Below are 144,179 nucleotides of genomic sequence, written 5' to 3' on the forward strand. Positions count from 1 at the left end.
TTGTTTTCATTGGAAGATTGTTGTAGCTACATGTAAATGCGGATGCAGAGCTTCAGGTTGTTGAGAAACACTCTGTTGCCTTGATCAGTGAAGTGGTCTCATCAGTTCTGTAGATGCCATCCATATGGAAATGTAGATTGTTGTTATAGATGGAGCCCATCCTATGGTCTCTGAGGTAAGCAGAAACAGCTTTATTGACATTTTTTCTACCTTTCTCAATCTGAGGACAACATTGATTTGAGCAGTCCGTTTTCTGTCTTTGGCGCATGTTAGAGTATACAAAGACAGTTTGGGGGAAAAGCAACATCAATTCTGCAAAGGTTTCCTTCATTAGCATTTCTAGACCTACCCCAGTCAATGTGCCTATGTCATTGCCACCACAGTGAACAATCGTGAGGTCAGGGGGTTGGAGATGCAAAAAGGTTTTAACCAAAGGCATCAATTGATGCCACTTTAATCGTCTCTGTCCAATCCATTTAATGTCTACAGTTTACAAAGCTAGGTCTTTGTCAATACCTCTGCGTTCAGCATACCTTTTGCACCAGAAAACATAGTTGTGCCCAACAATCCACACTGAAAGCATTGTAAATAATAACCCGGGGTGTAGTTTGCGTAGTAGCGCTACGCGTTGTTACGCAAAGTGCACTTTGCACTACGCGAGCTACGCATAGCTATGCGAACTGCGTAGTGCACTGTGCAAAATGCTGTTCGCACTAATTGCACATTGCCGGATGCTTGTCCGCACTGTGCAATCAGTGCAAACCGCATCTTGCACAGTGCAAGTGGTCGTTTTCTGCCGCTTGAGTAGATTTCTACTCGAGCAGCAGCTTTCTCAACGCAAGCTGGTAGTTTCTCATAGCGAGTGGTTGCGAGCATACTGGACCACTCGCAATGAGAAACCTGACCTCCCCGCACTGAGAATCTTGCCGGGAGGTTTATTGTCCACGCCCGCGATCGGCAACTTGATGTTGCTTATCGCGAACGAGGAAAAAGTCTCGCTGGGATGTCATTTTGCTCGTTCGCAATTGCCAACTTGCCACTGAGGACCCCGACCAAGCAAAAAATGACCTCTGCACTACGCTACGCGTGTTTGCACTGTGCTACGTGCAATTAGCGTAGTGGGAAGTAGCGCAAACTTTGCAAACTACACGAGCGTAGCGTAGTACTTCGCCCAGGGATAATCTTGAAGGGATGACTGGAAGTAATGAAAAGATGTCTGTAGCTGAAGTAGTCAGTTGGTTGAATGAAAGGCATCTAAATTGATGGCCAAGATGCTGTTTGTTTTTAAGAAAGTAGAGAATTGATTGGCTGTTTAATAACTTTGTGCATTCAAAAAAAGGGTGCATTTTACTTTCTTTAAAAAGAGGTTTCTTATTGGTTAATAAAAAATGTTTTAAAGGTACAGAGAAAGGAAAAGGTCATAATTTACAAAGTCAACCACACCTACTGTTTGCATTTGTAACGTTGTGTGGTGAAGTTAAAAATATGGTGAACTTGTGACCTGTCAGTTCAGTTGAATGTTCCATGAACTGTTACTAAGGAAACTGGCATTAAGCAGAATGGGGGTAGAAGTCAGTTGCTAAGGGTTATTATGTGTAACCAATAGATGTGCTGCCGCTTGATGGTTCAGACAAAGGCGATTTCAACCCTAAAGTTAGTTTGTCATCTGCTTGCATTCAGGCAATGTGATGTGGCTTGTTGGGGGTGGGTAGGATGTGTGCCACTTTGGGACTCATGTTTGACATGTCTTGCATGTGGCAAATGTGCGGCATCACTGTGTGTTACATTGCCTCACATCTGCTCCTCCCTCCGAGCCTATTTACTTGTGTGCGTTGCGCAGTTGCATCACTTGCACTCCTACTGCACACCATTGTCATCCTTTTCTGCGCATGTCCACAAGCCTGACAATAACACACTGATGTTGACCGTTGAAGGTGGGTGGCCACATGAGTGTAGGCTATGGTAAGGATAGGGTGGGCACAGATATAGAATTGGTGCCTGGCTGAAGTTGCACTGTGAGTAGGGCTATGCATGTGGCTCATGCTGCTTCAATACAGATACACACAACACTTGGCATGTATGAGCCAAGACCCCAAGCGGTCTTGCTCTCCTTCATTTCTCCATTTGTGCGAGCTTGCCCTCTGGGTCCATGCTATATTGCAACATTGTCGATTGTGTGCCAGGTGGTGCTGACACGATAACACAGACACACGCATTAGTTACTTTCTTGTTGAGCCCAAAACGGAACCGCGGCCAGAGCCCTGGGCAAATTCTGCACACCGTTACACTGTAATGGCATTCGCTGGCTCTGCCCACTCCAATTACAGGGGGGGGGCAAAGCTACATAACCGAGGTCTTTCCCACTGCCACAGGCAACATGGTTGCATCCGCTGTCCACAGCACAATGTAATGTGGCAGGGCCTGGGGCCATCATACATACATAATGAACACACGGACACAGTTAGATAGATAGGGGAACTGGCTATGGGCATGTGCGCCCGTCCCCTTTTCATTACCAGGGTCACATGTCCAGTGAAGCCTGTGCTGGATGCGTGTGGGGTGAGTGTAAGCCAGCCCTCACGGAATGGTTGGTGCTTGCAGCAACTACAACAGTGATAATCGGATCACACACAGAGATTCAATCATAAAGGGTCCATGACTTGTGGTGCACTAAGGTAGGGGCACCAGGGGCCCGATGTAGGGAGGCATTTACCGGTCGGTAATGGCCGAATTCGGCCGTTACCGACCGGTAAATGCCTTTTCCTATGTAGGGGGCATGCATTCACAGAATCGGTATTTTTACCGATTCTGTGTTTACCGATTCGGTAAAATTACGGAATCGGTAAATACAGACTCAGTAAAAATACCGAATCTGTAAATGCAGATGTAGGTGGCACTTTTAAGTGTGCCACAGGCCCTTTAGAATTCGGTATTTAGCATGTAATACTATTGCATGGTAAATAACGAATTTAGGTGTACATGCACATCTGTGCATGTACACCTGTGCCATGTGACACACAAACATGCCCTTAGGGCATGTATATGTGCCACACGGCACAGAAGCCTGGAATTGGGGTGCTACAGGGTGTGAAAGTGACACCCCGTTCCCCCTTGCAGGATTCAGTATTTACCGATTCGGTAAATACCGAATCGGTATTTCCCATTGATTCAAGGCCCATAGGAATCAATGGGAAATACCGATTCGGTATTTACCGAATCAGTAAATACCGAATCTTACAGATTCGGTAATTGTAAAATAAAAATTACCTACATCTGCCTCCTTCCTATTTACCTACTCTTAAATACCGAATCAGTAAAATTCGGTATTTAAGAGTAGGTAAATCTGAATTACCTACATCTAGCCCCAGATCTTAAATCACACACAAAAGATTTTATTATAAAGGGTCCATGACTTGTGGTGCACTGAGGTAGGGGCACCAGAGATGAGCGTGGTCATGTGAAGAAATGGGTAATGTCCCTTCAGGATATTCCTGCTGCCTGAGGTTACATTGTTGCGTCTGGTGTCTACAGCACGAATGTCAATCATAAAGGGTCCATGAGTTGTGATGCACAGAGTTAGTGGCACCTGAAGAGCTCAACGTGTGTGCAGCCAGCGATGATGGCATGTCCTTGTAGGTCAGGGTTGAATTGGATATGTGTGAGACCTGCTGACCGCAGTGTAGGCCAGAGGCAGCGGTCCGCAAGGGCCCACAACCATGCGGCATAGACTTAAGCTGCACAGTTAGTGGCACCTAAAGCACTCAGCGTGTGCAAGCCAGCAATGATGCGTCGTCCGGGCTGGCCGCACTGGATGCAATGTCTGTTGCCTATTGGACTGCAATTAATGAATCAAGACTGAATTTGAATTGTGAACCCTGCTGACCGCAGTGTAGGCCGGAGGTAGCAGTCAGCAAGGGCACAGAGCCACGTGGCGTTGAATTGAGCTGCACAGAGTTAGTGGCCCCTGAAGCACTCAGTGTGTGCGCAGCCAGTGATGATGCGTTGTCCGAGCGGGCCTCACTGGTGCAATGTCTGTTGCCTACTGGACTTTGCAATGAATGAATCAAGACTTAATTTAAGTTGTGAGCCCTGCTGACAGCAGTGTTGGCAGGAGGCATTAGTCAGCAAGGACACAGAGCCACGTGGCGTTGTCTTGAGCTGCACAGAGTTAGTAGCACCTGAAGCACTCAGTGTGTGCGCAGCCAGTGATGATGCATCGTCCGGGCGTGCCACACTGGATGCAATGTCTGTTGCCTACTGGACTCTGCAATTAATAAATGAAGACTCAATTTTAATTGTGAGCCCTGCTGACCGCAGTGTAGGCCGGAGGCAGCGGTCAGCAAGTGCCCACAACCATGTGGAGTTGACTTCAGCTGCACAGAGTTAGTGGCACCTGAAGCACTCAGCTTGTGCGCAGCCAGCGATGATACATCGTCCGGGCGGGCCCGCACTGGATGTAATGTCTGTTGCCTACTGGACTCTGCAATTAATGAATCAAGACTGAATTTGAATGTGAGCCCTGCTGACCGCAGTGTAGGCTGGAGGCAATGGTCAGCAAGTGCCCACAGCCACATGGCGATGACTTGAGCTGCACAGTCAGTGGCACCTGAAGTACTCAGCTTGTGCGCAGCCAGCGATGATGCGTGGTCTGGGCGGGCTGCATTGCTAGCAATGTCTTTTGCCTAATGAATTCTGCCTCAATAAGGCCACTTGGCGGTGACTTGGGTGCACTAAGTGCCACGTGAAGCCGTCAGCTTGTGCACAGCCAGCGATGATGCGAAGTCTGGGCGGACCGCACTGGGAGCAATGTCTTTTGCCTACTGAATTCTGCCTCAGCCCACTCCACTTACGCTTACAGGGGGGGGGACGACACAGCTACATGACTGAGATCTTCCTCACTGCCTGAGGTAACATGGTTGTGTCCACTAAGCATGGGGGAATTAGCAAATACCCGATACGCTGATTCACGCGAATTCGTGCGAATTCGTAATTGCGATTCGCAAAAATCCACCAAATTCCACAACTTGCGAATTTTTTTTGGGGCGAGTTCGCAAGATTTTTTTACCAGTTCGGGAACGAGAACTTGTGCATGTGGTCGCAACGGTCACAAACATATTATTTCCATTTATGTCCACATGGAGAGGTCTGTGCTCTGCATAGTGAGGGCTGTCCAGCACATCACCGCCACACTTGTCATTGGGTGCATTCTTATTCATGGGTGACTTGCCTCCTTCACACATACTTAGTTCCCACCTCTCCCAACATTCAGCTATTGAGGCTGAGGGGCCATGCTGTTTTCGTAATGTCCGCTGTCCTGTTCTGCGCTGCCTTCAGTGGTAGTCGGGGGTACTGGGGGTGATGGCGGTGGGTGCTGTGTCCCTCCTGGGTGTCGGAGCTGCATGTTCAGTAGCTCCATGACATGTGTTGTTCTTCAGATGTGGCTCTGGGCTGGGTTCCCTTTCATACTATAGGTAGTCGTCCTGCTTTACACCAGTAAAAGGCAGGTGTTAAATTCCTACTGCTAAAGTGGCTTATCGCCTGTTTTTGGATCGCATCGCAGATTTGGATGGTCGTTGAAAATATCGGGAAGTGATGTTTTGTGTTTTTTTGCGCAGGAACGCCTACGCTGCATATCATTAGCGTTAGTGGTCACTCTCTACCGTGGCAATGTTTTTTGTGGAAGCTATCGCTGGAAAACTGTCGATATCGGCAGTTTGCACCAGGTAGAGAATGGGATGATAATTCCTTCACCACTAAAGTGCCAATAACTCGGACACTTTGAGTCCTTGTGGGATCCCCTGAGCAGGCCTAGGGGGTCCGGGTGTTTGTACACTGTCCACTTTTCTGTTTTTTGCACCTTTTTTAATCTCTTTTTTTGTGATTCGCATGTAGCTATAACAAACGCCTAATAAACATAAGGGCTCGTTTTAGAGCCACCCTATAACCCAACAGTGGGGACTTAGCACCGAGTTATCGGCCCTTCAGCGAAGCAGAAGTGGAGAAAGAATTATCGCCCCATTCTCAAGTTGGTGCACACTGCCACATTGCCCGCAGGCTGACGGTACCAACACAGCGGTACCAACTAACATCCCCCCGCAGACAAAGCTGCTGGCTGTGCTGAACCTGGTACTTTCCAACCAACAACTGCCAAAGTCGGAGGAGTCTCACAGCAAGCCCTATTAAACTTCCTCACACATGTCTTGGATGCATGTCCACAAAAGCAACTGTTGTGTGTCGATTTAGATATTGTATGTAGATTTCCCAATTCATGCACTTATATAGCTATAATTCACATTGCCCATATTTAGGCATAGAAATCCAGTCCTTATTTAGGCATTGATCACGCTAACCAAATACAGGCATGGTCAACTACATCTGATCCTCTTCGTCACAACGAGTTCTTGGAAAACCAGACTCTTAAGCGTTAAGGATTTCCCCTTGCTTGAATATTGATTTCTCTAAGAACTAATTTATTATTCATGAACATCTATTCCTTAGGGATTCATTCATGACGTTCTTATGCCTGACTTTTACGTCAATACTGACATTCCTAAACACCTCCAAGGTATAAATATGCCTTCACTTGCTATGGCAAGGCACGGTGCGGTTCGACTACCTACTTGCACGATGCGGCTCGCCACAGCGAGTCCCGAAGGAAGTCAAGTCCCCAACTGACGCACTGACCAGACGCTGTCATTCTCCTCGAAGAATCCAGCTCCAGTGTTTCTGACTCCCCTTGCGAGGTGTTAGAGATCGAGTTCCAGGAAAGAGATACCAGCCTCTCTCATTCTAAGGTATGGAGCTGATTAGAACTTAAGAAACTTTTAGCAACTCTTGGCATAACTAAACCAGACTAAGACAGCACCTACTTCTTCTCTCGTACTACACTTAGGTTAGGTACACCGGGGTAGGATTATTTTAGAAGCACCAGTTGAGTATTTTAGCCTGTTTTATTTATGTATGTATTTTAATGAATATGTGTCATAGCTACAAGACATGCTATTACAGTATTATTTTATCTTACTGCTAACACTGTACATTTTATACTTCACATTCTGTTTTACAATTGTAGTAGTTCATATCTCTTGAATGAGAAATAAGACTGTTCAAATAAACCCTTTTTATTGAAGCATCCATCTCTCTATTTCTGTGCAACTCTGTAGAAACGAAGAATGCACGATTGACTGAGTAAAATGGTTATCTATTGTTTCCACGACTTTGAAGATACTGTTCCAATTCCAGGGGAAACAAAGTTGTCATGTTTATGCAGTTGTCAGAAACTAATCACTTCTTGTTCATTCGAGAAAGTTTCTAGTGACCTCTGAGTTAGCTGGCACACACAAGTAATTAAGTTTAATGTACTTGATAGAGACAAACTCAGTCCTATGTCAAAACTATAGTGTATATTATTCCAATGCGCAGAGCTTATCAGGGATATAGGAACTACACTACATGGTGCCCAACGGTTTGGTAAGGCACTAATTTAACGCTAGATACTGAAGTAACTCAGTCGTGCTTTTCTCAGAGACCCCTACTCATAAAACTCCACAAGTCGTCTGCAGTTGGTAGGGATAATATCCGCCATAGCTGAGTAGGACGAAAATCCTATGTATTAGCTGTTTGGTTTGTTCAACATTGAAGAATACAGTGTTCCAAAATATTGTGCTCCTTATCTTTGTTCCCTTGAATCTTGCTCTGCAATTTTCATTTAACAATGTCCGAGGACAAAACACAGAAACCGGTGGAGCTACAGGAGATGCCGTACCAGCTTTTAATTGACCAGGTTTTAATAAAACCAATGAGAATGCTATAATCATTCCTCGAAATGTAAGGAGAGCCATCACCCTAAAACTTATAAAACATGGCCTAACATCAAGAAGTGGTAGAGACACATGAATATCACCAGACAGAGGTATTCTATTCATGGATAGTATTCCCAGAATCAAATCCAGTAACACATCTGTTTCACTTCTACAAAGAAGATGATCCACCTGAGGAATATATTCCTTTCGAGGATATCGAAATTCCACTTACATACCAGGAGCATGAGCTCTGGCTTAAAGGCGCCCTAAAACATTTAAATCACATTACCAGGCTCGGTCCACTAGGCAGACCAGGAGCAACATGGCTGGTTTTAGCTGGCTATATACCTGACCCTGACATTAAAGCAATGTTGGACGATGAATCACTTAGAAACATCCAAAGATTAATATACAGTTAAACCACAACTGTCTCTAAAAAGAAGTGAAAAATAACAAACATCCAAAAGAGAAAGACTCTCAATGCCGAGGTAGGCCTCCTCCAAAGGAGCCCTCTGAAAGGAGGTATAACCTCAGGAATAGGGATAATTTGAGAAAACCTGACAGGTATCAAGATACTGTTACACGTTGCTCTCGTACCTTTCAGATATCGTCACAGATATCCGAAAGAAGAGGGTGGTCAGATAAAAAAGAAGAAAGCGTGAAGTCCAAAGACGATCAACAAAACAAAACAAAACCTCAATTCTCCAAGACGAAGGAAGAAGGTCTAAAGATTAGACATGCTGAGGATTTTGAGGACCCAACTCAAGAACGGAGAATGGGCTCAGACAATGTTGGACAGCGCTGCAGAATTAATAATAGCTCGCCAGAACCTGAAGGGACTTATGGAGGCAGTGGCCTTGAATGAAGACATTCAAGTTGAGACTGCAGACACCAGGGTTAGTTCTCCACATAGGGTATATGAAATAACACTGTGGATGGAGGGAGACATACCAAGAAAAGTGAAAGCACTCTTTTGGGAGCGACTTTCAAAGGGTTATGATATACTTCTAGCAGAACGGGACTGGCCACCAGAATTTGTCAGGGAGTGCCCACATGGAGAATACATCATTTTGCCAGCCTTCTCCAACCATGTTCCAGTACATTTAAAATATACTTATGCCAGGAAATGGGTAGTTGTTTAAGCCCCAGCATTATACAAAAATCATGTAGGATGGAATAAGGACTCACCTCACCACACAATCCAGTTAAAAAACCAACCAACTGCACAAAGGCAGTATCCAGTTAAGCAAGAAGCTAAAAAACTGGTCAGGGAGATCTTAGATTAACTTGAATACCAAGGGGTGATTGAAACTTGCACCTCATCAATGAACAATCCTTTGTTTACTGTTTCCTAACCAGACAATACATATCCTCTAGTTTTGGATTACAGCCACCTAAACTTTTGTTGTAAAACATTTGCAGTGCAAAATGCACACAGCATAGCATTAATGAATAACATTGTGCGTAAAAAATATAATACCACATTAGATATTTCAAATGGGTTCTTTTAGTCAAAACATGCACCAGAAAGTAGGTATTTGACCGCTTTCTCAATAATGGGGATCCAGCGTCAATTTTGTCATCTCCCTCAAGGATTCAAGAATAGTCTGGGGTTATTCTCAGCATGGGTAACAGAGTTACAACAAACTTATGATGCAAAGGCATTGTCATATGTCGATGATATCTATCTGACAGACGATGACCTGAACAGGCACTTGAAGAGGGTGAACACAATTATACTGGGCTTCGCCTCTGAGGGTTATAAATTCAATTTTAAAAAATCAAGAATTGCCCATTTAAACATCCTTTTTCTAGGATATGAACTTTCAAGTGAAGGCAAAGCGTGGCAGCCAACTTTTTAGAAAAGTGTGCGCTGCTCCAACCTCCAAAAACGATAAAAAACTTACAGTCAATTCTAGGTTTCCTGAATTTTGGAAGAACTTACATTCTAAACTACGCAGAAAGGGTTAAACCTTTCAACAAATTAATCAAACCTGATTTTAAAATCACACATTGGACAAAAGAACACAGAGAAATTTTGTGTTCGCTACAAACAGACATGTTAGCAACAAAACATTTACAAACACACGTAAACGTACGCAACTTAGTGATCTGAATCATTCCAGGTCAATGCAGATTAACCTACTTAACTTTTAATGAAGGTGAAAAAGTACCAATTGCATACAAATCACATTTGTATACACAAACAAATGAAAGAGTCCTTGCACAGGGGAAACACATTATGTTCGTAACTCCTGTACCAGCCTTAACGGCAGTTACAAAAGCTAGCATTCTGAATGAAAAGCTTTACATCCAAGATGGATACAATGGGTTAATTATCTTGCTGCAACTGATGTTGAATACATTTTTGATCGATATTTGAGAACACAAGCATTCCTGCAATATGAACACGAATGTCCTCTGCCTACTCCAATTCTACCTCTAGACCAGTATGAATGTATAATTTATACTGACGGATCAGCGCAACCCCCTACGGGGGTAAACAAGCGTATATTGCTGCATGTGCGATCGTTAAAGGACGTATGCGCGATGGAAAATTTAGGCCTATGGTCACAAAAACGCAATCTCTAGGAGATTGTACAGCTCAGCGAGCTGAACTACAAGCATTCATAATGGCACTTGAAAATTCGGACCGCGAATTCCCCACGCTCATATTGTGCAATTCTTTTTACTGTGTTCAATCTTACAATTAATATTTACAGAATTGGCTTCAAAATGGTTTCAAAGATGCAAAAGGTGGCACAATCAAGCACACACCGCTTTGGGAACAAGTAGTTCAGTTGCGAAACGGACTTCAAAACACTCACGTGATACACACGCTGAGTCATCAATGTGATGGCGTTCACGTTGAAGGGAATTCATTGGCTGATGAAGCTGCAAAGGGGGCTGTGCAAACAGATTCCGTAGCTGCAATCACTCGTTCAAAAACGAAAATAGACAGTGAAATAATACTGGCTGTCAATGCATCAAGCAAAAGCAATGGTGCAGCATTACCTAAAAAGTTTCCACAGAAATACTCATATGTAACTGATGCAAACAATCTTCCATTTGCTCTAATCCCTGGAGTGGGGGATAGGGTAATTCCAAACATGGAACATAGATTAGGACTACTCCTAGCAGCACATGAAGGGCTTGCCTCTGCTCATGCAGGTGTTTCCACCACAGTGTCATTATGGAAACAACGATACTGGTGGCCCAGCATTAGGAAACAAACCAGAAACTATGTCTCGGACTGTGAAATATGCCAAAAGCTGAAAGTCTCAACTGTGAAATGTCCTGTGCAGACGCCCCTGTGAATTTCAGATAAACCATTAGCATGTGTTTACCTGGACCACTGCAGTCCCTTACAAAGGGATGGTAACTATAAATATATCATGGTCACAGTGAATTCATGTTCAAGGTTCCTTTGGATGTGGCCTCAGCGCTCGGCTGACGCTCGAATTGTTATAAAAGATTTGCGAGTCTTTATTGGCACATACGCAATAAGCACACTGCACTCTGATCAGGGCCCTGCGTTTAGCTCTCAAACTTACAAAGAAGCCATGGCCAGTTGGGGTGTTGAATTGTGGTACTCTTCTCCATTCCATCCAGGGGAAAAATCTGTTGTGGAAAGAAAAAAACGGGACATAAAGCAGTCACTAACAGCTAGGGTATTAGGTTCAGGTGTTTGGTAGGTCAAGCATCTTTATGGGGTCCAACGTAGTCTAAACAATTTGCCAAGAAGTTCTCTAGGGGGTGTCACTCCATATGAGGTCCTATTTGGGACAAGAATGTTGGTTCCGGACCTTGATTGTCATGGAACAGTGATGGAAAATAAAAAATGTGATATCAAAGATCATTTGGCTGTTTTACAGGAATTAAATGAACTAAGATCGAAACAAAGCAACGTGTTCCTGAAGACAACCACCACTGGGGAAAAAACAACTGTCCCAGCAAGGCCTGTCTGGATCCCAAAGCGTGGTGATCTAGTCTGAGAAAAGATTGCGGACAAGAAGGAATTTGGGCCTTCTTACAGACAACCAGTAGATGTCCTAGCAATCCACGGATCAAGAACAGTTTTACTGCCGGCCCTTGCTGGTAAAAGGAGAGACGATTTGTGTCTATTGACCTGATCAAACCACACTATGTGGCCGATACTAAGCAGTAGGCCAAGTGGTCTCCTCTAATGTAGCAGACGCACTTATTCAAGATTTCATTAAGTGACTTTTTTACCTCTAGTACCTTTTCTGATGATTGGGACTTCGAGACTGTTAATAATATGATGTCTGATCTAGAAATGTCAGCAGTATTCACAAATCATGAATATTTAGAGGGTTCATCAGACTATGAACAAATGTATTGTTATAACCATTATGGTCATCATTTCTTGCACAAATCTGCAATGCCTAGAAACGTATGTTAACAAATACAAAACAGATTTATTCTGCATCCTTTATTGCCCAAATGTCTAGACATGGTTTCGACTTTTGGAAAGACACAATTAAGACAAAAACGGTTTGGGGTACTGTCTGGCAAGTGCAGGGGGTAGAAGCTTTGTTTAGAGCCTGTATCATCCCTGAGCAAATTATGTTTTTGAATGACACTGTCCAACAAACGTCTTGTCTTGGGTTAGCCAAGATCAAGGACATGAACACATCGACCATACCCATACCTGCACTACATGGCATAGCACTACATGGGGGGAGGTTGACGTACATAATATTTTGCATCACAACAAATCAGATCCAGATTGGAAAAAATGGTTGCTCAGGCCCACAGACACAAACAACTGTCATGAGTGATTCCTGAACAAAACACAGGGTTTCACTATCATAAGGCCAGACCCAAGATATGTTCAAAGACAGCATCCTGGGAGAGAAACAACATACAGTGTAGGGAAACTATGCCTTGATTGGCTACAGAAATCTACACTTGAGGATGTAAAACAATACTTATCTTTACTTAAAGATGGCGCAGACCTTAGGGAATTCTTGCTAGGGCCAAGAAAACCACAGCATTGTATCTTCTGCCATAGACATCATGGAATGAGACTTGGAAATTTTCCATTTTCGTTATTGCCTAAAACACATACCAGCATGCAAATATGAAAGGTTGGGTATAAAATACATCTAGACAAACTGAAATTTACCATACACACACAGATGTTGGAGTGGGGACGTGAAGTGTTTCTTAGCGGTACAAACTGTGAAAACGTACTGAGCGGTTCTCTCTTTTGTCAGGGTATTATTTACACGGGCCTGCGATGGTTCCACTACAAACTTATCCTGTCACCTGCACGATTCACCAGCTGCAGTGATTAATCCAATTTTTGGGAAACTTTCTAACGGGAGTTACCTTATGTTGAATGATCACAGCTGCTGTGGCATGTTGCCAGGTATCCCATATCTAGTAACTGTGTCATCCAGGGCCACTTGCTGTATTCAAGTATTGTTTCCACAAACCAAGACAGTTAGGGAGTCGCCGTTATGGGCTTCACTGAACATCTCTTCTATAAGAATTGATACTCTAAGCAGAAAGAAAGCCACTCTTTTGCAAAAAACTGTGCCACTGACCTCGGCCAAAGAAACCTATGATCTAGGACTTCTGCTGAGATATATGCCCTTTGAATACAAACTGCCCTATACATTTTGCAGAAATGTTTGAATGTATCTTAAACATGTCTGATACGAGTGGTATTGTACACCTATTTAAGAACATATGTTCAGGACTGTTAGCTCCTTTTCAAACAGTCCTCAGAATATTTCCCATCTTCGTGCACTCTACTGCTGCGATATGTCAAGTCAAATCACCAGCGCCACTCCAAGCACCATAGAGAGAGCTCTATTGGAGATAAAGTGTCATGAGCGCATCGTTCAAATTCTAGGCTTACCTCATCGGAGGAGTCTCATAGCCAGCCCTATTAAATTCCTCACACATGTCTTGGATGCATGTCCACAAAAGCAACAGCGGGCCCCTGTATCCGCACCACAGGCTCGTCCCAATTCGTAGTATTCCTGCAAACCCAACCCCAGCCGTTGCCTTGCACCTCTATTCTCCAGATCCAAGAATGTGGTTTCTGAAATTGTTGTGCGTCAGGTCATCAAGTCCAGTAGTCAACAGTAGTGGAAAAACAGTACTTTATTACAAAAACATAAATTAACAACAAATAACGAGTGACATTCCCAATGGGTAACATCATCATGGCAACTTGTGGATCCAAATAACTACAGATCGTCCTGGAAATCCCAATACAATTCAATATTCAGAAAGTCTGTATTCAGAAACCAGTAGCATAAATGGTAACAATGGTCAAGCGTTAGTATGGTCACAAACGTAATCTGGTACAATGTATTGCACTTGGACAAACCGGAATAATTACAGGTATGATCAATCGTGCACAAAAAGAGTGTAACAGTAGTTTGTATTATCGTAACCTTCGTAGGAAAAGAAAAGGGAGGTTATGACCACATGATTTTCTGTTACAGTCTAATTATGCAGGATTTATCATACCTGTAAGCATCACAGTTTGTTTCAGCTTGATACACCTGCAGCTTCTTTTCACCCACACTATACAGGAACAGTTGGAGACTGAGCAAGGTAACCACCCCGTAGCAGGCTTCCCACACGTGTTGGAGGAAATTGATTGCACACATGTACTACTTGTGCCCACTGCCAACACTGCACACAATCACCGCAACAGAAACCACACGCATTCTTACAATGTACAGGCAAAACTGGACCACAGGGGCCTGTACACTAATGTCGTCGTAAAATTCCCAGGCAGTGTGCATGATGCCTACATCTTTTACAAGCATCGCAGCCCTAGTCCCCAGACCGGTCCACCACCCAGCGATGACTGCCCAACCCTGTGTACCCAGACCTCAATGCTACCTGACGCCACTGGTGTGTCTCCAAGAGGGCCCACCACGTGCTGGAGCAACCTCCTCAGTTGTCGCAGAATTCCGCGCAACAGACCCCTCCCGCATCCTGCTGCACCACGTTGATGAGTCCTGTTTGTACAGGCTGCTGCCTTTGGTGTACATGCGGTCCAGCTGAGCTCCCAATTTAAATTGGGTCTTGATTGCCAGGATAGCATATCGAGGCCTACGCATCATCGCAGGTTGCGCACCCACTCAGCTCTGGTGCTACTAACTCAGTGCAGCTCAAGTCATGGCCACGAGGTGGGAGGCCCGTGTCGGCCAAAATGCCTAGGCAGCCACTAACTCTGTGCACCTCAAGTCATCGCCACGTGGCGGGTGGCCGTGTCGGCCGAAGTGCCTCAGCTGCCACCTACTCTGTGTATCTCAAGTCATCGCCACATTGCTGGAGGCGCGTGTCGGCCAAAGTGTCTCGGCTGCCATCAACTCTGTGCACCTCAAGTCACTTTATGATTAAATATCGTGGTGCGGATGCCATCATGTCACCCCCGGCAGTGGGGAATGTGATGTGGTAGGTCCCTAGGCCCTCATGCATAAATAATAACCTCACGGACACACCCAGATAGAGAGTGGAAATGGCGTCGAGCATGGGCACCCTGCCCTTTTTATTGGTAGGGTCACATGTGCTGTGACGCCTGTGCTGGATGGGTGTGGTGTGGCTGTGGCATGCTGACAACTAGACCTGTGATCAAGTGATAACCAGAGGGAAGAGCTGGGACATATATTGTTGTAGTTCCCTCCCTGTAAGCATAAGCAGAGCGGGCTGGCCTGGCCTGGCGTATGCCAGTCCAGCACAGGGGTGTGAACAATGACCCTGGGGTTCTGGGCGTGGTTACGTCCTGGGATGGACAAGGCAGTAACTAATGGATGTGTCTCTGTTGTAATGTCGGTGCCACCAGGAGCACAATCGATAATGTTGCACCATGTGACTCAAGTCCCAGAACATGATCAATATAGACCTATTGGGGAATCACTGACCCTACATTCATTCCATACTTGAATGATCATAGACATCTGTGTGAATTTGAATGTAATGCACATTCAGTGGAGTGTTGTCTTAAGGTATTTTCTTCTCTTGTTTTTGGTATAGTCAGTACTATGTACTCATCCAATCACTCCACCAATTCCCAAGCACTTATAAATTCACCATGTACTCTCCTTGCAGTACTCTAATCATTCAGTCTTTACCCATGTACTCATGTAATGATGACCCAGGCACTAACACATGCACTGCTACAATCCTCTGTACAATACCCATGCAGTCCTCTAACTAACTACACACTGCTCATTCGCTCCTTCAATTCCCCAGGTAGTACCCATAAAGTCCAGCAATCAACCTGTCACTCCCCATGCACTCCTCCAATCACCCAGCCAGTATTAGGTACTTATCCAATCACTCAGCCAATTCACAAGTACTTATAAATTCACCATGCACTCTCCTTGCAGTACTCAAATCATTCAGTCAGTACCCATGTACCCATGCTAGAAAAGATGATCATATAAGGTGTTAATAATAACGTTTCTTTTATTAGTTTGTACAAAGGTAAAGTTAAATGATGCCATGTATTTTAAGATTGAATGGTGAAAAAAGCTGCTGTAAATTAGGCTTCTTTTTGTAGTCTGAATGAAGGTATAGTTCAATGACACCATATAATTTTAGATACAAAGGTGAACATGTAGAATAAAAGTATGGTTTTAAAAATGCTCATAAAATGTGTTGTTAATTACCCTTTTTATTTAAGTCCTTTGAGAGTTATACTTTAATGATGTCACATATTTGTAGATAGAATGGTCAAGGTGTAGCTGAAAAGTAAACAACCACATATTAGCCTTGCAGGAATGTTGTACTTATCTACTTAACGAGATAATATGTAATGACTGAACTATGGGTTCAGATTGTATTTATAGTTATATGTATGCTTAGTGAACTATATTGAGAGGCGCCTGACCAATTAGAGGAGTGCAAAGGTAGTGAGTAGGTGGTTTTAAAGCTACTTGAGTAACGATTGACTGATTCCATGTTGTGCAATCACCTAGTTAGTAATCAAGCACTCAATAAATCACTCTGCCACTACCTAAACAGTTATGAAATCACCCAGGCACTACCAATACACTCTCCCAATCAGCTAAGCACTACCCATGTAGTCATACAGTAAACCAATCACTTATAAATTCACCAGGCACTCTCCTTTCAAGTAGTCTAATCATTCAGTCAGTACCCATGTACTCATGTAATGACCCACACACTAAGACATGCACTGCTACAATCCCCTGTGCACTACCCATGTAGTTCTCTTATCACCTACACACTACTCATTCTGTTCTTCAATTTCCCAGGTAGTACCTATGCAGTCCAGCAATCACCCTGTCACTCCCCATGCACTCCCCCAATCACCCAGCCAGTACTATGTACTTATCCAATTACTCTGCTAATACCCAAGCACTTATAAATTCACCTGCACTCTCCTTGCAGTACTCTAATCATTGAGTCAGTACCCATGTACTCATCCAATGACCCAGGCACTAACCATGCAGTGCTACAAACACCTGTGCACTACCCATGCAGTCCTCTAATCACCTAGCCACTACTCATTCACTCCTTCAATTACCCAGGTACGACCCATGCACTCCTCCAATCACCCAACCATTATACATACAATCATTTGATCATGCCGCCACTACCCAAACATTCATAAAATAACAACGCAGTACCTTTCAATTTTTCCAATCATCCACACAGTGTCCTTGCTCTCATGCAATCACTCAGGTAAAATATAAATTTTAACCGATAGATGTGGTACCGTAAGAACCATTTTTTTTCTTTGTTGAACAATTTTAAAACAAACTTCTATTTTTTAAACCCTTTCTCTTTTTTTGTTTGTTTTTAATTTTTTTAAGAACATAAAATTAAAAACAGCAAACAAGCTGTTTCACAAAAAGAAAAGCACATTATAAAAAAAATTAACATTTATGTGCTTTTATGGCAGCTGTAACAGCATCGATGCATTGTTCTGCAATGCAGAGTTTGGTGTCACACTTCTTACAACTGATCGCCACTTCAAAAAGTTCAGGGATGATTTGGGGCCTTGGTGCTGGAGGAACTTGCTGCGAAGAGGTAGAAGGGGTGTTTGAATCTTGTTGTGCTGCCTCATTAAGTTCTCTCCTCCTCTCCTCTCTAGCCAGGTGAACCGGGTGCAGAGTTTCCAGGTGCTTTTTCATGCTGCTGTTTTCGCATGAGTTTTTTTTTTCTGACCCTCTGTATAAAATGCACTGGCAGATTGTGCAAGTGACCTTACGGGTGTTCATTTTTTTCTCGCCCTCTGGTACTGAGAAGAAAACTCATACAATACTTCCTTCCTCTTCTTCACTAGTTCAATAATTTCTCCTTCCTCCACATCCAAGGGGTTAATATCTTGCTAACTAGAAGCCATAGTATTGAAAAAAAAATCAGAAACACACACAATTTGAAAAAAAAAATGAAAATGATTTAAACCAATCAGATTCTTTCTTTTTCTGCTGACATGAAGTCACGTTGGGTGTGAGCACCCGTCTCTTACGAATTGCGCACCAGTAAAATATAGTATACATAATTATAGGCTGTAAGTAAATGTTTATACACTATTTTAAAAGGGATATTAGTAAAACTTTTTATTTCAATTTGGTATTCTGATTTTCAATAGCAAAATTTTAAACTTTGAAAATATGGCGAAGTCACGACTGCGGCACGATCCCGGCACAACCCCAGAAATACGTGCGAGGAGGGGTCGCGCACTGTATGCACATACGTCGCGTTGTCATGAAATTTTGTATCGTCAATATTACACTGAAAAAAGTAGTTTATAAAGAGTTTTCGTAAGTAAATTAGTCAAACACTATAACAAAAAAATGTATTGATAATTTCTATAATGATATTTCATACTTTTCAAATTACTCCGAAGTAGCGACCTCGGCGCAACTTCTAAAATGTGCGGTGGGGAGATGCGGGCAGCCATCGTGTAGGGTGCGCATAAGAAAAAAGGACAAGATGACTTGACCTGACCAGGGTTTAGCACAACTAAAACATTAGCGTAATCAATATTGCTCCGGTGCTGCACACTTCCATTGCCCGTCGTCCCAGGGCACAGTTTCGGTCAAATGCATTGTCAAAAGGCGGAAGGCGCACTCATTGAAGTATCCCAATAAACGATGCTCTTAGTCCAGACAATTATCTTCTTTATTTTGGCAATTTATACCAAGCAAATCACACAGCCAACGCGTTTCGTTCCTTGATGGAGCTTCGTCAGGACATGCACTCAACTGCGTACGATAAACCAGTGAGGTGATAAGTGTGTTGAAAGTCCAGAGTGGATGCCACCTGCTTCAATTTTAAGGTGAAAAGTGGTAATGAACTTGCCACAAATTCGATCCAATGACGTGAGAAATATATATATATAGAGGCGTATGTCATCAACCCCTTGCGGAATGATACATCCAAGGATACTTATGGAATAACAAAGAGAAGACGCTTTATTCGGCTTCTATGCGGTCAAGGAAACTTGTAAAACAGTGAATCCAAAGATGCATACGAAGCGGAGCAAAGAAAATGCTTATTTCGGCTCCTGTGTGGCAGTGTGGGCTTAATCCAAGTCGAGACCTCCCGGCATAATAACAGGGAGAGAGTAGTGTAGGGTGCGCGACTTCCGTCAATATATTTTTTTTAAAAAAGATTGATTATATTTTTCCAAACTATAAATTATTCCCAACTTTGGTTTAAATTCGCCCGTTATAGTTAGTTCAACTAACTATAACTCGCCGCCCAGGAATGCACTGCTGATGACGTCACATATTACATCATTCATGACATGGTCAGTGACATCACTGATGACATCACTGATGACATCTCAAATGACATCACTAAGACAGTGTTAAAAAGATAGAATAAAGAGAAACGTACAGAGAAGCAATAGAGAAATGAAGAAAAGCAGAAAAAAGAGAGAAATGAGAAAAGAGATGAAAATGTAAAAAGGGGAAGGCAGGAAGATAGAAAAGGGAAGATAAATAAAGAGGGAGGAAAATGAAGAAAATAAGAACCAAGGAAAAACAAAGGAATAAAAGAGGACGCAAAATGGAAATAAGGCCTTTTAGGACAAAGGTAGACAGAAGCCGGAAAATAAAATGAAAGAATGTCAGAGCGAGAAATAGAGAAGGAAAAGAAAGAAATAAGGAAACATAGGAGATGGGAAAAAGAAGAGTGTTGAAAAAACTCCCTCTAACGTTTTTGGTCAAGTCTGAAAATGTATTGTAATAATTATTAGTCTGTCAGTACAGAGATTACAGACAAGGGCACCCCCATACTTTGGCCATAGGAATAGGATTGTTCACATGAGGCAGAGCCTAAATATATTCTCAAACACATTTTAGTATTGATCACAAACCAATATGTTTACCAAAAGAATACGCAGGTGCCTAGCTGAGCTCATGAGAGTTAGTAGATGCCATTCAAAAGTAACAAAAATGCAAACAGTTTTGGCAGAGCAAGCAGTTTTCAAACTTTTGCGTCTTGTGTGCCGGGGCATAGCACTGCAACAGCTTAGAGACCGGCAAATTCAGCAGGGAAGCGTAGAATGAGGTAGCAGTGGGATACAGTTACATCAAAATAGGACAATGAGGTTAAAGTCCTTCACAATCAAAAGGTAGAAACAAGGAAGGACAAGAGGAAACATGTTAAAAGAAACAAAGCAATAGAGGGATAACAAGCATCTGCAATGCAATACGTCTCGCATTTATGCAAGTTTTAGCTATTGTAAATGACAATGCCTTTTATTCATGTTTTGTTTTTTAACCCCTTGCTTGCGCATGACAGAACCACACCATCATGAGCCGCGGGCGGCGTGTGCTCATGACGGCGTGGTTCCATCATGCGGCTGCAGCTCCGCCCACACGGCATTAATTCCCTTTGTTAATTAATGAGCGGGCGGGGCCGTGACGGAACCACGCCGTCATGAGCACATGCCACCTGTGGCTCATGATTCCGTTACGAGCACAGCAGCACCGCGCTCACCCCCCACGCCGCAGCGAAATTTGTGCCGCGGCAAAGGGGTTAAAACATAAATAAAAGGCATTGCCATTTACAATGCCACTATCTTAAACTCTCACAAATGTAAGACCTATTGCATTCCAAATGCATGAAGGCATCGCTGAGTTGCCCCTTTCTGTCTCCCATGGCCTCTGAAGAGCTCCCCATTTGCTACCAGTTAAATAAAGAAGCCAGTGGTCACAACTACCCACGAGAGACCCTCCTGCAGTAAGAGAAACCAATTCAAGAAAAATGTGCTTACAGACTAATGAAGACGTACCGTGTAATAACCGAAGTAAAAGGGCCAGTCTTCATGGGAGGTTACAAATGAAGACAAGGCGGTACTAAGGAGGGACTAACAAGCCTACTAACCAATCAGAAGCCAGCATTTATGAAGGACAATGACACAAGCCAATGACAAATATGGGTGGAGAGTGGTGTTATGTCTTGAAATGAGGGACAGAGACAGTATGCTATTTGCTCTCATCTTTATTACTCTACTTTTTCCTTCTTCCTCGTCCTTCCCAATTCCCTTTCTGCCCTTCTGGTTATCTTCACCCTGCCTCCTCCTTCCTTCCCACATCTCATCCTGCCTGGTCCTAGAGCCATGCTCAGGAATCATGCATGACGACATTACAAGTGGGCGTGGCTTCAAGTACATACTCCAATAAAGCATGGCTTGCAGAGCAGTGAATGCGCTCGACCAGGCTCGACCTGAAAAAGGGTAGAAACAAACATTAAACGTAGATAAGGAGGGAAAAAGAATGAAGGAAAGCAAGAAAAACACAGAAAGAATGAAAGTTTAAAAGAGTTGAAAAGAGGAAGAAAGTAATAAAATAGAGACAGAAGAAAAGCACAATAGCAGAAGGAAAATAAGAGCTAAGATGGGATGGAGGCGAAATAAAGAAACAATCAAAGAAATGACGAAAGACTTGCTCGAATAGCCATGGCTTAACTGGTCAGGGGTTGGTATGACGGTGTTATTGCACTTCCAAATTTCCGGCTATACTACTGGGCCTCGAAATTGGCTGTACTTAATCAATGGCTTCACTCGCCCCAAACTGACCCTGCTTACCGACTAGATAGGCACACCCTGGGAGTGGGCGGAATCAATCGAGCACTCTATAACCAAAAGCAAAACTCGTGCCTTCTGGGACCCACCACTCACACCGTCCACATATGACATACGGTGACATGACATTTGGGCTGGAGCAACAAGATGACACAGCATACCGCACTATGGGACACAGCTAAACTAGGCAACTTGAGCAAGAGTAAGGGATTCGGGCAATGGGATGAAATAGAGATTTCATGAGTGGGGGGCCTTTGTAAGACAGGAAAATCTATCACTTTTGCTCAAGTGCAGGACCAATATGAAATGGCAGCCACTGAACTATTTCGATACTTGCAGGTCAAACATGCACTGGAGGCGGTTATCCAGTCAGTTAAGACCCTACTAGAAGCATCCCAATTAGAGGATAGACTTCTCACAGAATACATGGACAAGAGGGCCTTATCACTCACATACTGGAAAATTGTCAATAATCAGTTACACCCTATACAACCACTTCGGGACAAGTGGCAGGCTGACGTAGGCGAATTAGACGAATCCGACTGGCAAGAAGCGATAGAATCCCCGAGGGTAGTGGCAGTATCTTCTAGGTTACGTCTACTCCAACTCAAAGTGCTCCTGAGGTAAATGAAATTTTATATGGCCAAGTATGTCCCCTATCGTGTACCCCAACGGTCAGTGTATGTGCATGACATCCATGCATTTTCCCTCTGTGGCCGAAATGAAGACGCATTTGCGTCCAACGTTAGCATGTCAACTACCAGGCCCTCCATGAAAGAAACGATAATTCTGCTTTAAAGCCTATGTTGCCAATGTCTTTACATGGTGCACGTTTAAATATCGAGATGCACCCGTTTTGTGGCACAGCCGAGCCAGGACCCGAATTTAGGCTCCGAGGCCCCAAGCCTCCTGACACTCTGAAAGCTACAGTTTAGTTATGTATTCCTTGACCTCTCACATACTTCCTGCTCAGCCGAGAGGTGCCCAGCCAGGCCTGCCAAGACAGTATTTTGCCTACAGTTATCTGCTTCGCTCCACAGAAACATATTCCTGCCTAATGAAAAGGGTAAACATATTCCGCCTGCAGAAGATAGGGCCTAGCCTTTCTGTCTCCATTCAAGTGATTTACAGAGCTCGCATCCATAGAAAGCCCACAGCCCCCATGCTATACGCGAAGAAATATAGGCACACACTAGCATTTAGTGATGAGCAGCTTTTGCTCGAGCGACCTTTATGTCAGATAATACATCCTCCGAACTCAAGATATCAGATAATGCCAGAGGTACAGGTCGTCCTGACATCCATGACTTCTCTACTAGCACGAAAGTTAGCCCCTCCTGTTTTCCCCATCTGCACGTCAATTACACGTCATGACTAGGTTACGCACACAAGTAGGGTAAAGGTTCCAGTTGCCATGCAGACCCCCTCCATGTACCCACCCACCTATGACACACCTTATGACTCATCAAGGGAACGCCCACATGTACACCTTCTTTCACGCCTATGTGTTCTTATCTCTCTCTCTCTTTCACTTGCTCCACCTTCTCTATGCAAGTTAATGTATGTTTTAAACTATAAATAATGAACTCTGTGAATAAACGTTAGATGACGACCCTTCCTGAACCTTAGTGGTGATGGAACCCGATTCTCCTCTAACTGAAGTTAGTGAATAAAGCCCTTTTGAATCGGACACCACGGACTCTGCCTCTCATTATATACATGACCCTTGTTAATGTATAGAAATTATGACAGGGTAATTAATTTATTTACCACATTAATCTGGCGCCCGAATAGGGACTAGTCCCCTTCCCCACGCGCCGGCGATGTAGGTCCAGCCCCTACCCCTTCTACAGCCGTGACGGACTTCAAGTGTACACGATTGCGGGACTTCCTGCCTACTCCCTCAGGCCCACGGAGGAGACGGAGACTGCGACCAGGCATCCACACGATGCGGTGAGGATTGCGGACCATCCCAACCAGAGCCCAAGACGAGAGAGAGCAAGGTCCGAGGTATCCCGAAGCCCACCTGTTCCAAGGCGCATGCGCAGCAGCAACCACAGCAGTAGTGACCGCAGCCGTAGCAGTATCGAGTTTCCGAGGCCTTCAAGTTCAAGTTCTGCTTCCCGGTGAGTACCATTATTGGGAACGCATAGAGACGGGTTCATTTGTTTGACCCCGGTAAAGACGTGTCTGGGTACACAGACACGGTCAAGACGTGTCCCCTTCGGTGGGCACGGTAAAGACGTGTCTCTTTATGAGACCGGTATGGTTGTGCTGTTTTACAGTACATAAAGTAAGCAGTTGTCAGGATTATGTTTTTCTCCTATGTACTAGTTAGGATGTATCTGTGCTAATGTTTTAGTATTGTTGTGTGAATGATTGTTTACAGTCTATTCTTGTCCATTCGTGTGTATATTGTGTTTTCGTTAAAGCGTCAACATGCCACTGTTTTCGAAATTACATCAGATAGGGACTAGAAAAGGGATAATCGAGGAATCAGTTCCCGTCCCGCCCAGAGATACTCCTGGCCATTTTATGTACCAAAAGCACGGGCTAGATGCCATACTGTTTTTAGACTTATGGGTAGATTACACGAAGGATCTAGACGAAAAGTATAGATGGCCTGCCTCAGGAACATGGGATCCTGAATGCATTATGAGAATAGAGGAAGTACTATGGAAAAAGAAATCTAGACAGTCCCAGAAAGATGCTATTGAGTTGTGGCGTAAAGAAGTGCACAGGAGGACAGAGAAGGAAATGCATCAAGCGGAGAGAGCCAGACAAGCCGGGGAGAAAGCCAGAGAAAAAGAATTAAAGGAAGAGGGGGGACGGGTCAGGACAGAACAAGTAGATCGAGAAAGAAATGCCCTCATCACGGGCATGTATCCGGTCCTCACGGAAGGACTAGCCAAAGTGACCCCCTCAGAAGCACCTAGTAATTTACCGCCACCCCTGATACCGACCAAAGTACGTAGGCATAGACAGTCAGAAGCTGAGGCTTTTATTTCTTCCTATCTAGCGGAGCCTGCTCCGGATTATGTAAACGCAGTATTCCCTCCTCCTCCTGTCTCTCCCGTCAACAATCCTCACTCCAATCCTTTTCTCCCTCCACCTCCGCCCGCATCACAGATCCAGCCGACACAATTGCTTCCCCCACCGACTGTGAGAGTCGACTCAGGACAAGGGGCAGTGGGAGGGGGGCTACCAGCAACACCCCAAACACCGCCAGCAGCACGATCACTGCTAGAGTTAGGACAACGAACGCCACCAGCAACAGCATCGCCCTTTAGGTCTACTGTAGCGATAGCACATTGTATATACGATCCAGTACCAGGTGTGGGTGGCCTGCTCGTAAACTCACTACGACTAAGACGCGCTGTAGAGTATCTGATTCCCTTACCAGACATGAAGGAACATTTAGACAGAATATACCGTTTCATTAGAATGGGGGAGGGACCCGAGAGTATAGAAGAGGCCATGAAACAAAGAAAGATAGAGGTTAAGAACATGATTCTACGTTTCTTGATTAACTGTCTGATCAGGGAACAAGACCAGCCAGACAAAGGAGTAACTAGAGTTATGACTGATTGGAGTGACAACATATCTGCCGGTAAACATGATACAGTGGGAAAATCAGACTGCATGTATAGGAAAATACGAAAGGAGATTCTGAATTTACACAGGAAAGAGTCTGAAGAGAAAGAGGATTCAGCTTCAGAGGATGCTGAAACTGAAGAAATAGATAGAATTGCTTATGTAGGCCGAGCACGACCATTTGACAGACCCATATGCCTCGACTACCACAAAAAGGGACCTCCTATAAAAGAAAGATTTTCCCTCGAAAATCTGTTCCAAGCTACTGAGAACGCACTGAAAAAACGAGTAGAGTGCCACAGACCACACACCATACACGAACAAGAATTAGCCCGGTCAGCCATTCAATGGGTGTCTAACTCTAATATATATAACGGTGATGTAGTGGCTCAGACCTTTTTGAGCCTTTCCCCGAACGAACAGCGTTTAGCTGGTATTTACATGGTTCAACATCTGATCACGTTGTATGAAAGCCAATATGCTGATCCCGGTCCCTTGTACAAATTACTGGACGACATACTTTTAGATAGATGGACAAGTCTAGGTACCGAATTAATTAATGTCATTTTAGATCAACGACATAAGTACGTGACATTTCTGACGACGTGCATGATTCCTGCCCCACACCACGACAGAAAAGGTTTCCACATAGACAGACAGAACCCCCTACGAGAGGTCCATCCCGTCAAAGACGGGGATGGTGCGCTTCAAAGAGTATATGTTTACACACCCTTGACAAAAATGGAAATACTGGAAATGAAAAAGATGTTGCCCTGCCATGATAAAGATCCGGGGGGGTTCCACCGTGAATTAAAAGACATTCTCCGTATAGGGGATTACACGTACGCTGACATTATTAAGTTATTAAAAGTACTGTTACCTGCTGGTATTTATGAAAAGCTTAAAGAAAAAGACTGGGAATTGGGAGAGAAAAAGATAAATTGGGCATTATTGGAAACAGAGGATGAAGGACGGCTCCCTGGAGTTGGTCTTGGGGAGCATGCTAAAGCATTACCTGAACTCTTGATACAGGTCCTGCCGAGATTATTGATTACTAAAAAGGAAGATTGGGATGCTATTTCAGCCTGTAAGACACTAGTGATTTTTATTCCAGATTCGAGAAATGTTTTTCTATTAATAGTGGCCTTAAGCCAAGTAGTGAGTCATATCCACATCTATTTGTGAGCAAACTAGTAGAAAATTCCTCACCCCTGATCAAGAATAGATTACTGAAGGTTGAAAGTACCTGGCAAGCAAATAGCCCTTCCCAAATGTTACAAATGTTACAGTACCACCAGAACAGAATTAGAGAAGAACAGGAACATGAAAAGAAACGTCTGAAAGATACGAAAATGAAAATGCTAGTTGCACAATCGGTACCAGCTAATGGAATTAGAAAGGGCACTCCACCAGTCAAAGGGAACTGTAATTATTGCAAACAACCAGGTCACTATGTGAATGAATGTGCTGTCCTGAAACACAATATAGCTACAGGCAAGACAAAGGAAAGACCGCATCCTCCTAGACAGAATAGCACCCCACAGAATACGCAACAGACAGTAGCTCTACCACAACCAATCGCTGCAACACAACAGGTCACGCAACAAATGTACCAGTACGCGCAGTCAGACTATCCAGATTTTCAGCAGTACTCATGAAATAGCCTAGAGAGGGAGGTTGGCTTGCCTCTTATTGAGGTTCCTGTAGATCAAGAAGGTCCCTATGTGCATAGTTGTGAATTGGGAAAAGACAGAAAATTTTTGATTGACACAGGGGCGAGCAGGACTACCATCAGTCATGACGAGGTTCCAGGGGCACCCCTCTCAGGCTCACAGAATGTTTCCCTGGGTTTTTCAGGAAAGCCTATTATTAACGAAGTGTCAAAGCCAGTTTCCCTAGGAGTTGGTCCATTGTCCCGTACTACAGACTTGTTATTAACTAAGTCATGTCCAGAAAATTTGCTTGGTATAAAGACATTGAAAGAACTAGGAGCTGTTATTTTTTGTTCTCCGGAAGGAGTGCGATTGTTTTTACGTGATTTTAAAGGGCATTATGTGATGAGAGATTTTGACCACAGACTCCAGAATATACCACAGCATTTATGGGCACAAGGTCCGACTGATGTAGGTTACATGCACATCACACCATATCGTGTCACTCTCAAACCAGGAGTAGTACTGCCACGAATCCGACAATACAAGTTGCCACCTGATGCCGTAGTAGCATTACTGAAAATTGTTGACGAACTCATTGCACAAGGAGTGGTAGTAGAAACTGACTCGAATGTATGCAACTCACCTGTCATCCCTATTCTCAAACGAACAGACCCTAATGCACCACCAGTCTACAGACTAGTGATTGACCTTCGAGAACTAAACAAGTGTATAATACCGCAATACCCAGTGGTCCCAGACATTTCTTCCTTACTGACTGCGACTTGATTCCGAAGCGACGTTCTTCACTGTAATTGATTTGAAGAACGCCTTCTTCATTGTCCCAATACATCCAGAGAGCCAATACCTCTTCGGATTCTGTTTAAATGGACGCAGCTTCAAATTTACGAGAGCTCCTCAAGGATTCACAGAAAGTCGTAGTATTTACAGTCAAGCATTAAAGAGACAACTAGACAGTATTCACATGCCTACCAACACTACACTGCTCCAATACGTTGACGATATCTTGATAACTGCACGTACAGAACAAGACTGCAAACATGCATCACTGACAGTCTTACACTTTCTGGCAGACAAGGGGCACAAGGTGTCCCCTTCAAAGCTACAATTCTGTGCCCAGCAAGTGGTCTACCTTGGACACTTGCTGTCCAAGAGGGGTAGACAGTTGACACAAGACCGTATTCAGTTAATTGCCAATCTTTCACAGCCCAAGACACAAAAGGAAGTACGGGCCTTTATTGGCCTCACTTCTTACTGCAGACAATGGATTCCCCAGTATGCATATCTAGCCAAACCACTCATACAGTTGACAACACAGGAGGCAGCGTCTTCGTCTGTCCTCCCTTGGACACAAGAACATACACTTGCATTTGAGGAACTGAAAAAAGCCTTATGTCAAGCACCAGTTTTAGCGACTCCTTGTTACAGCAAGCCTTTCACACTTTTTGTCACCGAACGAGATGGAACAGCATTATCTGTCCTCACACAAGATCAAGCAGGAAAACACAAGCCTTGTGCTTACTTTTCTAGTACATTAGATCCAGTGGCCCAGGCTCTGCCTGCGTGCCTGAAATCAGTTGCAGCAACAGCCCTAGCAATAAGACAGAGCGATTCTATAGTGTTAGGCCATCCCCTGACAGTACAAGTCCCACATGCAGTTGAAGTTCTCTTGAACCGAACACAGACACAGCACCTGACTATAGCAAGACTGACAGGATACGAACTGACGTTATTCCAGCCGCACATAGAAATCAGACGATGCAATATACTGAACCCTGCTACACTCTTGCCCTCAAGTACAGTAGACACTGCACCACATGACTGTGTGGAAGTAATTGATACAGTAACGAAACCAAGACAAGACCTGACAGACATTGCATTGCCTGACCCTGACCTGACACTTTATGTTGATGGTTCATGCATGAGAACAAGCACAGGAGAGTTAGTGGCCGCGTATGCCGTGACCACTGATACTGAAGTCATTGAGACACACAGAATAGACACACTGTCCGCACAAGCAGCAGAGCTCATCGCTCTGACACAAGCCTGTATATGAGCCAAGAACTTGAAAGTGAATATTTATACAGATTCACAGTATGCCTTCGGAGTCGTTCACGACTTTGGAGTCCTCTGGCGGGAGAGAGGTTTTCTGACCTCCCATGGGGCCAAAATTCAGCACGGTCCCCTTATTCAAGCTCTATTAGAAGCAATACATTTGCCTACAGCCATAGCCATCATGAAATGCAAAGCACATACGAAAGTCACAGACACCATTTCCCAGGGTAACGACCTGGCGGATCGAACAGCCAAATTGACAGCCCAGACTCCAATGGACACGTCAAAGACAGAAGTACCATCACTGACGAATAGCATGACAGTCAGAGATCCCTCACAAGATGTACTCGATATACAGACACATGCCACTCCAGAAGAAATAAAGAAATGGACTGAACAAGGAGGGGTCCAGACTGACCAAGGTTGGATGACAAAAGGCAAAGCCACATGGTTTCTACCTGACTCTATGGTTCAAGTAATCATAAACACAGCACACAGTCCAGCACACTTAGGAGAAAAGGCTATGCTAGACAGTTTACAGAACATTTGGTTTAACAAGCATCTGCGTGCAGCAGCTAAACAGAAAGTACGCACCTGCATGATTTGTTGCCAGTTCGATCCAGGCAAAGGCATTCTGGTGGAACAAGGTGGATTCCATCCCCCTGACCACCCTTTTGAAGTCCTCCAGATGGATTATATCCAGATGGACAGATGTCAAGGATACAAATATGTCTTAGTAGTTGTATGTGCACTATCCAGATGGACAGAAGCATATCCAGTCCCAGATTACACTGCTGTAACAACTGCCAAGCAGTTGGTTCGAGAGTATTTTCCACGCTATGGATTGCCCCGTGTCGTGTACTCAGATAACGGTCAGCCATTCTCCTCTGAATTAATGAAACAAGTATCTCTTCTGTTAGGGTACCAGTGGAAGTTCCATTGTGTATGACATCCAGAGGCAGCTGGACTCGTCGAGAGACATAACCAGACCCTTAAGACAAAGTTAGCGAAGATCTGTGCAGAAAAAGACGTGGATTGGATGGTAGCCTTGCCGGTTGCCCTCTTTTACATGCGTATGGTAGCTCATTCCAGAACAGGACTGTCCCCTTACGAGGTGGTTTTTGGTAGGCCACCAAATATGTGGGGTACTCTGATGCCCAAGAGAATTACCGATGTTGACAGTAATATGCTGACAGATTACCTGGCTTCCTTGATGTCTGCACTCCTCTCTTGTTGTTCACAGGTTGCAGCCGCCTTCCCCGACAACACCCAAGTGAAGGAGCACACCGTCGTTCCTGGTGACGTTGTTCTCATTCGAAATTTTGACCGTTCAAGCCCTCTTGAGCCCCGCTGGAAGACGCCGAAGTTGGTATTGCTTACAACGAGGACTGCCATCAAGGTCAAGGGAAGAAAGGGCTGGATCCATGCCCAGCACATAAAAAAAACTCCATGGACAAACAGACACTGTTATTAAAACTAAGGACTGCCTCGAAACCAGTGATTCAAAATCCCCTTTGCTAGAAAAAACTCTGCAACAGGAGTATAAATTAAAGCTACGGTCTAGTAAGTCAGATAGCGTTTAATTGTTTAAGTCCCCCTCGGGTGAAGCGGTTAGACAGGTTCCTGACATGTATAAGATCATAGACCCAAATAGACAGAGAGATAGGCAGAGAGAGATGAGAGAGAAATACTGCAAAAACTTACGCAGCAGATGCATAGTAACTCTGATCATTATGTTTTTTCTAAGTATATTGATTATATGTGTAAGCTTGACACTACATGTTTTCTTTCCTCCTATTGCTTCACATATACATTCTTCTTTCAACAACACTGCAGAGCACACATTCAGTGATTTGCCACCCCACGAACTGTCATATCGACTAGCACTGCGCAACAATACTTTTATTCGAATGTTGCACCATTCTTATCAGGCCAGCAATGTAACGAATTGCTGGGTATGTGGCCGACTCCCACCTTACCAGAAAACTAAGGGAGTTCTGCCCTTCTTTCCTTTCCCGTTCTCGCACAATGGTTCGTGCGGAGCATGGTTTGCTTTAATGACATCATTGGACAGAAAGTCCATAGTTAACGAGAATGAATGGATATATGGAAACTTGAATAAAGTAATGAATGGAGCATGTTACCCAGACACAGATGGTTTTCCCCAGGAGGAAAGGGACCGATCTAGAAAACGAGGTGTATGAACAAGGAAATGTTTCCCTTAATGATTTTAAATGTCCAGCTCGAGAAAAACACAACTCCACCGTTCATAACAGTCCTACCAGTAAAAGGTGAATTATGCGTTAGAAAGAAAGGATCAGTGCATTTAGGACACAGTGATTGTAATACTGTGATCGAGTTCAATGATAAGGGAAAGTCTACTTTCAAAGCTTCCCGTCATTCCTATTTCATTTGCGGTCAGACAGCCTATGTACGTCTGCCTTTAGACTGGGGTGGGACGTGTTATATAGCATTCCTGTTGCCACCAGTCTTTCTAGCCCCATCCCATTATCATCGAGATTCCCGACTAGTACATGTTAGAAATAGGAGGGAGACTGATTCCCCAGTGATTGATCAAACTGAGACAGCTTTGGAGCAATATACAGATTTCAATAAAGGATTCTTTTTCTTCATAGGTCCCATCCAAAACAGTAAATTAATACGCAGGTTAACAAGAACCCTTGAAGCAGTAGTGAATGAGACTGCATCGGCCCTGGCTAACTTGACAGAAGAGCAGTCAGCTATGAGACTTGTTGTTCTTCAGAACCGCCTTGTTCTTGACGTCATCCTGGCAGATAGGGGCGGAGCTTGTAGAGTTGTCGGCTCCAGTTGTTGCGTGTTTATTCCTAATAACGCGCCATCCGTGTATGCAGCAATAACAAGACTCCACAAGATAGCTCACGAAATACATCGGAACCCAGGCACATGGACTTGGTCCGGTTGGCTCTGGAATGTAATATCGGCATGGGGATGGAAGGTACTGTCATTTCTAGGCATAGCACTGCTTATTATATTCAGTTGCGGCCTCTGTCTACAATGTGGCCCGGCGATTTGCGGCTTGTGCGCCACTGCCTGTATTCCCCATCCACGTATCCAGAAGAGAAAAGAAGAGCAAATGATGCAGTATGACCATATACAAGGTCTTATGCAAATAGATGTGACTTGAAGGGAACGTAAGGGACAAGGAGGGAATGAGGTAAATGAAATTTTATATGGCCAAGTATGTCCCCTAACGTGTACCCCAACGGTCAGTGTATGTGCATGACATCCATGCATTTTCCCTCTGCGGCCGAAATGAAGACGCATTTGCATTTGCGTCCAACGTTAGCATGTCAACTACCAGGCCCTCCATGAAAGAAACGATAATTCTGCTTTAAAGCCTATGTTGCCAATGTCTTTACATGGTGCACGTTTAAATATCGAGATGCACCCGTTTTGTGGCACAGCCGAGCCAGGACCCGAATTTAGGCTCCGAGGCCCCAAGCCTCCTGACACTCTGAAAGCTACAGTTTAGTTATGTATTCCTTGACCTCTCACATACTTCCTGCTCAGCCGAGAGGTGCCCAGCCAGGCCTGCCAAGACAGTATTTTGCCTACAGTTATCTGCTTCGCTCCACAGAAACACATTCCTGCCTAATGAAAAGGGTAAACATATTCCGCCTGCAGAAGATAGGGCCTAGCCTTTCTGTCTCCATTCAAGTGATTTACAGAGCTCGCATCCATAGAAAGCCCACAGCCCCCATGCTATACGCGAAGAAATATAGGCCCACACTAGCATTTAGTGATGAGCAGCTTTTGCTCGAGCGACCTTTATGTTAGATAATACATCCTCCGAACTCAAGATATCAGATAATGCCAGAGGTACAGGTCGTCCTGACATCCATGACTTCTCTACTAGCACGAAAGTTAGCCCCTCCTGTTTTCCCCAGCTGCACGTCATGACTAGGTTACGCACACAAGTAGGGTAAAGGTTCCAGTTGCCATGCAGACCCCCTCCATGTACCCACCCACCTATGACACACCTTATGACTCATCAAGGGAACGCCCACATGTACACCTTCTTTCACGCCTATGTGTTGTTATCTCTCTCTCTCTTTCACTTGCTCCACCTTCTCTATGCAAGTTAATGTATGTTTTAAACTATAAATAATGAACTCTGTGAATAAACGTTAGATGACGACCCTTCCTGAACCTTAGTGGTGATGGAACCCGATTCTCCTCTAACTGCAGTTAGTGAATAAAGCCCTTTTGAATCGGACACCACGGACTCTGCCTCTCATTATATGCATGACCCTTGTTAATGTATAGAAATTATGACAGGGTAATTAATTTATTTACCACACTCCACAGGACACACTTTACCAGAAAAACACTACACAAGATAGGGAAAATCAATGACCAATTCTGCCTGCAACAATGCAGTGACATAGGTACCTTTTACCACACACTATGGGAATGCCCTGTAAATAAACTATACTTGGAAGCAGTGATGAACACAATCACACGGGTCAGCACAAGTCTGGTACTGCCAGAGCCTAAACGATGTCTCCTAAACACCTGGGAACCGACAGACTTGAATCATGCAGCCCAAATTTGTGCAACCCTGGGCATGATAATGGCAAAACGGAATAGCGCCTGGCTCTGTGGACTTGCACCGCCCCAGTCCTAGGAGACTTGTGCAAAGATATGGACATTGCCATGGAGGCTGAGAAAGCTACGTATGTTCATAGAGGTTGCCCTCGAAAGTGGGAGCGGGTATGGGGTAAATGGAATACATTTAGGGGAAGTATCTCTACTCCACCTACTATTCAATTCAATTCAATTCAATTCAGTAACTTATATAGCGCGCTACATACCCAGAGGGTCTCAAGGCGCTTGGAGAGGGGTGGGGATTACTTGTCGAATATCCAGGTTTTAAGTTGCTTTCTGAATGCTAGGTGGTTCTGAGTGAGGCGAAGGTGAGTGGGAAGTGAGTTCCAGGTTTTAGCCGCCAGGTAGGAGAAGGATCTACCTCCCATGGTGGTTTTGTTGATACGAGGTACAGCAGCAAGGGCTTGGTTGGAGGAGCGTAGCTGGCGGGAGGGGGTGTAGAAGGAAAGTCGTGTGTTGAGGCATTCGGGTCCAAGTTCATAAAGTGCTTTGTGTGCGTGGGCTAGGAGGCGGAATGTAATCCTCTTATTGACGGGGAGCCAGTGGAGGTTTTTCAGGTGACCAGAAATGTGGTCGTTGCGCGGAATGTCTACTATGAGTCTGGCTGATGCGTTCTGGATGCGTTGGAGTTTTTTCTGAAGTTTTGCGGTGGTACCGGCATGTAGGGTGTTTCCGTAGTCCAGGCGGCTTGTAATCAGTGCGTGGGTGACCGTTTTTCTAGTATCGGTGGGGATCCAGCGAAATGTTTTTTTGAGCATGCGAAGAATGTTGAAGCAAGATGATGAGATGGCGTTGACTTGTCTGGTCATCGAGAGTGAGGAGTCCAGAATGACGCCCAGGTTCTGTGCGTGGTCTGTCGGGGTGGGTGCTTTTCCAAGGGACTCTGGCCACCAAGAGTCGTCCCAGGCAGAGGGGGAGGTACCTAAGATAAGGACTTCTGTTTTGTCGGAATTCAGTTTCAGACGGCTTTGCTTCATCCATTCGGCTACTTCTTTCATTCCTTCATGTAGGTTAATTCTGGCAGTGACTGGGTCTTTGGTGAGTGAGAGGATAAGTTGAGTGTCATCAGCGTAGGAGATGATGTTGAGGTTGTGTTTGCGTGCGATGGCCACGAGGGGGCTCATGTATACGTTGAAGAGGGTGGGACTGAGTGAGGATCCTTGTGGCACTCCGCAAATGACTTCGGTGGCCTCTGACTTGAATGGTGGGAGGCGGACTCTCTGGGTTCTTCCGGCAAGGAACGAGGTGATCCATGCCAGTGCTTTTCCCTGGATTCTGATGTTTCCGAGGCGTTGTAACAGGGTGCTATGACAGACTGTGTCGAAGGCTGCGTAGAGGTCAAGGAGGATGAGGGCGACTGTGTCTTCATTGTCCAGTAGAGTTCGAATGTCGTCTGTTGCTGCGATGAGTGCGGTCTCAGTGCTGTGTTTGGCTCAGAAGCCGGACTGTGAGGAGTCGAGGGATTTGTTGGTTTCAAGGAAGGCGGCGAGTTGGATGTTGACAGCTTTCTCGATGACTTTGGCCGGGAATGGAAGGAGCGAGATGGGGCGGTAGTTTTTGAGTTCGGTGTGGTCAGCTGTGGGTTTTTTCAGAAGGGAGCTGAGTTCGGCGTGTTTCCACCTTTCCGGGCAGGTGGCGGAGTTGAGGGAGCAATTGATGACGTCTCGGAGGTGTGGTGCTATGATGGAATCTGCTTTGTTGAAGATGTGGTGAGGGCATGGGTCTGTGGGGGATCCAGAGTGGATGGAGTTCATCAGGCGGATGATGTCCTCAGTGGAGATAGGGTTCCATTCATTAAGGATGTTCAGGGGGGTGAAGGTACGGCAGAAGATTGGGTGGGTTGGACTCCGGGTTTGTTGTCGAAGCTGTTGTGGATGTCTGCGATTTTGTCGTGGAAGAACGAAGCTAGGGAGTCGCAGAGGGTTTGAGAGGGAGTGATGTCGTTGGAGTTGGCAGTGGGGTTGGTAAACTCTTTGACGATGTTGAATAGTTCCTTGCTGTTGTGGGCGTTGTTGTCTAGTCGGTCTTTGAAAGCAGCTTTCTTGGCAGTCCGGATCAGTTGGTGGTGTATGCGGGTGGCGTTTTTGAAGGCGTCCCTGGTTCTGGTGTTTGGGTCTTTTTTCCAGGCCTTCTCAAGGGAGCGACAGAGTTTCTTGGATTTCTTAAGATCGTCGTTGAACCAGGGGGCGTTTTTGCCTATTTTGATTTGGCGTTTTTTCAGGGGTGCTAGTTGTCGGCGCAGTTGGTTAGCCATTGAGTGAGGTTAATGGCTGCTTGGTTGGGGTTCGAAGAGTGGGCAGGGGGGTTTTAAAGAAGCGATGAGGAGATCTGGTCGATGGTGATTTTGTTCCAGCTTCTTCGCAGAGTAGGTTGAGGATGGTTGTGGGTAGTGGTCTTATTGTAGATACAGTGAATGCAGCTGTGGTCCGTCCAATGGAGAGCTGTGGTGTGACTGAAGGAGATGTGTTTGCTGGAGGTGAAGATAGGGTCGAGTGTGTGACCTGCGTAGTGAGTGGGGGTATTAACGAGTTGTTTGAGCCCGAGGTTAGCGAGATTGTCCAGAAGGGCAATGGTGTTGCTGTTGTTGCTTTTTCCAGGTGAAAATTGAGATCTCCCAATAGAATGTAGTCCTCGGAGGGGAGGGCGTGTGGGGTGATAAAGTCAGTGATGTCTTCACTGAATTGTGCACGGGGTCCTGGTGGTCTGTAGAGGAGGGTGCCTCTGAGTGTGGTCTTGGGGTCGGTGTGGATTTGGAAGTGAAGGTATTCGGCGCTTGCGAGGTTGACGTCTGAGCTGGTTGAGACGCGAATGGACTGTTTGTGGACGATAGCGATGCCTCCTCCTGTTTACTTGTTGCGGTCTTTACGGATGATCTTGTAGCCTTCCGGGATGGCAATGGTGATGTCTGGGGCAGAGGAGGCGTTCATCCATGTTTCGGTTAGGAAGGCGACGTCCGGAGAGATGGTGTCTAGAAGATTCCAGAGGTCGATGGCGTGTCTGTGGACCGAGCGGGTGTTGAGCAGGATGCAATTTAGGTGGTTGGTGTCAGGTCTCTGTTTGGTGTTCGTGGATGAGGAGTAGGTCTTGGTGCCGTCGAGCTTGCAGGAGTTGCATGTGAAGGGTCCATGGGTGTGTCCAGGGGCGGCTTGGGCGCAATTGGGGAGTCGGCCGGGGTTAAGGGCTAGGAGGGTGGGGGCGGCGTATGTGATGCGGGTGGGGTGGGTAGGACGGGGGTCAGGGGTTCTGGTGCTGGGCGCGGCCTTGGCACGGACGGGCGTAGACGGGCTTACCTTTGGCGCACCTTCGGCGCAACTGGGGCGCGACCGCTGCGCGTGAACGCTGCACGAGAATGCATCTGTCATATATGGTTGGAGGAGGGGGAGGGGCGAGGGAGGGTCAGCAGGGAGGTGGGCGGGCTGTGGGGGTCGGGCTCTGAGGCACCAACAACAACAACAACAAGCGTAAGATGGCAGCAGCGTAGGGAGAAACGCAACTGGAGGTAGGCTGGGGCTCAGGTGACTGACTGCGCTTGCAGTAGGGTCGCGCTATATCAATTAGCGTTAAAATATCGAGCGCCGTACAAACAATGCCCCCAAAGCTTTCCTATATGTGCAACAGTGAGCGCCGTGTCAGCAGTCCCCCAGAGGCTTTAGAAATGTCCCAAAAGAAGTAATACCCCTCGCGCTGCAGCGTTAATCAGAGTAGTGGGTTAAATAAATATCAATGGCAAATCACACAGCAATGCAGCTCTGAGCAACGATACCAAGCAGGAGCAGGCAGCAGGGTAAAGGGAGCGACCGCTTCTGAGCTTGTCAGGACGGTCACAGCGCGAGCGGGGTCAGAGTAGGCAGTACAGTTCGTGGGAGGGAGGGTCAGCAGGGAGGCGGGGCGGGCTGTGGGGGTCGGGCTCTGAGGCACCAACAACAACAACAACAAGCGTAAGATGGCGGCAGCGTAGGGAGAAACGCAACTGGAGGTAGGCTGGGGCTCAGGTGGCTGACTGCGCTTGCAGTAGGGTCGCGCTATATCAATTAGCGTTAAAATATCGAACGCCGTACAAACAATGCCCCCAAAGCTTTCCTATATGTGCAACAGTGAGCGCCGTGTCAGCAGTCCCCCAGAGGCTTTAGAAATGTCCCAAAAGGAGTAATACCCCTCGCGCTGCAGCGTTAATCAGAGTAGTGGGTTAAATAAATATCAATGGCAAATCACACAACAATGCAGCTCTGAGCAACGATACCAAGCAGGAGCAGGCAGCAGGGTAAAGGGAGCGACCGCTTCTGAGCTCGTCAGGACAGTCCCAGTTTCTGAAGAGGAAGATTAACAAGAAACATTGTCCATTCATTAACATGCCACAAGATCTATGTATGGCAAATTGTTAAATTATGTTTTCAATATTGTATAAAAGAGAAATACTATTGAATGGATTTGTCATGTTGCAATGTTATCACTGCAAGTCTCGCTTCAATAAAAATGTTTAAAAAAAAAAGAAAAAAATAGAAGAAAGAACAAAAGAAATAATGAAGGAAAGAAAAAATAAATTAAGAAAGACAGACAGACTAATGCCCAATTAAAAAATATTGCACTATGCTCATTTGTTGGGTACTTCAATCTCAGATGCTGCCTGCAGGGTTTATTATTACACACCTGAATGTTACAATTATTTCATATTATATCAAGTGCAAGAGAGACACAAAGAAATCACATGTTCTCTTTATTGAGCAGAGCGATGCGAATGAATGTCTTAAAAGTGTGAACTGAACCAAGGCTCATTGGTTATATTTGGGTGGCAAATACACGTTTAACTCCTCTCTGATTTATGGCCCAATTGCGATGTCGGACGGACTGGAGTCTGCCAGACATCGCTTTGGAAATGGAACTGGAAGACCTACTGTCATCGGTTCCTGCCCAGCTATTCTGATGCGACCAAGCCCTGTTTGCAATCCTATACATTGCTATGAGAGCATGTATTCCGGAATACATGCTCTCATAGCAAAGAGCAGGGGTGTAGTTCATCACTGCACCTTAGGTGCCTGCCAGCGGGTGCAGAGATCAACAGGAGGGCACCATAGGTGGCCCCTAGGCTGCCATTCGGCGGCCTTGGACCCATGGGGCCCTGTTGGGAGCCCCCAAAGACAGTTTCCAAATGCCTTTCTGTGCCGGAAATGCCTGCACAGATAGGCAGTGCCGGGAAACAGCCATCATAATCCCTCGACCGGAAAGAGACAGCCTAGGGATTCCGAATAGCGGGCGGGCTCTCTGAGCCCGTTGTCAGCCACTTGGAAATCCTATTTGTAATAATTTCCGACAGTCTCAATCAAAATGGGTCGGTCAGAATTTATTACAAACAGGAGTATTTTGTTTGTAACATGTCCTAGTTCCGTTTATAATTGAGAGCAGTGAAACCCTCACATTACTGTGTTTGCCTGCAAGTCCAATGTATAATTGATAGAAAATTCTATTTATCTTTCTTCATATTTGCACTTATTTACAGGTCATGCGAATGTCAACTATGTGCAGGAAAAGGGTTTCTGTACATATTTCCATATTTCCATTTGAGACCATTAAGAGCTAAGCCATAAAAACAATTGCGTGAGGCAGTTTTGCTACATCAGTAACAAGGTAAAATTATATCCCAGCATGCAAATACACTGCTCAATTACCACTAGAAAAATGCTGCTGGTAAATGGGCATGTAAAATCGTGATGGCGCGCACTAGGCCTGTTACTGCACACCATGCCTCACTTTATATAACTCCCCTTGCTCCACGAGTTTGGGAGATAAACCATAGAATTTTTTTTTTTTTGCCATTTCCCTTCTTATTTAACACTACGTCAAAATAAACAAAACTGCAATTTGTTTTTTACTTTTTGCTCTTGGATGTTCTGTATTATTTTAATGTTTTATGTCATGTTATTTTTTTGTTCCACAGTATTCATCTACTATTGTTTGGCCTGTGCAGCAGACACAATAACCCTTTAAACTACTGTGCCAATAATTGCTACTAAATTGTTCTTTCAGGGTCAGCTCCAGGTACTCCAATCATGTTTTGAGGAATTGATTTTTTTGTTGCAAGTAGGGTGTCAGAAATCTAGTATTTTCTAACCACGGTGCAACCTTGGGGCCTGTAAAAAAAAATGAAACAACACCATGGCTCTATTCTGAGAAGGTCTGTAAGCATCATTTGTTCCCAAGGTTAAGCTTCAGGAAATACTACTTTCTTTGAGACAGACAGGCTGCTATCCAGACCATGGAAACTGGTGCTTCAGTGCGGGCAGGGAAACAGATGAAAGGTCCGATCTCAGTGGATGGTAGCATGTTCCTGCCAGTAGGGAGCAGATTTAGGGCCTTATTAAAACCTTGGTGGTCCTCCTGCAAGTCCGCCGTGGCAACAGTAGGACCACCTAGGCAGTTTTGCACCCACCCGCTGGAATCCTAGCTGAATCCAGGGCGGGCAGGCAATGCTGGTATGTATCATAGGAGAGCCTACCATGCATACTGCTGCCATGAGAGTGCCAACTGCACATTACTGCACTGTGTGGCATGTCAATACCACACCATACAGGTAAGAAGGTGCAACTGTAGGGTGGGCACAACATGGGTTCCCCAGTCCATATGTAGCCAGGGGCCCTTTCAGAGCCCCCGTAACTTCATCTCTGCAACCCCTTTCATGGCAGGCTCCCTGCCATGGAAAGGGTGGAGGAGAGACAAGTCGTAATATGCTAGGTGGTGCCAGCATCGGCACCACCAGAGGCAGAGGTCCTGTGGTGGTCTGACCTCAACACCAGAATACTGGGGGCGGACCTGCAGTGGTCGGACCACCACCGCACGTACAGCGGTGCTGAGGAACTCCGTTCTGATAATAAAGCCCATATTGTTTGCTTATGCTTGGCAGGAGTTTTGGAATTCCTCCCGCCAAGCAAGGGTAAACACAGGTTTTCCTTCCTGTGCCAGTGCTGGCAGGGGAACTGCTATCTCCCATGGGTGGGCACCCTGGGATATAGCAGGAGTCGGCCCTAGGGGGTGGGGTCCCCAGGGTCCATTAATGGCTCTGGAAGGAGGGCTGCGTGGCCTCCCTCCCTTTCAAAATTGTGGCCAGGCCACAGGAGATGGGGTCCCCAGAGCTGAAAATGGCCTGGGGAAGGGGCCTGAGCATCCCCCTCTATATTACTAAATCGGCTGGGCCCCGGGAATGGGGTACCAGGGACCAAAATTGTCTGGGGAGGGGGGCTGAATGCCCCCACTCTAGTCATTTACAGTTAGGCTCCCGGGTCCTGACCTACCCAGAGGGCATTAAAAAAAACAGTGCAGGATACTGCGCTTTTTTTTATTTTGCTTCGGATCCTCCACGAATTTGCAGCAAAATAAAAAAACAAAAAGACTTTTGGGCTCAGGTGGGGTCCCTGTGGGATTAGGCCTACAAAATCAGGGTATTCCTACACTGCCCCCTTGTTGTTGTTTTTTTTTGCATTTGTTTGGGACTCGGTCAGTTCCCAAGATGGCTGCCACCACTTCCTGGTTGAAGTGGTGGCAGCCAATCAGACAGCAGCATGAGATCTATGGGATCAGCTGACCCTCAGCGTTGCTAATTATTAATTAATTATTAATACATCCAAAACTACTGAACAGATTTATACCACATTACAAAAAGAGATGTTTCTTGACCAAGATCTACCTTTCAGGCAAATTTGGTGTCATTCCGTTCACCAGTTCGGGCTGACTCCTGTCTAAGATCCTATTACTTAGTCCAGCTTCCCCGACAAATTAGTTAGGAGGGGACATACTGTCCAAGATCAAACTGCACTATGTTTTTTACCCCGGAGAAGTTGTTCTTAAATATATCTTAACAACAGGTAAATCATGTATGTGCACTTTAACATGAAAGCGTATGTTGCCCAAGTAAAGTGGGTATAGTTATTATGTCCCCTTCTTTAACTGATCTGCTTTCATAGGCACTGTCCACATTATGGCCCAAAAGTGCCAAGGATGTGGGCTTCATCCCTTCACCCTTCAATGGAACCTGTAAGTGTAAAGGTCGACCATCAGAAGAAGCTATGCAGGATACCTCTGTACTCACTAAAACCGAAGGTGGAGGAAGGAAGCCGTCCAGTAATAGCAGAATTGATTAAGCAAGGGCTTTTAGCATTTTTGTTAGTAGATGTAATACCCTGAATCTCCTGATACACATGTCGAGAAAAAGTCAACATGTTTGTGCTGGGCCTCAGGGTCATTCATATTTTTTTAAATATCTTTATCGCATTTTTACAAACTTGTTCCAGAGTTAGAAATTATTACATACATAAACGCGTTAGAGGACAATACTCTTCATATTACGGTTATTAGCTTTCAACTCTTGGTTTTCCACCACATGTACATGCCACGTGTTATTTCTACTTTGGTTTCAGATATCAACGTAAATATTTATGCCACGTGTTTTATGTGTCCTTTTTTTCCATATCACTGTCCAGGAAATTACATCTGCAAGTTCTGCCCGAAGAAACACAACAGTTATCTCATCTGTTTTGGTATGTTTCTGTATCATTGCGTCCTGTTTAGAGTATTCGCAAATATCTGCCTCTGAACTTGTCAATAAAACAACAGGAGAAGGCAAGACAAGATATATTGTTTAAGTAAACTTATTAACAGTGCCATCTTCTACTTTCCGCTCTTGGGTCAAGGTGTATGGAACACACGCCTCATTCATTGTTCCTTTCTTACGGATTCACTACGCCCTACATGCTGTGATAGACTTTCCTTGAGAAACCGGCCGGCATTTCCCATGCTGTTAAACGCGTTCTATAACTCGTTGTTGGTCTTTTGTCTCAGCCTATGTGCAGAGCATTGTGCATCTCAATCGCTGCATCATCAACTCCCATTTCACCCTCCTGTGATGAAGTGCCTCTGGCTTCCCTGTCTGTAAATATAGTGACCCAGTATTGCGCTACTGGGTATTTGCGCAGTCCAGTTATTTCTTCTCTATGCAGCTATGCTCTTTCTGCCTGGCGCCACAGTAAGAGCGACTTTTTCCAACTAACAAATACAGGTCAGTGTGTTTCCCTCTCTTGGTAATAAGCCGCTTTGCTACAATCAGCCCTATATCAATGAATCTAGAGGTGAGCGTATTCTTCTTAGATCTAGGATGAAGGCCCAGAATTCAGGATTCCCAGGTGTGTGCTATTGGCTGGTCAGTACAGGTTTCAAGTGTCTCAGTGACCACTTGCCCGTATGTGTTTAGGGTATTGCAACACCACAACATATGTATGATATCTGAATCTACCTGGAGGCAGCGTGGACATGCCGAAGTGGTAGCGTGGAAATATTTGTTTATTTTGTCCGGGGAGAGGTAAGCCCTCTGTGTTATATAAGTTTGTATAAGTTTAAACTTTGAGCTTCTTGGTATGTTTGTGGAGCTAGCTAATAATGCATTCCATTCTTGGTCTGTCCATTGCTGACCTCTGTTTGTTTCCCACTTTGTCTGAAGGTCCATCATGGGTTTCATTGTGTGTGTAGTAATGCCTCAACTAACCAGTGTACAATGTGTGAGCCTCTGCCCAAAACATGTAAGTATTGCATCAAGAGAATTGTTTCTGGTTCAGTAGTTTTGTCTCCCCATGCCGCTGTCAGTGACCTTGTGATTGAGGTGGGCAATATGAATTGCCCTGCGGGCAGGCGTAGTACGCCGTCAGCGTCTCAAACGGTAGCAAGGCAACATCTGCATAAGGACACCCAGTGTATCTAGCTCTACTTCGTGCCAGCTCGCAAGTGCTTCGTTAGTGGTGCCCATTCTACCTCTAGGTGTTCCCACCAGTGGCATCGACGGGGCATAGGGAGTTGTAGCTTTGGTTAGGTATAAACTTCTCCTGCAACACCAGTTTGCCAGGCCAGACAGTTTTGTGATGGGTGCGGCCATCGAGCAATAGGATGGAATGAATTATATATTTGAGAATGAGACCAGGGAGGCTGTCCGGTGGCTGTGTCTTCCAGTACCATGCCTGCCAGCCATCTAGTTACCCATTGTAACTGTCACCAAGTAGTACAGCTCCATATTAGGTCCTCTAGGCCTCCTTTACTGACAGGAGCATGAAGTTTCCATATTGCAATACGAGGTCAACCTTTGTTCCAAATAAGGTCCCGGAGTAACTACTCAAGGCCCCAAAATATTTTGTCTGGAACGTACACCGGGAGGTTCGAGAAATAATATGGTAATATTATCATCTTTTTAGGGTAATTCTGCCCATCACGCTCAATGGAAGTGACTTCCAGAACTGGATCTGGGCTCTAACAGCAGATATGGCTCTAATTAGATTTCTCTCCAACACGTCAGTGGGATTACGATAAATGAAAATGCCTAGATACCGGATCGTTACCGGGTACCCACTTAGGGTATAGTTATTCATACGCACATTTGTTTCCGTGGTCTCGTCACTGAATAGATATAACCCTGATTTTGTCCAGTTCACTCGGAGACCCGATAACTTTTCAAAAGCTTGAAGTATGTCTGCTATTGAGTTGGGGATGTCATGCAGGTCTTGTAGGTAAGCAGCAGGTCGTCTGTATACAGTGAGACAGCATGCAGCCTATCTCCCAGATGGATACCCCAGGTCTCCCCCTCCCTACGGAGACATGCCGCTAATGGCTCCATGGCTAGAGAAAAGAGAAGCGGGGATAATGGGCAACCTTGTCTGGTGCCTCTATTGATTTGTATACTGTCCAATATAAGTCGGCCTGTTCTGACCCTGACAAAGGGGTGCTTGTATGGTAATTGGACCATCCATGGTTAGTCATCGCCCAGTTCATATTTCCGTAGTACCTCAAAGAGGTATGGCCGCTCCAGGGAATTAAAGGCCTGATCTAGGTCTAAGACCAGGCAACCTGAACGGGGCCATCTATCTATCGCATAACGTTGCACCCTAAAAAGCCTGCGTATGTTGAGCGCCGTACTTCTCGTGGGGATAAACCCATTCTGGTCCGTATGTACCAGGTTCCTTACTAGTGGAGCTAAGCGAGCAGCCAAAATAAATGTGAGAACCTTGTAGTCTTTGTTGAGTAGCGCCAGTGGTCTGTATGAGCTCTGAGATTCCGGGTCCCTGCTGGGCTTAGGGAGAGAAATCAGCAGTGCTTCATTCTGTGTGTCTGAAAGGGTGGAGTCACCTATTGCGGTTTCACATACTTTCTTGAGTTGGGGTGCCAGCTCTTCTGTAGAGGCTGTTTAGAACTCTGCCGGCAAGCCAGCTGGGCCTGGTGTCTTACCGTTAGCTAGCGAGCGTATACTTGCTCTAATTTCATCTAATAGGATGGGATCGTTTAACTCAGGTTTTTGCTTGAGCGTGGTCTGTAGCAAGATAATATCTTCCCGGTACCTGCAAACGTCTGGCGAGGTGGCCATGGTATGGGATTCATATAGTGAGGCATAGTGTTTCGTGTGTATATCATGTGGTGAATATACTAAAGCGCCCTGCGTAGAACGTATGGATGCGACGGGCGATGTTGTATCATCTTGACGTATCAGCCATGCTAATAATCTACCAGCTTTGTCTCCCGTGTGGTGCATGCTCGCAGAGTGTGCTGCATAATTAAGACAGCAAAGTCGTTCTTGCAACAGGCATGTTTCTCCCTGTCTTGAGTCAGTCGCCTATTGAAGCCCTCAATTGCCTCTCGTTCATTAGATGCTAGCTTTCTCTCTATAGCAGTGAGGTCTGTTCCACTTGTTTGCGCATGCCAGCTTGCATGCCTAGACAATTCCCTCTAGTGACCACCTTAAAGGCGTCCCATTCTATTAATGTTGACGAGGCAGTGTTTGTATTCTCTTCAAAATATTGTGTCACAGCTGTTGCCAGTGACTACCCAAATGCTGCATCTAATAGTGTGTCAGGCACAATACTCCATCTTGGAACGGGTAGTGTGCCACTTGTCCACTCTATGTTCAGTGTGTGAGGGTCATGATCAGAATGTGTCCTACCAAGGTATTGTGGTTCGGAAATAGCTGTCAAGAGGTCATCTGATACCATTTTACGGTCAGTCGAACATGCAGTCCGTGTGCCCCAGAATAGAATTAATACACTCTCTCATGTGGGTTTCTGTATCTCCATACATCTGTTAAGTGCCATTGTATAGCCCATTTGGGTAATCTCTTCATGGCGGCGTATGTAGGTGCTCCAGGGAGCGCTGAGAAGGATCAATCTAATGAAACATCAAGAACACTGTTGTAATCACCCCCCACTATCATTGGAACTCCATGCCATACGGCTAATTTACAGTACAGTACCTCCAGGAAGGCAGCTTGATCAGAGTTTGGTGCATATATGGATGCAATGACTACAGGTCAGCCATATAGCTAACCCTTTACTATTACATAACGGTCTTCTACGTCAATAAGTGAATCTCCTATGCTGATCCGAGTCCCTGGTCTAACCCAAATTAGAGCTGCTCTAGCTAATGCTGAGTAGCCCGTAGCATACAGCTGACTCCTCCATCTCCTCTGTAAATGTGCCACCTCAGGCCTTGATAGGGTAGGCTCCTGAGGAAGAGCAATCTGAACACGGTGTCTTTTAAGATATGAATAAATAAGGTATCCGTGGGACTGGCTATAAATGCCTCTCAAATTCCATGTGCATAATTTAATTGGTGCCATAGTATAAAGTTAGTTAAAGGCGTATATGCCATTGGAGGTTTGGCATTTGATTTAATCAGGAAGATGTCTGTCGGGAATGAAAACTATTGCCACATTATTACATGGCTAGCATTCAGTGTTGTTCAACTCAGTGAGTGATGGCATAAATACTACTAACTAAAACAAAAAATACCAAAAGGGTGAAAATGTAACAAGCAATCATCCAAACAAGAAACAAAAACAACATTTAGGCAATGAAAGGGAAGGGGTTCTAACTCGAGCAGTGTTTGCTAAACAAAAGATATGGCACCACGATGGCTCCCCGTTCCCCGATTTACTTAGCACAGTTCAAGGTCTTAAAGTAATAAAACATATGCCTGTTCCACCGGGGAGCGCATGCCGCCCCCAACAGCATGAGTCCGCCCAGGTACTCAACCCCATCTTCATGTGTTTTTCTGGCGCTATATTGAATGTCAACCCACATATACTGTGCAGCATATCAGAACTATGAGGCAGCAATAATGAGATTCTATTATACTTGTATGTACAGCAATATGTTTCAATTGAAGTCTGTCCTGTATTCTACATCTGGAGCTAAGCAATATCGTCCGCCGTCTGCGGGGTGATCCCTGAGTCTTGTGAATTTAGGACTTCGTCGGACAGTTCCTCCTCACTATCTTGCTCTTGGTGGCTGGAAACCGAGGTTGTCTCGCCATGTGTTCCTCCAATGTCTGCGACCGCTTGAAGAGCTCTACGTTGATACTGTAGCATCTGTTCTGGATTGGGTCCAAGGTTTTGGGATGCTTAAACCTTCGTATGATTCTTCCCCTTCCATCGGCGTCTGTGAGGGTTGCCAGCATAAGCGTTGGTTGTTTCTGTCTTCACAGTAGTTCCTCCCGCAGCTCCATGTAAGTCCAGCCAATCCCCTGCCGCCTCCGGGGTATCGAAGAAGTGAGTTTTGCCACCTGCCACCACTATCAGACAGGCTGGAAACACCAGGGAATATTTCAAATCGTGTTTCCGGAGCCTTGTCTTTACTGCCATGTAAGAGTAGCGCTGCTTCTGTACCTTTATCGTGAAATCCGGGAAAAACATAATTTAATGATTGCCTACTTGCACTTCTTGCAGCTTCCTGGTTTCCTGAAGTTTAGTGTCTCTGTACCTATAGTTCAGCAATCTTATCAGGAGAGGTCTGGGATTAGACCCCAGAGGCAGATGCCTAGCCGGCACTCTGTGTGCACTTTCTACTATGAAATGTGGGGAGAGTGTATTCTTGGGTGGTAATGCTCGCAGCCAGGATTCAGTGTAGGCTACCGGGTCTCTGCCTTCCATGCCTTCCGGAACGCCCACTACATGTACGTTGTTGCGTTTCGACCTTCCTTTGGCATCCTCAGCCCTGCCCTCCAGATATTCCACTCTATTCATAAGTTTGGTAATGTGCTTCTCTGCATTGAAATTTGATGAGAGAGATCTCTGTGATGGTGGCCTCCATTACACATGTCCTGTCTGCGAGTTTGCAGTGGTCTGTGTGCAAAAGATTTAGGTTAATAGCCACCTTGTCTATCTTACTCTCCAGAGAGGTGTGGGTCTGATTCATAGTTTCGCCCAGTTTTTCCATCTAACACAGCATCTAATTTGCTAGGCATCGGGTCAGGTATCCCCTCTCCAGGCATCTTATCAAATTGGGTGCATGTTAAGGGAGGTTTGGTCATTGTTTTCCCAGTGCCCAGTTCATGTTCATCCACTACGCGACATAGATTCAGAGTGAAGTGGGTGACAATGTTTTCCTCAATATGACTTCCTAGGCTCAGTCAATGATTTAAACAAGCAGTCAATCCCCCTCAGCAACTCAGCGCACCCCAGGGTATCTGGTAGCTGGGTCCAGCTCTCAAGGTTGTATCCAAATGGCAACAGTGGGCACCAAAGTATATGACCTTCTACTAACGTTCAATATACAGTGTATTTCCCTGTACGGGGCCTCCTCTTTACATCAGTCACCCAAATCACATCCAAGAGCACCTTTTTGGCCATAAGTGGATGTATGACGTTACAACACATGCTTTTACCACGCATGCCTTTACAACGTGGTTTTTACATCGCAAACCTTTACAACGCATAGCGCTTTGGGGTGCTGAATAGTGAATAGTTTAATTTACTATTCCAACTCCAGTCCCCATGGACACCAGGGAAGGTGTTGGGTAGTAAATTAAACTTATTCCCTATCCTAGAGCGCCCCCCAGCGCAATGCGTTGTAATGGTTTGCGTTGTAAAAGTTGCGTCGTAAAGGCACTGCGTTGTAAAAGTTGCATTGTAAAGGATGTTTCCCTCCATAAGTACTTGCCAAACTGCAAGCGATAGTCTCATATGCTGCCAGGGCACAAGTATATTTGAATTATCTTCTCCAGTCTGCAGAGCTTGCGCCTGGTATAATGTACACAGGGCGTTCTCTACTCAGCCACTAACAACCATTCGTGTAACTGCGCCAAGCACTGCTCACCCATTGCCAGGTGTTCCTCAAGGCCTTAATTTACTCCTGGTATTATTTCCTGTGCACCCTCAGATTTGTAGTTGACCCGCAGGGGAGCGTTGTGGTCTATGTTGGTCCTCTCATGCCTCGTGGAGTGTCACCCTTGTGTTGTCACGCCCTGGCTGTTTCATGTTTCCCCTGGGGCTGGGCAGCCGTCTGCTGGGACCTGGGATTGAACAGTACCACTTACTGCTCCGTGTCTCGGTCTGTTGGGTGGTGGCCTCCCTCAGACGTACACTTGGGCGACCTCCAAGCTGTGGTATTTCTATCTAGGACCCTAATTCGATATTCCCGATTCATGCCCTTATGTGGTTATAATAAATAGTATCCTTATAAAGGCATAAGAATCATATCCATATTTAGTAATAGCCCATGCAATCCAAAGCACGGCAAGGCTACTCCCATAGACTCCTAGAAAGCACAACGCGTTCTTTAAACAAACCAAGCCTCCAGCAGCCCGGGAATTACCCCTGCTTTTGTTTTAATTTGCACAAGAACTCCTGGAGTCCAGAAAGAACTGTTAGTTCTTAGTGACGTCTTATGTCCAACCTTACCTCAAAAAGTGAAGTAGTGTGGCTCACTGGTTAGAGGCGGCAGACCCGAGAGCAGAGGACGGCCCGGGACCAGGGTTCGATTCCCGGCGCGGCAGGTTTCGGGACCAGGGTCAGCGGACTCGATAATTCTCTCGCCTCGGTGCCCACTCTGATCAGCGTTCACACTCGGCAACTCTGGGCATTAGCTTGCCTCATCTTCACTAACGGCCCCACCAGACCGCCGGGGATGCCTGGTCTCACCCTGGAGATATCCATTAAGGGACCATCTCTCAGGGAAGCCAGGAAGGGTTTTGCAGCGGTCGAAGCGCCTTGGGACCCTATGGGTAAGTAGTGCGCTATATAATGCCTATACATTTACATTTACAAACCCGGCACATTTCAGGTATAAATATACCAACGTTGCCTTAAGCAAACACACTGTGGTGGGCAGCAGAGCGACGTTCTACTTGTCCGAGGGCCCAGCTGTTGCCAGAGCCAAAGGAAGCCACCAAACGCCCATCTCTCTATTTCTCTGCACTCTGGTGAAATTAAGCATGCACGATTGTCTGAGTGAAATAGCTGTCTATTGTTTTCACACGACTCTAGACATACACTCTTTATTCTGAGGGAGCAAAGTTGTCATGTTTATGCGGTTGTCAGAAACTAATCCCTTCTTGTCTAAATCAGGACGGTTAACCCTTTCCTGAACATTCGAAAAAGTTTCTAGTGATCTCTGAGCTAGCTGGCAAAACTAATTAATTAATTAAATCGATCCTGTGCTTTGTAGAATTTATTTGCCTGCTTAATTTGTGCCTGCTCAGTTGCTGTAGCGCTTATTGCGCATCGTGCCCCAATCTCGTCCTGTTTGCCTCTGTTGTTGTTTGCTGCCATTTTGTGTTGTGCCTCCAGCCCGTCCCCCACACTCCCGCCTCCCAGCTGCCCCTCCTACGCTCCCCCCCTCACTCCCCATTTGTGACAGATGCACCCCACACGCAGCGGACGCCCCCTATGCGCGCCGAAGGCGCGCCAAATGTAAGCCTGTCTATGCCCGTCCGCGCCTGGACCGCGCCCAGCGCCATACCCCCTGGTCCTCACAAAACCCACTCCTCCCGCATTACGTACGATGCCGCTGCCCTCATTGCCCTTAACCCTGGTTGAAACTACTATGCTGTAAGGCTGTCCCTGGACACACCCATGGACCCTTCGCCTGCCACTCCTGCAAATTCACCTGCGTCAGGACCCAGACCAAATCCACGAATTCCAAACACAGCTCCGACCCTACCCACCTGAAGTGCATCCTGCTGAACACCCGCTCGGTCCACAGACACGCCACTGAACTCTGGGGCCTACTCAACACCACATCACCAGACGTCGCCTTCCTTACAGAAACCTGGATGTACGCCTCCTCAGCACCCGAAATTGCCATAGCCATCCCGGACGCTTACAAGATCATCCGAATCACGACCAGCTCCGACAATACCCTCGCTACCGCAGAACACCTTCACTTCCAGATCCACACCGACCCCAGGACCACACTTAGAGGCACCCTCATCTACAGACCACCAGGAACCCGCACACAATTCAGCGAAGACATCACTGACTTCATCAGCCCACATGCCCTTACCTCCAAGAACTACATCCTACTGGGAGACCTCAACTTCCACCTGGAAAAGAAAAACGACAGCAACACATCCACCCTTCTGGACAACCTGGCCAATCTCGGACTCAACCAACTTGTTGACACCCCCACCCACTTGGCCAGACACACGTTCGACCCTATCTTCACCTCCAGCAAACACATCTCCTTCGATCACACCACAGCTCTCCATTGGACGGACCACAGCTGCGTTTACTTCAGCTACAAACAGACCACGACCCACAACCCCCCACAACCTATTCCTCGAAGAAATTGGAACAAAATCACCTCCGACCAACTCTTCACATCGCTTAACCAAAACCCTCCTGCCATATCATCGGACCCAAACCAAGCTGCCACCAAACTCACACAATGGATCACCCACAGCGCTGACGAATTAGCACCCTTGAAAAACCATCAAATCAAACAAGGTAGCAAAAAGACCCCCTGGTTCAACGATGACCTTAAGAAATCCAAGAAGTTATGTTGTACTCTCGAGAAAACCTGGAGAAAAAACCCAACCTCTGACAACCTGGCCACCTTCAAGGACGCCACCCGCAAACACCACCAATTGATCCGATCCACCAAAAAATCAGCATTCAAGGATCGACTCGACAACAACGCCCACAACAGCAAGGAACTATTCAACATCGTCAAAGAATTTACCAACCCCACCGCCGGCATCAACGACATCACTCCCTCCCAAGACCTCTGCGACTCTTTATCCTCTTTCTTCCACAACAAAATCGCCGACATACATAACAGCTTTGAAAACCAGTCCGAAGAACAGTCCGCTCAACCCACCTCCGAACTAAAACAGCACCCTAACAACCTTTGCGCCTGGAACCCAATTACTACTGAAGACACCATCCGCCTGATGAACTCCATCCACTCAGGTTCGCCAACCGACCCATTTCCCCACCACATCTTCAACAAAGCAGACTCCATCATCGCACCCCATCTCCGCGATGTCATCAACTGTTCCTTCAACTCCGCTACCTTCCTGGAAAGCTGGAAACACGCCGAACTCAGTGCCCTTCTGAAGAAACCCACAGCAGACCCCACCGAACTTAAGAACTACCGCCCCATCTCGCTCCTCCCATTCCCTGCCAAAGTCATCGAGAAAGCCGTCAACAGCCAGCTCGCCGTCTTCCTCGAATCCAACAAATCCCTCGACCCTTCACAGTCCGGCTTCCGAGCCAAACATAGCACCGAAACCGCCCTCATCGCAGCAACTGACGACATTCGATCACTACTGGACAACGGAGAAACAGCTGCCCTCATGCTACTTGACCTCTCCGCCGCCTTCGACACAGTCTGTCATAGCACCCTCATACAACGCCTCATCAACGTCGGAATACAAGGAAAAGCTTTGGACTGGATCATCTCGTTCCTCGCCGGAAGAACCCAGAGAGTCCGCCTCCCCCCATTCAAATCAAAGGCCACCGAAGTCATCTGCAGCGTACCACAAGGATCATCACTCAGTCCCACCCTCTTCAACGTTTACATGAGTCCCCTCGCATCCATCGCGCGACAACACAACCTCAACATCATCTCCTACACAGACCACACCCAGCTGATCCTCTCCCTCACCAAAGACCCAAACACCGCCAAATCCAATCTACACGAAGGAATGAAAGAAGTAGCCGAATGGATGAAGAACAGCCATTTAAAACTAAACTCGGACAAAACGGAAGTCCTCATCTTAGGATCATCCCCCTCTGCCTGGGACGACTCATAGTGGCCACCGGTCCTGGGTACAGCACCCATACCCACAGATCACGCACTTAACCTGGGCTTCATCCTAGACTCCTCCCTCTCGATGACCAGACAAGTCAATGCCGTCTCATCTTCATGCTTCAACATCCTACGCATGCTCAAAAAAATCTTCAGTTGGATCCCCACCGAAACAAGAAAGACAGTCACCCACGCACTGGTCACTAGCCGACTCGATTACGGAAATACCCTTTACGCCGGAACCACAGCCAAACTACAGAAAAAACTCCAACGCATCCAAAACGCCTCAGCCAGACTCATACTGGACATAACCCGGCAAGCTCACATTTCCGGTCACCTGAAAGACCTGCACTGGCTCCCCGTCAACAAGAGAATAACGTTCCGTCTCCTCACCCACGCACACAAGGCCCTCTACGACCTAGGACCCGAATGCCTCAACACACGACTGTCCTTCTACACACCCACCCGCCAACTACGATCATCCAATCAAGCCATCATCGCAATTCCGCGCATTCATAGGTCCACCATGGGAGGAAGATCCTTCTCCTACTTAGCGGCCAAAACCTGGAATTCTCTCCCCACTCACCTCCGCCTCACACAGAACCACCTCTCCTTCAGAAAGCAGCTAAAAACCTGGCTATTCGATAAGTAATACACCCACCCTCCCTCAAGCGCCTTGAGACCCTCTGGGTGAGTTGTGCGCTATACAAATTTCTGAACTTGAACTTGAACTACATGGAGCCCAATGTTTGGTAAGGCGATAATCTAACGCAAGACACTAGAGTAACTCAGTCGTGCTTTTCACACAGACCCCTTTTCTCCCGTAAAAATTCCAATAGATGTCTGGAGTGGGTGGAAGGTTAATATCCGCTGAAACTTAGTAGGATGAGAATCCTATGTATTAGTGTTTGGTATAGTCAACGTTGAAGGATACAGTGTTCCAAAATATTTTGCACGTAATCTTTGTTTCCTTGAAACTTGATCTGCAACAAAAAACTTTCTTTCAGTAAAATGGGGGAAAGTGACGATGAAAGGGAGAAAGCTAGATTAGCAGCTCAACTCCTAGCGGATGACACAACCATCCAAGAAAAGGACCTGAAAGTCATACTCATTCCAGTTATTGTAAGAAGAACTATAACTCTTAGACTTATAGAAAATGAGCTATCACCAAGAGGTGGTATGGTCATATTCGTGATAGAGGCACATGAGTTTCGGCAGACAGAGGTATTCTATTCATGGATACATTTTCCAGCAGCACACGCTGTGACACAAGATTTCCACTATTACAAAATAGAGGAACCTCCGGATGAATACACTCCTTTCGAGGACGTTGAAATCCCAATAGCTTACCAAGAGCACCTGCTCTGGTTTAAAGGCGCCCTAACCACCAGGCATGGTCCACTAGGTAGACCAGGAGCCACGTGGCCGGTTCTAGCCAGCTACACACCACACCCAGACATTGATAAAATGTCGGACCGGGAACTTTTAGCTCAGCTAAAACTGTTAATTAAAATACCTAGACAATTGGTCCAATATGTCATGCAGACTGCAATAGTCCAACCAGCAATTAACATCCCACAACTGACCCCTCATCAGGGAAATACAAACAAAATTACACCACAGAACATGCAATCATGTCTTGGTAAAACACCGATAAAACTAGAACAAATTCCATTCTGGTTAGCTCAAAAAATAACTCAAATAGAGGCAGTATTTCCTAATACTACACCTCATGAAAAACACAGAATTCTGACTATCTGCCTCCCAATGAGGGTCGCACCACATGTGGAGGACTGTGACACTTGGGGCACCGTCTTTGCTTCCATCTACACAAAAACACATGGTGTTCTGTCTATGGCGGTCATACCAGATGTACTAAGACAAATTCAGAATGAATACGGTCCAGAACTCGCTTTAACTCTGGGTATGAAATTACTAAAAGACTTTAAGCAGGTCTCGGCTATATTATTAGCCGACATAAAAGAAGAAGCAGCATGTGCGGATATCCGCCAGAATTTGAAGGAGACAGATATAACAGACCAACCATCTGAACTTGCCAGAATCATAGAAAAATCCTATGAAGAACTAGGAAGAGATAGTTTGGGTGGGAAACCAATAAAACCCCAACTAACTGAAAATCCTGAAAAAACATTTATTAATAATAATCTAAATACTCCAAAAAAGAGTTGGGATGGTAATAAACAATCCACTCCCACTGAAAAACGATTCCAGTCCAGAGGAAAGTCTCCTCAACGGAGAGAAAGATCTCCTGGCCGAGGAGGCAAGTCACCCCAAAGGGAACCCTCTGAAAAAAGATATAATCTCAGAGATAGGGATAAATTGAGAGAACCTGATAGATATCAAGATATTGATACACGTCCCTCTCGCTCTTTTCAGACTTCCTCACAGAAATCGGAAAGAAGAGAACGGTCAGAACACAAGGAAGAGCACGTCAAGTCCAAAGACAAAGAACCTGCTCATAAAAGTAAAAAATCACAATTTCCCAGAAAGAAGGTAGCAAGTATTAAAATTAAACATGCTCAGGATTCTGAGGACACAACTGAAAAACGGAGAGTGGGCCCAGACAATGATAGACAGCGCAGCAGAAGTGACCATAGCTCGCAAGATCCTGATGAATCTTCTGGAGACAGTGAACAGGAATGAATACATTCAGGTGGAAACTGCAGACACACGAGTTAGCGTGCCCCATAAACTATATGAAATAACATTACATATAGAGGGGGATAAAACTAGGAAAATAAAAGGTCTCTTTTCGGAGAATCTTTCTAAAGGCTATGACATCCTGTTAGCTGAAAAAGACTGGCCACCAGAGTTTGTCTGGGAGTGCCCTCATGGTGAAGAAATGATTATGCCTGCCTTCTCAAATCATATTCCGATTCATACAAAATACACATTTGCAAGAAAATGGGCAGTGGCCCAAGCCCCTGCATTATACAAAAATCATGTAGGATGGGGTGAGGACTCTCCTCCCCACAAAATCCAGTTAAAAAATCAACCCACTGCACAAAGGCAGTACCCAGTTAAACAAGAAGCTAAAAAGCAAGTCAGGGAGATCTTAGATCATCTTGAATATCAAGGGGTGATTGAAACATGCACCTCACAAATGAACAATCATTTGTTTCCTGTCTCCAAGCCAGACAATTCATATTGTCTAGTTTTAGACTACAGACATTTAAACTCCTGCTGCAAAACTTTTGCAGTACAAAACTCACACAGTGCAGCACTAATGAACAACATCGTGCGCAAGAAATACAAAACAACATTAGATATCTCTAATGGATTCTTCTGTAAAAACATTGCACCTGAAAGCAGGTATTTGACCGCTTTCTCAATAATGTTGTTGCAAAAACAATTTTGGCGACTCCCACAGGGATTCAAGAATAGCCCAGGATTCTTCTCAGCAAGGGTAACAGAATTACTACAAATATATGATGACGAGGCATTATCATATGTCGATGACATCTATCTTACAGACGATGACCTGGAGACTCACTTAAAAAGAGTGAACACCATAATTCTTGGGTTCACATCAGAGGGTTACATATTCAACTTTAAAAAGTCAAGAATTGCCCATCTAACAGTCCTATTTTTAGGATATGAATTATCAAGTGAAGGCAAAAGCCTGGCAGACAACTTCTTAGAGAAGTGTGCAGTACTCCAAGCACCAAAAACGCTGAAAAATTTACAATCAATACTAGGCTTCCTGAATTTCGATAGAACATACATTCTAAATTATGCAGAGAGGGTTAAACCTCTCTATGAATTAATAAAAGCTGATTTCAAACCAATACATTGGACTTAAAAACACACAGAAATTTTGAGATCATTACAGACAGACATGTTAGCTAAAACAAAACTGCAAACTCGCTAAAACGTACGCAACCTTGTAATCCGAGTCATCCCAGGAAGATGCGGATTCACATACCTGACCTCTAATGAGGGAGAAACGGTACCTATAGCTTACAAATAACATGTGTACACACAGGCTGAAATGAAATTCAGTTCTACAGAAAAAATTCTGACAGCGGTTCAAACTGCTGTAGCAAAAGAAAGAGCGCTGGTACAAGGTAAACAAATAATAATCGTTACACCAGTACCTGCCCTAGAAGCAGTAACAAGGGCAAGCATTCCGAATGCTAAAGCTCTACATCCGAGATGGATACAATGGGTTAATTCTCTTGCTGCAAAAGACGTAGTATACGAATTTGATCCTAATTTAAAAACACAAGAATTTCTCCAATATGAATACGAATGTCCTCTGCCGACCGAAATCCTGCCTCTGGAACATTACGGCTGTATAATATATACAGACGGATCAGCACAACCCGCAGTTGGGGGTAAACATGCTTATAGTGCTGCGTGCGCGATTGTTAAAGGTCATTGGCACGAAAGAAAATTTAGACCAATGGTCACTAAAACCCAATCTGTAGGAGATTGTACAGCTCAGCGAGCTGAACTTCTGGCATTTAAGATGGCGCTTGAAAATACAGATCACGAATTCCCCACACTAATAGTGTGTGATTCATATTACTGTGTTCAATCTTACAATGAATATTTGCAGAACTGGGTTCAGATCGGCTACAAAGATGCAAAAGGTGGCACAATCAAGCATAAAACACTTTGGGAACAAATAGTTCTTTTACAGAAAGAACTACAAAAGAATCACGTGATACATGCACTGAGTCATCAACGTGATGGGGTTCACGTTGCGGGGAATTCATTGGCTGATGAAGCCGCGAAGGCAGCTGTGCAAACGGCTTCCGTAGCTGCTATCACCCGGTCAAAAACAAAAATAGACAGCGATATAATGCAAGCTGTCAGTGCTTCAGTAAAAGATGATAAAAAAAACACTCCCGAAAGGCTTTCCGGTAAAATATTCATATATAACAGATGCAAATAATGTTCTATTTGCTCGTATTCCTGGAGTGGGGGTGTGAGACTTGGCCTTTTCCCCAAAATTTTTCGCCTTTTATTTCCCTTTTAAATCAGAATGCCCTCATGGTAACAACACTGTATAGGCCTTGGGTGGTGGAGAATGCCCTGTGTAGTTTAAAACTAGTGTTAAAATCCAGGTGCCTTATACCCCTAATATGGCTGCCACAGACCACTGCTGCAGCAGCGTGGTTTAGTGGGCGCATTCTAGTAGCCAGGGGCTGGCTGGAACCCTCAGGCAATGTATCCATCTTAGCCTGCCAGCCTGTCCACAGGTAGAATGGTGGAACCTCCTGGAAGCCTCTGGAACCTTCTGGGAGAGGTGAGGTAACACCAACTGCCACCACCAACTGTCAACTGGCAGTATATAAGGAAAGGGAGGGAAACTTTCCTGAGAAGAGGGACTGAGAGAAGACCTGGGGAAGTACCTACGCAGGAGGATAGGCAGTGGGGGTCAGGGCAGGGTCTTATGATGCTGGAATGACAGGGCCTAGTGTGCTGCTTTACAAGTGTTGAGGTATCCTGTTCCCCCCCCACTGACCTAACCCTGCGGAAGGGAACCCCCAGGGACCACTTGAAGGGATTGGCTGAGAAGAACTTGGAACACCAGCCACCAATTTATCCCCCCTTCAAGGAACCAGAAACCAAGCAACTAAATCAAGGAACAAGAAACCAAGCAACTAAACTAAGGGCGCAAGAAACAACACCCCAAGAAGAAAACTAAATCACCACAGGACTATTAAGAAATCAACCAGGTATTGGCGCTGTGTCGCTCCCCGCGCTCCCTGACGCCACCTGGGATCCCTTTGGTTGGTTTGACATGGTTGGGTGGCCTGTCCCGTTGGTCCTGCTGACCTGCTGCCAACTTAAATAAACTGCCTGCTGGCTCAGCTCCATATTGCCCCTCAAGCGCTTATCTACTGTGTCCCTGTGAGAAGCACTGAGCCTGCTGATACTGCCAGAGTGCGCTGTGATTCTTGAGGCTATAGTGGCCCTGAAGCGCTAGAATCCTGAAGCGCTATATCTGCCTGGATTGCTGTCCTGATTGAGCCGCCTTGCTAATCTACGGAAAACTGAGTCGAGCTGTATTGCCCCTCAAGCGCTTTCTTGTGTGCCCCTGGAAGAGCGCTGGACTCCCTAGAACGGCGGCACCCATACAAGCGCTATATCTCTGCTCCAGGCGCTGGACTGCCCAAAAGGGATTGGGAATGAATCGTGCTGTCAGCCCTACTTTCCCAGCGTTCTCCTGCTGTCCCTATGAGGAGCGCTGAGGGACTGGAGGAGGTTGCCGCCTCGAAAAACCCTATTGCCTGGCAAAGCGCTGTACATACGGTCCTGTTGTAACCCCTGCGGCGCTTTGGCAGCCATCCTGCTACTTAGCGCTGTGGAGAGGCGCAGGCCGGGTCCACTCACCACCGCCGCTCCGGTTGTCCAGGTGGGACTGCAGTCATCGTCCTCGGCAGCCCCCGGTGCCTGGAGAAGGCCGCCGCAGCATTGCTGAGTGTTGCGATCACCGCCGCAGCCCAGGCCAAGCAGAAGGAGTCTCCACGGCAACCCCCGGTGTCAGGAGGGGGCCGCCGGAATTCCTGTCAGGTCGCGCTGGGCCTGACAGGCCGTGAAGCCCCGACCTCACCTCACGTGACGGAGGTGCGCCGTGTCATCGGCCGCACCCCCGCCCATTGCCGCGCAGCCATTGGCTGCATTTGTCAAGCCCCTTTGCCGGCCGCGCTGTGGTTGGCGGCCGGCACTTACTTGCTGGAAAGACTGTGCCTTGGCGGATCGGGGCCTCCATTGCTGCATCAGAGGCCCCGGGCTATCCCTAATCTGCCGGGCCTCAATCCAAGGACGTGGGAGGCCTACTGGAGGGCCGGAGCTCTCCCCGTCAGACCCCGGAACCGGCACAAGGGCTCCTCCATGAGCCGAAGGAGAAGGTGAAAACCCCCCTGGGGAGGAGGGCAGAAGGCCGGAGGGAGGCCCGTGTTCGCCCTTCCCTGAGGGAGACTGTGTTGGGCCCCGTTGGCCCCGTTGAACTGGGTAAGAGCCCCGGATTGTCAGCAAAGCCCTCAGGGAGGACTTTGTGTCTGCCAATTAGATGGTTATTGCTAAAGTGACCAGTTGGAATGAAATGTTAATCCTTGCATAGGGGTATGTTGATTAAATGTTTTACATCTAATGAAAGGTTTTATACTTACCAGACAGAATTAGATATGAATCCCTGTTGAAATGGAATGGTTATTCTTGCTTAGGGTAACTGGTAGTTAATTGCCTGGTTGCCCTTGTCTAATGAATTGTTATCCAAACTTTAATGAGTTGTTGCCTGGTCCACAGGGAACTGTTTTACCTATGCATAGGGAAGGGTAATATGCCAAGTGCAATGTTCCCTAAGTATAACTCCGGGAAATGCCCAATGCTGGGTAAGGCAATGTTTTAATCTTTATTTAAATAAGTTAGTGATATAAAGAATTCAATGGCTTTACATAAAATGTTTTCCCTTTTCATGAGCAAATGCTGATCTGTGCAAAAGGAAATGTTTAGTCCTGTTTAGTTCTGCAATCCTGGAGGAACTATTAGATGACATGTTAAATCCCGCCTAGTGCCAGGTTTCCTGAAACTCCTACAGCTAGGTACTAAAATGTTCTGTCCCCAAACGTAGGATATGTATATTTCTGCCTAAGGCAGTGTTATCTGAATGGTGTTAGCTGCCTCAGAAAGTGGTTATCCTTACCTAAGGAAAGGGGCTTACTTTACCCAATGGAACGCTTGTTCTTGCTCCATGAAAATGCCTATGCTTGCTCGAAGAGAGTAATTAGCTGGTTGCCTTAGGTAATGGGGCGCTTAACCCTACGTGGTGAAATGTCTCTTGGGCCACATGTCATGTTTACTCCAGCCTAATGCAATGGTTCCCGTAGGCCTCTAGAGATATAAGGAAATGGTTACTCCCATAAGAGGGGAGGTTTATTCCTGAATACGAAAATGCAGTACCTGTGTCTAGGAGGTGGGTCTTCCTAGTTGACCGTTGAAGGGGTTAACTCGGACCTAAAGTTATTTATAATACATCCTGTATGCATTCACAAGTTTGACTCCTAATAGAGGAGGTGAGTTATGGCCGCTTAATTCTGAGGCTAATAAGATGCTACACATCTAATGAAATGTTTTTATTATCACTTAATGCACTGCTTACTCCGACAGCGGAGAGATGTTACTGTTATGGAGATGCTCTTCGCTTACCTGAGGAAAGGAAGATGGGTATTTAACGCAGTGTGTATTCATAACTTTATAATGTAATTCTTACAGGTGTTAAGAAGCAAGGCATAGGTCAGGCCTGTGTTTTACCAAGAATGTAGTTATCCAATATTTAATATTTATGGAATATCTAATATTTATTCAGCTGAAGTTTAATGCCAAGTGTTGACACACAGGTATCTGAAAGGAGATCTATGAAGCTAATTTTATGATGAATTCCTAAATACCCTGATCCTGCTCTATCTTAATAAAGTTGACTTGAGTTTTTACACAAGCTCACTGGAGTGGTGTCACTAATTGCGTGCCCATGTTTCTGACTCTGTGGTTGCGTGTGCTGTATGGTCGCTTAACACATATGCTTTCTGATGCCTACCCGCTCGTGCCATGCTACCCTAGGGGACTGGTGACCCCAGTTCCAACAGGGGGATAGGGCAATTCCAAACATGGAACACAGATTAGGACTTATTTTAGCGGCCCACGAAGGGCTAGCTTCTGCACATGCTGGTATTCCCGCCACAACAGCGTTATTAAAACAGAGATATTGGTGGCCACGCATGAGAAAACAAACTAAGAACTATGTTCTAGAATGTGAAATGTGCCAAAGAATGAAAGTATCAACGGTAGAACGACAAGCGCAGACGCCCCTTCTAATCTCAGATAAACCATTAGCATGTGTTTACCTGGACCAAAGGGATGGCAACTATAAATATATCATGGTCGCAGTGGATTCCTGCACAAGATTCATTTGGATGTGGCCCCAGCGCTCGGCTGACGCCAGAACTGTTATAAAAGATTTGCGAGTCTTTATCGGCACATACACAATTGGCATGCTACATTCTGACCAGGGTCCTGCGTTTAGCTCTCGAGCTTACAAAGAGGCCATGACCAGCATGGACATTGTATTGCGGTACTCTTCTCCCTTCCATCCTGAGGGAAATGCGGTAGTGGAAAGAAAAAAACGTGACATAAAGCAATCTATAACGGCGAGGGTATTAGGTTCGGGTGATGGGTGGGTCAAACATTTAATAAGTGTCCATCGTAGTCTTAATAACAAGCCAAGAAATTCTCTAGGAGGTATCAGTCGGTACGAACTTTTGTTTGGTACTAGGATGATTATCCAGGATCTGGATCGTCAAACTTCAGTGGTGGAAGAAAAAACTTTTGATATCAAAGATCGTTTGGCTGTTTCACAGGACTTGAATGAAACAAGAAAGAGTCTAAGTAACATAAAGAGTAAGCCAACAACCACTGAAGAACCACCTGTCCCAGCAAGACCTGTCTGGATTCCAAAGATTGGGGATCTGGTCAGAGAAAAGATCGCGGTGAAGAAGGAATTTGGGCCGTCTTACAGAAAAGCAGTACCTGTCTTAGCTGTCAGCGGAACAAGATCAGTAGTACTACCGCCACCTGCTGGTAAAAAGGAAAACAGAATTGTTTCCATCGATCTGGTGAAACCACAAACATGTGGCCGATAATAAATAGCAGGCCCAGTGGACTACCAAGAAATAGCAGAAGACCAAGCTTTGCTACAATCCAAGAGGTTCAAACTGAAAGACTAATCACATTTGATAAACCTGCAGTAAATAAAAAGGGACTATGCCACAAAGCCATGGAACTTGTGCCTCTTGAAACCCAAATTGCAACAATTCGTGATGATACACCAATCTACAACGATGTAGCATCAGAATGTACAAATGAAAATGCAAAGATCAATGGAAATCCGGAAGCGATCCCACCAATTGACAGAACTGCATCTGGCTATTTTATCAACTTTGATGACTTTTCCGATGATCCAAGTGAACATGGAGACAAGCCAGCAACAAAAACTTTCAAAGAAAAAATGACCGAGCTTTTTCACCAACTAAAAGAAACATATCTGATTTCACCATGGATTGAATTTTGGATTGTGTGAGGTGTACTTTTCCTCCTGCTTTGGCTCATCATGGTTTTATGTTTGGGTAGATTCATTGATGGAAAATATAGTACAATTAACACTGCAAGTCAGAACATCAACTTGGTCCTAAAGTCTCACAGATCCTCTCACATTGAGAAAAGAGAACTATCATCAGTAAACATCACAGCCAACCCAATAGCTGGGGGTATTGCATGGGACAGAACTGACTATGATATTTATGGCCCAATTGAGCTCTTGAAGTATCCACACCAGTTTAAGGTTTCCTTAAGTGACTTTGTGATACCAAGTTCTATTTCTGATGATTGGGACTTTGAAAATATTAATAATATGATGTCAGATTTAGTAATGTCAGCTAAATTTACAGAACATGATTATTTACAGGGTTCATCAAATTATGAAGAATTATACTGTTACAATCACTATGGCCATCACTATTTGCATAAATCAGCGCAACCTAGAAATGTTTTTACTTATAATCAATGGGAACATTGTGCAAATCCTCCAAAAGGAAGTTCGATGACATTTTTTTGAGAAATGTCCATACTTCTCAGGGTTTAACAACAGTGATCCAGAAACGTTTTTTTTTTAAATGTTAAATAAGACAGGGATGAAAACAATGTTGACAATTACTAAACTGATTTATTCTGAAAAATTTTATAACAAAATGTCAACATTTGGTTTTGAATTTTGGAAAAACAACATTGAAACAAAAACCATCTGGGGAACGAAAGACTGGCAGATACAAGGTCTAGAATCATTATTTAGAGCCTGCATGAACCCAGAACAAATAATATTCCTGAATGATACCATTCAACAAACTACTTGTCTTGGTTTAGCTAAGATAAAAGACTTAAATAAACCATCTATTCCGAAGCCCATACCTGATGACAATAGTACTACGGATGTGGAAATAGACGTATCCCATATTTTTCACCAAAACAGAACAAATCCCTATTGAAAAAAATGGTTGATCTGGCCCACAGACAAAACAACTGTCAAGATAGATTCCTGAAAAAAAGACAGGAGTTCAAAATGACCAGGCCAGACCCAAAATATTCCCAGAGACAACATCCAGGGATAGTTACAACATACAGTGTAGGGAAATTATGCCTTGAGTGGCTACAAAAATCCAAACTAGCTGAAATTAAGCAACACTTGACTTTACGTAAAGAAGGTGCTGACTTGCGAGATTTCATAATAGGACCTCGCAAACAGCGTCAAAAACGTTTCATAGCGGCCGGTAAATACGCTGCATACAACAAAGCTTGGAAAGTAATACAAATTGAAACAGCAGAAAAAATACGAGAAATTGATCGTATAAATTTGGAAAAATCACTTTCTGTTGTGGACAATGGGTTAATGACTCTGTCTTCCAGAATATATTCACTGGACAGTATTGCATCATCTGCCTTTGATATAATAGAGCAAGACTTGCTAATGTTACAACATGGTCAGTCCCAATTACGTTCTTTTGTACAGCTTGGCTGGACGTTGCAAAACTTACGTTCAGGCTACGTGCCATGGCGTCTAATCAACATAAAGTCATTATTTTCTATCTTTAACCTTACTGATAAACAAATCAGTTTGGCACAAAAAGGAGCAGATTATACAATTCTGAGCATTCAAAAACTTGAGAGATTACCATTGACAATGTCAGAGAGACCTGTCATTCAATGGATAATACACAGAACAATTACAATTTCAATAACAACTTTCCAGTTTAAATATTGCCAAGAATATATACCAGCAGGCCAGTATGAAAGGTTGGGTAAAGGATACATCAAATCAACCTGGAATTTGCCTTACACACACAAATGTTATAGTGAAGGGAAAAAGGAGGTATTCCTTAGTGGCAATAATTGTAAAAAATCACTAAGCGGTACACTTCTGTGTCAAGGTATTAACTTGCATGGAGCCTGCGAAGGGTCTTCAAATAACCTTTCATGTCACCTGCAAGGCACTCCTGCAACACAGATAGAACCATTCTTCAGACAACTCTCCAACGGTAGCTACGTTGTAATTACTGACCACAGCTGTTGTGGAATGGTGCCAGGAGAATGCTATCTCGTAACTGTTACTTCCAGGGTCGTTTGCTGTATGCAAGTATTGTATCCAAACAGCATCCCAGACATGGAGGCGGCAATATGGCCTTATGTGAATATCTCTTCTATTCGAATTGATACTTTAAGCAGAATGAAGTCTATTCTTTTACAGATAACTGTGCCTTTGACCTCATCCAAAGAAATGTATGATCTGCAAGTTGCAAGGACAGCGGCAGAGATACATACCCTTTTATCGACAAATTGCCCCGTGCATTTCGCAGAAATGTTAACTCAAATTTTAAACATGTCTGATACCAGAGGCATCGCACATGTATTTAAGACAGTTTTTTCGGGACTGTTAACACCATTTGAAACAGTTCTGGGCATCTTCCCGAATTTTGACCATTCTGTCTTTGGCGGCCTACCTTTAATTTTGGGACTCGTAGCAGGAATTTTATTTTTGTTCCTTCTGCTCCGATATGGCAAGCCAATCCACAAGCAAGACTCCAGCAACGATGGAAGAAACGATCCTAGCAATACGATACCGAGACCGTCACTAAGTTCCTCGGATTGACCCGGCTAAGAGATCTGAGTACAACTTGGTTTCTTTAATTCTGACCAATCTGGCAGGATAGCATCTTACCTGTGCTTCGATGTCTGCTATGCGGAGAAAAATGTGTGTTGGAAGTCTGTCTTACACGACCATCAGCAGTACCAATGGATATCAATACTTTACTTTGTCCTGTAACGACTCATGCAACGTGTTGTCCCCAGCGGCTACCTATTCTGATGACGGCATTCATTGAGACTTCACCACTACGAGTAGGTGGCGGTGAAGTACGAGAGGAAAGCAGCACCAAACAGGTACAACCTTCTGTGAGCATTGCTGATCCAAACATCGATGATAGCAATCACGCACAGAACTGCACAGTTTCAGTATTTTCAAACTTGGTTGAACTTTCACCTGATGTTGTAGACCAATTTTTTGCAAGCCTGTTTGATATGATGTTCTCCCCTGAACAACGAGAATAACGTTTAAAAAAAACAACAAGCACACAGCGTTCCCTGAACTCTGAATTTGGCCTTCAGTTCTGTTAAACAAAGCAACTGAAAACATTTGGGACTATTTTTCCCCTGAAAGTGAAATTATTTTTTCTTTCAAATCAAAATATTTTTCATGTTTTCCGGCACACGGTACTTTGCTTAAAGTAGAACTATTTTTAGAGAACAGAGCTTCTATTTTTAGAGACATTAGAGACAATATTTTACCTCAGCCTCTAGCACATGTACATTATCGTATAAATAATATGTGATGAAATGGTCTCGACCTTCTCTTCTGTATGCAGAGCCATTTCATGTGTAATTTTCGCACTTCGTTCAGCTGATATATATATGCATTTAACTGAATGATAACCTTGCTTGAAAAAACGTGCAGTACCAATACTCATTTTTCGTGTAAAAACCATACACCATTTCAAATGCAATTATGTATGTTGGGGTGGGTTGGAAAACACACATGCATCGTATGTTTAATATTGCTTATTTGTAGTAATGATGGACATTAATACGTGGAGTGGATGTTGTATTTCTATCTAGGACCCTAATTCGATATTCCCGATTCATGCCCTTATGTGGTTATAATAAATAGTATCCTTATAAAGGCATAAGAATCATATCGATATTTAGTAATAGCCCATGCAGTCCAAAGCACGGCAAGGCTACTCCCATAGACTCCTAGAAAGCACAACGCTTTCTTTAAACAAACCAAGCCTCCAGTAGCCCAGGAATTCCCCCTGCTTTTGTTTTGATTTGCACAAGAACTCCTGGAGTCCAGAAAGAACTGTTAGTTCTTAGTGACGTCTTATGTCCAACCTTACGTCAATCCCGGCACCTTTCAGGTATAAATATACCAACATTGCCGTAAGCAAACACACGGTGGTGGGGAGCAGAGCGACGTTCTACTTGTCCGAGAGCCCAGCTGTTGCCAGAGCCGAAGGAAGCCGCCCCTCCCTTTTTAGACGCGCTGGAGAAACTGCCTTTTCTCATGCCGAGAAATCCAGCTTCGGTGTACCCAAGTCACCCTCGCGGGTTGCTGGGAGATCGAGTCCTGAGAAACGAGATACAAGACCTCCTTCATTCTATAACCAAGGTACGGAGCTGATTATAACCTTGGAGAGAATTCTTGATTCCGATACTTGGCAAAAAACCTAACTTAACTTAAAACTGCAATTTACTTACTCCTTCCCACGTATTAGGCTTAGGTCAGGTACACCGGGGTAGGCGTATCTTAGAAGCATCAGTTGAGTTTGTTAGTCAATGTTTTTATGTATGTATATATTTTATCCATTTTAAAGTATCATATGGCAATGCTTTTACAGTATTATTTCATAATACTACTTTTACAGTACGCACTTTACTTTATAATGAGTATTGCAATTGTGGCAATTCATTTCTCTTGCATGAGAAAGAAGACTGCTCAATAAAATAACACCTTTTATTGAAAACGACCGTCTCTCTATTTCTCTGCACTCTGGTGAAATTAAGCATGCACGATTGACTGAGTGAAATAGCTGTATATTGTTTTCACACAACTCTAGAGATGTAAATGTAAATGTAAATGTATAGGCATTTATATAGCGCACTACTTACCCGGAGGGTCCCAAGGCGCTTCGACCGCTGCGAAACCCTTCCTGGCTTCCCTGAGAGATGGTCCCTTAATGGGTATCTCCAGGGTGAGACAAGGCATCCCCGGTGGTCTGGTGGGGCCGTTAGTGAAGATGAGGCAAGCTAATGCCCAGAGTTGCCGAGTGTGAACGCTGATCAGAGTGGGCACCGAGGCGAGAGAATTATCGAGTTCGCTGACCCTGGTCCAGAAACCTGCCGCGCCGGGAATCGATCCCTGGTCCCGGGCCGTCCTCTGCTCTCGGGTCTGCCGCCTCTAACCAGTGAGCCACACTACTTCACTGATATACACTCTTTATTCTGAGGGAGCAAAGATGTCATGTTTATGCAGTTTGAGAAACAAATAAGGTTTTGGATCCTACATCTACCTAGCCTGGATCTCAACAGTAAAGTCAACAGAAAAAAGTGGCTAGATAGGGAAAATTTGTGACATGAATATTAGCGACGCAGTCAATATGTACCACGTAGCTGCGGTCAAGAGTACCAAAACAAATTTATTTTCTTTTTTGTTTTTTCAAAATTTCAACAACACAAGGGCAAACCAAGGACTGTCACGACAGTGATTACATGAATACCATATCTACACATATATACAAAAAATACAAATATACAATATTTACAATAGGAGTTAAGCAAGGCTAATGAGAGCAAATAAGCAAAAAATTTGAACAAATGACACACAGATAGCAATGCATCAATACAATATTCACAACTTAATTGAATTAATAAACAGTGGAAGAGTTCGTGCCAAAAGCAAGGGACAACCAGTCCATGGGGATGTAAAACCATGGGACAGGCGGGAATAGATGGCCGCAGGGTGGTGGTGTCAACCACCACCCTGCGGTCACGCATAAGGGTGCATCTAGGAAAAGAAATTGTCTAACACCTGAGTTCCTAGTTGTGCAACCCAATATAAACTTTGTACCGCAGTGTTGTCAGGCAGGCAGGCGTCCCATTCCATCTATTCCCGCCTGTCCCATGGTTTTACATCCCCATGGACTGGTTGTCCCTTGCTTTTGGCACGAACTCTTCCACTGTTTATTAATTCAATTAAGTTGTGAATATTGTATTGATGCATTGCTATCTGTGTGTCATTTGTTCAAATTTTTTGCTTATTTGCTCTCATTAGCCTTGCTTAACTCCTATTGTAAATATTGTATATTTGTATTTTTTGTATATATGTGTAGATATGGTATTCATGTAATCACTGTCGTGACAGTCCTTGGTTTGCCCTTGTGTTGTTGAAATTTTGAAAAAACAAAAAAGAAAATAAATTTGTTTTGGTACTCTTGACCGCAGCTACGTGGTACATATTGACTGCGTCGCTAATATTCATGTCACAAATTTTCCCTATCTAGCCATGTTTATGCAGTTGTCAGAAACTAATCCCTTCTTGTCTAAATCAGGATGGTTAACCCTTTCCTGAACATTCGAGAACGTTTCTAGTGACCTCTGAGCTAGCTGGCAAAACTAATTAAGTCTAACATAGTCAGTAGAGACCTAGATGACCTCAGTCCTACGTCTACGCTGCTTTTTATGTTATTCCAATGCACAGAGCCTATTGGGAATATAGGAACTACACTACAAAGCTTCCTGTATTTCACCCCAGAGGGATCACCATCTCTTGATCCTCAACAGAACCTCCTGCAGATTTGGCGGTTATCAGACATAGTGATCAGTCCCAGTGCCCATTCGTCTCTTGTGCCATCTTGTACTCAGTTCTGGGCTGAGGCATCTGACAATGGAGCTTTGCCGGGTTTTGTAGTGGTGACAGGTTCCACAGTACCGTCCGTGTTTGGTTAGGACACACACTGGGGTCGCGGGTGGGCCAGATCCTCTGAGGTGTTAGCCAATTATTATCTACAGGCTTTGTTCACCGTCTGCCAGGGTTGAGTTGTTAGTGCGCCACCCGCCACCATATTGCGCGGCCTGCTGGGCGGGGCACATCCCCAGGCTTGCGTGATGTTGGCTCCAGGGCTGCTTGTCGCCCTGTGCGGTGTTTCCGCTGTGGTCCGCTCTGAACGCAGACCCTGGCACCCGTTTTTATTGTAATGTTCACTGCACCGGCAGGCAGGTCTTCTCCTCGACTGAACTAGCCCAACCCAGAGGCTCCTGAAATGACAGATATTTGTGGTGGGGAAGGGGAGCAGCGACTGAGCTCTAACTGAGCACATCTGACTCCATTACATGTGTAGCCTCGCCCCCGGTCCTCAGGGTCATTCTTAATGCGGTTATCAAAAGCTTATATGGTCCCCAACCATGTCACCACCATTTCTTGCACCTAAACAACCAACCAATGGATTGCAATCATTGTGCTTTGGGATGTTTTCCTCTCCATTCCCACAAATGAGTAGCGTCAATATCTCTCCTTGTTCACATTGTGAGGATCTTAGGGCCCGATTCACAGAATGAACTTAAGACTAAATCCTAAACTTACTACCATTTGGTATTCACAGATAGCACTTACTACTTCTGGCATTCACAGAATGAACTTACTACTATCAGTATTCACAGAATAAACGTACTACTTTCGGTATTGACAGAACAGACTTACGACTACTAACTTTACGTCCGCACCCGGGCCGTAATTTCCGCCACCGGGCCATAATTTACGGCTCTGCGGCGATATTTACGATTCCCAGCCGCAATTTCCGGCAAAGTGCCGTAATTTACGATTCCGGGCCGGAAGGTACGATTCCGGGACAGAAATACGATTCCGGGCCGGAAGATACGAATTTCAGCAGTTAGTCATGTTAGCCAAGGGTAAACACTTGTCCAAGTGCCTACCATACCCCACCATGGATCAGCTGACACACCGCAGCCAATCCCAGCCCTGCAGCATGTTTGAATGCAGAGCAGACACAAACAAACCCTTTCAGGATGTCACTGAAAGTGTTTTAGCCCTGCCCCTTGCCATGCGGCAAAACTACTTGAGGAGGAGGAGGAGAGCAGAGAGGATCTTCAGACAGAGGATCAACCTATTTGGAATGTCATGCCAGGATGTGAGGGCCAGGTACCGTTTCCCTCCAGAAGACATCTTGGATATGGTATGTGAGTGGGAGCAGGAACTTGACTCTGTGACCTGCTGCTCACATGCAATACCAGCATATCTCAAGATACTTTCTGCTCTCCACTTCTTTGCCACTGGGTCCTTCCAAAGGGTCTCCAGTGACCATGTGGGCATTTCCCAGGCGAGCCAGTCGAGGTGCCTGCATCAGGTACTGAGATGCATCACTGCCTGAGCCTCCAACTACATACAAATGCCACATACACTGGCCAAGAGACAAACCGCTGCAAGAGATTTTTATCTCCTTGCACAATTCCCACGTGTGCTGGGTGCAATTGATTGCACCCATGTGGCCCTTCAGCCACCCCGCCACATTGCACACATCTTTCGCAACAGACACAGATGGTATTCCATCAATGTGCAAGCAGTCTGTGATGCCAGTGGGAGGTTCATCAATGTGCATGCAGTGTTCCCAGGCAGTACCCATGACAGCTTCATATTCCGCATGTCACCTCTTGCCCGGCATACGGCTGCTGGAGAATTTGGTAACATGTGGCTACTGGGTAAGTGCCAAGCAATAAAAATGAGTGATATGTGTCATTGAAATGTCTGAATGCTCCCCAATATTAACCATTGTACAATAAGAATCATGGCCCAACAGACACTGCATGTACGAACGTATAGTTCATGTCCTGTGCAAGTCAAACAGGGGAATATTAACGACTGCCATTTCTTCCCTCCTCAGGCGACGCTGGGTATTCACTCTCCCCACATCTCCTCACCCCTTACAGGCGTGCCAACACTGTACCTCAGCGTAGGTACAATAGGGTACACATACGTACTCGAGCCATCATAGAGCGCACTTTTGGTCTGTTGAAGTCACGATTCAGATGTCTCGACTGTACAGGGGGTGTGCTTCTGTACTCCCCAGAAGTCTTGTGCAAGATCATATTAGCCTGTTGTGTTTTGCACAACATTGCTTTAACGCATGGCTTACACATGCCTCTGGACCCTCGGCTTGCTCTGATTGTGGGAAGCCGGGCCATTGCACATGACCGACGTCAGGGCATGCAAGTCCGTGATCAGCTCGTTGCCACGTTTTTCACATGACCAACCTGTAGTGTCACGGACAACATATGGTTTGCTGTCTGTTGTCAATGATGAAACTTGGATAGACACGACAGTGTCAATAAATCCCACCCTGAGACGACTTTGCAAGCCACACTAACTGCATGCAAATCACAGCCGCTAACAGTAGTCAAAAGGTGGAGTATGCCTCAGGAAATGTTCCCATGTCAGGGATCAGTGTAGTGGACATCCCTAAAAACAACTATTCACGCTGATGACAAACAATACATGTCCTGAGAGACATATCTGGACCTCATAAGGATGGGTCACCAAATCACAAAACGTTGCATTATCAGGCCTGTGACCTCAACAGATTTGACTCCCCCACAATTGATGGGCACAGAATGTGAGTGATGATGTCATGGGAGAATCATGCACCATGGGGCAGATTTACAATAAATGGTGCATCCATGGATATCAGCAGGGATGCCCCAGTTATTGTGCCTCACAGCAGACACCCCTAGCGCCATCATGGATGTGCAGCATTTACAAAGCGGTGCGCCATGGGGCAAGTATAGACAGAAGTGTGACGCATCTGCTGCCATAAAGGTGAAGCACTGCTGGAGTTGCGTCGCAAGCGCAACGCAGCTCCAGCAAGGCTAGCAGTGATCCTATGCCTAGCATGCTGCGTCAATCCTTATGCCTTCTACAAGCAGGCGCAGGGTTCTGACGCAGCATGGCCATTAAAGTGACTGAGTAAAACCTTGTAGATTTCACTCTGCCACTTTTAGGAGGCGTTCCTGTGCTGGAACGCCCCCCCTCCCTGTGCAGGAACGCCCAACTGTGGCGCAGGGATTTACAACATGACATATTTCCCCGATGCGTCACCTTGAAAATACCCAATCGCATGGTGTTGGCTTTGCGCAGCGGCTGCGTCACTAAAGTGACGCAACTGTGGCACAAATGTGGCATACAGGGCTCGTAAATCTGCCCCCATGTGTCTGCGACATATCCACACTGCTCCACACCAATATTACATAACACATCACACAAATCTGATACTGAGCACTCAGTATGGACTACATGTCACATAATGCAAAGTATGAGAAAATGAAACTGGGGTTTGATGCTGTGTCAGCCGCCCCTGTCTGTGCAGAAAGTCATGAAATGGTCTGTTCCCCTTTTTGTTACATATTTATGATTCACACCTGCACTGTCATTTCATTTTTTCCTACAACTGAACAACAGGATGGCAGTGGATTTGATTACTGATTGTGGATGGACCAGAATGAAAACACAATGGCTGCCACCTACTTCCTGTGATGTGTTTCCTGTTTACCACTTCCTGTATAACATTTCCTGTATGATATAATGTGTTCCGAGTCATTTTCCGAGGTTACGGCCCAAAATCGTAAGTTCCGGTGTCGCAGCGTAATGCGCGTGTGCGTAAACAACGCTCAGTATCCGGACACTACGTTTTCGGGCCGCAAATTCCGAAAATAAACTGGACCATATCATTTCATACAGGCAATGTAATACTGGGAGTGGGAGACAGGAAATACATCACAGGAAGTAGTTGGCAGCCATTTTGTGTTCATTCCGAGTAATCCTCTATCACTGATCAGATCCTCAGGCATCCTGCTGCATTCATCAAACTTATTTCCCCATACTGGCTGAGGAGTATGAGGAGAGAGCACCCCCTTTCTCAGAAATGGAATTGGACATCTTGGTGGAGGGGGTGCTGGAGAAATTTCCTCAGCTATATGGGGACCCTGACCACCAGCTAAGCACTGCAACCCGGGCCAGACTATGGGCCAACATCGCTGAGCGCTACAGTACAGTGGGAGTGTCCAACAGGAGTGCTAGGGCATGCCGCAAGCGCTGGGAGGACCTAAAGCGCTGGGCCCGTTACAAGCCGACGGAACTGGCTGGCCTGTTTTCCAAGCACCATGTGCATCGTCCTCGCCTCTCCCCACTGTACAGGAGGGTCCTGCAGGCAGCTTGGCCGACCCTCCATGCTCAGCTGGAGGAGCATGAGCAGCAGGGACTTAATAAGTGCATTATATGCAATATGTGTCTGGGAGTATGGTGTGAGTGAAACAGTATTGTACCATTGTGTGTCCCATGCCTCCATTCACCAATTCCATGTCCAAGCAGCTGTCACCAAGATTAAAAAAGCACACTGTGGCATATAGACTGTACAGGGCAGAGTGCATTTTGGGAGTTGTAGTTTCTTCATGACAACTGCCTAAATGAGCTACACTCATGCATTCATATTGAATTCTGCTTTGCCACCACCACTTCCATTGAACCAAATAAATCATAACTGATGTGTGTATTGGATGAGCGATGGTACAGAGACTGTCCAGTGTGTGCATGGCAGGCCATAGCGTATTGGATGTTGTGACTTGCATTGCATTTGTAGAGTTGGGTTCCAATTGAGACAGATCATCATGTGCCATGGAGTCAAGACAGACTTTGAGATCCTTGCATCCCTCTTAAGTTGTCCTAAATGTGCAAGGTGTGTCCACTGACAGACGTCTCACCCTCAGTGGCCAGTATGACATTTTACATGTACAGGTAGCTGTCACAACCACCCACCACTGTTCACCGGTGTACTGCACTACCTTTTAAGTCTACAAAGCCAATATGTGGCACAGGATTGTCCGATGATGTGTGGGGATGGCAAAAGGCTAGACTTACAATTGTAGCTAGAGGAGTAGTCCAGACCCTATGTGCATGTGTGACCCACATTCGGCTTGTCCCATACAATGCTACAAAGCAGATGACACTTGCCCAGACGTTAAATAGCTGCAAATCCATATCAATGGCCAAAATCTATTAAATCTGGACTCTTCATGTTCTCCTTTGGTGGACTGGTTTTTGAACTGGCACATGTAGCAGTGACAGGACAGGACCCACTCCTTCCTTGCACTCCTTTCTCTTTCACTCAATTCTTACTCCATGAATTCAAATACTTTTCTTTTGAAAATTTATTTTCATTTTCAAATCATTTTTGTAGCGAGTTTTTCAGTTCATTTACTTCATATATCTTTCATCAATTTTTTACATGATTATGATTAGTCCCAATGCATTTCAAGCATTACGCTCTTCATCAGGGGTTATTTTTCTGAAAATATAATACACATATTTAAGTACTGTGGTCCGGTAATGCAACAACTCCAACCGGAGCTAAATCATGTAACAATTCTGTACATAGTTATTCTCTGTTCCCCCATTTCCAAAACATCCTAGGACCTTTCACCGCTCGTATAAAACGTGTGCGTGTTCTACGTTCTAACTCATCACAACAATAAAGTACACTGACCTTCAATGCTTCACGTAAGTTCTCAAAACTGCAAGAAAAAGAAGGAAATTTCTCTCAATGAGTGTGTCTCTTAATCTAGTCATTAAACTTGCTCTGGGTTGCCCTGTATTGTTCTTACCTGGTGCGCGGTCATGATAAACTTCCCTCGCTACCTTGGCGTTCGTCACTCTGGCCCTAAGTGCCGGTTACAACTCTATACTCCTGTTCCGCTCACGTGACTACGTGAAACTGCGTGCAAGTTTACGAATTTTTAAAGAGATAGGCTCGTGCTACGGTGCACTGATCTATACTGTCGTTCCGCTCACGTGACTACGTAAACAGACATGCAACTAGATTTCAAGAGATCTTAATACGATACACAAAGAAATTAACCACATATAGTAAAAATACGTGTACAAACGTATCCTGCTCTTGCATTAGTTGTGAATGATTTTGTACTTTGCAGTGTGGTTACACCTGACGTTAACAGAGTATGAATGGGGATTCATCTATACATATCCAAAATGGCACAATAATACTGTCCCATGTGTCCTTACAAAAAACAATTTAAATCAGTTCGTTCATTGAGACCTTTCGGCTGCATGGTGCATAAAAAGTTTATCCAAAACACTTCTCTCCTGAGTAAATGATTGTTATTATCTCTTCCCGGAATATTCGCAGATATTTCCAGTATGCAGAATTTCAATTGGCTTGCATTGTGGTTAGCTTGATTGAAGTGGGTCGCCACTGTCGCTTTTTGATTCTTATGTTCTATTATACGTGTCTTTATTTTCCTTTGTGTTTTGCCCACATAGGATAACCCACATGGACAGCGTAACATATAGATCACATTTTCTGTGTTGCAAGTACCTGATACTTTCAGGTTTATGGGACTACCTTTGCTTGGATGGTTGATGGTGTTTCCTTTAATAATGGCTGAACAGTTGCCACAATTGTAACATGGTAATGTCCCACTGTATTTGATTGTTTCCTGCATTTTTGGTTGCTTCAATAATTCCTTCAGATTGCGTGTTCTTTCATATGCAAAAATAGGTGGTTTGGAGAAAATGCCTTTGAAATCTTCCTCTAATGCCAATAATGGCCAATGTTTCCTGATAATCTTTTTTTATTTTGACACTTCTGGTAGATTATTTTGACACAAACACACTTCTTTTTTCTTCTTGTTTTGGTACGGATCTCAATAAATGTTGACACTGTAATTTATCTGCTCTGTTAGCTGCAGATTCCAAAATGGGTTCAGGATAGCCCCTCCTTTTAAACTTGAGTAGTGTGGCCTGTTTATGTTTCAAATATAGTTCTTCTGTGGATGCTATTCGTTTGATTCTGAGAATTTGTGAAAATGGTAAATGATGTTTTAGCGAGTTTTGATGAAAGCTGTTACAATGAAGTAGATTGTTTCTGTCAGTGTTTTTAGTATAAGCACTTGTGATGATTTTTCCTTCTGAGTTGGTTAATAACACATCCAAGAATGACAATTCTTTGTTGCTCATGGTGCTTGTAAACTGAATTCTGTCATCTTTTGAATTAAGTTCATGCAATGCTTGTTTCAAGGTTATTTCACTTCCTCCCCAGAGTACAAAATTATTGTCAATGTATCTCTTGTATACTATTAAGTTGTTTTTCCATGTTTCATTTTCCAATATGTGCTCCACCTCAAATTTGTGCATAAAAATGTTTGCATAAGTCGGCGCGGCACAATTGCCCATGGAAGTACCAGATGCTTGTATATAGAATGTATCTTCCCACTTGAAATAGCTATGATATAGCGTGAAGTGCAACAGTTCCATTATGAATATCTTTAGATCTTCAGTTTTGTCTCCTTGTACCAACATGCTTTCAACTGCAGATAACCCCAAATCATGGGGAATTGAGGTATATAAAGGCTTCACGTCTATACTTGCCATGATCATGTCTTTGGTAAATTTTCCTTGTTCTTCTTCCAGAATATTAAGGAAGTGGGTTGTATCTTTTATGTAGGTGCTTGTATTTTGCACTATATTCTGTAGGTGTTTGTCTATATACTTCCCTATAGGTTCATGGATCGAACCTATGGTTGATACAATTGGACGTAGTGGTGGCTGATTCAGATCTTTGTGTATTTTTGGCGTCTTATATATGTATGGCACAGTTGGATTGTCTTTAATGAGGTAGTCCTTCTCTTTTTGACCGATGGTTCCTTTGGTCATTGCATTGTCAATGATTGTTTTCAACATTCTCATGAATTCTTTAGTTGGGTCTGTTGTCATAATGGTATAGGTATTTCGATCTTGGACATGTGCTTTTACTCTGTTGTTGTAATAACTGGTGTCCATTAAAACTAAGGCACCTCCCTTGTCTGCTTGTCTGATTGTGATATCCCTGTTGTTCGCTAGTTTTTGCAAAATGTTCTTTTCTTGATTTGTCATATTTGATTGTTTTGTATTTGGTGATTTGAAAATGTCTTCTATTTCTGTCGCTACTACTTTTTTGAATGCGTCCAACACTTTATGGCTTACTGGGGCCATATATTTACTTTTGCTTCTCAAGCCCATCAAAGTGTTTTCTTTAGTTGGCGTGATTGTTGGTTCAATGATGTTGTCAAAAACATGTCTTAGTCTCAGGGATCTTAGAAATTTGTATAGGCAAACTTTGGTTTCTAAAAGATTAGAATGGTACGTCGGTACGTATGATGATCCTTTTTGTAATATTTTTGATTCTTGATCTGTTATTCTTTGGCTCGATATATTTATTACAAAATTTTCAGGACTTGACTCCTTGTATTTTGAGCTACAGTTTCTCGACTTGGTTGTTTTTTTGCTCCTCCTGGTTCTGTTTGCGGTGCTTGGCCCACTTCTAAAAAATTATCTGACGTTTGAGCAGATGTACTTGCGTCTGTTTGGTTATCGATATTTTGTGTATTGAGTTGAGTTGGTGGACCTGGTCTGGGTCTCCTGTCATATGTGCGGCGACTTTGTTGAGTGTCATCAGATGATGTGTCGTCTGTCGACACGTTTGGTTTCTGTTGGCGTCTTTTCTCGTAAATGTCAGCCCATGAGTAGACTTCCCCTAATCTATAATCTGTCGTATCCCTTTTGAACTTCCTTAACTTCCTGTCATTTATTTCCTTTGTGTACTCTACCAATTTTTGATTGGTGTCATCCAAAATTTTGCTCCATTCGTCTTTGGTTGTTATTTTTACTAACTCATCTTTGACTTGATTTATTTCCTTGGTAAGATCCTCTATTAATTTCGCAAGTTCTTCAACGATGAGTAATATGAGATCTAGTGAACATTTATTTAGTATTGCTTGCCAACGTTCTGGGAATCTTGCGTTGTTTTTACACAATGTCGATTTCAGGGCTATTCTTAGACCACGCGGAATGCGTTGCGCTTTGTGATATTTAATGAGGGTGCTTGCGTGCAATTTTTGATTTATGATCCTTTTGGATATATATAGTAATTGGTTTAAGGTGGCTTCTTTGGACCCAGTGCTTGGGCTTATATCTTCAGTTTCCTCTATGAGAGAGTAAATACGACTAGTGTCATCCTCTGTAAAAACTAGAGTTTCCGCTCTATGTTCCGTTGTGTGTGCAATTTCCGCAAATTGCATGCTGATTTAATATTAGTTCAGTGTTGGTGCTAATACCACTTCGCTCAGACGTGAACAATGTACAAATGTTTGATTTGTGGTAGTGCACTCTTGGTTTACCTGGTTTGTGTGTTTCAAATATAATCATACATGTCGTTGGTGCATAGGTTGGTACCCTACTGAGCTCTTAGGGTATGTATACAAAGTCTTGACATGTGTGCTCTGTAGAAACAGGACCCACTCCTTCCTTGCACTCCTTTCTCTTTCACTCAATTCTTACTCCATGAATTCAAATACTTTTCTTTTGAAAATTTATTTTCATTTTCAAATCATTTTTGTAGTGAGTTTTTCAGTTCATTTACTTCATATATCTTTCATCAATTATTTACATGATTATGATTAGTCCCAATGCATTTCAAGCATTACGCTCGTCATCAGGGGATTATTTTTCTGAAAATATAATACACATATTTAAGTACTGTGGTCCGGTAATGCAACAACTCCAACCGGAGCTAAATCATGTAACAATTCTGTACATAGTTATTCTCTGTTCCCCCATTTCCAAAACATCCTATGACCTTTCACCGCTCGTTGAAAGGTCATAGGATGTTTTGCATTACCGGACCACAGTACTTAAATATGTGTATTATATTTTCAGAAAAATAATCCCCTGATGAAGAGCGTAATGCTTGAAATGCATTGGGACTAATCATAATCATGTAAAAAATTGATGAAAGATATATGAAGTAAATGAACTAAAAAACTCGCTACAAAAATGATTTGAAAATGAAAATAAATTTTCAAAAGAAAAGTATTTGAATTAATGGAGTAAGAATTGAGTGAAAGAGAAAGGAGTGCAAGGAAGTAGTGGGTCCTGTTTCTACAGAGCACACATGTCAAGACTTTGTATACATACCCTAAGAGCTCAGTAGGGTACCAACCTATGCACCAACGACCTGTATGATTATATTTGAAACACACAAACCAGGTAAACCAAGAGTGCACTCCCACAAATCAAACATTTGTGCAGTGACAAGACACACAGATCACAAGAATGCCAAGGTTGAGGTTTGGCCAATACAGTTGCGTAAGCCACAATAATACACATGAGATGACCATGTCAATCTCAATTCAGTATATGACAGTGAACATACATGTAATGTAAGTTCATAAACAGAATGAGGGTTGGGAGCACACTGCCTTACAGTCCCAGCACAGTTCGCCCCTTTGCATCCTGGTAAATGCAGTACACAGTTCAAACTTACTTCAAAATTATCTGGAGTTTTTCACCAAAGTTGGTGCAGACATTTCTGTATATCTCTAGACATGTCTTTGTGGATTGAGACCTTCATCAGTAGAGAGCAGCAGTTTTAGATAGCAAAGATAAATCATCTGGGGTTGCTGTGTGCCTGTGAGTGGTACTGTGACCTGAGAGGAACTTGGCAGCATTTCCAGCAACCCCAGATGATTTTGAAGGACGTTTGAACTGTGTACTGCATTTACCAGAATGCAAAGTGGGGAACAGTGCTGGGACTGTGGGCCAGTGTGCTCCCAACCCCCATTAAGTTCATAAAGACTGAGGGGCAGATTGACAAGGCACTTGCGCCTCTTTTACACCGCCATAGGGTCACTTTTGTGATGCAGCGACAGAGCAAACAAAGCGTCATGCCGCTGGGTTATTACAACATGACGCATCCGGTGCAGGAACGCCTCCTAAAAGTGGCTGAGTGAAAACTACAAGACTTCACTCAATCACTTTTAGGGCCATGCTGCGTCAAAACTCTGCGCCTGCTTGAAGCAGGCGTAAGGATTGACGCAGCATGTTAGCGATCATGCACCCCCGAGCCTTGCTGGAGCGGGGTCGCACTTGCCACGCCACTCCAGCAAAGCACCGCTATTCCACCGGGGATGCGTCATTCATCTGCCCACCCAAGCGTCACGGTGCAATGGGGCACATCAGGTGTGGCGCATGGGTGGGCAGATGTGTCGCAACTCATCTGGCACACCTCTGCTGATTAGCAGAGATGCGCCAGAAGTTGTAAATCGGCCACTGACAACTGTAGAGTGTGATCAGAGGAAAACAATATCTGACCTTGGCTCATCTATGTATGTGTATCATCCTCCATGAGACAACCACCACATCAGGATTTCGCGTACACTCCTGCAGGCACGGCTGGTGAGACAGAAGACACGCAGGAACAAGTCCGGAGCAGGAGGACATCAGTTCGACGGCGGCTACACCCTCTTTCCACCAGCGAGGAAGAAGAGGAGGGGACCTCAACATCTGCAGGCCAGTGGGTTGCGCCCACCAGGGATGAGGAAGAACACAACTCTGGTACTACGTCCCGGATGGAGGTTGAGGACATTGTAGGGGGGGAGGACCGGACACCTCGGACCATGATGTGTTGGAGAGCCACTCACCCACACACTCATCACCAGTGGGTCACAAAGAGGTGTCCCCGGGGCCGGCCAACATTCTATCTGGGCCTGCCATCTGCTCCTCCCTGCCTCTACAGTCCCCCATGCCATCAGGGGCTCCAGCTTGATGACCTGAAACCTGTCCCCCTCCTCGTAGCTGCCAAGCCGAACACATCAGCTCTGGACCTGGGGCACCACATCCTTTCTGTCCCCCCCCGACCCCTCCCGGTGTTGTTACTCCTGTGGCTGTGCCAGGGGACTTGAGTTGGATGGTCGAGGGTCAACCTGACATTTCCGCTCGCATCTTGCTACAAGTGTGTCTCGAGATACGCACGATGCGAGCGGACCTTGTCCAATCTATGGACAATCGTAGCACTCACATCCAGTCCCTGAGCACAGCCATGTCGTCTTTTGTCTCCCAAATCCCTTTCCATACCACCGTCAATGTGTCCCCCTGTCCGTTGCCCCACACTGTTTCCCCCCGTACTCCTCGTGTGTCACATACCCATGTGGTGCCTGTTCCTGCACCAGCCAGCCGTGTGGATGTGTCCGACCCTGAGGATCTAGACATTGTGGTCCTGGAGGATTACCAGAAGGACACTTGACTTTTGGACTGAGACATTGTTGTGGACGAAGATTTATTTTTCCCCTTGTTAATAGACTGGTTTCCCTGATGCTCCCTGACGTATTATACTTGTTTGCTCCCACCCCAATCCAAGTTCCCTTCTCTTTCAGCATTAAGATCATCATTTGTTTTCCTTTCTCCCTTCCAAACGGACGGTTAGTTTTTGTTCCTACCTAAATATCTTTGAGAAAATCTACTTTGTTTAACTTGTTTGACTTCATTTTGAATATCTGTTTCCAAATATGGACACATACATTGTGATTCAAATGCTGTGCACATAATAACGTGTTGCTATGATGTTACACTTGTGACTGTCTCACACACACACACACATGCCTACATCGTTAGACAGGACATGAGACACAGCAGGATATTACTTTTGTAGATCTTTATTTTCACTATACACCTAAGGACCCCAAGAATTATTGGCCACATGAATGTCACTGGCGATCGTGTTTGCGTCTCCGCAATAGTGGGGGTGATGAACACGGTGAGGGGTCAGGTTGAGCTTGTCGCCTTCGTGAATGTGGGTATTGTACAGGGTGATCAAGAGGTGCAGGTGCAGATGGTGTCTGCACATTTGGTGTCTGTGCCTGCACAAGGGCTGGTTGTGCAGGTGGTGGAAGTGACTGTACAGAAGTTGTTGGTGTTTGTGCAGGTGGTGGGGGTGGTGGGAGTAACTGTCCAGAGGTTGGTAGTGTTTGTGCAGGTGGTGGGGGTGGTGGGAGTGACTGTCCGCAGGTTGGTGGTGTTTGTGCAGGTGGTTGGGGTGGTGGGAGTGACTGTCCACAGGTTGGTGGTGTTTGTGCAGGTGGTGGGGTGGTGGTAGGGCCTGTTCAGGGTGCCTGTGTGTTTGTGTATCTTTGCTGTGGTGCTGTACAGTTGGTGTGACAGGTGTGTGGATGTGCTGTCCTGCAGGCCAATATCATTGTTCCCCTCCCTGCGTTGGCTGTGAAGGGAGACTTTGGATCACTCTCACCATGCACTCCATCATCTTCATGGCCAAGGCACGGTGTCTTGCACTCTCTTCCCTTCGGATGGATATCAGGTCTGTCATATTCCTGGACATTTCCTGCCAAGTGCTATCCATCCTATCCAAAGCTTGGCACACCCTGTCCACCTCCTGAAGGAATTGGACCATGTCCTGCAGGGACCCAGACATGTCTGACAGGGTAGCTCCTATGGCACGAATGGCCTGCCTCACATCTGCCTGCTGTTGGTAGAAGTCCTGCTTCCACTGGCCACCATCGGCACTTGCAGGCCCCCTCTGCAGGTGTCTGCCAGGGATGAGATGAGCAGGTCCAACAACAGGGGGGTGGCAGGTGGAAGACTGTGGGCAGCAGAAGGGTGCTCAGTGGATAATTGCACCACAACAGGGCTGGTACTTCCCACTGATGGTGGAGTGAATGGCAGGGATACACTGCGTAGGGAAGAACGGGTAGGGGAACCACCATGTCGGTCCCGGACGTGAGGGCTGTGAGTGAGTGATGTCTGTGAGTGGCGGGTTTGATCTATGCTGAGGACATGGTATAGTTTGATTGAGAGGAGGCAGACGAGCGTTGCTTGCCAGAGGATGTGATGCCGTGACATCAGTATTGTCATCCACGGAGACGATGGATATGTGGTCATCATCCTCCTCAAAGTCAACGTCCTCATGATCTTGATCCTTCGCTTGAGCCTGACTTGCTGCCGACATTACTGCCTGGAGGATCAGGGAATTCTCCCTCTGATTCCCCGGCGGCCAGCACTGGTCGTCAGTCTGTCATCCTCTCCCTCAGCATCATCTGAAACACATAGGTTGCAACCGTATTAGTGATTGACCAGGTATTACATGTGCTGCAACACCAGGGTTGTATTAACTGTACTTTGCATCAGCAGATGAGGATCATGTGATCAGGTTAGGGTACCACCACAAATGTCCGCTCAAACCATAGCATTGAGGTGTGACACGGAGATGTACATAATACTAGCAAACTCACCAGCTCCAACCACAACTCTCTGTCCCTTCGTGTTCGCCCCTGGTGTATCCTGCTGCACCTGTCTCCTCATAGTTGTTGTAGACATAGCTGTAGAGGGTAGAAACAACATTCTCAATGATCTGCATCACCAATTGACAGACAGGCATATGTGACACTCCTGGTTTGTATTTCACTTTGTAAACAACAACTGTTGATTCCATTCAGAAGGGGATCTCGATCTCTGTCATGGCTTAGTAATCTAAGCTGGTGACACACCTAATGCCAGATTTACCTGAAGTACAGGTGCACGAGGGTTTCACAGCTGCAGCCAGGATGTCATGCATCCCCCGGGATGGTGTCCGCTGCAGTGGTCTCATCCTGTCAGCACCTGTGATGAGAAAAACATGTCCATATTTTAGTACAACAGATTGAAGCTGTGAGCCAACATGTCATTCTCATTACCCATTTGCGGATATTCAAGGACGATGTGCAGCATGTTTACCTCATTGACTTTACATGTGGGCACCTGCTCACAAGCAGCATTTGCCAGCTATTACATCCATGCCACACTGAAATCAATGAGATGACACATCAACTGACAAACTTGTTTGAGAAGGTTACTGATATTTCAAGGAAGGGGATAAATGTCCCAGACTCATCGGCATCACACTGATTTCACCTTTACCATTGAGACTAACTTTTTCATGGGTGTAATGTTGTCTGTTAACAAGTCAGAAGTGAGATGTGCAGTTGCCAGGGACATGATGTTGCCCATTTGTGCTTCCCTACCCATGAGGTGACACAGCTCATTTTTGAATGAGAGAACACAGATTACTAATGTCAATCCTTTGAGTGTTTTCTGTTCCCATATTCCAATTCCAACATCATGGTACTACTTACATGACAACGGATGGTGTCTTGTGCAGCAGACATCCAAACCTCATATGTTAAACACTCACCTATACATGTGAATATGATAGGGAGGCAAGCAGAAAACAACATTTGGTTATGATCACACATTGTAGATGAGGAGGTGAGAAGCTTTGAGGCTTCCCGCCTGCACTGGATTCTCATGTTGCTCTTCTGCCAAAAATATTTTGCAGGTGTAACTGCATGAAGAGTCACCTTAGGAGCCCCTACACCCATCTCAAAGGTACACAACTAGCACCAGTGTGTGCCTCAGCCATACCAATTTCATTTTGATTTAACCATGTACATTTATCCTATCATTGAATTGCAAGCCTGTTGTGTTTTGGTCAGTTCATGTGACACATTGTTCTATTGTATGTCCATTCTGCACACACATGGCATACATTTTGTGTCGGCCTCTCATTTGCCACCAGGGTCTGTTAAGCTATGTGTTCAAATGCCCTATGTGAGCATATTGTGATGCAGGATGACAGTGTTGTACAACAAAAAAAGGTGGAGGTGAAAGGCACAATTAATGAGCATTCAGCCAGGTTGACTTACATTGGTCCAGCACCGGAGCAGTGTGTGGTCCCTGGACAGATGTCAAGTCCAACCTAGTAGCAGAAGTCAGTGTGCGTCTTTGATTCTGGGAGGACCGCATTGTACCTACAGTGATAAGTGTGTTTTGCAACTTTACATTTCTGCTGCCACATGTGATGCATTTAATTTCTGGCACAGAGGTCGAGCACAAGCAGTTGTGGGCACCAACATTGCAGAAGTGTGTCATACATAATGTAATGAGTGATCCCACATATAACTTAGAATGGGCCCACTACCTTGATGCTACCTATATCACAATGACATGCCTACGAATCCAGAGGTAACGTCCACTATCGTGTTTTGTTAATGCCCAGAAAATAATCCATCCAATGTACACAGTACATGACCAGCTGTGTGGACTGTGCAATTTAATGTTTATTGGAAAGATTTGAAGTTGGACAGTGTATGCATTGTTAATACTACAGAGACTGGTATCTCACTGTTTGTTCATCATTTCAATATCTGTGCAAATACAATTTCTTGATAAGGTCTACAGACACTATTACAATATAGTGGGCACACCCTTTTGACTAGTTGTGGCCCTCGATTACAGGATTTGTTTCCCCGGTCTGGGACTGTTGGTGAAATACATGTTGTGTACCACAATTACAAAGGTATGATGAGCCAAGACATTTTATATTTTGTCTTTTGCTGTTCACAATTGTCATATAGTAAAGGTGAATGTCCATTGACAACTCCAATTGTAATGAAGCAAATTTAGCATCACTGGTTGACTTACATAGGTGGGCACTATTTGTCCCTCTGTCGTCTCCTGACAATGTATGCATTTTGACCATCTCCTGGCGAGTTTGACTTACCAGTTAGTGTGGTTGTCATGCCTTCATCTGTACGTTGCCGATTCCTCTCATTTGAAGCGGTGACCTCTGCTACTGCAGTTTTCTGTGCTCTGGCTGGTTGTGGCTAGGAGGCCCATAGGAATGAATGGGAAGACATTCTCAATTTGTGATCACCAATTAGAGAATTGCAAATTGGGAATGCAATTTCAAGGTTGAAAGGGTGCCAAAAGGACACCCTGTTGCACCCCTGAAATATGCATGTGTTCACATGTTGCGCATATATGTGCCCTAGGGCATGTATGTGCGATATATGGCACTTTTAAAAAAATCAAAAAAGTGTTTTTTTAAAGAAAATTGCAAATTACCACTAACTTGAAATTGGTGGTAATTTGCAATTCCTTAAGGCCAAATAGCAAATTTCTGGTGCTTCCAGAATTGCATTTAAGAAATCGCAATTTGCAATTCCTTAATTGCATTCGCAAAATAGAGAATCGCAAAATTTGCAATTCTCTGTTTTGCGATTACCTTTTGGGCTCCCACTGAGCCTACGACAGACCCAAGACCTGCTGACCTTCAGGAGGATACTAAATACCTGGCTGTTCGATCAGTAGCAGCCCCCACCCCTCCTCCCCCAAGCGCCTTGAGACCCTCGCGGGTATGTAGTGCGCTTAACAAATGACTGATTGATTGAAAAGGCTTTTTCCAATTTGCAAACGAGCCCATTCTGAGAATCTGCCTGTTTACAAATGGGAAAAAGGCTTGAAACATATGGCCCTAATTGTACTTGAGTGTATGAATGTTGGTCACTATTTTGCTGCCTGTATATGTGTATATGCCTTTCATTGTCAGTTTGTAACACCTGGTTTTCTGTGCATTATTGTTTTCTTGGCCATTGTTTGTTTTAGTTCATTGTTTGTTTGCTCTCTTGATCTTTGGTTTTTGAAATTATTCCGGCTAGGGTAATTACATTTTTTGATCGAATTATGGTAATAAAATGTAAAACTCTGATCATTGAATCTGTTTATGGAACTGATTTATGTATCCAGAACAACTGTATTTTATTTTTTGTTAATGGGCCCTTGTCTCTAGAATCAGAAATATCAATGTTGTCCTAGTTGCTGGTTATGCTGTGTGCGCTGTGTATCAATTTGTGAACAGTTGTCATCTACCAAATGTTAAATTGGCTCAAGACACAAAGCTTAATGATCTCACATGAACCTGCCTCCTAGCCAATGAAAAGGCTGCAACAGTATACATGAACTCAGCGTACCGTTTTGGGGAAGCACATGACTTTGGGCTCCTACTGATTCAAACAGGATTCATAACCTCAGCCAGAACCCCTATTAAAAAGGACAATATGTCCTAAATCCTGTCAATGCTTTATAATTACCAGAGACGGTGTCACTGGTAAAGTGTGCAGCGCAGCATCATCCTCATGATGGATGATGTCTCAAGGAGCAATGCTGTAGCTGACCCAACTGCTAAAACTACCACCTTGGCTAAGGCTCTTAACGTTGCAATGTTTATTAGAACATTGGAATGTGGAGCACTAAATTGCAGACAATGGAGTGATCCGTACTTCTATAGCCCGGTAAAGGCCAGCAGAGCAACATTCGATTTCTATCCCCTCGGGCTCTGAGAGGTCTTTGTTTAATTTATTGGAACAATCTGCCATCTAGTGGCAGAATGTTCTAATTGCCTTATAGCCCTTCGTAGCTGGAATATATCGGCTATTAAAGTCCCACTCCCTTGTTAATGCTGGAGCGGGCCTTTATTAGCTGGTATAGCCTGCTACGGATGGCTATAATAAGGCTATATTATGAGCACTGATCTGGTTCCTGTAGTAATATTAAAAGACTTGTCTCAATTGCAGGAACAAGCTTCTGAAATAAATAAAAATGGTGAGGATCAAGCAGTAATGTATAGGTGACCCTGACGGGATATGGAGAGAACGCCCTGGGTGTGAAGTTGCCCTAAAAATTTCTACCCACCAACCTTGCTGGGTTATTTCAAGGAGCAGCCAATATCTGTAGGGGTGGCATAATTAATGCCACAGCCACCTACTGGTATGCTCCCTCCTTTTCCTCAGTAGCCAAGAATTATTGTCAAATCTGTGTTATCTGCAGGTTACACAATATCAGAACAGGGATTAAGGCCACCCCGCTGCTCGCACTCCTCCTTGGGAACCCTTTGTGGACAACCACATTGGACATTCACCCAAATGTGAAATTTATTAAAATGTCTTAGTTCTTGTGTATATGCTCTCATGATATGTAGAAGTGTATCCCTGTACTTGTGCTGATGCCATTACAGTACCTACAAGATTACTCAGGGATTTTAACCCTTGGGTGAGGTAACATACTGAATCAGTAGTCACCGGAGAACTAGCTTTGTGTCAACTGTGGCGCAGGCATAGACCAGTTGTTTAGGTGTGGACCAGCATTTTCATTGTGCATATCACCCTGAGTCCTCAAGCAAGATAGAAGAAATAATGTACCCCTGAGAACAAGACATCAAGGATATATTCAGAAACCCAGTTAAAATGGATAGATTACCTGCCATAGTATTATGGTCCCTCAGACCAATTCCTCCTAGAATAAAAAAAATTGCCTATATGAAATAATCATGTTTCCCCCAAATCCCCAGTCTCTACTGCCAAGATTGATTTAAATTTAGATGATGATGCAGTTTTACAATACTGAAGAAATCTTAAACAATGTCTTTACAGTATCTATTCTCAGGTGCAACCAACCTTTTTTTTTAATACTCTTTATTGAAGTTTCAAAATGACATATGCAGTATCTCTGCCATGCAAGGCAGCTCAAACATTAAACAAAAAGAACAAAACATCATGTGATTGACCGCTCAGTCTATAAATCCAGTCATAAACTTCTGGCAATATACATTGACAAGATCTGCAGTGAAAAGGATACATATACAAATTAACATCACTCTACATCAGATTGTGATCCTTTTTGGGACTGTGATTGAAGATATTGATGCAGTGGTGCCCAGATATCTTTAGGTTTAGACGACGATGTAAGTTCTTCTGCATATAAATTCAAGGTTCTCTTTACAATATACCAAGGACCCGATGTAGGTAACAGGGAAATACCGATTCCTAAATACTGAATTTTACAGATTTGGTATTTAGAAATCGGTATTTCAGATGTAGATGAGAATTCGGTAAAAAATACTGAATTCTTAATATTCGTTATTCCCGAATCTGTAATTGAGATTCGGTAATAACGAATACCTACCCATTCATTCCTATAGGTTTGGGGGGCTCATAGGAATGAATGTGAAGACATTCGGTATTACTGATTCGGTATTACCGAATCGGTAATACCGGGAGGTATTTCAAGGGTGCCAGGGTGTTCAAAGGACACCCTGTTACACCCCTGAAATGTGCATGTGTGCACAGGTGGCACACATGCATGCCCTAAGGGCATGGATGTGTGTCACATGGCACATTTCAAAAAGCAAAAAAGTGCTTTTTGAAAGGAAATCTCTACTTACCACCAACTTGAAGTTGGTGGTAAAGAGCGATTCCTTAAGACTAAGGCTCACTGTTTTAAGTGCTACCTACATTGCATTTAAGGAATCGGTATTACAGATTCCTTAAATGCAAGGCCAATAAGGAATCGGTATTAAGGATAATGAATCGGTATTTACAAATTCCTTATTACCGATTCCTTCCCTACATCCCACAAGGCTAAATTCCGGTCGGTAACAGTGAAATTTAACGAACTTCACTGTTACCGACAGGTATTTGCCCACCTACATCTGGCCCCAAATCTTTAATCCAATGATCAACCCAGGGGGCCAAGGTGCTCTCCCAGGTCAATGCTACTCGGTGCTAAACCATGAGTAGTGCAATTCTCAGAAACCTGCCTACAGTCCCCTTCAGCTGGGGTACATAGCATAACAGACAAATTAACGGTGAGCACTGTAGTAGGATCCCAGACATGGACTGCATGCACTTCACTACCTCTTCCCAGAATACATTCACCAGCCTACAGTCCCATGCCAGATGCCAGACGTCTGCAACTAGCTGGCCGCAACGCTTACATTTGCTTGTGTCACGGTGGTCGCACCTGTGCAATTTAAAAGGAGTGTGGTATATTTGATGGATGTACTTGAAATGGATGATTCACAAATTGCCATTAGGTGAGAGGGAGCTGGTGAGGTTGCATATGTGCTCCCATTCTGCTGGTATCAAGGGAGGTGTAAGTCTATTGTTCCAACGGGCAAGGCTTCTGTCTATACCAGCAGCCTTCTCATCTTGCACAGCTCTATATAGTTTAGTGACTAGCTCACGCCGTGTGGGGGCTCCCAACAGCAGTTGTAGAGAGTGCAATGAAGGTGGTTCGATAGGATATGTAGTGTAATGTGATTTAATAGCTAGCTTAAGCCTGTGCATAGTGAACTGGAATAGTGGTGAATGGTTGGTGATATATTGAAGCCCCTCAGGCGTGATGAAGCTCCCATCGGGATGAATGTCCGTCATTTTATCAAACCAGCCTCCCTCAATGAGAGCATCAGTCCCTCCTCTTGTGTCACCGAGAGCGCAGCATGATGCGCCAGAGGCAATGCTGGGCCGTAAATAGAAAGCTTGGCCGCGAGTTTGCTGATAGACTGCCAATGGTAGTGTCCTGCGTGTTGATTTCATGTTTTGGTGTTCCACGTCGTGCATGTGTAAGTATGCCAGGTAGAGGGGTCGGGTGTGCATCGCCATCCTCCACTGCCACATGGGGAGTGAAGGCACGGGGGTTGAACCAATAGTCTGCATAGTGCACCTGGGATCAGAGGTAATATATGTAGGTGTCTGGTGCGCAGAAGCCTCCTTTGGCGTAGTCCAGCGTGAGCATATTCCACCCCACCCTAGCCTGTCTTCCACCCCAGATTAAACAAAGCAGAGAGGTACGCAGGATGCTAAGAAAATGCTTTTTAAGTTTTATAGGGATGTTGGAAAAAAGGTCTAAAAAACGCAGCGCCGTCCATCTATCTACTTGTTGCTCTAGAGAGGCACATGCTCTCCCATAGTTCTCCCTTACGACAGTCTTGGGGTCCCGATGCACCCAGATGCCCAGGTACTTGACTGGTTCTGAGGACCACAGCAGAGGATACTCCATACTTGGAGGGGTTGTTAGAGATGTCAAAGTTATTATCACCAATTTGTCCCAGTTAATAGTGAGGCCTGATATTAGCCCAAAATCAGATGTATTCTCTCACCTCCGGGGTGAGATAACGCTGTGGCTCCCTAATAAAGAGCACCATATCGTCGGCATAAAGAGATATACCAACAGGGCAGTGTATGAAATTGAGGGCTGACTCCCTGTGCCGCTGGCGAATCACAGAAGGCAAAGGCTCGAGCATAAGAGAGGACAGCAGTGGCGAAACGGCATCCCTGCCGGGTTCCCCTCTTGATCTGAAATGGCACCAAAGTCAGGCCTCCCACGCGCACCCTTGCCGAAGGGTCAGAGTATGATAATCGCACCCAGCCAATAAACAACTCAGGAAACCCCATACGTTGTAAGATTTGAAACATATAACTCCACTCGAATGGAGTCGAATGCTTTCGCCGCATCCAATATCACTGCAGAAGTGTGGAGGTCAGGGTTCAAGACATGAAACATTGCAAATATAGTTAGAAGATTATGGGACATACATCTCTCTGGTATAAAATCAGATTGGTTCAGTAAGACCAGACAGGGCATTAAGGGCTGAAGCCTGGTCGCCAGGATCTTAGCAAGTATTTTTGCATCTAGTTTAATCAAGGATAATGGGCGATATGACTCACAGTGATCGGGTAACTTATTGTTTTTGAGCAATGTAATAATCAGAGCTTGCCGAAGTGACGGCGTCAATATACCAGTGTCATGTGCCTCGGTATATACCTCTAGCAAATGGGGCATTAATAGTTCAACATATAGAATTCGGCAGTGAGGTCATCCGGCCCGGCGCCTTTTTATTCGGTAGTGTGCATATCGCCGCCTGGATGTCAGACGCTTCAATTGGTTGGCTTAGATAATCATGGCGGCTGTTCGCCAACCTTGAACAAGCAAAGTCTGAAAAATATTCAGCAAGAGCGGGCACTGTCCCCCGTGATGTATAAATGGTGGCGTAACAATCACGAAATTGGTCCACTATATCCTGGGGTGTGTAGTGTTCCCCGCCTTGTGTATCCACTATTTTGATGATGATCAGTGTGAAATTTGAGTTTAGCAGTTAAATTGCAGCCCGGCCGACCGCCTTCTCCATAGGCACGAGCTACATGTCTACGTGCTCTGGCCGGGCACAGGGCCCCGACCCCTGGCCGTTTTCCTACCCCCTCTGTCCCTCCTATACCATGCCGGTATTCCGCTGTCGACCTCCGAGCCCTTCAGGTCCCTCCTTGTGAGGCGGCTCATTCCTGGGCGCTCTCTGATAATCGGCCCAGATTATGTCCCTTCTGCAATTATCTTCTTTCTAGTCCTGCCACCCCGCCCACTCAACCCTGTAATGAGACTAAGATCATACAAGCGGGCCTGATTAATGCCAGATCTCTTGTATGCCACACGGCCGAAGTCTTTGACCTTCTAGCTGAAAATGATCTCGACCTACTCTTTGTTACTGAGACTTGGATGACTGACTCCTGCTCACCGGTAGTCGAGTTAGCTATCCCTCGCGGTTTCAGAATCTGTAGAGTAGATCGTGCTGCTGATGTGGGTAGAGGCGGGGGGGTTGCCGTGATCTACAGGGATCACTGGTCTCTCACCTGCGAGCATCTGGACAAAATCAAAGAAGCCGAACTTCTCCACTTCTGCCTGGTCCTTAGTCCGCATTTCACCTTAGGTGGCACACTACTGTATCGACCACCAGGCCACGTTGGAAATTTTATTGGATCTTTGGAGGAGGTTATCGTGCCTCGAGCCTTACGCTTCTCTCGCTTCTTACTGCTGGGCGATTTTAATATACATGTGGATTCTGTGAACACCACTGAAGCTACTCGTCTTGGTGAGACCTTCAGCATGGCTCACCTCTCCCAGTGGGTCGATGCTCCCACACATGTGGGAGGTCATGTTCTTGACTTGATCTGTACTAATTTTGATATTAGCATGTCCCCCCCATTGCCTATGGTGTGGTCCGACCACTATATGATTAAGTTTGCCTGGCAGCTAGCTGAGGGTTTGAGGAAAACCCCTTCTATTGTTCACCATCCCCGGATTAATATGATGTCCTTATCTGAATCCCTTGCCGACACCCGTCCGGCCCCAACGATGGAGCTAGAAGCGACTGTTGACGCATTCAATTCCTGGATAGCGAATGGTGTCGCTTCCTCCACTAATGCGGGGGGCGTCCGGCGAATGCGGTCCCGTCCCTCTCAACCATGGTTCACGCACGCCCTGCGAGAACAGAAGCTGGTCTGCAAAAAACTAGAGCGCGCATGGAGACAAGCCTACCTACCTGCCGCAAAGAAAGCTTTACGTGCAGCCCAAATGGATTACTATGCTGCGATCAAGTCAGCTAAAAGTAGGTATTTTTCGGACAGAATTGAGAAGGCCGAAAACAACAGCAAAGAGATCTTCTCAATTGTCCAAAACTTCCTATCTCCCTGTGCTGCCCAACCCCAGCTCCCTTCTTCCGCCCAATGGTGTGAAAAACTGTCCTACTATTTTACGGACAAAATTGCAAAAATACAATCGGACTTGGAAACGGCTCAAAAGACCCTTACGACCCATCCTGCCCTACTTGGACTGGACAGATTATGTCAACGCAACCAACTTGTTGCCTTCCTTCCGGCCTCGGAACTGGTCATACGGCAAATCCTGACGGCTTTAAAATCCGGATCTCCCTCAGACCCTTGCCCTGCCAGGGTTTTGGGCGGGATAACGGACACCATTTCTCAAGAGGTGACTCACATCATCAACCTCTCCCTCTCCACGGCCAGGATCCCGAGAAGTTGGAAGGAGGCAAAGCTGCTCCCTCTATTAAAAAAGGCCGGTTTAGACCCAGCACTACCATCGAGCTATCGGCCCATTTCATTGTTGCCAGCTCTGGCGAAGGTGTGTGAAAGGGTGGCCTTTAAACAACTGGACAGCTTCATTGAGTCTTCTCACGCTCTACATCCTGCTCAGTCAGGATTCAGAGCTGCCTACAGTACCGAGACTGCTCTAGTTGAGGTATCGGAGGCTGTCCGTGAGTGCCTGGACGGAGGTGGCAGAGCGGTCCTGATTTTATTGGACCTCTCTGCCGCCTTCGATACGGTCCCGCATGCCCTACTGATTGACAGACTACGTGCCGTTGGTGTCTCTGGGCTGGCCCTTGACTGGCTGTCATCATTCCTGAGTGATAGAACTCAACAGGTCTGGATGCCCCCCTACTCTTCGGCCCCTAAGAAACTGTCAACTGGTGTCCCGCAGGGTTCTACGTTAAGCCCGTTATTGTTTAACGTTTATATGACCCCGCTACTCTATCTGGCTGAACATCTGGGAGCCAAGATAATAGCTTATGCTGATGATACTCAGCTGCTATTCACATGGCCTAAGGGTGTGTCCGACTCATCAGCAGTCCAACATTGTCTGTCAGAAGTCTTCAGGTGGCTTGCACAAGTCCAACTTAAGTGCAATGAAGACAAGTCCGAGGTCTTACTCTTCGGCTCCTTCCCTGACAATTTCAAGGACCAGATTTCGCCCCCGGACCTGCCCTGTCCCAGCGCGACTGGTGGCCCAGCTAAGAACCTGGGGGTATGGTTCGGTCAAGATCTAAAGTTTGCTGACCACATAAAAAAATTGACCGGCATCTGTTTTGGCACCTTGCGTGCCTTGAGGAAATTTTTTCCTCTTCTGCCTAGGGAAGCCAAGGAGTCTGTCCTTCGAGCTCTGATTTTATCCCGGCTCGACTACGCCAACGCCTTATTTAGTGGTCTCCCTGCGTACATGGTTCACCGCCTGCAGGTGATACAAAACGCTGCAGTACGTTTGCTTTTCTCCCTCCCAAGGAGATCTAGCGTGCGTAGCCACTTACGCAGTTTGCACTGGCTTCCAGTACCTCATCGAATTTTGTTTAAAATTCTTGTGTTGGCATTCAGAGCAGTCCATGGCCAGGGACCAACATACCTGCAGAAAAGGTTTTCATTTTACACTCCCAACCGTGCCCTTCGATCGGCCAACCTCTGTTTTTTAATCACCCCCAAATTCAAATACGCACGCATAGGAGGCCAATCCATTTCAGTTAAAGCAGCTTCTGCCTGGAATGCTCTCCCCCTTTCTCTTAGAGCTTCGCCAACAATTGCTTTGTTTAAAAAAGATCTCAAGACCCACTTGTTTAATGTCCCTTACTAGTAGTTCTTCCAGACTTGGTTTTCAGTAATACTGTTTTCTAAAAGTCACTCACCGCGCCAGGATACCCCGTGGTAACAGAGCGCGCTACAAAAGTTTTAATAAACATAAACATAAACATAAACGTGAGAGATACCGTACCTCGGTTTCTGCTATTTAATCATACTCTAAAATCAGCTCATGGATGTGGGAAAGTGTGGTGTTACTCAGTTTGGCCATGTATTCGTGTTCAAGCTCCTCTAGTGCAGCCTCTATCCTCGCGAGCTGTCCCCTAATATCTTTCAGAATACCCGCTATGCACATAGCCACCATGTTGGCTCAGCAGCCGTTTCGCCTCCGTACGCTCTCAGCGCCATGTATGGGCTCGCAACTGCAGCCAGAAGCCTCGAGCGGGACTGCCAGCCGGTACAGCTTAGTTGCCTCTCATTCACAGGCATGGATGGTATTCAGGGAGCAGGATGGGTGAAGGATTGTGGAGACGGCCGGCGGAGCTGCACTACGGTGCAGCCATCCTGCCGTGCGCCCACTAGAGCCCCCCAGGTTGAACCAACCTTACCTTCGTATCACACTGATGGATGCCACTCTGTAGCCTGATGAGTGGGTTAATGTCAGTATAAAACAGGGGAAGATCATATTGCAGACTTGCTGGTGTGGTTGTTGTCAGATCCTGCTTATCACAAACTCAGCTGTCAAATGTCATGGTCTGATGACTTGAATATACTCATCTCACTCAAAGTGAGCTGCTCTATCTGGAGATAATGGTGATTCTGCTTCAAGACGTGTGTAGGCATCAGATTCCCTGTCAAACAGTTCCTGCTGCGGTCCTTTTATCTTGCTGGCCACCTTCTTCCACCACAAGATCGCAGACATCCACAACAGCTTCAACTCCACAACCGGCCTGACAACCACTGAGACCTCCGCCCCACAGCCACCATCCGCACCAACTGCCTGCTCTCCTGGACAAACATCAATGACGACGACACCATAAAGATCATCAACAACATCCACTCCGGATCTCCATCAGACCCATGCCCACACCACATCTTCAACAAAGCCAGCACAGCCATCGCACCCCATCTCCGGAAAGTCATCAACACCTCCTTCGAGACAGCAACCTTCCCGGAGAGTCCAACTCTGTTTAACATCCACATGGCACCGCTCACCCATGTCGCCCGTCGGCACGACCTCAACATCATCTCCTACGCCAATGACACCCAGCTGATCCTCTCCTTCACCAAGGACGCCCACACCGCCAAAACCAACCTTGACGAAGGAATGAAGCCGTCGCTGAATGGATGAGGAACAGCCGACTGAAGCTGAACTCGGACAAGACGGAGGTCCTCATCCTCGGATCCACCCCTTCGGCCTGCGACGTCTCCTGGTGGCCGACCGCACTGGGAACCGCTCCAACACCCACCGACCACGCACGCAACCTAGGGGTCATCCTCGACTCCACCCTCTCCATGACTAAACAGGTCAACACCGTCTCCTCCTCCTGCTTCGACACCCTCCGCATGCTCCGTGGGATCTACAAGTGGATCCCCACAGAAACGAGTAGAACAGTCACCCAGGCCCTCGTCAGAAGCAGGTTGGACTACGGAATCGCCATCTATGCAGGAGCCTCGGCCAAACTCCTGAGACAGATCCAACGCATCCAGAACGCCTCTGCACGCCTGATCTTCGACATCCCTCACCGCAGTCACATTACACCCCACCTGGGAGGCTTGCACTGACTCCCAGTAAACAAGAGGATAACCTTCAAGCTCCTCACCCATAAACACAAGGCACTCCACAACACTGAACCAACGTACCTCAACAGATGACTCAGCTTCTACACCCCCACCCACCAGCTCCGTTCTGCCGACATCGCCCTCGCCACAGTCCCCCACTTCAGAAGAGCGATCTCTGGCGGTAGATCGTTCTCCCACCTCTCCGCCAAAACCTGGAACACCCTCCCTACCGCAGACCCAAGACCTGCTGACCTTCAGAAAACTCCTCAAGACCTGGCTTTTCGAGCAGTAGCAGCATTTCCCACCCTCACGGGTGAGTAGTGCGCTTTACAAATGATATGATTGATTGATTGATTGAATGCTGGTGGCTCAAGTTCTTCGTGTCCACGTTCTTTGCCTGCTCCACCATCACTACCCGATGTGACCCCACAACCTCTCATCGTTACCAACTCCGCCCAAGCTAAGTGGCCTCCTCCTTCTAGGTACCAAATTCCACAGTGGGACTGGGCTAGTATCTTTGCCACTGCTGTGAGTGTCTGGTTGGTAGTGGGATACATTGTTGCTGTACTACGGGGAGTTATTCTGAGATGGAACTGTATTGAACTTTCCCTTCCTTAGTCCATTGCTCTGCCTATAGAAGTAACTCCTATTGATGTTGGAAAAAGTACAGACAGCCAATCCCTTTTTCCTCCTATTGATGCGGGGTTAGCATTTCTTTGATTGTAGTACCCATCAGTAATAAAGACAGTTGCCTTCATCTTTTCTACCATGGGCACCAACTGTCAGCATAGACTGGCATCTCCCCAACTTCCTACCCAGTCCTTGAAAAGTTTAACAGTCCTTTGAACCAGGACATGTCAGATCTGACTCAGCTTGCAATGACTGAGCAAGACTGAGCAATTACCTCCTATTGAGTGCTGTTTTCCTTATGGATTGTTGCCACCAGCAAGAAGGTCATGCATATTTCATTTGCAGGTCTCAAGCCTACCCTTGACTGTTCTTCGATTGTTACCAGTATAAGGCACTTTGAAGATCATTCTTTAGAATGAAGGAGGGGTAGGTCGGCTGTTTTAACATCTACTGGATTGTGTTTGGCCTTAACTCCCATCCATGAAATAACTGTTGGTTTAGATGAAATAAGAAATGCAGACATCTTAGAAAAAATTGCTTAGTCCACCTCAACAGCTTTAGTATTAGTGATAGAGCAACTAGACACCCATGCCAAGATTCTAATTCAAAACAGAACAGCATTAAATTACGTTTTATTGGCTAAAGAGGCCGGGGGGGTGGGGGGGGGGGGCTGGGGGGGGTTGCGCTGGTGTAGGTCCTGAATGTTGCATCCATCTATCCAAAACCTCCCTTAGCATACATTAACATTACAGAGAGTGCCAGGAAACTACACAAGATAGAGAGTAGGACAGACTTAAGTCTCAACAGCATCTGGACTTGGGTGGAGGGAGTCTGTGGATCCTGGGGAATGAAACCGTTGGAATCAATCATTGTAATAGTATTAAATGCGTTTGTCTTTTATAAAAAAAAAAAATAATGTGCACCATCCTATGCCTTTGGAAAAACATAGGTACTTCCAATACTTTTATGCTTGCTCCTTCTGAGGATCATAAGGAAGGTTACAATGAAGACAAAGAAGTAAGTGATGAGGCCAAATTCTGTTGAACTGTTTTAGAGAATTGTCCTCCTACAAAAAGGGGAGGTTGTGAAATATGGTCATATATTTCAATGCACATCAACTTTTTTTCCTATTGACTTGAGTGTTCTTTAGACACAGTTATACCTGTTAAGTTTCATGGCTCAAGTGGAAACAGAATGCAATTTTTGCTTGCCTCATCATTTGTGGCATTAGAGAAACCACCTCGGGGGAAGCTGGACGAAATGTATAAAGTGCATTGCACAAGGCTTTATTTGCGCCGTTCAAAATAACAATAAGGAATAATAATGATTTATCCGTGTACACGGATGGGATAGTTCACCTCCTCTACTTTGTACTCACATTGCCAAGCAGCTAGCATAGAGTTTTGCACCATTAGAAAGTAAGGGCCAGATGTAGGTAAGTAACATTTACCGAATCTTAATTACCGAAAATTACCGAATTTTACCGATTCGGTAATTAAGATTCGGTAAATGTGAGGGGTTGGTATGTAGGGAATCCAGATGTTCCCTTTTACCGAATCGGTAAAATTCGGTATTTACCGATTCGGTAAATACCGAATCGGTAAAGCCTATTGATTCCTATGGGCTTCAAAGCCCATAGGAATCAATAGGCTTTACCGATTCGGTATTTACCGAATCGGTAAATACCGAATTTCACAAGGGTGCAGGGGGTGTCACTTTGACACCCCCTGGCACCCCCTAAACAGGCGTGGGTGCCATGTGGCAGGCATACCTGCCCTAAGGGCAGGTCTGCCTGTCACATGGCATAGGTGTGCATGCACACATGTGCATGCACACCGGAATCGGTATTTTACCATGGATTTGTTTTCCATGGTAAAATACCGATTCTGTAAGCCATGTGCAGGAGGTACATTGCCTACCTACATTGCATTTTCGGTAATTTTACCGAATCGGTAAATATTACCGAATCGGTAATTATTTTACCGATTCGGTGCATATTACCGAATCGGTAAATTTACCGATTCGGTAATGATACCGATTCGGTAAAATTACCGAAAATGTGCCCCTACATCTCAATAGCCCTTTACCGATCGGAAACGGCCGAAAATCGGTATTTTCGGCCGATTCCGATCGGTAAATGGCTACCTACATCTGGCCCTTAATTCCTTATGAAAATTATTATCTATTGAGGTCATGACAGGACTTGATTTCCCATTGATCAGAAAAAATATTATTTTTGCCCTGACGAAGTCCGTTTTCCTAGTGGACAAAACCCGTTGGCTGGTTTTAAGAACACTCATAAGAAGCAAAAATAAAGAATGAAGAAGTTTATTGTACTGTGTCGATTTCATTTCCATCTGCTTCCGAGCAACATTTGTGCTTAAATACCTGGTTGTATGTGGTGCACCTCTAGACTTTATGTTTCGCAATTTATTTAGAGTAGTACATTTGCAGCATTCTGCAAAGTGTAATGCTGTTTTCAGTATTGGGAAGTAGAAGTGGGATTTAGGTGACTAATGAACTCAGAATTGTATTAATTAATCATATTTCCTCCTTAAGGACATCTCGTGTTTCTTCAAGAAGATCCTGCCACCTGCTCATTAGATACATTCTTGCTGTAAGGAACAATTTTCAATTTTCGGATACCTGTTAGTTAGGTTCCATGGAGAGATAGGAGCTATATATAGCTGTATGTATATATATATATATATATATATATATATATATATATATATATATATATATATATATATATATATATATATATATATATATATACATACATTTAGTTCCAGGCTCCAACTGACCACTGACCATTTTATATGAGGAGCTCTGGTCAGTTCAGATGACAAATGTATTTTGTTATTTTGATGTGCTGCTTGCTATGTTTGCTTAAAATGGAAGGTCCTGAAAAAGAGGTTTGAATCGGAGAGAACACTGGTTGGGATATTGGCTGCGATTTTCAATGGTAGTAGCAAGCAAAATGTCACCGTTGGTAATTCAGGCAATGTTCTCTTAAACGAATGTCAGCTTGCCCTGATAAGAGATTATTTTTTTTAGAAAGAAATGATACAATCACTGTTACTGAGCCTGGAACAGAAAAGAGGAGTCTAGCTCTGTACATTTGCAATACTCTCTAGTGCGTTGCTTCCGTTCCATGCAATAAACAAGTAACCAGAACCCCGCTTGGAGGTTTAAACATTGACACATTTCAGGACCGAGTAAATTCTATATTAAACAGTATTACAAGTTAGGATCTCACAGGTTGACTTTAGTCTATATCCAAACTAATTTTCTGACTTTTGAAAGGTTTCTTTACAAGTTTTCATAATTTCTTATTTCTTTTTCGGGAATATCAGTAGCAGTATCCTTTCATAGTTCATTTGGATACATACCAAAAAGAGAGTGCATTCACTGTACCACAACATATTTCAAATCTCTAAACATTGTGTTTTAGGGATGCCTACATAATAATACTCTTTTGAACAGGGAAAAGGTAGGGATATGGCAACTGCCAAACTTGATTTCCACAAGTTTGTGAACATATTAATGAACTTTAAAATAGCAAAAAAGCAAAAAAAGCAAAGGTTTTGTGTGGTAAAATTATGCAAAATTAACTTTAGTCCCTCATTGTGGGTTTGTCAGAATTTACTCTGGGGATACGTGGAGGTCTGAATCTCTCTATTCAGTTAGTAATCTCACACCACATTCCAGCCATTCTGACTTTTGACATTAGAAGAAAGAATAACTATATGGATTTGTGAAGACTGGGCCCTTTTATGTGCATTTTTTCATCCATTCCAGGGACAAGCTCACTGACAATTTTCAGCTGCTTTTTGGCGCTTACAGCATCGCCGACTCGGCGATGCTGCGAGAGCAAAGTAAGTTCTTTTACTTATTTATTTACTCTCCTCTTCCCCGTCGTATGTCACACTCCACTAAAATCTGGGTGAAGATTGCACTAAACTGTAGAATAATCCATCGTACCAGTGCATCGATGGATTTGATAAGGCTAACAATCAGAGATTCTAAGGCCACAGTCCCTCTGGAGCTTTTTAATGTCTATGCCAGAGGTCTGCAAGGGGGGGCCAAATCTCCGATTATTTCTGCATTAGCTGACTCACATCTAAGTTGTCCGACTGATTCACTCTCCATAGTTGCCGGCGACTTCAACTGCATGTTTGAACCGCTGGTGGTGGGTTGTGCGGGAGGTCTCCATGATGAGGATGCGAGATGGGGAATACCACAACTGACAATTGCGCCAATTAAAAAATGGACACCGATTGTCATCCAAATGAATGCCATGCTAATGGAACATGCCCTGGTAGCTGTGAATGGGCGTACACCATCTGATTTTGTGGGAACATGTACATACAATAGAGTCACATGCCCTAGTAGAATAGATTATATTCTGGTCGTTAAACGATTGTGGAAATATGTGAGTGACATGATTGTCACTCCATCTATCCATAGCGACCATAGCCCCATATCCCTCTGCATGCAGAACCAGTTGCTTAATGGGAATCCTCGGTCCAGTAATAGACCGAGGTTCGCGACAAGAGAAATTATCCCCTCAAATTGCAAAAGGTTTATCAAATGGCAAAAATTTGTCCTTGACCATTACAAAACAACCACCCTCGCTGTGATTGTAAGAGACCAGACTGAGAAGCTTTCTGAAAGTTGTACTAAAGATCCAGGTTTACCCCCGGCGGATGTGATTTACGCCGAAACAATTGATAGGATGGCCGTCCTTTTTATTGACACTCGGGCGTCCACCCAATGTAAGAGCAGGAAACCTGGAGTCAAATGGTATAATCATGAATGTAGGGGGGCAAAAACCAATCTGATACTTGCCATCAAAACCCGAGATGCTGCAGAGGTCCGCTTAGCCCGATCTCAATATAGACGAGCATTATTGGTGGCAAAGAGGGCCTGGGATGACTCTCATTGGGAGGAGCTGAAGTTGGCTAGTCAGGATAAGAATTGAGAGTGGTTTTGGGCTTTGGTCAGAAATACAGGAGGTGGCGATACAGATCCAATACCCAATCACATTACTGACGGGGAGTGGTTCGACCATTTTAGGGGCTTATATGAAGGGGTAGGGGTACTTGATAGCAGTGAATTACCTGCACAGGACGTATCACCCTTGATAGCCACTGTGTCTCTTATTGATCCTGTAGGGCAAAAAGAGGTTGAGACTGCTATTAATAAAATTGTGCAAGGGAAGGCACCGGGCCAGGACGGGATTCCTGGCGACCTCTTTCGAGCCTACACTGAGCATTGGGCCAAGTTCTTTTCCATTTTGATTAATGCCCTCCTTCAGGGGGCTCCGGTTCCGATTTCCTGGAAAGGAGCCGAGGTGATCCCGATTTACAAAAAAGGACCTAGAGGAGACCCCGCCAACTATCGTCCAATCAGCCTCATTGATGCTGGTCAGAAGGTGGTTGGCAGGGTCCTGTTGGAGAGGATTCTCTCATGGGCGGAGGAGAATAATATCATTTCCCAATTTCAGGCAGGTTTTAGCGCCTGCACAAGCACCATTGACCAGGTACTTAGATTGGTGCTACTTTACTGGAAGATAGTAACTATTGGTAAGGGTGGTCTCTACCTGGCCTTTATTGATCTAAAAAGGGCGTTCGACCTGGTCCCTCGAGAACGCTTGTGGTCAGTTTTACGGGAGATAGGGTTCCCCTTACCCATTTTGAACTTGTTGGCTCGTATGCACGATGGGAACTATGCTCGTATACGGTGGGGTACCCAAGATCAGAAAACTGCCAAAATCCCGGTAAACAGAGGTGTTTGCCAGGGATGCGTCCTGGCGCCCACCCTCTTCTCATTGTTTGTAAACGGGGTTGTCTCCTTTTTATCCGATATTGATGCTGATGCCCCGAGCCTGGCTGGTGTTAAAGTGCCCGCCATGCTCTTTGCTGATGACACGTTATTGGTATCCAAAACACCTACGGGGCTTCAGAAGCTCTTGGATCGGTTTTCCACATTCTGCAATCAAAGGGGCTTGGTTATCAACACAACAAAAACCAAGCTCCTTTATTTAAACCCCAGCAAGAAAGCCAACTGCACGATTACTCTTGATGATGTGCCCCTAGAGCGTGTTAAAGTCTTTGATTATTTAGGGATGAGGATATCGGATCAACTTAAATGGCAGCCACATATTGAGAAAATGGCCCTGAATCACAAACGTGTTTTGGGTGCCATTGGGAGGGAACACAGAGCCTCAATCTCCAGACCCATAGCTCCGGTACTGGAGATCTATTCTGCAAAAGCTATAGGTAGCGCTTTGTATGGAGCCGAGTTCTGGGGTTTTAATAATGTTGACCCCCTCGTTATGGCTGAAAACAAGTTTTTTAGGGAGCTCGTTTCACTACATAGGGGCGCCCCAAACAAACCCTCCAATATGATCTTGGTCGCCGATCCATTAAAGACCTTATTACCTTGCGCCCGCTTCTCTATTGGGCTTGTTTATGGCGCACACCTGAATTATCTAGCTATGCAAATGGCCTTAGAAAAGTGATGAATATGCAGGAGTCCCATAAAATCGTTTGGCTCACCAGGGTCAAGAAGCTTTTACTTGCTATTGGTTTTAACATTGCTTGGGAGACAGGTGTGTCGGTGTCCAAATTGGAGATTAAGAGAGCTTATTGGCTATGGGTTGATGCCCAGGATTCTAGAGACACCAACCTGGGCAGGTTGACAGATGAGTTCCGCTTACACAAGACCGTACATCGTCTTGAACCCTACCTGGATTTCATTAGGAAACCCAGAGATAGGTCTTTATACACTTAATTCAGGCTGGGTACTCTTCCGGTCCGTGAACGTACTTGTTAGTGGATACCCTGCAACCAAACACCTACCAATTGCCCGTTTTGCACCGACACACCTGAAACCATACCTCATTTCTTTTTTGTATGTAGTGCCTACAAGAATCCTAGGTCAAAATGGTTAAGACCTGTCGGTTGTCAGCTTAAGACCAATACCCATGCCACTGCTCTTAGAATCTTGCAGACGGACCCCAATACTTCCCTAGCCTGTGGAGTGGCCAAATTTCTCAGTTGGGCATGGCTGATTAGAATGAAAGACCTTAGGTAATCTTATATGGTGGCTGCTTCTCTTTTTTGTTCAAAGCTGTAATTGGTTTAATGACTTTTTAATCGTAGTTATTTGGTCTAAGTATTTATCCAAATGTTTTTTATAAATGTATTGTATTTTAACTGCATTGTGCTTTTTAAGATATTTCATATTGAAAAAAAGCTTTGTACAACACACTCCACTAACCCCCCAAACAGCCCCACCTCACCACAGCGTTACCAGTGCGAGCCGCCAGTGATGTCTCCTTTCCTGATCCCAGGTAATTATTGACTTATCAAAATGAATGGCTGTGCAGTGAAGTTCATATGGCTTTTTCTTTCCAACAATTCTGTTTTGGTGTTGATTTGGTGCAGTTTCGGGCCTCGTAACTCCATGAATCTCTGAGTTTGAAACACTGAAAGGTAGCTTCCAGCATCACTGTACACGTTGTAAGCCCAGTATTCTATGTGGTCTGATGGCAGGTATGACTTGTGCGGCCACATCTACCCTCACACTTCTCTCTTTCATCCATATGTTAGCACAACTACATGCTTGTTTGTGACACGCTTTTTGCTGTTTCAGCCATATCCACACACCGAAATACTTCAACCACAGGTCAGACTGCACTCAAACATTTCTGTCCATAAATTAGAATTGAATGCTTACAAAACATATGAGTCACTCATTTTCTCTTCATCATCATGCAGAGGCATAGCAACAAAATTATGAAGTGAATTCAACTGGTCCTGATGCATGACATCAAAACATTTCCCATATAGGTTGTACAACAAACAGATAGAGATCTATCTATGGCCTTTCATAGAATAGCATTATACCCTGCAGCAAATGAGATTTGGCTCTTTGCTAAGAGTATGAAGCACTGTATACACAGCACTAAAATACAATACAACATGGTTGAATACTTGAATAGAGCTAGGCAAATCTCTATTGACAGAACCTATCCCTGTCTTCTATATACATACAGACTTTACTTAGACCCTGATTAAAAGTTGTAAATTCTGATTCTGGCACAAACAGATGCTTGCCCAAGGGTCACAATTATGAGTTATGCATCTGTTACCTCATTCTGCAGTTTTCTCCTGACAGATTTCACCAGAAAAAGCCTGAGGAAATCTATCAGGATAAAATGCTAAGAAATAAATAGAAAACATGCTGTAATTGGTCTGGTAAACAGTGATTCTACATTTTAGGCTTCATTCTGATGTGAAAGTTAAGTGTGTTGCCAATTTAATACTCCACATCAGGTTAGCAGCAATTATCGATTAGCACCCAAATTCTACACATTTGGTAACCATGGCCTCCAAGTCTATTGCTTCTATCCTAATGATATCCCTAAAGTTGCGAGCTTACAATATATTAGTCTCAGTTAGGGCCTCCCCAAGCTCTTCTAGTTTGCCTATTTTCTATCAGCTGTAACTTTTTAGCCCGATGATGCATGTCCAGTCAGAAATCTGAATTCAATGGGAGTGGCGTGGCTTGTGCCCAAACAAGATGGCCAGCCAACTCGTGGGATCCGTGCTCAATCCACTTACATTCTGAGTCCAACATGACCCCGACGGGTAAAAAGGTAGATTTCCAGGAGGGGTACGTCTGGGGCTTACCAATGCCTCCCCTATGAAGCACCAGGTGCCTTCTGATATGAAAATCCTGTTCTTCCCCTCAATGATTGACAGACGGCTGCAGTGAACAACACAAGGGGTGAACCCTGCCAGGTGAAGCACGATGAAGCCGCACAACTACCCAGGGAACTTCTGATTGACTGAGGGACAGGCGCTTACACCGTCTGGTGGGTTAATGGATGATCCACATTTATTGACCACCACCAAGCAGCGGAGTGCCCTTTAGCAGCACTGAGGACCATTTGTTCAGAGTGTGCCGCCTTGGTATTCAACGGCGTTCAGCTCCTCCTCTCATGGACCATGCAGCAGCATTTCAGACAACCCAGAAACAACCACACTCAGCATACTGATCTGCCGGCCTATTCGCTGAGGCTCACGAAGGCTTCTGACCTACTTTTCTGAGGCACTCCCTCCGCCGTATTCAAACTACTACCTCTCTGGTCAAGACACAAGTAAGTGACTTGTTCGCATTTGCAATTAAAGTTACCGCCCCTAAGGAACTCAGAGGTGCTTTGTAGTCAATGGACACTAACAGAACACTGCCACTTTGGAACTTAGAGACTTTAGATGTTGATTGCAAGCTCGCTACAGGCGTTCAAGGCTCCCTGCTAACTACTAGATCACTGTCTCAACACTGGACGCCCTGGTGTCACCCCCATGAACACTCCAAGAACAGTCCCAGCCTGCAGACCTGCCCACGGAGGTTTTTTTGAGGCCCCACACTGATTCCATCACTCTGTTGCCTGCCTTGCCAAATCACCATATCCCGTCAGTGGCTAGGCTGCATTTGTAACCACAGTTCACACCTCTAAGGGCTTCAAAAGAGCTCAGTACTTGCCGGTAACTGATTTTGAAACTTTTTCACTGATGCATTAAATGTCAATCATTGCAGTTTAGTGGAAATGGCGAGTCCCTTGCAGTGAATCTACAACTGCGCAGGACACTACGACACTGCACACAACGTCTCCCTGAGAATGTGGAGTGTGATGCAAACTCTTATGCTGAATTCTATGAATCTTGGATACCACGTTTCCTCTGGCTCACTTTTGAGAAGGACTTAAATATAGAAAGATCGCACAGATTACCTCCAGGCAGGCCATTTATCAACTCTACCAACCCATTATCACGTCCCAGAACAATGATTTATAGACCATTATGTTACCGCCATACAGATTTTTTTTATCTCACATGAGGAAAATCCAAAACGTCCAATGGCATGGAACCAAAATATCTATCCGGCAGGACTACTGTAAAGAAACAGTGGGTACCAGGCAAGGGCTCCTTATCCTCCTTCAACCTCTGTGAGACAACTTAATTACCACCTCCTTTGCGGGCCCAGGCCAAGTTCCGCATTCTGTTTAAAAGGAAACCAATGATCCTCACAAACCATGCAGACCTAGAACCTTTCCTAGACACTGCCTCTCAATCGGACATGGTAATATGAGAGTCTGCTAAATGGGGTTCTTCTGACCATTCTGAGAAGTCCCTTCTCTTCTGTGCATTTGGACTGACAATTTGTACACAGCACAATATAGTGACCTCCTCTACGTTTAACTCCAGTATTGGCCTAAGAGCCCAGAGCTTGTACTCATGGCCTCGTTATTTCGCTTCGTACCTGTTTTGTATATTCTCACTTTTGCTACTACAACTATCAATGACAGGGTGGTTTTGGTTAATATTGGGTTTAGACACGGTTGAGGACCAGTTAGATCTTACCCGACCCTCTAGTCATCTACTACGTATTTAGTAGTTCCCCATCTTCTCTACGTTTATGGTCTAGAATATCTTACACATCGTTATATTTGGATAAGTATTCCATATGGGACTATGTAAATATAATCACCCGCAAATGGTGATTAGAGGGGCCAACTTAATACGGTTAGGTGTTGTTTATATGTTTTATGCTCTTCGTCTTCATGTTTGAGCTATATAAGTTTGTATAATTTATAGTATCGGATTGGGACCTATGGTACCTAGGTATGGCCTGCTTGGGGCCTACCTCTCCCCTAAATGAAGAAGGATGAGGAAATGCATTTTTCCACATTTCAAGGGTAGGAATGGTGGGATGGTTGTGGTTTTTGGTTGCTTTTGTGCCTTTATGGTGTCTTTCTCTCCTTTTTGCTCTTTGTCCTTGCATTCCTTCTCTCCCTTCTCCCCCCTTTGGTGACAATGGTGGGCTCTCTGCCCTGCACACCTCTACTAAGACAACCTCTGTACATGTATTCCATGGTTTCTTGAGCACCCTATGAGATATTTAATCCCCTTAACATACCACACTCCTCTGCAATCATTTGTACGCGGGCGAATGAGATTGCTACATAAATATACACATACTCACCGCTTAGCCTCTGTCTACACTACACATCTACTCTGCTTTACAATCGACATAATGACCACACCACTTAAAATTCTTTCACTTAACATTAAGGGACTGAACCACACCGTCAAACGTAAAGAGATTGCAAACTACTGCAATAGACAAAGGGGGACATTATATTCTTACAGGAAATACACCTTCAATCCATTAGGGATGCCACTTTTTATTGCTCATGGATAGTTGAGACTGTACGTTCACCAGCACTACACACAAAAAACGGGCTTCTTACTTAGTTTTCAAGGATATCCAAAGACACACTGTGCTATCTCACTCATATAACCACCAAGATCAATGGTTTATCACCAGGGCCATAAAAACATGACAGGAAATCCTTTATTGTTAACGTATATGCCCAGAGGGACAACTCAGTAGAATTCTGAAGAGATCAAGACAAATGATTGCCAGAGCTTCCCGACAATTTAGAAGTGATCCTGGGGGAGACTTCAACCTACCGCTGGACGAGACTAGATATCGGCACATACATTTCTCGGTAGTAGATCACACAATGAAATGACACCATGCTGTAAGTATAGGAACCTTGTTGTTATTTGGTGGTTATATACACTCCGTCAGGCAGCGACTACACATGTTACTCCCCACTTCAGCACTCCTTCTCCAAGGCTGATTATATTATGGTCAGTAAACACATATTCACGATGTCCCAAACCCCAAAATAGAACTCATAGCAATTTTGGATCATGCTTTTGTATCCCTGGACCTCGAATTTATTGATTCCTCCCCACCCCTTAAACAATGGCGCCTCAATGATGAACTCTTAGAAGAAGACGACACCAGAGAAGAGATTGGTGCTAATTCCTTAACGAAAATGCTCCTGAGGACAACTCCGCCACTATCAATTGGGACACTTTGAAGGCCTCCCACAGAGGGCTCCTGATAAACCTCATGTCTACCAAAAATAAGTCCCTATCCAAACAACTTACAAACAAAGAATCTGAAATAAAACAATAAATGACACAATCAGACACTTTAAGAGGATGTCTCACCTAACGAGATTTTGTAGTTTACTTTAAAAGTATGTAAAAATACTAAGTAATAGGGCTCAGAAGTGGGTAGAGTTCCCTGCTGCTGAGAATTTGCTGTCCAGAAACAGAGCTGGGAAAACTCTAGCAAACTACCTGAAATATACTAAGAATAGAGCTATTATATCCGGTATTAGGAACATCACCGGACATATTGTCACATCATTCCAGGGCATTCTGGATACATACACTGATTATTTAAACTCATGCATCCTTCCACATGTGTCCCAAAAGGACTAGCTTTCTGTTAGTGCACCCATAGAGAGAGGAGGTTTTGAAAGCTATTCACAGCATCAGGTCTGGAAAGCCCCGGGCCCAATGAATATACATCCGCATTTTATAGAACATTTGCAGAACTGATAGTTGATTTATTAGGATCCGTTTGTTGAAAATACGCAGACTCAGCATACATTTCTGGCTGCGCGACGGAGGCTACAACAGTGGTCATTCCGAGGGAGGGGAAGGATCACTTGGATGGTGGGAACTTTAGACTAGAGAATGCCATGTTAAAACTCATCGCACCCTCCCAGACTGGTTTCCTGAAGGGTACTTGGTCTACTGACAACATTAGACTGTTCTGCCATGCACTTGATAAGGCGAACCACTTGAGACTCCAGTGGCCACTTTGGCCCTCAATGTGGAAAAGTCCATTAATACAGTCTCTTGGACCTTTTTACATGCTGCATTTCACAAATAGCAACTGGGTGAGGATTTTATTTGTGTGGTTATGACACTCTACTTGAACCTGATTGCAAAGTTCAGGTCTAATGGCCACCTCTACAAACGAAAAAGATGTGGCCATTCCTCACATTATACATTAGATAGAGAGATTTTGCTTGGTCGCAGGGTACTACCAAGGTTTTCCCACTAAATGTCCACTTTTGACTTTTCTACATGGGTAATAGGTTACTCGGCCCAGAGTGGCAACCAGATGCTTTCAAATATCTTGGCTTATAATTTGGTAAAGATATGAATACTTACTTGGCCATGAATGAAAACAAAACACTGACCAAAAGTAAAGGCTTATTGAATACATGGTCCCCAAAACACGTTACTTGGTGGGTTTGGACGGAAGTGAAATGGTCAAAATGATGATAGCCCCATTGGTTAGCTTGCTCTCGAGTATTCTCCCTACATCTCATTCACACTCTGTTTTTAAAACTGTGAAAAGATACATCTCTGAGTTCCCATGAAAAGGGACGACGGACAGAATTTCAGGGAATATTTTGAAATTGAATAAGGAAAAGTGATTTTCTACGCTACCACCAGGCTTTTTTGGCCTACCAAGGCTTCTGATCATACAGGACACAAAATGATAACTCTCCGCCGTGGTAAACAGGTTGCGTCCCAGTTCATCTGTCCTCTACCCCTTAGCTCTACCCTTTCTAGCCGTAACATTGCAAAACTGCTGCTACATCTTTCGAAACCCATAATCTTAGATACGATTTCTGCTTTACTGTTTATCGATAAACTAATGAGTACACAAATGGCTGACTCAGGGCAAACGTACTTATGGCGTAACCGAAACATTAAAATAGATGGGAAAACGATATTTTGTGAACTATAAGCAAATAAGAGCATAAATAATGTAGGGGATCTGGGAACATTTCTTAACCCCTAAGCTTTTCTGTTTTACACATAAAATATGATCTCTCTGACATAGAATTCTATAATTTTCTGAACTTAAAGAGTATCATCCGGAAATTGCTGGGGTCCCATACATATGATCTTCCTGGGTTAGTTTCCCCTTTTACAGATGCAACATGGAGTAAAATTTGGTTCTCCCATTTTTTGGCAAAAGTGACCCCGTCTTTAGCTCAATCCATGTTTTTGGTCTATAGACAAAAACTACTGGTAACTGACCAGGCTCTACAAACTAAGCCTTGCCAAAAGAAACTTCTTCTAGCAGTGTGCGGTGGGGGGTGGGCTCCCTCAAATACATGTTCTTTTTCAGTAGAATGGCTAATCTGTTTTAGGGCAGAATACAATGTAAGATTGAATATTACTTCAAAATACCATTTATGATCGACTTCTTGGCAGTAGCCTTAGGAGTCTCAGCTAATCAACCCCCTTTGTTTCTCCGTGAGCAAGAGCTGCTATGATTAGACCTCATGATAGCGATGGGTGTCAAGATGGTCTTAATGGAGTTGAAAGCAACGCCCTGATGTCCTTTAAAAAGTAGTGGAACATGCGATGCTCCATTAGATGCACAGACAACATAATGTACAAGAGATTACATAATGCATCCAGCGCAAGATACTTATGGGACTCTTTTGATATGTATCATAAAAGAGATATCCTTTGGACTTTACTTCAGGACTCGTAATAGTATGAACTATATATACCAAAATACACCTAGACCTCACTCGTACAAGCTCACATCATTCATGTAAGGGAAACATAGCCATATACCCAAGGCTGACAATATGGATAACCTATTTATGAAAAAATATAAATCAATCTATACTACTATTATAAAGAGAGAACAGAAACCTTTTGGCAAGGTAAACTCGGGAACCACAGCGCTAATCCTCCACACACCCAATACATTGTTGTAATCCTCAGGGTGTGTAGATGGACATAGGCTGCATAAAAGTTAAAAAAACGTAAATTAAAAAATTAAACTTTAAAAACAAGGTAGTCCCCTAAAAGTAGCACCGGCCGCGACGTAGCGCTGGCCGCGACCTAGTGATGTCCGCAACGTGCGTGATGACGACAGGCGGGGAGGAGCGGTGACGAGCAGCGAGGAGTGGCAGTGAGGTCCGGAGCACGGGGAAGAGCGGCGGCTCAGGTAAGGCAATGGAAAAGGCTAGGCGGGAGGCAGGAGGCGGGAGGCGAGAGGCGGGAGGCGGGATGGAGGCGGGAGGGAGGCGGGAGGCGGTCTGGGCAATGTCGGGCTTTATTTGAATGCTGTACCAATATAAAAGCGATGTGTGCCAATGAAAATGAAAAATCATGGCAAGCCACACCAAGTGCCATGTTAACGACAATGATCCTAGAAATGATGGACAAGAGACATAAAACTCACACACCGTGAAAAGTGTAAGCAGAAGGATGCACGTAATCTGGGCGGGCACATATCTGATGGACGCTTACAAAACGGTCAGCTATAATGTGCAAGTTAGATTTAGATAGATGCACTTTTATAGAAGCCCTTAGAGGAATACATGGTTGTCTTCAGGTAGATATTAATGATGACTCAATAATTTCCCAATTATTCAAACTATTTTGACCCTATATATCTATAAATGCTGCCCCAGCCCCATTCTGCCCCAGGCAACGCTGGGGCAGGCTGCTAGTTTATTACTAAAGATATAATAAAATACACTGGTCTTGGGGTGTATGGACCGTCAGTTATACAGTTTTATCAAAAAACATCTGAAATTGATTCAAAGTAAAATGCATATTATGGACACATCAAAAAAACACATTCTCATTAACAACATGTTACAAGTTAAAAAGAGAGTACATACAACAGACAGAAAAATATGTCATTAAAATGGCACACATCTGTGATCAATTAATGTTTCTGGCTGACACCCGGTACTGTAATGTTGATAAGTACTCAATAGTCCCAGTCGCTTTACGGATTGTGTTTTTCTTAAAGGGCGTTGACGCGTTTCGATGGAAATCTTATAATACCATCTTTGTCAAGACTAAAATTGTGACTCTCAAAGAAAGACTGGTTTTAACTGTAACCATTTAAAAACACCTCTTACTGATTGTAGGACACAATGGCATCTATTGACATAAAGTTGCTGTGAAAGTCTGGGGCAGATACCTCCGTCCTCCTTGTTAATCTCCTTATGGCCCAAAACCTGGATGATTGACCTGGATCTTTTCAAAGTCGTAGGTGTACTTGTCACCAGCCTAATTATTGCAGCAGTTCTTCCTAATAGGAACTGTCGTATATTGGTTGGGCTTGTAAATTTCCTGTTCCAACCTCGGTGGTCCCTTTTCTAATTAGGGTTTTACGGAGTACGGGAGCGTCACGTCATCAGTCCGGTATCCTCCATTTGGTGATGCAGCGCGCAAAACGAAATTATTTTTATTTATTTATTTATATACTTACCTCCGTTAGGCCATAATCCGGACTTTGCTACCCCCCACCCTGGCCCTCCCTCGTCCTGCGTCACCCCCCAGCAGCGATCCATTCAGGAGCCGCTACTGCTACCTGATTCCTCCGCTGTGCCCAAGTCAACGTTCTCCTTTTCTCTACCCAGGCCGGGCTAATTGCTATAATTACTACAGACCTTTAGGAACAACCATTATAGAGAATATGGTCATTATTCTAAAAGGAATTTTGAACAAATTTGTAACAAATATTGCTTTTTATAATGTAAAGTACTCCAGCAGAATTTAAGAACAATATTGATACTTTAGTGGTCTGACACTTTGAGGCCAAATATGAGTCTGGTGGTCCGTGGACACTACAACAAAAATAATATAAATTCAATAAAAATACCAAAGGTAATAGCTAGGAAATTGTATTTATTCTTTCAATACAAATACAAGTTTAACTGTAAAAACACTAGAAATTCTAAAGTTATAGTTATATCTTAAATGTATCATTTATGCACCATATTCAGTTTAAAATAAAGTATGCTCTCCTGTACACAGTCTTGTCAACTCATTTGCTACCCTACAATAACTATAACTTGCCACTCTGCCATACAATTTGTTTTCAGTAATGATGTCATTTGAGATGTCATAAGTGTTGTCATCAATGCTACAATTTCACATTCTATAAGTCATGTCAAATGCAAGGGTATACCCAGTGCACAGAGAAGGTGTAAGTTATAGTTAATATAGTGTGGTGAATGAAGTGACAAGACTGCGTACATAGGTGCAAATTATCGTAAATTTAAGATGGTGCATAAATTATAACTTTAAGTTATAACTATCACCTTAGAATTCCTAATGTTTGTATAGTTTAACCTTGGTTAAGAAAAATAGTTAGAAAAACTTTATTCTTTCTACACATGCCCAACTCAAACTATACAAGTAAACTATACATATATATATACATATATATACATATATCCAAACAAATCCAGTAACTGCAAATGAATTCACACTGGTGCCGTGGCCTCTGTTGATAAACGCTTTTATTTAATTTTGCAACGGGTGCCCAACGCGTTTCGCTGTTTCAGTCACAGCTTGTTCACGGCCCGTCCCGTGAACAAGCTGTGACTGAAATTTATATGTATACATATACATATAAATCTATATATACATACACACACACACACACACACACACACACACATATACATATATATATTCACTGGAAAAACCATAGGTTTCAGGGACGTTATAGTTAGCTGGACATTTCACTCATACAAAACCATAGAAATTCTGTCTGTTTTTGTGTAAGCTGCTGCATGTGTTGCCCAGGAGCTACATGAGAGTCTATATTGGTTATGGATTTGTTGCCTGAGTATTTGGATGGAAGACATAGTGTGTGTGTGGGTCGGTGCATAGATATGTGAGTAGTTGATTCACTGGCTGCATGAGTTTAAGAGTGTATGGGCGGGTGAGTGTGTGTATGGATGTGTTGGTGAAACGTTGGATGTCTAAGTGGTACATGTCCAAGTAACTATATATGTAAAAGGCAGTGTATGTGAGATTTGGAGTATATAAATGACTATGGGCCATATGTAGGTAACTTGGAAATACTGATTCCTAAATACCGAATTTTATCGATTCGGTATTTAGAAATCAGTATTTCCGATGCACGTAAAAATTCAGTAAATGTTACCGAATCGGTAAAAATCGGTAAACATTTACCGATTCCACAATGACGATCGGTATATCCGAATCGGTAAATACCGAATCAGTAAATATTACCGAATTGGTGAATACCGAATCGGAAAATACCGAATCGGAAATTCAAAACAACAGCAATTGAGGAATCAGCCAATCCTGTGCAACCACCACCCCTCCCAACCAGGAAGTGGCTACACCCAGGCAGGTGCACACAATCAGAACCTTCTTGAGAGGCTGGGAGTGCAGAGGAGAGCAACAGAGCAACTGCCTGCAAATCTTGCACAATGGCCAGCCAGGACACAGAAAGAGAAGGAGGTGAAAGGAAGAGGAAACTGAAATTCAGTCAAAAGGAACTACAGGTCCTTGTGGAGGAGGTAGTAAAACAGTATACAAAGTTGTTTGGAAAGCAGCCCCTGCAAGTGGCTGATTCAGGAAAAAGAGAAATCTGGCTTGGAATCCAAACACAGATGAATGCCATTGGAGTGACTCCCCGGCACATTGAAGTGCTCAAGAAGTGGTGGTATGATATCAGGAGCATCACCAAAAAGAAGATGGCTGATCTAAAAAAACAAGCCAGACAGACAGGAGGAGGAAGGAACAGGGTACCTGCCCTGACTAAACTTGAGCAGCTTGTGGAGTCCCCAATGGAGCCAGAAAGTGTATGTGGAATCAGGGATGCAGACAGCTCTGCCAGAGCTGCTACCAAACAAGGTAAGAAGCATGCACAGCATTGTGCACCCCACTTCCCCTATCCCATATCCCCAATTGGACCATGTGAATCCCACTCCAGTATAGGTTTTTGTTAAGACCAGCAGTGCATTATGGGAGATGTAGTCAGTGAAACCCCTATCCTGCCAGGAATTGCACTGAACAACAAGGCATGTGACACACATCCGCGATAGGCAGGCAGAGGACAATGAGATAGTGTGGCAGAAATGTATTTTTATTAATGCAATGCAGGGCTGCAGGAACACTGAGCTAATGTACAATTTCTGTCCACAGGCGAGACATCGTGCAGGACTGCTCAGGACAAGGGAGAAAGGGTTCCCCGGAAAGACAGAACAGAGAAGGCCAGTACAAGTGCAGGGCACACAACACTAAGCATGGGCGAATTTTGCGAATCTCGCGTTCGCGAATTTTGCGGATTTGCGAACTCGCAATCCGCAAAATCCGCGAATTCCCGCGAATTTGCGGATTTTTTTTTTTTGTTTTCGCGCGTGTTTCTGCCAGTTCGCGAGGGTTTTTACAATTTCGCAATTTGCGAACTTACCTGTCGGGTCGCAAGTTTTGCGAACTTGTTGTTTCTACGTGTCCAGCCTGTTTGGGACACTCTTCTTCATCACTGCCACTCTCTGTCACCACTGCCACTCTCCGACTACTCATGCCACCCTCTGGCCCACCCATGCCACCCTCTGTTTCATCACCACACCCTCTGGTTGTCCAGTGTACATTATTTTCGGCAAAGCAAAGCACACCTTCCCTGCCTCAAGTGACCTGAATTAATTTGGGGCTGATTAATGTGTCACAGAATATTTTTTTAGCTGGCACCTGCTTCCTTAGTGCTTCCTGATTAGTGATCTTTTGCACTTGCTAAGTGCTTTCATTGTTGCAAAATTAGTTACAACACCTGCCCTGCCCCAACTGACAATAATGAATTAGGGGCTGATTAATGGATTTTAACTTCCAGCCTGGCTCCTGCTTGTCTCCCTTAGCTGTAATTCAGGACCTTTGTGGCATATGTGTAACTATTCTGAGGTTCAGAGCAGGGTCACATAATAGTTTCAACTGGCAACTGAACTCTGGAGGGGCCCCTCAGGAAGCACTACAGGAAATGGCTACTAATGATGAGCCTGAACTTTTGAACCTGGTAAGTAGTTTCAGTTTTGCTAAGATCGTATTTCTGCAATTTAGCACTTACTCGCGGGGTGCGAAGTTGTACTGGCAAGCCGCGAACTCACGCGAACAGTGCGAGCAAGCCATAAAATCTGCTGCTCGCGGATTTGCGGATTTTGCGGGAGATTTGCGGATCTCGCGGATTGCGAATTTACCGAAAATCCGCAAAATCCGCGAGCGAAACGGATTTTCCGCCCATGCTTACACAACACCACCACAGCCAGCCTCGCCACCACAGCCAACCTCGCCACCACAGCCAGCCTCACCACCACAGCCAGCCTCGCCACTACTGCTAGCCTCACCAGCAGCAACACCACCTGCAGTGGTCAGACCCAGGAGGCATGCTGTTGCCACACTGCAGGAGTTTGAGTCGTCCTCAGAAGACACAAGGGTGGGGGGACAACAACTGTGCCAATGGATGACAGCAATGCTGGCTTGCTGTCCACTTCTGAGGGAGCACACACAGGTGTCAGAAGCCGCCGCAGGGCCCGTGAAAGCAGTCCACCTCTACAGGGTGAGAGTCATGGTGTCTTCCAAGGGCTGGAGGCAAACATGGTGAAGGACCAGCACCTACAAGGCAAGGCAATTCAGTCGGTACAGCAACAAATGAAGCACCTCAATCACAACATGGTTAACATCGAGAGCGGCATTAGCTCAATGGCTGAGGGCATGAAGGAAATGGCAGCGGGCATGCAGGACATGTCCCAGTCTGTGATGTGCTGTGTAGCAAATTGGATGAGAACAGGGTAACATGGCGCAGGGAGAGTCAGAAAATGGAACACCATACAAGGGCAGTGAACTGCATACCAACTGCCACTTCTCTGCTCTGCAGGTGCTCTGTGGCCATGCAGGAGGGGCAGGCGCACTGCAGCACTGACGTCTCCAGGGGGCTGGTAAAGGTGACCACTGCACTTAAAGTGCTGCTGACAACTCAGTCTGCCACTAGTGGTGCTGTGGAAGTTGGGGACAGCGAGGACACGACCAGTCGGAGCAGCATTACCCCCCCTGTAACTGACACCTGGAGGAGCAGCAGACGGCATGGGGCTGGCACTGGTTCCACTGCCAGTGATGACAGTGAGATGATGGCATCCAGCACTGTTGTGCATGGCCGCAGACGCTGATGCAGCCCACACTATCAGAACTGAATTGGGTGAAGTAACCCATGACTTCCTTCTATGGATGTCACAAATTGGACTGCCAAGTTTGGCCATTTGTGTTGTGGCGTAGAGCCCAGATATTAAAACGACATCATTACATACAACAACTGGCTATGTCTCCTTACTTACTTAAAAATAGTTGCGTGTGATCTCAGCCCGTCTCTGTTTCCCATCTGTTGCTGGTGCAACTCCTGCTGCGTTGAGCTCTGGCTGTGCAAATTCATCATCATTGTCCTCAAAACCAGTTAATTCCACTTCTGTACCTTTCTTTGTGGCAAGGTTGTACAGCATAGCACAAGTTGCAATGATTTTGCAGCAGATGATGAGTGTGTACTGACGTGTGCCTCCGCTTTTGTGGAGGCAGCGGAACCTGCTTTTCAATAGTCCAAAGGTGCGCTCCACAACGTTCTATGTTGATTTGTGTGCCACATTCTATCGTCTCTCACTCGGGGTTGATGGGTTTAGGTAGGGAGTGAGGATAAATGACCACACGGCATATGCGCTATTGCCTAGGTGAGAAAGAGAGTGCCTTAGGTACATACACCAAAATACATTAATCTGCAGTAACTATAAGGGTGTGTCACAGTTATTTACCTAGCAAGTATCCTTCTCCAATTTTTCCCGCAGCCAGGCGTTTGTAGATCCCACTGTTCTGGAAGATGTATGAGTCGTGGGTGCTCACAGGAAATTTGGCCCGATGTCAGTGATTATATTGGCAGCATCGCAGATTACCTGCACATTTATGGAGTGGGTGGAATTTCTGTTCCTGTAGATATACTCAGTGGCTGCAGGTGGGCAGATTGGCATGTGCGTGCCATCAATACACCCTATGACATGCAGGAACTGTGCCATCTGGTAAAAGTCTGTTTTGGTTTTCAGCAGTTCCGCCTGTGTGTTTGAGAAGCTAATGTAGTGATGCATTCTCTGCATCATGGCATCCAGGAACTTTCTGAAGAAACGAGACAGGAAACTCTGAGACACCCTGCCTACCACTGCTATCACCCCCTGGTAACTGCCAGATGCAAGTAGATGTAGGCTACAGAGCACATGTGGTGGTATGGCATGCACCCTTGGTGTTGGGTGCTCCAGGAGTGGATGCAGGTCCCTTATCAAGCTCAGGATGGTGTGGGGGTGTAGCCTGTACCTTTCATGGATCTCAGCCTCAGTCTGTTGGAAGAGTGTGATGCGCTGTTTGTAAAGGCGTCTCCAGATCCTCACTCCTGCTGCCTGTGGTCGTAGCCGCCTTGCAATCACATAGAAAGCCACCATAGTGATCACACTGTTGCATTTTGGGATTGCTTATATACACTGTAGCTGATTACCATATGCTTTGAGTCAGTGTTAATTACCGACTCCTAAATACCGAATTTCATGAAATTCGGTATTATCGATTTTTCCTACATCTCTTTTCTCGTTTTTACCGTTTCTCATTTACCCATTCGGTAAATAAGGAATCGGTAATTCCGAATCGGTAATTTTTAATTCGGTAATGATGTATCGGTATCAGTGATGTCATTTGAGATGTCATCAGTGATGTCACTGACCATGTCTTGAATGATGTAATATGTGACATCATCAGCAGTGCATTGCGGGGGCGATAATTAGCACAACTAACTATAACAGTGGAATTTCTCTGGTTTTGTATGAGTGAAATGTCCAGCTAACTATAATGTCCCTGAAACCTTGGTTTTTTCATTGAATTTCAAAGTTTTTTTAAATGCAAATTTGTAACTATAACTTTTGTAAATCCTGTTTTTTTTCAGTGAATTTCTAAGATTTTTTAAATGCTAATTTCTAACTATTACGTGTCTGAAACCTATGAATTTGTAAGGTTTTTTAAATGCAAATTTCTGACTATAACTTCTGTAAAACCTATGTTTTTTTCAGTGAATTTCTAAGGTTTTTTTAAATGCTAATTTGTAACTATAACGTGCCTAAAAGCTATGGTTTTTTCACTGAATTTGTAAGGTTTTTTTAAAGGCTACTTTCTAACTACCTTGTCCCTATAACTTATAATGTTTTTTAAGTAAATTTTAAAAAGATGTGTAGACTTTTTCTAGTGAAAACTAACTTAACAGTAGTCTTTTATAACTTATAATTATGGCTCCCGGTTTTATGGTATTTATTTGTTGGGCAATTCCATCTGTATTTATCCATATTATTTTTATAAAATGTATCTGTATTTACCCATATATATTTTAGGCCCGGGAACAAGAAATAGTGGCCTTTCTTACCATTATGTTTAATCAAACTCTATTAGAAGGCCAGCTCCCGCCAGTAACTTGGGATAGTGCCTCAATAACCCTTATCTTGAAACCTGGGAAACCAGCGGATGCGTGCGGCTCGTATAGGCCAATATCACTCTTGAACGTGGACTATAAGATCTTTGCCACAGTTCTAGCTCACAGTCTAGCCTTGGTGGCCCCTTCGGTCCTAAACCAGGATCAGAAGGGATTTGTGAAGGGGCGCCAATTGTACGAGTTAACATATGATCTGATAGATACCATTGATATGGCATCAGTTGACTCCCTCCTGTTAGCTGCTCTTACGCTGGACGCGACCAAGGCCTTTGACAGGGTTAATTGGGTGTATCTGTCGGAGGCCTTGGCCAAGTTCAATGTGGGTGAGGGTTTTCCCCGTGCCGTCGGTCTTCTATGTCGGAATCCATCTGCGCATCTCCTGGTCAATTAAGATCTATCCGACCTCTTTTCAATCTCAAGGGGGACACGGCAGGGCTGCCCTCTCTCCCCTCTTCTATTCGATTTTTATATCGAACCCTTTGCCCAACAACTAAGGGAGGATGTCAACATCAAATCCTTTGTGTATAGAGGATGGGAGAGAAAAGTGGCCCTATATGCGGACGATATCCTCATTCTCACATCCGGTGTCTGCACTGCACTTCCTGCAGTATTAAAAATTGCTCGAGACTTCGGGCAAGTGTCGGGCTACAAGATCAATGCTGCAAAAACTGAGATGCTGGTATCAAATGATGACGCGAGGGCCACTAGTATTCAGGTTAGTTCTTCTATGCGATACCTGGGCCTGAATATTGTGAAAAATATTAATTTAATTGCTTCAGTAAATTTCTCAGCAATAGCTAAAGACTATCGTAAGTTGATGCAGGCATGGGTCCATCTTCCGCTTTCATTATTTGGGAGAGTAAACTTAATCAAAATGTCGATTTTCCCTAAAATTGATTTTTGATTCAATACCATCCCTCTTTACTTTAACCAATCTTTAATATCTAAGTTACAATCAGGGATTTCATCTTTTATTTGGGACAGAAAGCTTCCAAGAATTGCTTGGAAGAAACTCAGACGGCGTAGGGATAAGGGAGGGTTGGCAGCTCCAGATTTAAAATGATATGGATGGGCGTTTCAGCTATCGCACACCTGTATGTTGTTAAAGATGCCTACCGACTATGGGGTGGGGACCATGTTTTCAACTCTGCTTAGTGGTGAGGGAGTAAGTCAGTCTGGCTTCTTATTCAAATTCGGAAGCCCGAAATTAAAAAAATAAATTAAGCTGAAGGTCTTGCAAGGGATGGCCAAAACATGGTCAGAACTAACAAAATCAATAAAGCTGGGGTATTTTTGTAATAGGACTCCGTTATAGGGCATCCCGGAAAGTCCAGCCTAGTTAGGAGATAGCTTAGCGGTCCCTTTTAAAGAATCTGGTCTGGAAGTGTGGGGTGACATTTTTTTTGAGGGGGACCTGCTTACATGGGAACATCTTAGGAACAAAATCGTCCCCAATTTTGCAAGGTTTAAATATATGCAAATAGCTAGCTGGTCTCACTCTTACAACTCCTTACCCGCTCAAGGGATTAAGTCTAATCTTGGGGGCTATAGTCAGCTAGTCTCAAAGTTAGTGGACATGGCTCCTGCCAGGAAGGAGATATCCATGTGGTATAAACTTATACTAGAAGAAGTAGATGGAGATTTTACGCTACTGGATCAGTTGTGGGGATCGTCTTTAACTGGTCACAACCTGCAAGAGCTGTGGTCCGCCTCATTTGGCCTTTTATGGAACATCGTGAAGCCTGCTTTGTTACGAAGAAATCATCTGTTCACCCTACACAGGGCATACTATTCTCCCCTTAGACTTTCGAAATTCACTGAGGGAAAGTCAGTAGCTTATGCCAAGTGTGGCTTGGTTGCTGCTTCGAATGCCCACATGTTTTTTGAATGCCCCCGTTTGTCCACCTTTTGGGAGGCGATCAGTAACATTCTCACGGTATCGCTGGGCTTCCAAGTAAATATGGAGCTCCCCCTTGTGATATTTGGGATACTGGAAGGGGTCCAGACTGCGGCTAAAAAGCTGTTATTCTATTCTATTTTACTGGCCAGAAGGGAGATCTGTAGAAAATGGAAGGACCCTCCCCCTCCCTCCTTCAACGACAGGCAAGTATCCATCCTGCAGGTCTCACGCTTGGATCTGGTTAAGGCCGGAGGTCGAATTAGTAGGTCTTTCTGGCATCTGTTGTCATTGGAGCATTAAATTGCCAGGTTTTTTTTTTTCCCCGGGTCCAATGATTACGCTGCTATGGTGAGCAATCCATCTGCAGAGCCTTTGTCCGGTTCCAAGTCCGGCCCGATCTGGCTGTAACTTCCACCGAACAATACCTATTTTTAGGTAATTTGGTTTTCTGGATGCATGTTTGAGGTGGTAACGCTAGTGCTGAGGGATGTTGGTTTCGTTCTCGGTTTTATCCCTGCCAGTTTGATAAACTGTGACAGCATATCATGACCCCATTTGAGTGTGCATCGGTAACCATGGTGGTACATGAGGACAAAAAAAAAGAAAAAAAAAAGATGTATATACTTTTTCTAGTGAAAACTAACTTAACAGTAGTCTTTTATATCTTATAATAATGGCTCCCGGTTTTATGGTATTTATTTGTTGGGCAATTCCATCTGTATTTATCCATATCATTTTTTATAAATTGTATCTGTATTTACCCATATATATTTTAGGTTTCGTGAAAAAATGAATCTAAAATGAATATAATTCCACATTTATTTGTCTGATAAATATTCACTGAAGGACTGACCATTTTCAGTCATGTAAACACTTTCAGTTGATAAAATGTGCACAACCTAGATATTAAAATGTGCTTGTTTTCTTATACGAGCAGATATATTGCTGTTTAAGGCTCTTTATTAAAATTGTTTTATTGTTTTAACCCTTTACGATCGACCTATTGGCCTGGTAGTCATGATTTACAGCATTTAGAATCGCTCAAAAAATGACTCAATTTCAGTTTTTATCCACATTTTAAAATAAATACAGAGCGGAAAATAAATAGGGGCTCATTTATGAGCCCTTGCGTCACTTTTACACCGCTGGTGCGTCACTTTTGTGACGCACCAGTGGAGTAAAAAAATGTGCCTTGTTGCACCATATTTACAAAGTGACGCATCTAGGTAGATGCGTCACTTTGTAATCCCCTGCGCCACATTATACCTGCACCAGGTATAATGTATGGAAGGGGGTAGTTTTGACACAAGAAAGAGTCATAGAAGTGACGCAGTATAATCTATAAGATTTCACTGCGCCATGTCTTGTCTGCTAATGCGTCAAAATCTTACTCTTGCCTCATGGCAGGCGTAAGACTGATGCAGGCACCAACAACATGGGACTTGCCTATGTGAAAGTACACATTGATGGTGTTGCGTCACTTTTGTGACACGATCCAGCAATGCGTCACTTTTGCGCCTACAGATACGTTAGAAATACTTACGTATCTGTAACTCCTTGCGAGATGATGCGTCATACTGTAAATATGACGCATCATTAGTGTTGCAGGGAGAGCGAAGTGAAAAGTGATGCATCTCTGTTTTCATTTAGCGATGCGTCACTTTTCATAAATGAGGCCCATAGTTTTTTGTCTGTTTTTATCTGTAAAAATCAGTAAAAACGGAAAACAGGGAGCCCTACTTATAATTTAACATAGTTCACAACTTAGTTAGCAGTAATTAATATATAAGTGTAGTAAAAGTTTGACGCAGCACTTATAATACCTGACTTCGAACAACAGCGTTCACAGTTCGATTCCCGGCTCTGGCGGCACGTTAGCCCACCACTATCTTACTGTGGGCAATACCTTGGCAATGGTTCTCCTCCTTCCTACACAATCGCACGCAAAAAATAAAAATAAAAAAACTTCACTTCTGACCTCCACCAATTCAAGAAGGGTGTCCCTCAAGGCTTGGTGCTATCACCGCAACTTTTTAACATCTACATGGAACCTCTCTCCAAACTACTCAAAAAAGCCAACATCAGTTGATGAAACTCAGATTTATTTGAAAACTACCTCCCTCAAAGACATTCAAAGACTCAATGACATACTGAGATATGTCCAATACTGGCTGTCATGCAACCACCTTAAACTAAACCCTGACAAGACTTAGACACCCCGAATCTCGAATAAGGAAGAGAACCCCCAAATTGCCGAATGGCTAAAGGCAGTCGATGCGCTTAACTGGAATCTCACTCTAGCAGACTCTGTCAAATCACTAGGCATCACTCTAGACCCAAAACTGAACATGACGAGGCACATCAAGAACTCGACCATGAGCGCTTTCCTTAACCTCAGACTACTGAACAACATAAAACCTTTAATTCCCCCCCCCCCCCCCCCCCCCCCCCCCCAGTGATCTCAAACAGGCCACCCAAACTCTGGTACTGTTAAGACTGGACTATGGGAACGCAGTACTCTCAGGAATTCCAAAATCACATTTTGCTCCCATCAAAACAACGCTGCATGCAGCAGCCAGAATGATAACCGGTATCAAGAAATTCAATCACTTTTCTACTGCACTCAGGGAATTTAAATGCCTTCCAGTCGAAATGCGGATTAGCTTCAGAACAGCCTTTCTCACCCATAAAGCCCTACACATCGGCAAACCCGAATATCTGGAGAAAAAACTCAAAAAAGCCGGCCAGGCCAGAAACCTCAGAAGCTCAAACTCCCTCCTACTCATCCCACCAAAAACTAGAAAACAATAAACTGCAGATCGATCCTTCGCCGGAAGGGCTCCTAAAATCTGGAACTCTATTCCCCCTCACATCAGAACCATTCCCTCCTTTGTAAAATTCAAAAGCCAACTCAAAATTCTATTCCTCAACCGCTCCCTAGGGAATGGATAGGATCAATTGGAGCAGCTAGCTTACACCGCGCACTGCTCCAACTCTGAGACTTCGAAGGACTCCGAAGACTAAGACTGTCCTGCATTGTTAATGTGTCACTATTTTGTGTTTTGTGATTCTCTGCTATGTATCTGCTGTAAAGCGCTCCGATACCCTAGGGTCAGGCCAGCAATATAAAAAGCGTCCCAAATAAAATAAATAAACCTTGCTTAATCTTCACAACGCCCCGAGCACCGTCACACCTTTCCAGAGGTAGCTGAACGCTTTACAAATGCTGGATTTTTTTTTATTTGACAGCATACTGATGACAAATATTAGCAAATATTTTTTTTTCTTCTACTGTGAACAATATTTTTTTTTATATCTTCTATTTAGATGTTTTTAATCATGACAATGCAAATGACACAGTTTGCTGGATAACAGTTTTTAAACTTTCCAACGTATGTATATATTAAGGACTTTATACGTGTTACGATGGAAATCGAAACCTTTACAGCTTCACATTTTGTAACTTTTCCCAACACGTTCACAAGTTAAACAGTTAAAACATGAGCACGTGTAAACTATAAAACGTGATATCTAAATGGGTGGAGCCGCATCTTCCTTCCATAGACTACTCAATAACCAAAAAGTATATAAACCACACCTGTTCTTCTATCAGTTTCGTTTTCGCGAATTATTTATCCGTGTCCATTCTGTGCTGCAGGTTCCCTTTTCTAGCGTTGGATTCTTGTTTTGCGGAAATAAAACATATTCCGGAGTTGTAAATTGTTTGATTATGGCATAATAGATATTTATAATACATAGCTATTTGTCCATATTTAAACATTTATATCTAGAAAAAAGTGTTATTGCATGTTTTTGCCTTTTTTTCTGTAACGTCAGCAGCTTGTTTTCAGAAACAGAGAGATTACAGCAAACATTGCTCCTTTTCTGGCTCCTTTGAGCTTATATATTGTGACTTTCTATATTATAATATTGACACTGTACTTCAGTTCAGAGGTGTTGGTGACCCGTTGGTGCAGACCCTAAAGATTTTTAATTAACGTCACCAGCTTCCAGTTGTTTTGTTTGCTTCCCCTTGGGATCATATTCTGTCAATATCTATATTATAATATGAACACTCATGGTGATCTCAGAGGAGTTCATGTTGCGTCGGGCTAAGAGTAAAGATATATAAGCAACGTCACTAGCTTCTGGTTTTTAGTCTGTTCCCCCCTTTTGATCATATACTGTGAATATGTATATTATAATTTTCACCGTCATAATTATCTCAGAGGAGTTTATGACCCGTCGTCACGAAGATCAAACATTTCGAAGCCCCGGAGAAAAGAAGTTCTGAAAATATTCACCGCTTGAAAGTATTTCGTTATTGATCTTCTGTTGTATTCATAACTTTATTTCCCTTTTCTTTTTAGTGTAAAAATGGTGTCACTCGTTATATTGTAATAGACTGTCCTATTGTTACAGAAGAAGAATTGGAGATTTGCCTGAACCATCTGAAATACAGCTTACTAAGCTTTATAATGTACTTGATCAGATATTTTTTCAGTGACCATATTTTACTAAATTGCAATCTAGAAACAAATACTTTCATACATACTTTCTTACTTTAAACATTTGATAAACCCTACATTTCTGAATGTTATTTTCTAATTTCTATTTTTCTCAGCTGCGGTTCTTATTCACCTACTCCCGATAGAATATATAGGACCAGTACTATATATTATAATAGTACTATCCTGTATATTCCTAAATAAGTACGTGATTTGTAAGCGGAACAGTGTGTGACAGAACGTTCCCGAATTCTACAGAATACAAATTTGAAAAATGATAATGCATACATTTCTATGTAATATGAAGTCATTTATGTGTAACTGTTTTTTAATTTCAAATTTGTTTTATTAAGTTCAAGAGCAAGAATAACAGGCACAGTAAGGCGGTAAGCATGCAGTAGGGTTATGTAGCGAGCGAGACAGACAGGCACGTCTTCTCTGAGAGGCCATTCAGAAGCATATAAATCACACCTACACAGTATGGCGATGCCGGCATATAGTTGAAGGTGCCATGTAAGAATTACAATCAAACAAAACCAAAGGAAGAACTCAACCCCCCACCCTCCACCCAACAGCCCCTCCATCCTCCCCCCTCCCCGACCAGTATGCCAGTAGTTCGGAGTCTCCCTGAGTGCACTCTCGGGCTGACAAGTAGCAAGGTGTTTAAGGTTGTGGCGGAGCCTGTGGTGGGTCTGTGAGCCGCAGAATGCGAAGGTATTTGGGGCAAGTGATTTCGTGAAATTCCCTGGATAAGAGGGACAGGAGCGGGTGCCAGGTCTTCTGGAAGGAGTCAGTCGATTGTGTGAGTGTGGCCTGGATGCGTTCCATGCCCAGTGTGAACCACAGTTTGTGTAACCAGCCAGTGTGGGTGGGTAATGTGGTGGAACCCCAGAGTGACAGAACGTGTTGCGACGCTGCTTGCATGGCGATTCCCATCTGTTTGCCTCGCAGTGACCTTAAGGGAAATGTGAGCGCATTGGGTAGCCCTAGGATAGTGTATGCAGGAAAGCGCGGGACTTCAGTTTCAAAGGTGGAATCAATATCATCCAGTACCGCTTTCCAGTACCCTTGCAGAGCGTCGCAGTCCCACAGGAGGTGGGTCAGAGTGCCCCTTGCGCCGCAGCCTCTCCAACACAGAGCGCTTCGGAGAGGATTGCCCTGATTGAGTCTTGCCGGAGTAAGGTGCCAGTAGATGGCCAATTTTATCGCCGACTCCCTGGCGGCAGTGTTACGGGTGGTATGTGCCGCTCTATAGAATACCAACCCCCATTCCATGGGCGAAAGTGTCCTTCCGAGCTCCGATTCCCAGCGCCTTTGCCCCGCCGTTTTAACTGGGCCGGCCACCGGTGATAACATTTTGTAAAGGTCCGATATCAGGTGCCTATCTGAGTCTTTCGTGATCAGCCATTTCTCAAACGGCGTCATAGGTCGAGCAACTAGGGGAGCGTGGTCCGGGTGCGTGAGCCAGTGGCGCAGCTGGAAATATTGGAACATGTGAGGTTTAGTCATTCCGTAGCCTTGTGTGATGTCGGCTAGGGGGAGGAAGCCCTCTAGGTCAAAGAGATGACCGGCTGAGCGGCAATCTGTGCTCCGCCACTGCAGGAAGGCACGGGGATCGGTGCCCGGCGGAAAGTCCGGGTTATCAAAGAGCGGAGTGAGCGGGGAGGGGAAGGTCGTCAGGCCCCGCCTGACCGCCACCGTGTCCCACGTCCTCATGACGGTGCGAGTAACCGGGGAGCGGAGAAGGTATCGCGGTCTATGCTGGCGGGCAAGAAACGGTACCTTCCACAGCGACATCTGAGCCATCGCTCTGTCTTGAAAGAGCCATCTCTTTTCCGACTCTGGCCTGTACCATTCCACTAAATAGCGGAGCTGTGAGGCCTGAAAATATTGCTTGAGGTTAGGGATCCCGAGTCCCCCCTCGTCAATGCGTCTGTGCGCCACCTGTTTGTGCAGTCGTGCGCGTTTCTTTTCCCAGATGAACTGGTGGAAGGCATTTTGCAGGTCAGCAATCGTACCTGGCGGCGGCGTGACCGGAAGGGTCTGGAAGATGTATAAGATCTTGGGCAAGGCTGACATTTTTACAGCCGCTATGCGGCCCAACAAGGAGAGGGATTGCTTTGACCAGCGCGCGAGGTCGGCTCGAATTTGAGAGGTAAGTGTTTTATAGTTAAGGGTCACCGTTGAGTCCGTGGAAGCAGTGAGGGTAATCCCCAGGTATGGAAGCTGCGCGGAGGATTGCAAGTCGCAGCCAAAATCAGGTGGTGGGGTAATAGGGAGGGCGTTCCTGCCCAGGGGTAAGATCAAGGATTTCCCCCGGTTGATTTTGAAGCCCGATACCGCTCCGAAGCTCTCCACTTCCTCCAGGAAAGCAGGTATAGAGCTGGACGGTCGGTCCAAAGCAGCGATGATGTCATCGGCGTACAGTCCCACCACGTGGGATTCATGGCCAAAGGAGATACCGCTAATGCGAGGGTTGTCTCGGATTTTCTGCGCCAGGGGCTCCACGTACAGGGCGAACAGAAGGGGCGAGAGGGGGCACCCCTGACGTGTGCCTCGTTGAATTTCGAAGGGGTCCGATTTGAGGCCGCCCAGCCGGACCCGGGCCATAGGATGGTGATAGCAGCTCGCGATCCATGCTTGGAACCGGCCGCCCAGTTGGTATCGCTGCAGGACTTTTTGTAGGTAGGTCCAGTCGACACGATCGAACGCTTTTTCCGCGTCGATGGCCAGAAGCACCGAGTCCGAGACCTGAAAGTGAGATTTATCCACGAGGTGCAGTAATCGTTTAGTGTTATCACTGCATTGTCGGTTCGGGACAAAGCCCGATTGATCCGGCTCGAGGATACCCGGAAGGCAGGGGCCCAAGCGGGCCGCCAGCACCCCAGTGAATAGCTTTAAATCTAAGTTGAGTAAGGAGATTGGACGGAACGCAGAGCAGTGCGTCGGGGATTTGCCCGGTTTGGGCAGTACCACTACGTCAGCTGCCAGCATGTCCGGCGGGATGGAGCTTGGGCCTTCGAAAGAATTAAACAATCTCGTGAGTACTGGAGCTAGTGCATGGCCGAAGAGCTTGTAGAAGCCCGAGGAAAAGCCATCAGGGCCCGGTGATTTGAGCGGGCGGAGGCGTGAGATGGCGGCCAGGACCTCATCAGGGCGGATGGGAGCATCTAAGGCCTCCACTGATGCTGGGCATAGTGGCGTGATTGCCGCCGATTGCAAGTATGCGTCAATGTCGGACGGCGAGACTCTGTCTTCACTGTACAGAGAAGCGTAAAAGGAGCGGAAGGCGTTAGCTACCTGCGTGTCTTCAGTGAGCGCGGTACCGGAGTCGTCCAAGAGAGTAGTGATTTTTGAGCGGTGAGTTTTGGCTTTTAAGGCACTGGCAAGAAGGCGTCCGGTGCGATTACCTCCTACGTAGTACGTATGGCGGAGGCGAAGAGCGGCAAATTCCGCTCTGTCTGTATCGATGCCGGCTAGTTGGGCCCTGACGGCTTTCAGTTGACGCCAGATCCTCGGGGCGCAGGTGCGGCTATGAACTCTTTCAAGTTCAGCTACTTGTGCTGAGAGTTCAGCTCTCTTTTCTTTGCGGACCTTGGCGTCAGCAGCTGCGATGGCGATCAGCTCCCCCCTGACTACTGCCTTCAAGGCGCCCCAGAGAGACGACACCGAAACTGCAGGGGTGTCATTGGTGGCGAGGTAGTCCGAGATGCATTTGTGGATTTGCCGAACAACAGCCGGCCTCTGCAATAGGGGTTCGTTGAGTCGCCAAGAGCCAGGAGTGCGTGGTACCGTGGGTATACGGAGCATCAGTTCCACCGCATCGTGATCTGTAAGGGCCGCTGGGACAATGGAAACGTCGGCTACTTGAGGGAGCAGTTCCGAAGAGCCTAAGAAATGATCTAGACGCGCGTATGTACGGTGTACATGGGAGTAGAAGGTGAAGCGCTCTGCGTTGGGGTGCGCCGCCCTCCAGAGATCAAGAATGCCCCTTTCTTGCAGCCAGGACCCACCCTCCTCCGAGAGAGCGCCAGTATCTCCATAGCGGTGCCCGGATCTGTCCTTGTTCGTGTCCATGACTATATTGAGGTCCCCCCCAATGAGCAGTTTAGAGGGAGGTGATTGTAGTGTCTCGGAGAGTGCAGTTTTTAGAAATGATTCTTGACCCGTGTTGGGAGCATATATGGTGCCGATTGTCAGCGCGCTGTTCCCAGTGAGGAAGGAGTAGGCCAGGAGGCGTCCCTTAATCTCCCCTACCTTGGTCCCCACCCGGCCTCTGAAATGTCGGGACACTAGGATGGCCACCCCAGCTTTCTTGGACGGAAGGGAGGAGAAGTACTGCTGAGGAAAAGCCCGGGAGCGCATTCTGTGCCAATCTTTGATCAGGAGGTGGGTTTCCTGCAGTAGGCAGACATCAGCCCCCGAGTTTTCGAGATATGAGATGACAGCCCTCCGCTTGATTGGATTGTTGAGTCCCTTTACATTGAGGGATAGTACTTTGAGTGTGTCAGTCATATTGTAAGAGTTCAAAAAAACCTAAGCTGAGCATCACGTATCGCCACCGTGCACGACATGCCTTGGTCAACATCTGAATCCTGTAGGAGTCCCTTGGCATACTGGTCCCCACCCACTCTCCCCCCCTTACCCCACCCACAACTTCGTACCCCCCTATCGTCCCTCTCACCCCCCCTCCCAAAAAAGCCTCCCTAACCCCAACAGGATGTGCCCCTCTAGGTACAACATAGCCACCCTCCACCCCGCTTTCCGTCCCTCCCTCCTCCCCGTAACAAACCCCAAAACTGGAACTAGTCAAAGTCTCGGGCCTAATTGTGTATGACACAGGTCCGTAGAAAGTCAATAGAAGGGGTACCATGGCGGTGGCCGAATTAGCGGCTCCCCGACCTGTCACCCCAGGTCATTATAGCGTGAGAGAAAACCCCCAAGAGTTCTTAAGCTTACAGATCTGTTGCGGTGTTGTCCGCCACTTCTTGCACCGCTGCCTCCCGCTCCTGAGCGACCGTGGCGGGGTCCGGCTTCGGGATGTTTCTCGGGGAGCGCCGTCGTCGCACTGTCTGCCAACTGCCCCTCGGCCGCTGCGACGGGTCGTCCTGTGATCTATGTGGGGATGCATCTCTGGATTCAGACCCCTCCGGCATTTCAATGTTCAGTAGGGCACAGGTGTCGTGGAGCGACCTGAGTTGATGAAGCGAGCCGTTCCATTTAAAGATCAGGCGGAACGGATGGCCCCAGGAGTAGGGTGTTCCATTGTCTCTCAAGAAGTTTGTCGCTATCCGGAAGGATTTGCGTTTCAGCAGAGTGATGGGAGAAAGGTCCTGGAAAAGAGCCACGGGTTCGTCGCGGAATCGAATAGGCTGTGCCCTGCGGGCCTCCCGAAGAATGCGCTCCTTGAGGGGAAAGTCCGGGAGGAAAGCCAGAATATCCGGTGGGGGGGCCGACTCTCGGCGCGCCAGGCCAACTCTGTGCGCCCTATCGATTCGTATTTCAAAGTCTTGAGGCTCGCCCAGAATCTCCCGGAACAGTGCTTGCAAATAGTCTATTAGATCATTTTTTACAGCTTTCAACGGGACTCCGCGGACCCGTATGTTGTTCCGCCGAGAGCGGTTCTCAAGGTCCTCAGAATGCGATTGTAAGGCTACCTGTTGGTCCTGTAGTTTAATGATCTCTTGCTGCAGCCTCTCCACCTCCATGCTGCGCGATTGGTCCGACTCCTCCACCGATGCCACCCGTTCGCCCAGGCCGTCCAGGTCTCGGCGCAGTTCCCGCTGTTCCCCCGTCAGCTCTTGTTTCAGGGCTTGAAAGTCCTCCCTCAGGGTGTTGAAGAGGGAGGCCAGGAAGGCTTTGGTGATGGGGGCGTTGTCCTCTTCCTGTCCCCGGGGGCTCCCCTGGGGCTTCGGGGAGGCCGCTGGTTGTGACTTCTCCACTTTCGGTGCAGATTTATTCAAGAGGTCCACGATGTTCCGATTCCCCTTCCGGCTGGAGTACGCCATGATGTCCAAGTCAGGATCTCGTAGATACGGACAGAGGGGGTAAGGGGCGCTCCTTTGGCGCGAGGTGCAGGGTTCGCGAGGCCTGGCAGCTACTTCGGTGGAGTCGCGCAGATGGCTTCAGGAGCCGGAAGCAGCGCCTCGGCAGACCAGCTCCTAGAGCGTTGCAGTCGAGATGCAGGTTAGGCGTGTTTCCGTGGGAGGCGTTGACACCTCACAGGCGTGGGCAGGCCCCAAGCCGGGGAGTAGGGTAGCAGGCCGGCCATCCGCCGGGCCCAGGCGTCAGGGGCACAGCCCTCCACTTCAGGGGCCTCCGGTGTGCTCTCTTCCAGAGCGCGTGCCGCGTGGCAGCGCAGGGGCGTCTTCAGGTCGGAGCTGGGGGACCACAGTGGCAGAGCCCCCTTAATGGTCCCACGTGACTCCCATGCGGCTCCTGTTCCCCAGGGGGCCAAAGGCAACGGGCCCCGCGGTGTGCTGAGCGAGGTCGCTCTACTGCGTGACTAAGATAGGCCTCGCGCCGGGGCCTCTAGTATGGCGCTGTCCTCGCAGGCAAGCCAGTAGCGGCGGGCAGTGTTCCAGCTCCGGAGCGGGCCCCCTCCCGACACAGAGCTCCAGGCGGGGGGTCGGAGCCAGATGCCGGTTGCGGGGCAGTCAGCAGGTGAAGCGCGGCCGGCCTGGTCGGACCCGACCCCCAGGGGGTCCCTTCCGGTCGAAGCTGAGGCCCGAAGCCGGGGGCTGGATTTGCGGGTGCCCGCCGGACCTTCGTGCGGGTCCCGAGCGCGGGTCCCGAGTGCAGAGGGTGTCAGGTGCTAGGTGCGCAGCCGCCGCCGGGGTCCAAGTGCCTCTCACCGTCTCCGGCTGGGTAGCGCCGCAGATCCACCGGTTGCTCCACCTTCTCCGTCCCCGCCGGGCAGCCTCAGCTCCGCGCCGCCATTGCGCCGGTCCCTTCAGCGGCAGTGGACGCGATGAAGTGACTCCGCCGGTCCGGATTCTGGCCAGGGGGGTGCTGCGGCGGGGTGCCCCTCAGCGACACCCGTGTAAGCTGGGTTTTTTGGGGGGATTTTCGCCGTTTACACCGTGCTCTGGGGCATTGGGCCGGGGAGCCTCACACAGCACGTCCGTTCAGGCCGCCATGCTAGCCACGCCCCGTGTAACTGTTTTTTACATTCTTATGACCTCAGATGATGTAGTGCGGGAGTGTTTGTTGTAGCACTTCTTTTCTACTTTATCTAAAAGTAACTGATGCCCTCTTATATTATCAAGAATATGGGGGAACACTTTTACAAACTATAGCAGTAAAAAGGAGGGTGTGGCCATGCTTAAGTGATATTTTATGAAATTCCATTTTTATTTGTCACCCCTTTGATATATACAGCATCAGTTTCCGAAGAAACGTCATTTCTAATTGCTAAATTAAAACTGTTTGAAAGCTCGACTGAAATTTTTGCTGCACAATAATACATCCAAGTTTGAAAAGTTAACAGTAAGTAAATAGTGCTTCTGGAAAGTATCCCACCCGCAAACTTGATAAAAAGTAGACCGCAAGACACTCTGGTATTTTTCCGCCATGATTTGCACACCCCACAGCAATTATGTGAATGGTCCTTAAAATATATAAAAAAACTATTTTTACCTTCACAATCCCTCTCTGCCACCTTGTGACCACTGTACAAAGTTAATGGTGTTCCTACCCTCCCCTCTACTACTTTGTTTTCCCATACTCCTTTGGAGGTGCGTTACAAAATGCCTGACAACAGTGAACCTTTCCCACCCAATAAGGAGCAAACTTGTACTCGGAACACTTTAGCCAGTAAAATGTCTATGTTGTTCCTCAGAGGAGGAGGGAATGGCTGCTAATACTTCTACTTTTAATACTAATGAACATTAAGCTTGGGAAGGTCCCACTTGGAACACGTTACCAAATGAGATCTCCCTAATACTCCGCGGAGGGGGAAGGAATCGCGGACAACACTTCTACTTTCAATAGTTCGCAACCAACCAACATGAAGCTCTGGAAGCTCCTCCTTAGAACACGTCAGCCAATCAGATGCCCTGCCTACTGTGCGGAGGAGAAGGGAATACCTAGCAACACTCTACCTTCAATAGTTTGCAACCAATAAATGTTAAGCTCTGGAAGGTCCTCCTTTCAACATGTGAGCCAATTAGATGTCCTTGCTACTCTGTAGAGGGGAAGTGAATGGCAGGAAACACTTCTACTTTCAAAGGTTCGCAGCCAATCCACATTAAGCTTGTTGTTGGAACAACTCAGCCAATTAAATGTTAATTTTGTTCCACGCACAGATACAGAACACTCCCTCCCACATATTAATAAATTTCCTGTAACAAAGTGACTCTATCTGTGATGTAAGTGAACACGGCATAATAAGTAAACATTATTCCACATTATATTAAAGGAAGGCCGCAATACCGTGCATTGTTGTTTTCCTGATTTAATTTCCACAGCCTACTGCAACCCCCTCCCAACATAACTAAAACCCCCAGGCTGTGAGGGCTCCAACGGGCCCCCGGTTTTATTTCTTAAAAAATGCCTCCAGGATAAAGAACACTTCCTACCTCATATTAAAAATTTCCTGTAACAAAGTGACTCTATCCGTGATAACAGTGAACACTGCATAATAAGTAAACATTAAACACATTGTTCTTTTCCCAATATAATTTCCACAGCCTTCTGAACCCCCCTCCCAACATAAGGGAAGCCTCAAGACTGCGGGTGCCCCAGCAAGCCCCGGCTATTATTTTTTTAAGAAATACCCCTGGGACTAGCCTGCACGGTGTCTCATTAAAATAAAACGCGTGAACCCGCGACCCCAGCGCGAATTGTGCCAATTTATTTATTTTTATTAAAAAAAACTTTTTGGGGCCTGGGGGTCTTTCTGGGACCCCCTGACCTGGCCTAGGGGGTCAGGGTCTTCCTACTCTGCCCCTTTCTCTTGTTTTCTACCTTTGTTTCTCTGTTTTCCAGCGACTCGCTTCTACCGAGCCACAAGAAGGCTGCCAACACTTCCTGGTTTAGAGTGTTGGCTGCCAATCACAATAAAGCTCGTGCATGGGACTTAGGCTTCGGCCAGATATCGAAACTTATATTTTTCCAATTTCTCAACAACTACTGAACGGATTTACATCATTTAATAAAAAGGTCACTTTCTGACCCACGCACTACCTTGGTACCAAATTTGGGGTAATTCCGTTCAGTAGTTTCATCTGTAGCTTTGCACAAAGTTTCCTATGGGAAATTGATTTTTTTACTCTTATTTTTTGAATTTCTCAAAAACTACTGAACGGATTTACACCATTTAAATAAAGGTCACTATCTGAACCAAGCTCTGCTTCTCTGCCAAATTTGGAGCAATTCAGTTGAGCAGTTCGCGCTGTAGCTTGTCACAAAATTTCCTACGGAAATTAACATGGGGGAAATGCGTTTTGGGACCCCCCCTTTTTTCTAAGCCCCCAATTGATGAATCACCCTCAAACTTTCAAGATAAGAGCTGACCAAAAAAGTGCAACTTTTTGGAAAATGTCTTTAAGATTCGTTAAACGACACCAAAAATATAAGAAAATCAAAAAATGCTTTACCTATGGAAACTAGATTGTAACTATAACTACCAAGTAGGTAATAAGGTAATATTTATATGTGTATATATATATATATGTGTATATATATATATATATATATATATATATATATATATATATATATATATATATATATATATATATATATATATATATATATATATATATATATATATATATATATATATATATATATATATATATATATATATATATAGATACATACACACATACATACATACATACATCTATATATGACATAGAGGTTTATGTGGAAAACACAGGTCTGGCTACAAGATTACATAGAAAGCCAACTGCAGGAAACACCGTACTGCATGTGGCCAGTCAACACCCATACCACCTAATAAGCAGCATTCCCTCTGAGAATGTGTCCAAATATATTGATTTCTTCTTGCAAGACTCAGTTAAATCATTGAATTCTTATCTCAAGGATTCTTTCAATTTCTTACATAAGGTGGAACAGTTTGCTTGGGGAACCAATATGTGGCTTTTAACTCTTGATGCCTCTGCCTTATATACATCCATAAGACATTGCGATGGAATGGTTTTATGTCAGTAAAATTTCCAGCTAACTATAACTGGTGTGAAACCTATGGTTTTTTCAGTGAATTTAAAAGGTTTTTTAAATGCTAATTCCTAACTATAACTGGTGTGAAACCTATGTTTTTTTCAGTGAATTTCAAAGGTTTTTGTAATGCTAATTCCTAACTATAAGTAAGACTGTTAGCACTCTAGTTGTTCTTTAGAACACTCTGGGACATTCTGTCATTGGGCTATATTTGGGCTACATCTGGCTGATATTTGGGCTACATTTGTTTTTTTTTGTCTCTGGTGGCCATCTTTGGGCTACATTGGGCTACATTGGGCTACATTTGGGCTCTAACATATATATAGCCCAATGTAGCCCAATATATATTTTTTCAAAGTTAATTTTCGTAAAAACCACTTGAGCATATATCTTGAGACATAGCAAAGGCACATCGGGCTACCAGTCCCTACAATATTGGCATTTTTTTTTTTTATATTGTTTTTTTTTGCCTTGGAGCGCTCCCGGTGCGCGCCCCGATGAGAGCCCCGGAAAGCATAGTTTTATGAAGTGCCCCGGGGCGCGCACCGGGGAGCGTCCCGTAAGCGCCAATATCGCGAACGAAAACATGATTGTGACGTATCTCGTAGCAGTGACTGTGTGATACGCATGGCGTAAACACACTCGGAAGCACTCGAGCGAATACGATTGCGCAACGTAGGCGTCCGATGCGCTTATGCGACGTGCCCCTGGGCGCGCCTGCACCTCTCTGTACCTTTTTGATCTTTATAATGGCTTCAGTAGCAGCAGCAGCTGGTGCATCTGCACCACCACCAACACCACAACCACCAAGAGGACCACCACAAGATATCATTGGTGGTCAACAAGAGGAGGAAGAGGAGGAGGAGGAGGAAGAGGGGAGGAGAAGAAGGCTTGAAGAACAAAATACCCCATACCAGCCAAGACCACACATTATCTGGGAGTTTTTTTCGATCCCAGAGGGGAAGAAAAAAGTAAATGCAGCCAAGGTGACTTGCCGAATCTGTGGCGTGGAACTTTCCCGGGAAAACCCGAATAAGAAGTATTCATTTGGAAACAACACGATGATATGCCACATGCAGCGCAAGCATCCAATAAATTATTCTGCTGCAGAGATGAGGGAACTGGCCAGTAACCCTTCCCAATCCACAAGAACCACCTCAAAAAGGAAGCAACCCACTCTGTTGGCACCAGAGGAAAGTGAGACGATGCCTTGCATTCAGCCACGATTTTCAGATTTCCGAATTATCTGTAAATATTGTGGGAAGACCATCTCCTACGGAGAACAGAGCGTAAAGCTCATCGTCCTTGCTGGGGACAACCACAAATGCCCCAATAAACCCTAATTATTTCTTTTCTTTTTTTTTTTGCTTCAGTTGAGCCATTTTCAATTCCCTGTTTTTTCGTTTCTCCCCATGAAAAATACAAAAAATATAAAACTGTTCAGAAAAACCCCCAAAAAGTAAAAAAATGTTCAAAAAACAATAAAAAAATATAAAACAACAAAAAGAAGAAAAAAACAGTTCTTTTTAGAACTACCTCCAATTTATAAAAAAAGGCTACATTTAAAAAAAACTCTATTATTCATTTTTCCCCATGGGACGTTCCCGGGTCCGCTCCCCGGTGCGCGTACCAGGCGCTCCCCCGCGCAAATCAAAAAAATAAAATGTTTTGCCCCACTGGGCCCTTTTATGGCCACCACATCAAACCTAGAGGGTCAGGGGGGTCTATCCCTGCCCCCTTATGGTCATTTCCCCCTTTTTGATTTTTCCACCTCTTATGTCTCGATTTTACCGAGACACAAGATGGCGGCCGCTCCGGACTGTTTCGAATGTTTACAGACACCCGAGAGCCAATCAGCTTTCTGTGCGCAAGTCGCGTGGCACAAGTCGCGTGGCGCGCTCGGAGCGCTCCTCGGAGCGCGTATCGGGGCGTTGCCATAGATATATATATTTTTTTGAACCTAAATTACTCAAAATCCACTGGAGCACATATCTTGAGACATAGCAAAGGCACATCGGGCTACCAGTCCCTACAATTTTGCCAGGTTTGGGGGAAATCCATTCAGCCGTTCGGGATAAAAGTGAAACCGACCACCCTATGGAAATTAACATGGGGAAAACACGTTTTGGACCCCCCTTTTATCTCGGCCCCCACTTGACGAATCCCCCCCAATCTTTCAGGGAAGGAGCGGAGCGGAGCGGGCCATTTTCTTGGAGAAATTCGCGAAGATTCGTCCACCAGCGCCAAAGTTATTCCCAATAGAATGTTGCGGATTTCCTATGGAAAGTAGATCCTAACTATAACTACCTACTGGCGACTGCCAGTAGGTAATATATATTTATTCACTGAGAAGGTTATAGTTAGAAATTATCATTTAAAGAACCTTAGAAATTCACTGAAAAAAACCATAGGTTTCGGGGAGGTTATAGTTAGGAATTATCATTTAAAAAACCTAACTATAAAAAAACTATAACCTGCCTGAAACCTATGGTTTTTTCAGTGAATTTCAAAGTTTTTTTTAAATGCTAATTTCTAATTATAATGTTCATTAAGCATATCCGTTTTTTTTCTATCTTTTTTAATTATCATCCCGTTCTCAACGTAGTAAAAACTGCAAATATTACCACTCTTCAATGTATTCCTTCCTCCAAGAAAAGCGCCTCAAACCAGAACCACAACTAACGTTAATAATATACAAACTAGGCGTTCCTATAGAAGAAAAACAAAAAAAGCACCACTTCCCATACATTCAAAAACAAACCAAATCTACAATGCTACCTAAAAAAACAGGCGATAGTTTACCAGTAACAAATCAATATCAACATTTAACTAGTGTAAAGACGTCAACTATGTACTGTGTGAATGGCATCCAGCTCACCCCCATATCTTAAGACAAATATGTAATAGAGGTACTAATTATGGAATTCCACCACCCACCAAAATCACAACACCTAGAGCCACCACCACTATAACCACCACTCCTCCTCCCTCCCCCACTACTACTTTAGAGGCAGCGCAAAACAGGACAACTGACCTTCCCAAAATAATATATTATCTCAACAGCACACTAACTCAATGTTCAGAGATGTGGCAATCAACTATGTATAAGGGAAGAGACTCGCACATCAACAATAATGTACACAATCCTAACACTACCGGCAATATGCTATACACAACTCACTATGCAAACCAAAAACTTTTCCGTGTGTAGATATACTATTGATACGTGTAGTGTACTGCACTGTCGACTCAACCATATTATTTCAGCCACTGGGGAATATCTTGATCATGTAGCTGTGTTGTCTCCACCACCTTGAAGCAGAAGCAGCGTGGGCTGGTCCAACGTACGCAACTACAGCGTAAGACGATAAATAATTAGCCTACGCCTTGGGCGTGGTTCACTTCTGCAAAGAGAACACTGCCACAGCGAAGGTCCTCACCCTGCCACGTGGCTGCCGCCATGACCATGTGCCTCCTCGATACAAGCTGATTGCGAACTTAGCGCCACAGCACCACAGACTTATGTCTGTATTGACTACTGCCTTCGATCTACACTGTGGACAGCAGGGTTCACAGCTTTAATTTAGCTTTGGATCTACACTATGCATTGAAGTTAGCCTTGAGTTATGTAAGGTAGAGACAATATTGTTAAAGGATGCGACAAAGACCATTCCTCAATGTCTGTACTGACTACCGCCTTCAAATGTACACTGCGATCAACAGAGCTTACTACTTAATACCAGTTGCGCATCAGCACTAGAGACAACATTGAATTCAGTCTCGATTTATTTAAGGCAGAGATAATTATACTGTGTCCTCAGATTTTGTTAAAGTATGTGACAAAAAAGCATTCCTTGATGTCTGTGTCAACTACTGCCTTTGATCTACACTGCAGACAGCAGGGTTCACAACTTGAATTCAGCTTTGCATCTAGACTACGGACAGTAGGAAATTCAGCCTTGATTTATTTAAGACAGAGACAATTGTACTGTATGTATTTAGATTTTGTTAAAATAAGTGACAAAAATCATTTGCCGATATCTGTGCTGAGTACTGGTTTCCATCTACAGTACGGACAGCAGGGTTTACAACTTGAATTCAGCTTTGGATGTACACTACGGACAGCATGAAATTCAGCCTTGTTTTATTTAAGGCAGAGATAATTGTACTCTATGTCCTCAGATTTTGTAAAAGGATATAACAAAAATAATTTCTTGATGTCTGTGCTGACTACAGCCTTTGATCAACAGTGAAGACAGCAGGGTTCACAACTTGAATTCAGCGTTGGATCTACACTACGGACAGCATTGAATTTAGCCTTGATTTATTTAAGGCAGAGACAATTGTACTCTATGTCCTCCGATTTTGTTAAACAATGCGACAAAAAACATTCCTCAATGTCTGTGCTGACTACTGCCTTCAATCTACATTCTGAGGGCTCACTGAATGGCGATTGCATATGACGAGTTCTTCAGGTACCACTAACTGACTTTACCACAAGTGATCTCCCCATGGCCTTATTAAGGCAGAATTCACTAGGCGAAAAACATTGTTCCCAGTGCGGCCTGCCCGGACCACACATCATTGCAGGTTACGTACACGCTCACAGCCAAAGGTACTACTAACTCAGTGCACCATAATTCATCGCCACTTGGCCATATTCAGGCAGAATACAACAGACAAAAGACGTTGGTCCGAATGCGGCCCCCCCTGGACCATGCATAATCGCAGGCTACGTACAAGCTCAGCACCAAAGATACTACTAACTCAGTGCACCATAAATCATTGCAAAGAAGAGAGAACAGTTTTATGTCAGCAATGAGGCATATTATCATTGTTAAATAGAGTTCATGCAGAATTCAATCGACAAAGGACATTACTCCAATTACTGTGCCTCCCCCCTTCCCCGACCACGCATCATCGCAATGTAAGTACACACTAAGCGCCAAGGTACTACTAACTCAATGCACCAAAAATCATCGCCACATGGCCTTACTAAGGCAGAATTCACAAGACAAAAAACATTACTATCAGTTCCTCCTTCCCGGACCACGCATCATAGCAGGATCCACAGAACCTTGTTGTTTCAGGTGCCTCTAACTCAGTGCACCACATAGCATCGCTGGCTGCACACACGCTAAATTACCAATACTGTGCAGCTCTAGTCAACCCCACGTGGCTGTGGGCTCTTGCTAACAGCTGCCCCCTGCCTACACTGCGGTCATCAGAGCTCACAATTAAATAGACTGTTGATTCATTATTTGCAGAGCACAATACCAAACTAAGTAGAACACCTATCAAACCTATACAATATCCCTTTAGTAGCCTTCCTTCAAAAACTTCTTTTATATCAGTTCTAGGTTTAGTTGAAAAACAAAATTCACATACACATTTCGACAATGTATTCCATACATGTTTCATCTTTTATTTCAATCGTGATTACAGATAATGCAGTCCAGCCTAACATATACACTGAGGACAGCAGGGTTTACAACTTGAATTCAGCTTTGGAACTACACTACAGACAGTAAGGAATTCAGCCTTGATTAATTCAAGGCAGACACAAAATATACTCCTGTGGCACTGCTAGTATGCGCAAGCACCTTCAATCCCTGCATCCTGTGAACTATGCTCACAAAGAATGTAGAGCACTGCGCCAAAATGTACCTCCACCATCGGCAATTCCAATACCTCTGGGGCATCACCTTCAACATTGCCACCAGACATACATTCCCATTTTGAGAAAGTTAGAATGCACTGCGTGAAGTGCGATTGTTTAATTTGTTATGGGGAGCAATCAGTAGACCTAGTTTGCACAAAAATTGATAGCAAATCGATGGTAATTTTTTTTCCCCTCAAAGTACATGCAGTCCAGAATACAACAGTCAATTCTTTGAGTGTAGCCTGTTCAGACCACGCATCATCGCAGGGTGAGCACAGGCTTATACACCAGACGTACCACTAACTCAGTACACCATAAATAATCGCCACATGGCTTTATTAAGGCAAAATTCAGTAGTCAAAAAACATTACCCCCAGTGCAGTCTGCCCGGACCACGCATCATCGCAGGTTTGGTCCCAAAGGTACTACCAACCCGGTGCACCATAATTCATCGCCACATGGCTGTTTTCAGGCAGAATTCAACTGACTCTCCATTCAATATTTACAGAGTGCAGTACCAAACAAAGTATAACGTCCCTCAAACCTACACAATATCCCTTTCGTATCCTTCCTTGAAAAACTTCCTCCAAATGTCCCTGAAACATACATATTTCGACAATGTATTCCATACATGTTTCGTCTTTCATTTCAATCGTAATTACAGATGATGCAGTCCAGTAGGCAACACGCTGAGCACCATACGTACCACTAACTCAGTGCACCATAAATAATCGCCACGTGGCCTTATTAAGGCAAAATTCAGTAGCCAAAAGTCATTCTTACTAGTGCGGTCTGCCTAAACCATGCATCATCGCAGGTTCCACACAAACCGACCCTACCTTAGTGCACCCCAACTCATGTACCCTTTACGATAGAATCTTCTGTGTATTATTTCACATATAGTGCGCCTACCTTTTAAAAAAAATGTTTTTTATAAACTTTCCTTATTGTGTTTTATGGCAACAAGTTAGGGAAGTTACATTT

This window comes from Lissotriton vulgaris, chromosome 2_1 (assembly GCF_964263255.1).
Source record: "Lissotriton vulgaris chromosome 2_1, aLisVul1.2, whole genome shotgun sequence".
Taxonomy (NCBI): domain Eukaryota; kingdom Metazoa; phylum Chordata; class Amphibia; order Caudata; family Salamandridae; genus Lissotriton; species Lissotriton vulgaris.